Source organism: Abramis brama, assembly GCF_963993115.1.
Source record: "Abramis brama genome assembly, chromosome: 3".
Taxonomy (NCBI): domain Eukaryota; kingdom Metazoa; phylum Chordata; class Actinopteri; order Cypriniformes; family Leuciscidae; genus Abramis; species Abramis brama.
Window position 1 is genome coordinate 17124852 of NC_139965.1, and position 144179 is coordinate 17269030.

At 38.1% G+C, this 144179-nt stretch overlaps 1 protein-coding gene across 1 annotated transcript; it reads right to left on the reverse strand.

The window, feature by feature from the left end:
• Positions 1-14959: 14959 nt before the first annotated feature.
• On the reverse strand, positions 14960-76463 carry mpped2a (metallophosphoesterase domain containing 2a). The gene is made up of 7 exons (XM_084110314.1): positions 76323-76463; positions 73777-74037; positions 62726-62907; positions 52072-52297; positions 21141-21256; positions 18815-18928; positions 14960-16210 (listed from the first exon to the last, which is right to left on the reverse strand). Exons 2-7 carry the CDS (start codon positions 73902-73904, stop codon positions 16092-16094), a joined length of 885 nt encoding a protein of 294 aa, XP_083966440.1. The 5' UTR covers positions 73905-74037; positions 76323-76463; the 3' UTR covers positions 14960-16091.
• Positions 76464-144179: the final 67716 nt, after the last annotated feature.

The following is a 144179-nucleotide window of genomic DNA, read 5'->3' on the forward strand; positions in this document are numbered from 1 at the left end:
ATTCCCTTTTTCAAAGAATTAGATTTGTTTTTTGGGGTCTACTAGAATAGGTTTTCATGCTTGAATTTTCAGAAACACATTATTTTTCACATATTTTCACATTGTTGCAGCACCATCTGTCAGTAACGCTCTGTTCAGTTCCTGACTCTATGAAGCCCCTCCTTCTGAAAAGCACAATGTGCTCTGATTGATTGGCTGAATCAGTGTGTTGTGTTTGGTCAACAGCTTCGAGCGCGTTTCGTAAAAAAACGTGAGTTTTTACACACTTGCTGTGTCCCAATTCAATGGCTGCATCCTTCAAAGGGCGCATTCAAAGACTGAATGCGTCATCGCGGCACAACGAAGGCTCCTCCAAATGCGTCCTTCGTTTCCCCTGAAATGAAAGATACAACAGATGGACCCTTCACGGCCTTGCCTACCTCAGAATTCATTGCATGACAGTGACGATGGGATTTTTTGGAGAAAAATTGCAGAATTTCACTTTTAAAGGCACACTAGGCAGCTTTCCGTTTTTGTCAAACAGCGACCCCTAGAGTCGCTGTGGAGTACTTGTATTTAACGTTACTGTCGTAAATAGCACTCGCGCAGAGCTGTCTCTGCACTCACGGCCTGATCCCTTCCGCCCTCTGTACCGGTACCTGTTCAATAGGATGGAAGCTGTAACGAGTGGAAATAAGGTGTGGCCCCTTTAAGAGCTGCGCGCGCCCTGTTGAACTGTCGTCGGCAGTCTGTGTTGTATCATGTGCACCTCGAACACCCGTATGCGGGTTATTTCAGTTTGATGCTCATTCTTATCCTACTTTTGTTTATCAAGTAAAGATGTGGACGTTAGAACGGGTGACAGACAGTTACACGAGTTCGACTGGGGAATAAAGTGCAAGTTGTGAGATGCCAATCGCCTCCGTGAGTCTGTCTGGCTCTCGGTAATAACTTCATCTGTGAGCTATCCCTATTTCTCCTCCTGACAGAACGCGTTACAAAGCGTCGGACATCGAACAGGCACAGATAACCTCTGAAGATGTCTACTAGTCCATCAACAAGAACGATATTTACTCGAGTCTGACTCCTTGCTCGGTCAGTCTGCCGTTTCCTTTCTTTCGTCCTCCGACAAAGCTTTCCTAGCTTTGTGTGCAGTGCCGTAAAGCAATTTGTTACATCGCGAGACCTGATATCACGCGATACTTCCTGACGCGACCCGCCGGCCCAAAGTTGCAAGGGTGGTTTTTCCGCTCACAGGCGCTCGGGGGATGCGCGACGACCACCATTCAACCCGAAACAAGTCATATAACTATTCCAATGACTCCGAAGCTGTTCGGTTAAGGTAAAAAAGTTACTTAGTGCACCAACTAGCTATTATACTATTAACTAGCGATTTACTTTTACTTACTCTGTGCCCCATATCCCAGCAAACACATTTACGTTGTGGCAACGTCTCTGGCACGTTGCATTTCTGCTATGGCAACGTCGCTGTATACGTGCTCGCAACATTGTAACAACGTAGAATTGTAAGACGTGACAGGGCTGTAGCAACGTTGTTGCGCGACATTCAGCAACTGAGAGACGACGTTCTGACAATATTTTTATATGATGTATTTTGTTAGATAAAAAGATAATTATATACTTTTTTTCATTTATTGTTTATCTATATTATTTAATGGGGCTATCAACACCTGCAAGTGTAGCCTACACTTTAAAGAGTAAAAATGACAGAAGGTTTCGTTAATTCAACTTTATTAAAATTGCATATAATCAAATTGCACTTCCAAAAGTCATACATTTGTGAAAAAAAAAAAAAAAAAGAAATAAACAAATACACATTTATTTTAAGTATAATAAATAAAACATGAAAAGCAAAGGCAGATCAGAACATTTAATGAACAAAACCGGGTATGTATGACAGACAGTAGCCGAGCAGGTGTCACCGGGGAAACATCCACAAATCCAGAGGAGCAAAGAAACGAATGAGACTAAATAGCGGAAAAATCAAACGAAAAACTAAACAGTGCGAGCGATGCTACATTAATCACATTAGAAATTAAAGCTGTAGGTTGTGTTTGATAGCTGAGGTAACTGTTAGGCTAAACGCAATACTCACGTATCCTTGCTCGATGATGAATGAGAACACAATGAGCCCAACAACAGGTGGTTGGAATTTAAAAGGCTGATTTTCCCGCTTCAGGGCAGTGACGAGTACATTATGTAGTCCAGTGGTTGTCAAGACACCCTAGGCACAACCTTAAGCAATGGCCCTGAACGATGGTTTAATGTCAACATTGTGACAACGCTGTAACAACTTCACCACACAACGTAGTTATAGCAACCTTTTGGCCATGTTGTTAAAACGTTGTTAGAAGGTTGGCTACGTTGTGCCAACGTTCTGTGTTTGCTGGGATACTAGTGTTATCAGCTAATCTGTTTTTAAAGATAAAACTCTATACATTCGATTTTCATGGAAACGCATCGCAGGGAACGATCGACTCGGTAACCATGTGTTAAATACCCCTAGGTTCATTTTTCACTGGAATTGTCCTTTAAGCTTTGTTCAATTTATATTGTTAATCATTTGACTCAACAAAACAAATGGATAAAGTATAATTTTAACTTTTAAAAAACTATTAACATTTGTTAATAGTAGTATATTGTATTTTGTTAATAGGACAAAACATAATTCTTATATTTTATCATATTTGAGATATTACATTTTCAATTAAATCGTTTAAATGCCTTGCTGCGCCCACTTCCGGCATCAGACTGTCAGGCTGGCGCTGTCGTCCTCACACTGCTATGATATCACTTCACTGCCATCTACAATTCCTCTCTCGTGAAGCCAATGAATGTGCAATGAATGTGCTCTAGAAAAAACAATAATGGAACGCGAGAAAAAACGCACAAAGAACGCTGCCATGCGCGGGACGCGAGCGAAACGGTCAAAAAACTTCCGTCTAGTAGTGCATGTTTACTAAGAAAAACGCGTTGTGTCCCAAATCGCATAATTATGCACTATTCTATGACGTTTTTTTTTTTTTTGTATAAATAGTGCGAGAAGTTTGTCCACACTGAAAATTCCACATAGAAAAAGTACACTTTAAATACCTGGGTGATGCACTTAATTAACAGAAAAAACGAGTGTGAAATGTTGGACACTTAATTTTTTTATTGAAAACATTATATAAACAAAGAAGGAAACAGTCACAATGTAGAACAAAGAAAAAAAGAAGAAGACACAAGACATAACTAATCAGAAAAGATTACATATCAAAGGAAAAGATTAAAATACTTGCATATTTCAATTGCCTTCTTGTTATGTTGCACTCAACTGTTGCAGCTTTAATTACCAAGCAAAGGGGGAGGGGCTTTCAGATTCTGATGTTGAATGACAAAATAACCTTATAAAATTCATACACTACACAGATGAGTAGGCAACATAGTGTTTTAAGCTCTTCCTCTCAGTCTGGAGTGTGAGTGTGTGTTTCACTCTGTATCTTTCATCTGTCACACAGTGTCTGTGGACACTGGATTACAGCTTTGAGATCTGCCAACTTTTTTTACTGCCTTTCTGTGGCTCAAGCATTTCTGATTCTCTGCCGCCTCCCAAAATTTATCCATGTATGCTCCCTCTCTCTCTCTGGAATCTGACGATATATGCGGCTGTCTTCTCTCTGATTATAGTGATCCAGTGGAACGGAGAGATAGCTGCAGGGATGAAGAGAGAGGGAGGAGGGGAGAGATGTGTCAGTGTGAGAAAAACATCAGACCCAGAGTGTCTTCATATGCACTTAGCATTCAAAAGTGAACATGGCTGCTGAGGAACTGTGGGCAAAACGATTACCGGGGCTAAGATTTCAGAATACACATTTCATAGACACATTTGTGTCAAAGCCAGAACATGCTGTCATTAAAGCTCAAGTGTGTTAAGTTTTTTATGGTATTGAATGAAATAGCAAAAAAAATTCCCTCAGAGTTCCCTCTGTCTACCTTTGTGTCATGTTCAGGCTGAAGAAGAAGAAGACGAGGTAAACCAAGCAAATCTAATTGCAGCTATACTTTTATTATACAAACCAAAAGACAATATCTATAACGAGAATAGGTGAATGTAACGAAACAGTCAACACCAGACAGCTCAGAGACACTGAGGGCAATATATAGGATGAACTTAATGAACAAAACAAGTATCAGGTGAGTGAATTCAATGAAACAACAAATAACTATGACGACAAATGAAAACATGCTTAGTAACTATGACAACCAATGAAACAAAGGACAAACAGGAAACAATGAGAAACAAACTGAGGGGTTTGTTAACCCCTTAACTTCGAAGTTAAAGTTTTTGAAAATGATACTGTCATCGTCTCCATGTAAACAACAAAAACGCAAATTGGCGAAAACACTGACATCATGCGCATGCTTATTACCATAGACAGTAAAAGAAATGGACACAGCGACCCCATTGGAACTCAATTGAGACAAGTGAAGCACATTTTCAGCGATTTCTTAGCACTTCCTTTCCTGACGCGCAGACTCAAACCGAGCAAAGCATTACACGGACCACGTGAGCAACCCATCTGTCTTCTAGTAGCTGTGCCAAGAGAAATCTGAATCATTCCCTTCCGAATCTTGCAGAGACGGAGAGTGTGAGTAGGAGCTGTCCATAAGCTTTGAGCAGGAGAAACTTTTGCTAGGTATTCTGATTAATTATATTGTCATTTTGCCTCCACGTCCCCCCGATTGCCTGCGAGCTTCTCCTCCCGTCTATACGGTAATCTCTCTAGTGTGCGACAGAGAGTCGCGTGGTTATGACGCAATCGTTAGCCTACTTTTACAAAAACTGCTTCTACGGGTCCATAACATAAGCTACAAGGTAATGGAGCATTTTATACATTGTCGTGTATCTTTAGAAATAAATAATGGACAAATGGAGTCTTTAAACGCCTCAGATGTAAAGTTATTCGCTGTCAAAGTGACGCCAAAATGAATGGGAGTCAATGGGATGCTAACGCAAGTGAAGTTCTGCTACAAGATGTCGGCACCCGGCCGACTTCAACTTCCGGTAGACTTCCTTCCCGCCTGCTTATTACGTGTTCAGTCTATAGGCGTGTAGTGTTTCTTTACAAATAGACACTGCCAGCTACTGGCCTGGCATGAATAATACAGCGTTTTTAGTCGTTTTCGCAGATCCGTGTGAACAGGGATTGTTTTGACTATATTGTCATCTGTATGTGAAAAACGCTAAGGGAAAACTTTTTCGGTTTTAGCACATTGCTGTCGTGTACCCTAAAAGTCCATGAAAATGAAACTAAAACCTTAACAAGACATGCATATTAAGATGGGAAAACCTGTCTGGGTCATATTTCACTCCAAAATCCCAAAAAACAAATTAGAAATCATACTACAAAAATATTCCAAGGTATGTTGTATAAAAAATAAAAAGGCAATTTTAGCTTGTCACAAGGTCAGTAAAACAGTTCTTCAGTGTGTGTCTGAATATATATATATATGGGCTTTTATAGATTAAAATCTTTAGTAAAACAAATTCCAGTCAAAACTGTTTTATCTACAATCACATTTCTGCCTGAAATTCTCATCACTGTAATAGAAATAAAAAGATGACATATTATTTGATGATAAAATCCATTACACATAATTGTATAGTGTTTATACATATTAGAGATATTGCAATAAGGAGATTCTAACCAGACGCACCATTTAGAATAATTGGAATTGTTAAAAGAAAAAACACCCCACAAAAGTAAAATGATGCAATAAGATAATGAATTTATGTTTATGTTAATTAATTTTATGTTTAATTGTGCCTAATTGTCATAAAAAATGTGGCAAAAAACCCCCAAAAAAACAATAATAAATAAATGCAAATATTATAAATATTTATAAATATTATAAATGATTTATGCTAAATATAATTTCTTATATTTTCCTTTTGGTTTCAGGGTGAAATGATAACCTGGACCTATTTTCATGAGAGGTACCCATATACCTGAAAAATACACAATGCTCATTTGATATTAGAAAATATTACATTTTACATTTACATATTTACAGTTATGGACTTAAAAGGAGTTTAAAGCAAAGTGACCATCTTGTTTTGTTAAAGTGTTTTTATTATTTCTCCAAACTTGTTTTGAAGCTGTAAAGAGTGTCTGTACTGTACTGTTCAGCTGTGGTAAGCAGCTGGCATATCAAACAGTCTTATCTCAAAGCTTCCTGGATCCCCTGCACTGATTCTAGTGTGAAAGATTAATACAGAGGAAATGTAGTTCAATGCAAATGTCATTTTACTACCACAGAGATGAAAGAAAGAGGAGAAGAGAGCGAGGATGAGGGAGAGAGACCCTTGGTATGACTTTAATCGCATGAACATGATGAGCAACTCTTACCAACAGAGGAAAGCAGATCCTGCTGTTTTCCCCCACTTTCTCTCTCTCCCCTCATCAACAGCCTTGATTAGCAGTGCTTTAATTAGACAGGGAACAAAAGGAACGTGATACCCATCTGTGGAGCGATCACCCATCGCCCCCTTCTCCCTACCAGCAGAAACCCTGACTTCCAATGCACCGCAGCAATCAGTGTTAACACAAACCCTACACAACAGCACTAACATTTTTACACTTCATCATCAAACGCATTCAGAAGACTAGAGAGGGTTTGGGGGTCTCGAATCATGTCGTACTGTTTATTGTACAGATTAAGCTGAATGCCAGCCACATACTACAACAGATTCATATGAAGTATAGAAGAAAATAGTGTTGCCAGGGTGTATTTTGGAGGTCTTTAGAGAGTTCTAAGTTGTTGCTAGGGTGTTTCTATGCAGTTGCTAGGATGTTCTGGGTGGTTGCCAGGGTGTTCTGGGTGGTTTCAGGGTTGCCAGGATGTTTCTAAATGGCCATTTCAAGTTCAAGGTGTTGCTATGTGGTTGCTAGGGGGTTCTGAGCGGTTCCAGGGTTGCCAGGGTGCTTCCTGGTGGTTTTAAGAGTTTTGAGTTGTTGCTAAGGTTTTGCTATGCATTTGCTAGGGTGTTCCGAGTGGTTCCAGGGTTGCCAGGGTGTATTTTGGAGGTCTTTAGAGAGTTCTGAGTTGTTTCCAAGGTGTTTTTTATGCAGTTTCTAGGATGTTCTAGGTGGCTGACATGGTGTTATGGGTGGTTTCAGGGTTGTCTGGATGTTTCTAAGGGGTCATTTCAATTCCAAGGTGTTGCTATGATGTTCTGAGTGATTCCAGGGTTGTCAGGGTGTATTTTGGAGGTCTTTATAGAGAGTTCTGAGTTGTTTCCAGGGTTTTTCTAAGCAGTTGCTATGATGTTCTGGGTGGTTGCCAGGGTGTTCTGGGTGGTTTCAGGGTTGCCACGATGTGTTTAAGTGGTCCTTTCAAGTCCAAGGTGTTGCTATGCTGTTGCTACGGTGTTCTGAGTGGTTCCAGGGTTGCCAGGATGTTTCCTGGTGGTTGTAAGAGTTCTGAGTTGTTGCCAGGACGTTGCAATGCATTTGCTTGAGTGTTCTAAATGGTTCCAGGGTTGCCAGGGTGCCTCCTGGGGGTTGTAAGAGAATTCTAAGTTGTTGCTAGGTTGTTTCTATGCAGTCGCTGGGGTGCTCTAGGTGGCTGCCAGGGTGTTGCTATTACTAGGATGTTCTGGCTGGTCAAGGGTTGTCAAGGTGTTTTTAGGTGGTTGTTGGAGAGGTGGTTGCTATGCAGTTACCAGGGTGATCTGGGTGGTAGCCAGGTTGCTGTTATGTTGTCACTAAGGTGTTTTGAATGTGGCAGAGTTGTTTGCCAAGATGTTTCTGGTGGTCATCAGAGAGTTCTTGAATGTTACCAGGGTGTTGCTATGAGGTTGCTACTAAGGTGTCTGTATGGTCGCTAGGGTGTTCTGGTTGGTTTCCAGGGCATTGCTTTTCAGTCATTAGTTGTACCAAAGTTTAATACTTATTGGGTTTTCAAATCACTAACCTTACATATGAGCATAAGTGAGGATTTGCATTCACCATTACTAATTATTACCCACATGCCCCTGCTGGAGGACAAAGATGAGGAGCAAGAAAGAAAAGCAGCTGCCATGCTGTCACTTAACATTCACGATAACTATAATTACAACGAGGGTCAGTCAATTAAATAAGGCCTGCTTAAATGTCCTCAATTATGCTGCAAATAAATTAATGCTAATTAACCGATCGGACCTTCATCCAATAACAGGAAAGTAAAGACAAAGGCAAACGAGAGAAGGAGAATGTAAAAGTGTCAAAATGCAATTAATGGACCAGTCCAACAGTTTTATTCATTAAAAAAAAATTTTTTTTTTGATTTGTGTGACTTGATATCCTTAATTTTGGGTTCAGGAATAAAAGCGGTTCCGTCCTTGCAAAAATATTATGCTCACAATGTTAAAAAGATTCCACATGAGCTCTAAAAAGCTACTTATAAAAAAGCTGCAACTAAAAATGTTCTTGAAGATTGAACTTTGTGTGATCGAATCTGTACATGTTGCAAAACCAGCACAATCAACAACAGCTCAATATGAAAGTTTTGCAACACTGCTATCTGTTCTCCTGATGCGCACAATGCATTCTCTACAGTGAATGTATTTCATTTGGACATCTCGATTATCTCCGTGGACAGTGCCAACAGCAGCAGCTGTGGGGATGGAGAACCGGAGGATGTCATGTTGTGTGGCGCCACTTAGTCGTCATATGCTAGGCACTAATTCCCAAAATCAACCGCACCTATTAAATCAACTGATTTGCACTTGTGTTCTGCTGTGAGATGCAAGAGCCACGATTTATACCACACAAGTGTTGCAGAGGATTCTGGAACCGTGCAATAGTTACAATGTGTCAGTGACCCTGGGATGGTTTGAAAAATGTCTGAAAATGGCCTGTTTACACCTGGTATTCGTATCTCGCAAACCAATCACCAAGTGTAAAACAGATATCTCAGTAAATAAATAAATAAATAACCCTTGTGCTGTTTTTTTTACTTCGTTGTGCTTGAAGGCATGCAGTAACACTATCACAGTAAGTAGTCACAAAATCAGAGATCGTCCTCTTGACTAAATCTAATTACAGGAGGTAAAAAGAGATGAATTTGAGATGGATGTTAATACCTGGTGTAAACGAGGCCTAAGTGTCTATTGATTTTACCCAACACAATCTGAGACATTACCATCTCTACTATCCTTTTATCTTTCTATCCTCCTATAAAGAAACCTTTTCTTCCGTAAGAATCTTTACACACACACACACACACACACACACACACACACACACACACACACACACACACAAAGATGTTTAGTGCGTGTGTGTGTAACAGACAAAGATGTTTAGTCCAATTTTACACAGACAAACAATTAAAATGCAGTGGAACATAAACATATACATACTGGTAATCTTATGAATAATAATAATAATAGTTGTAATATTGCACATAGAATTTACTTATAATGTTGCAACTTCTCAAATGGGAGTATTTTTACACATAAGATCACATATCAAAATGTAAATACGTTTAAATGTCAAACTAATATTTGTTTAGCTGCTGTTTGTACTGTTGACGTACCAGTTCAAAACTAAGATTTTTCTAATGAAATGATCAATTAAGCTCTATTCAATCTAACAACAAGGCAGTGTGATGCAAGATGCTCATAATTAAGATCATTTGTTTCTGATTTTTCAGGGGGGTGGAAATTAATGTCAACTGAATAAGTGCCAATTATCATCCAATTTGTACAAACTGACAATATGAATTCAAACTAGATTCAGACACGTTCCAGAATTCCAAACAAGTCTTGATTATCCCTCATCTTGATCTCGACACAGTCCTGTGTTCTTCAGTCCGTCGTCTCATAATCAGACTGCGACGTGGTTGAGCTATTGTTGCTGCATCACAGGTTTTCAAGTGATGTTTGTGATTACAGCTTCATTGAAAACAACTATAAGACTCAAATCATCAGAACTCAGCCTGGTACTAAAAGGCACTTGATGCACAAAACCAGAATTTCTGAGTTGCATGGAACTCTATGTGAAATATTGAAACACTTAATAACTTTCATTAAAAAGGCATACAAATGAACTGGGCTTCTCTTCCTTCAAATATCAATATATATATATATGAAAATATATAAAAATGTAAATTTCGTGACAGAATATATACTTTAACCAATACTAAGCATGCTAATGCTGTTAAGCATTATACTCATATAATAATGTTCGTTGATATTATTACTGAGAAGTGTTGTGAAATGTTATCTGATATTAAAAATATAAAATGTATGCAATATATATATATATATATATATACTTTTTATATACACACATATATCTACACATACACATTATTACTGAGAATTGTTGTGAAATGTTTAAATCTGAAATTAAAAATATAAAAAATATAAAAAAATGTACACACACACACACACACACACACACACACACACACACACACACACACACACACACACACACACACACACACACACACACACACACACACACACACACACACACACACACACACACACACTCAGGGCAGATTACTTATTACAGATTAATTCTGACCATTACTGATTACAAATTACATGACAAAAAATTATAGTTAGTAACAATTACTATTTTAGGTAGAGTATTGACTACTTTTTTATAACTTTTGACCTAACTTATTTATCACTTAGATTTGAATGGGATTATTGTGTACCATGTGGATATTTAAAAAAATAAATAAATAAAAAAAAACTAAGAGAAAGAAAATATTTCCTATTTTTTGTTACCAACAACATGAAATGCAATAAGCTTTGAAGGCATTAAAATGTGCTGTCATGACGGTCATTGCTTGTGTTTCTATGTACAAAGACTGAGTGAAAGGAATCCAGCTCTATTCACTTTGTTGTGTGTGGATAAGTGCATGAGGAAAAGAGGGTGAATAGTTCATCTTGACACATCAAGAGAAGAAAAATACTGTCACTCAAAATAGTGAAGCATTTATCACAGAAATCCACGGAGAGTCACTTTTTCGAATGTAATGAGGACACGTAATGTCTCCTAGCATCAGAGAGGGTGTGCGTTTATAAGTGAACAGGACATTTCTGAGCTGGTGTTGTTTTCGTTTCTCCAGCCCAGCTATGGAATAATCTTTTAATCATAATTGAAACAATAAAATAATATTACAGTGATTTCTTTGATAATTCGCAACACATGGACAAGAGGAAATGGGTAACAAAAGGACCCAACACTTCTCTTCTTACCCTAGAGTTTACTTCATTATTCCATGGGTGATTCAAGTGCGGCCCAAATGAAGTCCAGATTACAATAACAGCAGGGATGGGTTCAATTAGGAGAGTGTAAACACTCCATACTGGGCTCCCGGCAGCACAGTCAGACTTGTACACGTTTACATTAACTGATATTTCTCATTAGAGAAATATCAGTGTCATATTCATGAATGAATTAGTTAACTTCTTTTAGTTGGATGTTTTATTTGGATGTCTCTTTTGCAAAATCCCTTGAAAGGCATAGTATGTAAGTTTTTGCCACTAGAGGTCACCAATTCATAGCGTCACAGCGGTGCAACGAAGGCTGTCCCAATTCGAAGGCTCCTTCGAAAGCAGTCTAAAAATGCATCCTTCTTTTCCCGGGCAACGCAGCATTGTTTTACTTGGTAAAAACAGTAATACTAAAAATACATTACTCTACTTGTTGCACATTGCAGTAAGTTTGATCGATATTAGAATATCATATTAAAGCGTGTTTCCATGGTTTCTACAAAAGTTTCTACAGAAACCGGAAATCGTGAGACATGGGCCATTACACTGGTTAAAAATTGCGGATTTCTCTGGATTTAAACACTGTTGGAAACATTTGGGATAACGTAAGTACACAACTCAACAAATATAACATTATTCTTCAGTTTTTTTGGCGATATTTTAATCCAAAAATATAACATATTGTGCCTTTAAATCTATACCAAATTTCCCCCCAAATCCACAGGAATTGCAAAAAAAAACAACAACAAAAAAACAACAACAACTCTATTTGGACATTAATATGTAACTTCAAACACATATAATTGACACAAACTTCCAAAATTTTGAGAATCCACAAGAGGTGCTTCCTGTAAACATGTAGTCTATATTAGAGGTAATAGGAAAAAATAACCATGTGAAAACTTTTTGTAATAAACATGGCATCAAAACCTGTTTAATACAGCTGTATGCACACACGCACACACACACACCTCTCTCTCTCTCATGTAGGGACGGTTTGTATTAGCCTTCAGAGGTGCACGTCATCCATCACAGTGGCACGAAGGCTAAGTTGACAAATTTCCAATATTAATAGAAGCTGTCGGGGCGTCGTAGGGTTATAGCTGTCCCTGTCACGGGCACCTATTAAGGCCAGGCTCCTGCTGCAGGACGAGGTAATTAATACACTCACACATGCTCCCAACACAATTTAGATTGACATAGCCTACACACTTTCACCTTCATTTGAGGCAGGGACAGCAGGCAGAAAGCTTGATGCTTCGGTGTGTATAGAAGCTACTTTGAAACCGTTGCTGTAGCTAATGTAGTTATAGCTACATTAAAGCTATACATTTGAAAGCAGGAAGTTTGATTAATAAACATGAGGAGTGGCATCAGTCCAATGAGAATTTATTGTGGGTGTGGCTACCCGGTGTAAAAGAGTGCAACAGTGCATGCCCACCTTTTTCCGTGGCCTTGGTTCCAGAAGTATTATTCCCATAGGGATTTTTTAAAAGTTTACATCTCATGAACCAAATCAACCAGTTATGAGGTGAATCACAACATTACAACTTTTGATTTGAAGCAAAAAAGGAAAAAAAAGTGACTTAAATGCATCCCTTGTTTCGACTGGTGGAGATTTCTTTGCAGAATCATGGGTAATGTAGTTTTTGAACAGGAATTCCACTGTTAAACACAATTATTTAAAAAATACGGCTTAAAGATGATGGCTTTAAGAAAAGCATATACCAACGACCTCAGAGCTTACAGTAGGTCTGTCTTTAAATGTTCATAAGTTATTGTTAAATTCAATTTCCCTTTGGAGAAATTTAATGGGATTTTTACTTACAGAACACAACCGTTGCAGTTCATTTGATTGTTAGATTGGTGGAGATTTCTTTGCAGAATCATGGGTAATGTGGTTTAGACCAGGAATTCCACTGTTAAACATGATAATGTGACTGACGGCTTAAAAGCATATACCATCGATTTTCAACCTCATAGCTCACAGGCCTGCCTTTAAGGTTCGTAAGTTATCATTAAAAATCAATTAACCTTTAGAGAAGATGAATGGGATTGACTGTTGCACTCTACAGAAACTAAACAACCAACAAAATGTAATGCTGATCATTGCTTGTTGCTATCATGGCTGGTTAGGACAAAACCCCCGATGAACACAGAAGAGAAATGTTTTAGAGCTCATCGCATCAGTGTAAGATTGTGTGAGAAAAATAATTAGGCAAAAAACACCAATAGCATTGTTACCGGATAAAATACACTATTTTGACTGCAGCTAAGCTAATGCAGTTAAATGCTAACACCATTACTTTAAGCTAGTTATCCTCCACTATTTTTGAGGGTGTTTGTTTGAGGATTTTTTACTTCCAGCAACAATTCTACAGAAATATATTTTGAATCAGGTGTCTAAGCAACTGCATATGCTAAAATCCTCACAGAACACGTTAGCAACAACTAGAATTTATTCATAACCTGATAAAAAAAACGCTCTGGCAATGTGGTGGCGAGTTTTGCATGGGTAGTACTGCAATTTCTAAAGAAAACGTAAAAAGTAGTATATCTGCATTGTCCATTTAGGCTAAAGCACAGATACTGTAGGTGCTTCTATAAATGGGGTTTGAGAAAACAAAGTGTCAGTGCCAGGTTGCCAGCTCACAGGGTTACACTAATATGATTATGTGGATTATGCCAACGAGCTGGTCTGGGGCTATATTTCATGCTCTCGTTTGGGGGAAGTGTTAATTGGTTTGGAGCCTTTGATGTGACTGCTGGTAAGCCGGATGGGGGAGGGTTATATTAAGAGTGTGGAAAAGTGCGTATTCTCAGTTTTTTTTTTTGGCCTCGGAGGGATTCAAATTGACGAAAAGAGATCCCACTTTGACTCCAAGGCCAGAGCGCTGCTGGATTTCTTTCTCCTAACATTCCACTGGCTCATGTGTATCTCAAATTGGATTACAAAGAGATAAATGAGAATGATGTTTCTGTCAGCGTGAAAACTTACATTCACTGGAGGTCTTTTTTTGGAAGACAATCTTCTGAGGCTTCGTTATTGAGGAAAGTGGTTGAAAACTTCAACAATTTGAAACAGGATGTAGTGGGCAGTTCGTAGGTGACGAAAGCAACTCAAAGAGAATAAAATAAAATTCTTTGAATTGCTTTTATTTAGATTTAAATGACTTAAACAAAGATTTTATGTCACAAAGGAGCCGTTTACACAACACTGTTTTCAACTAAAACCAGAAAACTTTTTATGCATTTTGGCTAATTATTTACACAAAAACTGCTGTTTGGGAGCCTAAAAACCCAAACTTTTGAAAACAGGTTTCAAAGTGCAAAGTTTTTGACAACGATACCGTTAACGTCTTTTGTGAAATTTGTGAAAACGGTGAAGTCATGCGCATCACGTGTTTAGTCTATAGACGCGTAGTGTTTGTTTACAAAGTGACATTGCCAACTACTGGCCTGGCATGAATTATACAGCATTTTTAGTTGTTTTCGTGGATCTGTGTGAACAGGGATCTTTTTGACTACTTTGTCGCCTGTACGCAAAAATGCAAAGTAAAAACATTTCTGTTTTTAGTACATCATTGTTGCGTAAAAAAACAAAGCACAATTTTTGTTGTCAGTTGAAATAGTAAAAACCTGTAGACATCGATAGCACAAAGCCAGACTTGAGGCTAGAATGAACCAAACAAAACATTTAGAAGTAAAAATCTTGCAATTTTATTTGCATATAAAGGCAGCTAAATATATCACAATGAAACCTGAAGAAAAAAAGAAGAAGAAAAAAAAATGTATCTAAACCTTTCCAGGAATGAGACTGTAACTGTAACTGAAAGAAAAGCAGAAAGGCATTTACAGTGGCAAGAGATGAAACAACTATTGGCAACATTTTTTTTTGTGCTAGCAAGACTGCATTTACACAGTGCAAAATTACAAAAAGAAAAAGAGAAAAACAAACTATTATACGCAAGATATCAAAGGACAACTAAACCTGGCTTCGGCAGGTTCGAAAAAAACAAAACAACCTTTGAGATTGTACATAATTTCAACTTGAGTACTCGTTTATTGTATGGAACAATACGCCGTAAAGTAGGAACATTTCATGAAAACAGAAAAGAGCATGTGTGCGCTTTACGCACATTTAAGTCATCACTTACAGGCAAAATGATATTCTTCAAGAGGCTTAGAACGAACACAATTTTAGTTAGAGATTTTACAGTTTACACACATACATATAGATATACTCATATTTTAAGACATTTTCCAATTTCTATGCAGAATGAGGCGCTCCAGAATATACATGATTTAAAATGCATCCATGTCTTCCCTGCGCTTGTAAGAAAGTGTTCTTTGAATGCAAAAAAAAAAAAAAAATCCCCTTAGTTTTGGATAAAAACAATAAATATGACGCTTTCTCTTCGCTAGCAGAAAGAAGGGGCTCCAGCCGGGGGAACTTAAAGCTAGTTTAAGGCATTATATCCCTGTCAGCTAAAAGAAAGCTTAATTATTCTGAAAAAAGAATATACAAAATGAACAATGGCATTGCATACCAACATAATTCGAATATTGACAAAAAAAGAGACAATTTTACAAATTCACAAAGCTTATTATCTTACAGATTTAATCAGATCTTTTCATAAGATTGTTCACCACTTCTGTACGCAAAACACCCCGCATGATCCCGTCCGTCATCAGAAACTTCCACTGAATCTTTTAGCAAAAGACTGGCGATTTCCAAAGAAACATTCAACTATTTTTTTTTTTTTTCAAAGTACTGTTAGAAAACATAAGGAAAGAAAAGGAGAATATGGCATAGCGCACAGGCGCCTCAAGAGCTTGGGGGGTTTGGGAGGTCGAACACGATGGGAGGGTTGGTGGGTTGAAAGCTGACTGTACAGGTAGAGGCGTTGATGAATGTCGTGTACCCGTCTGTCATAATGCCGTAACCTAGAGAAAAGGAGAGTCAACATTCAAATGCCAAACTTAAAGGAACAATTCTTCCATAAATTAACTTCTTGTGTTAAACAAAACAAGAGCACTTTTCTTACACTGAACACACATTGCTGGTGTTTTTCCTCATTTTTAAAGGGGTTATATGTAAGGATATTCATGTATTAATCGCTTTTTTTATTGCCAATGTGTGAACAGCTTGTTATGAAACTTAAAAACGAGACCTTCCCCGCATTCCTAGGTTGTCTATGAAAGCCTGTAGACTGATTTTTATGTGAAGGAATCGGGACCTTTTTTACCGGGAAAATCAAAAGGATGTGACACATTCAACATTCTATGTCGTTCTATGACGCATGAAACGAATGCTTATACAATGTCCGGGATAATGCCGAAAGAGAATTCTGTACTGTAATGTTAATGTGTCATGCAAAGAAACGGGATTAATTCAAACTATAGTCTCACATAGCTCGTGAGTATATCGGTGCACCGAATCACGTTCAGTCTCTTCTACGTTACGTGTGCATGAGCAATAAATTCACTTAACGGCCACCGGTGTCACTAGTAACAAGGGTTTCTGAATTCTACATATAGTCCCTTTAAGTTACATTGGACAAAAGAATCTGCTAAATAATGTACACTACTGTTTAAAAGTTTGAGGTTGATAAAGATTTGTAAAAATAAATAAATAAAGAAGCCTTGCTCACCAAGGCTACAAATCTGATCTAAATTATTGGCTGTCCACACTGTGTATCGCAACTGTTCAGATCCGATTTGTGTGTTCCGTGGCGTTCTTTTGTTTTCCGGAATAACTGCATTGGATTCTATGGCAATGATGTTGTGTATATGTTGTAGGTATCTGACAAAAACAACAACGTGGAGGGGTTTCCACTTGCATTTTCTGCTGTTCACACTTGCTAAATATGATTGGATTCCAATAGGATTAGCACAAAAATCGGATTTGGACTGACAGTCTGATAAGGCTAAAGTCCATATTCAGAAAAGGGAATCACGAGTTTGCCCACTGACTGAAGAGTGTGTGCGCATACAAAAACATTCAGTAAACGCAATAAACAGAACAAGGCCTTTCCTCGAGTGGAGCACTTGTCTAAATTAGCCCATGGGCTCAGAGACCCTTCTCTCTTTTGAACATGTTTAATTCAAATAATAATAATAATAATAATAAAAAGTCTCAAAAGCTTGAGGGAGGAAGAGAAGGGATGTAGCACATCTGGTGAACAGAGTCTCAAGTTTAACCCAAAGGCAGATCTCTCTGATCCCTCTTCCCTGGAAAATACAACCCATATCCACATATATTTATATCCTAGACTGCTTATGTTTGTGCTGACGCGGCTAATGCTGTTCTGATTCACTAAAGGAAGGAACAAGCCATTTCAGTTACAAATACAACATGATATACTATAGTATTCTCAACTGTTGAAAAATGCATTTCTCACATTTGCTGACCGGTCATTATTGCATAAAAGCTTATTTGACTTTTGGGTATTAAATGAGGCTATCCACAATTTGGGATTAAGATTAAAACTAAATTTAAAGAACTTAAAACTTGTATTCAGCAGAGATGCATTAAATTAATCAAAATTGACAGTAAAGGCTTTTACAATATTAACAAAAGATTTCTCTTTCAAATAAATGCTGTTCTTTTGAACTTTCTGTGAATCCTGAAAAAATATGTATCCACAAAAATGTTAAGCAGCATAACTGTTTTCAACATTGATAATAAAAATAATACATGTTTCTTGAGCAGCAAATCATCATATTAGGATGATTTCTGAAGGATCATGTGACACTGAAGACTTGAGTAATGATGCTGAAAATTCAGCTTTGCTTCACAGGAATAAATTACATTTTTTAAAATTGTAATAATACTTCACAGTATGACTTTTTATTGTATTTTTGATCAAATAAATGCACCCTTGGTGTGGATAAGTGACTTCTTCAAAAACATTAAAAAACCAACCCCAAACCTTTTACCAATAGTGTATATTTAGGCCTTTTTCAGACTTTGTCTCCAAAGATCCATCCGTCAAGCTCGTGGGTCTCATATAGGGATACTGGTTGGCTCTTTGGTCCACTAGGATTGCACTGTGACCAAAAGTGAGCCATCCCTGAGATCATCCTCGATTCATCCTGATTGTTTTAGTGTGGATCTGAGCGCTCATTTATACCTACACAAACCGAACTATAGGAGAAAATGCATCAAGTTCAAAATGCTCAAATCAAACTAAAAGTGAAAATGCCATCAAATAACTTCTGACTGCTACATCAAAGCCAGTTTGCAATACTTTTGGCCTCTTTTTTTTATTCTTTGTATTGTGATTATTATTAAAGGTGATTATCCTCTCCTATCATGAGTGGACACGCCCCCTGCTCCTGATTGGCTACAATTGTTTTTCTCAGAAATCGCTTACTGCACCTTTAATAACTTTGATTATTGATTGAACTTTGGTGTCCTTTGTCACGTTGCTATTGCCTCCGTTCCATGCCTTGTAAAAAAGACACCCTTCAACGATGTTTAAAACCATTGTAGAGCACTTTTTTGCTTTTTTATGGCAGTGCCAATTTGTCTTTGTGGTCACTCACCTTCATGAATTCCTCCGAAGACGTGAAGTTTGGGCCGGACTCTCCTCTGGACCGTGTTTAACAGCTCAACACACCCGACTCTTTGCAGCTCCTTCGGTACCCAGTCCCTAAAACCTACACACACACACACACAGAGGCACACACCGTAAATCAGTTTCTAATCTCCACTGAAAAACAGCTCACATTGTGACTCATGTCCAATCATTAGCCGTTTTTAACCTAAAGCTAAAAAAAAATCAGTTAGAAAACATCTCTGAGGGGGTTTACTTTATTATCATTGATATATCATTATAGCTTTTGTCAATATTTTGTGTGGTTTTGGCATTTTTATTAGTTTAAAAAAAAATATATGTCTATAATTTTGAATTATTTTAGTCATGAAACATAAGTTGCGATATTTATTTCTTCCCTATTTCGACGTATATCAGAGCGAAACGACTTCTCGATCACGAAAAAATGCAGGGCAGGACTTTTGTCCTGGTTTTGTCCATCAGTAATTGATTGGATGGTTGTGGTTTGCTATTGGTCGATCTCATTTGAGTGACAGGTTGTCCCGCCCTCACACTAGTAAACACATCATCAGAGAAGAGATGCTGCTGTAATGGGGAGGGGAATTTATTTTGATTATATATTACAAGGGCACACAAATAAAATCAAAATAATAATAATGTGCACGAATAAATCATTTATAACAAATACTGCAATAGTCAATTGGCAAATTAGATTTTTATGGTGACTAAATGTAAATGAGAAATATTGGCTTGACAACTAGCTCAAACTAAATTGTTTACTTATTTAGTTTTATTTCAGGTAATGTATATTTTATTTCAAATATTAAAAATATATATTTTTATATACACTCACCTAAAGGATTATTAGGAACAACTGTTCAATTTCTCATTAATGCAATTATCTAATCAACCAATCACATGGCAGTTGCTTCAATGCATTTAGGGGTGTGGTCCTGGTCAAGACAATCTCCTAAACTCCAAACTGAATGTCAGAATGGGAAAGAAAGGTGATTTAAGCAATTTTGAGCGTGGCATGGTTGTTGGTGCCAGACGGGCCAGTCTGAGTATTTCACAATCTGCTCAGTTACTGGGATTTTCACGCACAACCATTTCTAGGGTTTACAAAGAATGGTGTGAAAAGGGAAAAACATCCAGTATACGGCAGTCCTGTGGGCGAAAATGCCTTGTTGATGCTAGAGGTCAGAGGAGAATGGGCCAACTGATTCAAGCTGATAGAAGAGCAACTTTGACTGAAATAACCACTCGTTACAACCGAGGTATGCAGCAAAGCATTTGTGAAGCCACAACATGCACAACCTTGAGGCGGATGGGCTACAACAGCAGAAGACCCCACCGGGTACCACTCATCTCCACTACAAATAGGAAAAAGAGGCTACAATTTGCACGAGCTCACCAAAATTGGACAGTTGAAGACTGGAAAAATGTTGCCTGGTCTGATGAGTCTCGATTTCTGTTGAGACATTCAGATGGTAGAGTCAGAATTTGGCGTAAACAGAATGAGAACATGGATCCATCATGCCTTGTTACCACTGTGCAGGCTGGTGGTGGTGGTGTAATGGTGTGGGGGATGTTTTCTTGGCACACTTTAGGCCCCTTAGTGCCAATTGGGCATCGTTTAAATGCCACGGCCTACCCGAGCATTGTTTCTGACCATGTCCATCCCTTTATGACCACCATGTACCCATCCTCTGATGGCTACTTCCAGCAGGATAATGCACCATGTCACAAAGCTCGAATCATTTCAAATTGGTTTCTTGAACATGACAATGAGTTCACTGTACTAAAATGGCCCCCACAGTCACCAGATCTCAACCCAATAGAGCATCTTTGGGATGTGGTGGAACGGGAGCTTCGTGCCCTGGATGTGCATCCCACAAATCTCCATCAACTGCAAGATGCTATCCTATCAATATGGGCCAACATTTCTAAAGAATGCTTTCAGCACCTTGTTGAATCAATGCCACGTAGAATTAAGGCAGTTCTGAAGGCGAAAGGGGGTAAAACACAGTATTAGTATGGTGTTCCTAATAATCCTTTAGGTGAGTGTATGTATAATATATATTTATAATATATAATTTTTTTTAAGGTTTTAGTTTTAGTTTAACATAATAACCCTCATGCGAGGATAGATTTGACTTAATATATGTACAAAATGTCACTTTTTCCTTTTCCTATAACTTCATATGATGGACGGGTCTCTCAACAAGCATGACAACAAGCGTCATACAAAAGATATTTCGAGAGCATTTGAATAATTAGATGGAACTCCATTAGGATTGGTTAATTGAACTCACCGAGGGGCGGCCCATGGGTCATGAGAATATCAATGCCCTCTGGGATGAGGTTCCACTTATCGAGCAGGGACTGTCCCCTGGGCAGGTTAAAACCCCAGCCATTAAACCACGGCGTCCTGCGGGGAGAGAGAGAAAAACACATTCGTAAGCACCACACATGCATCCGTCCACGCGGCGGGACAGAGACGTACACACGCCGTTTAAAATGACAGCTGACGGCAGATGTGGAGAAACAATCTCAACCTGTCAAAGTGATCTTCTTTCACCCCCCATCCATCCCTAGAGGAAGCTTCAAAGTGTGAAATGAGAAGGGCTTCACTGCAGGCTGCCATAATAAATGCAAATGCTTCGGGAGAGCAAACAGCCCCCTCTCCCATGACTGCTATGGATTGATAGCTCAAATAAAGCCACAGGGTTGATGCATGTACAATGTAATGCACAAATGAAATAATGTGAAAAATGAGCACGCGTGTGCGTATTTATACATCTATATGTGTGTGTGTCAAGCTGAGGGTCTGATAGTGATGATTAATTGAGCATCCATTTGTCCCAGGTCTGGTGAAAAACACTGATTACTGTCTGTGGAAATCACCAGAAGTGGAAGTCTAGCACCCTTTATAGACAATTACAGACAGCACAAGGCACATTTCATGATAAAAAGCTTTTAGCAAAGCCTAATAGTAATAGTGCTGCGTATTTGGGCTGGCAGCTATGATGGATACAGTAAAGAGATTTTGCGGTATTTTTATACCATATTAGATATAATATATATATATATATATATATATATATATATATATATATATATATGCATACACACACATACACATATTATATATATATATGCATACACACACACACACACACACACACACATACATATATATATATATATATATATATATATATGCAAAGTAGTTTCTATCTACTATAAAATATATATAGATACAACATCTACAATGCATGCTGTAAATTTAAGTAAATCCAACAATTTTTATAAGTATATTAAGAAAATAAAGTGAGTTGTTCTCAAACAGGTGGACACTTTTTTTCCAAAACAGCAACAGAGAGCATGAGTGAGACAGGGTTATTTTTGACTCATTTAGCCACAGAGCTTTTCTGTATTGAATTTGACCAGGGGGGGAAATCAGGGTCCAGAAACGTCAATAGGGTTTGTTACAGTCAGGGACTGCCACAGCGACAGCGACGAATGATTATCGAACGGTGGTCGGCCAGAGGGGAGACCTGACACATATAAAACTGTTCCTGCAGTCGTTCAATCTCGATCTGCAGGAAGAAGAAAAAAAATTAGGGGCGGGGGAAGAGAATTTACAGAGGTCTTAAGATGTTGTTTCTATAACAAGGAACTGAACTCTGCACTAAGGTGAACAGATTTATACGAAATTGTCAAAAAATGTGTAGGAAAATGAGCATGTTAAGCTGACAAGGCTGTATTCCGTTACATCCCTATGGTGAGGATAAGCAGAAATGTGTCTTGGGGGAAGTACAACTCTTAAACAGCTCTGACTTGACATAACTCATAGCGAACCAGGCCATTCTGCGCTGCGGCAGCAATTTGTCACAGACGCCGCACAAAATGGAGCTTTCGTGAAAAAAATCCGACAATATTGTCTTTTAAAAAACGAGTAAAAGGATGAGCAATAAGAGCAGAGTGAGAAACAAAGATAGGGTATAACCTATTATTATTAACCTAATTATTATTATTAACCTATTTTCACATAATCTTCTCTAATAAATATTTTGTCCAGAAAACACAATGTTCATTCATACCGTGTAGTATATGGTAGGAATGTTAAGGTACAGAAGCTGGAAGATCAGACTGCACAATGGCCCCATTGTTAGTCTCCGTGAATGAAATACACCTTCCATGCGAGTGCATTTGTTAACCTCCATAAAGATTAATGACATCCTGGTCATATAAAGGAAAGCTTGTTTCCTCTGTGGACCCAAGCACATAGGTCTTATTATACTGTACAGAGGTAGGAGTACATTTGTGTGTCTGTTTTGAGGGGGAGATCTGAGGATGGGGTGTCATCCGGCCACACCGACGCACCAGATTAGATAACACTCTCGCTGGTCCACCATCTGCACAATGTCAAAAGAAACTTGTGGGCAGTCTTGACACATGCAGAAGAAGATGTAACATAACGGGGACTATTTTTTTGTGCACTGTTTTCCTGAAGATTTGAACTTGAAAATCAAATGCAGATTTAATAATGGCAGTGTATCAAATGATGAGCAAATCTGAGGTTCATGACACATGAAACTTTTTGTACTGATTGAAATTTCAGTACAGAGTAAAATAAAGTGCTCATAATCATTAGCATACTGTAGAATGAGTTTTCAGTGCAATAAATGAATGTATGTGCCCAAAAAGAAAACTTCATTCAGAGCGGATAATAACACTTACACTAACTGTCCTGTAGTATTTGATATTACTTATGAAATAGGCTACATTTACACAGTTATTGTTCAGGACTGACAACAAATATGTGATCCTGGACCACAAAACCAGTCACATGGGTAATTTTTTTTTAAATTGAGATTTATACATCATCTGAAAGCTGAATAAATAAGATTTCCATTGATGTGTGGTTTGTTAAGGATAGGACGATATTTGGCCGAGATACAACTATTTGAAAATCTGGAATCTGAGGGTGCAAAAAAATCGAAACATTGAGAAAATCTCCTTTAAAGTTGTCCATTTATGTTCGCGATTGTGCTGAATTCACTCACAAAAATAAATTTATACATTTACGGTAAGAAATTTACAAAATATCGTCATGGAACATGATCTTTATTTAATATCCTAATGATTTTTGGCATAAAAGAAAAATCGATAATTTTCACCCATACAATGTATTGGATTTTGCCACAAATATACCAGTGCGACATGTGACTGGTTTTGTGGTCCAGGGTCACATATATTCAAACAGGTGTGACTCTTGAATCGCCTTACAGAAGCGAATACAATCAGAATTAATAATTTTAATACACTGTAGGCCAATTCATTTACCAACCATACTTTAATCAACATTTGGCCTCAGTTGGCCTTCTTTGCTGACCAGGGTTTGTACGATCATCACACACACAGCCCCTCTGTTCTCTCTTCATGTGTGAGGAACGGATGGAGTATTACTAGCTCCAGCTGTCAGGCAGCAGGACATTACACACCGAGCAATGCAAAGGTCAGAGGCCTGTGAATATAATAGACAAAACAAACAGAGAGAGAGAGAGGGGGGGAGCGAGATAACATTAAACTCAATACACAGCGCTCCTATGACCCACGCCACAGCACTATGGAGCAAAATCACAGTGTTCCTGAATGTTTACCTCCTCCACCATTACAAAGGAAAGTCCATAGAGCTTATGAACACAAACACTCCACCCACACTCAGCACGAGCTCTGCACTTGAACCGGTTACACTATTAAAAACCCCACCAGGGTTTGAGGTCTGACCCTACCGTGCCCTAAACAACAGCACTGTTTAAACGCCGTCTGCCGCCAGAACATGAAAAAGAGTTGAGGGTTTTGTCATTGCTGAGATGTGAACTTTGTGTATCCTTGAGCCTCAGGCATAATGTTTATACTTTTGAGTATGAGAGAAAGCTGAATGGCTCGTTCGTGTTGTGGATTATGGAAGGGTAGAGTTGAGGTAGAGTTGAGGGTGAAGTCTTCCACTGGTAAGAGAATCTGATGTTATTCAGAGGATCTACATTTAATAGGCCTGGAGGTGAATGTGGGAGCTTGTATTCACACGATGCACGCAGGTAAACTTGCCTTTTGTTTGGCCGCGTTGAGTGTTGCGATAAGATCAGAAACCTAAGTGTGATATACATCTGAGACACCATTAATCTGCTCTGGATGACAAACAATGGAAGAGTATCGAGAAGGGAATTGTGGTAGTGTTGGATGGGGGAGAAAAAAGAGGAATGTGTGAGAGAGAATGAGATGAAAAACTATTGGAGGTAGAGAAAAGGAAGGAGAGAGAGAGAGAAGTAAAGTTTAATGGCTTAAAGGAAGAGGAGAAAAGGAAAGGAAGGAATGAACTGAATGAGAAAAAAGAGATTAATGATAGAATGAAGGTAGGAAGAGTGGAAGGAAGGCTGAAAGCATTAGGTAAAAGGTAGAAAAAAGGATAGATAGAGGACAAGAGGAAAAGGAAGGAAGGACAAGAAAGGTTATTGGAAAGAAGGTGGAATAGGTGGCAGGAAAAGTGGAGGAATGAATAAAGGAAGGAACAAGGAAGAAAAAATAAAGGAAGGAAGTAGGGGAGGAAGGATGAACATAGGAGGTAATACAAAAAGAAATAAGGAAGATATTAAGAGAGGAAGGAAAGTAGGAAGTAAGGAGAAAATAAGGAGGAATGAAAGGAGGAAGAGACAAATAACAAAAATAATAAGAATGGAAGAAGGGAAGGAAGGAGAGGATGAAGGTGACGGAAATCATTGAAGAAGCAGGAAAGGAAGGAAGGAGGGAAAAGAGGAAAAGAAAGAAAAGAAGGAAACAGGGAAAGAAAGAAAGAAAGAAAGAAAGAAAGAAAGAAAGAAAGAAGTGTCAGGAACAGTCGAGAAATGAATTGAGAAACAAAGAAAAAATAAAGGAAGGAAAGAAGGAAGTAAAGTATACATTTAATACTGGAATAAAGAAAAAAGAGTTGTAAGGAAGGAAAGAAAGAGAAAGAAAGGACAGAAGAACGAGAGAGAAAGGAGAGAAGGTAGAAAAAGGTAGCAGATATAGTGGAGGAAAGAGTGAAAAAAGGAAGGTGGGGAGGAAGGAAAGTAAGGAGGGATGGAAGGAAGAAGAGAAAGAACAAAAAAGAAAAGGATGGAAAAAATGAAGGAAGGAAGGATAGACAAGAAAGTGGACAAGAACGGTGGAAGGAGGGACACAATCAATAAAGAGGCAGAAAAGGAAGGAAGGAGGGAAAAGAGTAAGAGGAAAGGGAAGGAAGGAAACAGAAGAAAGCAGTAAGAGCTGTAGGCAGCGTGAGGGAGTGAACGACGGGTCATCATGTGACATTGATCCAGCACACTGCAGTCCCTGGAGAGAGTTACAGTGAGCGCTCCATTCATCTGCTCCCTCACCTCACCCTCACTGCAGCACACAGGTCACCCAAACACCGGCCTAATTGATTCGCCTGTCAAACGCAATGAAGGGTTGGATGTTAATAGGGGTTTTATTTGTCCCGAGGGGGGGGCCGACCCGACTGCCACAGGACAGTATATTTATCTATCCCCAAACACGTGTAATGCCCTGTTTCAGAGCGCTCATCTCTAGGTTATCAAGCACCCACAGTCCCCGTCGTAATCATACCCAATGCCCCGACCCCTGATTAACGACCTCTCGGTCCAAGGCCACTCGCAGGTTAACTTAGGGGAGGAGATGGGGGCGGTTATATGGGGGTTTGCCTCTGTTTGGGACACTGATAATGACCTGTGCTGGACTGTAACGAATGGATGCGGGTAAAGGGCGAGGGAACGAGCGAGTTTACAGAGGTCCTGGAGGACAACAGGAGTGAAATAGATGCATAACCGTGGAGCAGGAATGTGGTGTGGTCCTCAGAGAGAGAGAGAGAGAGAGAGAGAGAGAGAGAGAGAGAGAGAGAGAGAGAGAGAGAGAGAGAGAGAGAGAGAGAGAGAGAGAGAGAGAGAGAGAGAGAGAGAGAGAGAGAGAGAGAGAGAGAGAGAGAGAGAGAGAGAGAGAGAGAGAGAGAGAGAGAGAGAGCTAGCTAGCTAGCCACTGGATTATAAAGTACTAAAAAGTAAACCTCCAAATATTAAATTTTAAATATTTTTATTTAACAACGGTCTGTCTTTGAAAACAAATCTGTCAATACTGCTGCAACTGGCAGCAACACACACTTGTTTATGGTGCAGTTGTAATTCAGCGAAGAGATTTTAAGTTCTTACACTTTTACACTAAGTCTAAAAATATTTTAGACTTAGATTAAACTTAGAATTATTCCGGTCCTGTTCTAATCGGCTCCGTCTATTTGACGCACACGTGCGCGTGGCAGCACTCGTTCAAGTCCGTGAAGATAAAAGTAGACTTGGTTGCCAGAGGTCTCGTTAGACTTCCATATTCAAATTTCGTACAAAAAGGGTCGTACAAATTTCGTCATAATCTATTGTTACCTGTCATTTTAATTTTCATATTTTGATGATAACAAGCCATTTAACAGGCTCTGTTTTTGTTCACGAACTTACAGGACAAGCATATAGACAATATTATGCATTTATTTCTTTATGAAGAGAAAGTTGAACACAGACCTTGCCTCACTTTTCAGGTTTCATCATGAATGTTTATCCAATAAATCGCAATAAACTTTGTGCTTTGTTACTTTTGATATGAAACAAAGTCTCAGCTTTCAAAATCTGTCCATTTTATCACAAAATTCAAACAATAAATACCGTTTATTAGCACTGTCAGGGTAATACTTTATGCAAAATGGAAATACATTTGCAGGTAAGTATACATTCAATTTGTGTGCTAAGGAAAACAGAACTCGAACGCATTAAATCACACACATCTGACGTTACACTCAGAATATATATGTATATAAGGGCCTAAAATTAACACTCGCCAAGCACAAATGCGAGTGAAAATTGGCATTGGCGAGTATATGAAACGGTAACATTTTTATGAATTCTAACAATGCAATGCTGTGAGAACATGAATGTGAACAAACGTGAACGATGCTCTGGAAAGTTGGCAGTCATGAAAGTTTAAGCCTTCCCCATTTAAATATTCAAGCACAAAAGACGTAAAAAGGGAACTCGCGTGCTGTGTCGATGCACACACATCCTGAGCTCTGTTTCACGTCTTCTTACAGACATATTCACACAAAATTATGTACAAAAATGCTGTCTCGGAAAGTGTCCTAGTAAACACAGTCGGTTATGTCTTGAGTGAATGTAAACAGTTGAGAAAGAAAACGCATGTGTAGTATAATTACACATTGTGTACAGTATCAGTATATTGATCACTCGATACATCGATTACTTATTCAATGTCTCTACCCGAAAACTACTGTTACTTGTCTTTAACAATGTTTTAAGTTTATATTAGTTAGGCTACTAGTTTTAGCTGTGATATCGAAATTGGAATATAGAATTGTGAATTTTCACTGGTATCTAAAATGGTGTCTGTTTTTGCTAAATCAGTTTAACGGCCGGTAAAAAATATTTATGGCCAGTACATTTTCTTAAGTCACTGGCCATGGTGTGGCAAAATAAGTTAGTTTTGCCCTGATTATATAAATAAAATTTGCACATAAAAATGTGGCCATTTACAAAGTTCTGATTGAACTAGACACATTGAGTCCCATTTGTATTTTGGTTCTGCCCACTTGTGATCGGATCACCCAAGACTGTGTAAATACCAGGTGCAATCCCAGTCTCTGTAATGTGATCTCCAAATTCAGCGTGTTTTGCATAACAGTGTCGACTACATGTCTCAACACTTTGGAAACTGAGGGAAGAAAGGTACAATCATGGTTATGGGGGAATGAAATGGAACTGAGCAAGAAAACAAGCCCGCATTTTTGACTCGCAAAATACCGGTTGCGGGAGAGGTGAAAAAAAAACAGCATCAGACATGATCCAACTGTAGTTTTCACAAAAAAAACACAGCTCATTAAAACACATCCGACACATACACATGTGTGTGCGGGAACAGGCGAGCACACAACGCACACACACACACACACACACACACAGGTCTCCCGGGAGCTCATCCTGCAGAGCGCCATGAAGGATTAAAGCAGGCATCAAAGGGCACGGAGCACCAGTGAAATATTCAGCAGTCTCTGCGGGAACCGGGAGCTCCGGTGCATGTGTGTCTTGCACACGCACAGTAAAGTCAAAGCCGAGGGATTCACTACCTGAAACCTGTACAGAGAAAGTGTCAGACACATATTAAATATTTAACCAGCTCAACAGGGCTGGAAATGACTTCACACTATGCATATGAGCTCCACAGCTGAGGTGAGAGATGCCAAAAAAGAAAAAAAGCTCAAGAGGAGATAAAAAGGTCTACGAACTACTGCAGAATTACTGAAGTAATTAATGATCTTTAAGCAGGGAAACCATTTTGTGCTGTGTAAAATATATAAAACCATTCAAGAGCAAATCATATCTCAGTGAGCCTCATAAAATGTGTAATTTCACAAAAAATTAAAAAAAGTTATGGCCATGCTGCCATAGGTAGCAAAATATACTTATTTTTCCAATATTAATACAATAATATATATATTTAAAGTTATACATTTTCTAAAGCATTTTACAAATATTTGAATATAGATTAAATAAAGTTTTGAAGCTACAACAGTCCAGAACTTTTTATTTTTTCCCCTCAGTTTATTTACAGATTTTTTTTATTTTGTATAAAGAAAACAAGGCTTATTTTAAGGACGATTTTTTTTGCATTGACAATATTTTCATAAAAATTAAGCAGATTTTCCACCTCAATTCTTATTACCATAAATAATAATAAAAATATATATATTTAAATAATAGAAATAAAAATAAATAACACAAATCTCGCATTAACATTATTAATCTGCACTTCTCTTTGTTTTAATCAGCATAAATTAGAGGCAGGTCAGCAAATACTATGGTATAATACGGTAATGAGAATTTGAGAGGAAAATATGATTGACTGTCAAGAAAAACAATGTCACAATGCAAAAAATCTTAATAGCTCTTTATAATATATAATACGTTATTTTTGATTTTGGGGTAAAACATGATCCAGACCTGGTTTAGTGTGTTAAGTGAGGCTAACGTCAATATTCACAAGGACACAAAAGATTTACAATGTAGAGCAGAATTATTCGAGTAATTAATGTTCATCCAGGAGGGAAAACATATTGTGCTGCGGAATATAAAGAACAGTTCAAGAGCACACGAGGTAGATAAATGTCTAGACGTGCCAGAGAGAACGTGTGTGTGCGTGTGAATACACAGATTGTATGTTTTTCGGGTCACGTAACAAAGAGCAAGTGTGCTCTTTCCAAGCCCATATGCCTCCCTCTCGCTCCTTTTCTTCCCTTTTGGCAGGTATAAAAAGCCTCGCGGAAAAGAAAATGAAGACCTGTGCATTCACACATCAACGCAGGACGATGTGACTTTGAAATATGGATCATTTCAGGAAGCCAAAGAGTAATAAGAGCCCGATCTGATAGACAGATGGAAAGACACAGTTAGCCCTATTCACCCACCTCAACCCTATTCACACACTAAAGTCTTTTCATACACACAAAAGACCCACAGAGACCCCGGACTGCGCTCTGTTTAACTAAAGGAGGGCCAGAGGTGCGGTAAGGTTACCTGACCTACCATACATGATCCATAGATAAATGGTGAAGGAGTAGGGTGGAGATCATGAGGTTCTCAAAAACTTGATGCTGGTCATGCTTAGTTTACTATGTGAAAATTTTAGCTTAGCTAAGCTACAGTATACTTACATTACAAGGACAAACACCCTGGAGCAACCTTGGGGTCAAGTGTCATGCTTCTTTTATGGCAACCATATAAATTGCCATGAAGTCAGTTAAAGGACACATAATCTGAAATCCATTGTTAGCCATTTACACCAATGAGCTAAAACATTATGCCTAATATGCTGTTGGTACTCCGTGTGCTGCCAAAACAGCACCATCCTGCTGAGACATGGACTCCACTAGACCCCTGAATGTGTCCTGTGGTATCTGGCACCAAGATGTTAGCAGCAGATACTTCAAGTACTGTAGGTTGCGAGCTGGAGCCGCTGTGGATCAAACTTGTTGGTACAGCACATCCCAAAGATGCTCAATTGGTTTGAGATCTGGGGAATTTGGAGGCCAGGGGTCGGTTGCACCAACCAGTAAGTTACAACTTAGTCTAGTTTTGACGTAAATGGGCACTAAGTTACAACTTAGGCACTACTAAATATTTTTGCGTTGCCCAATCAAACTTAGTTGAAGCGCAACTCTACGTATAAACTAAATATTTGCGGAAGCCTTCGATCAGGAGTAACAGTTGGAATAAAATAGCAGACTGACTAAACTGCATCAATAAGCTCTTGTTTTACCCGACAGACTTACATTTTTTAGACATACGTGATAATGCTGACATTTACACTCACTTACATTTTAAGAGAGAGAACGTTATGTGAAAAGATTACTTTGTAAGTGACTCTTCAACACGAACATCCGTCCTACAGCGCGCCGCTGTACATTGGTCCGTATTGTGCATGTCAAATAAACTCAGTCATAGGCTAATCAATAAATGTCATTTCCAATGGTTTTTTGTATTTAATGGGAATTTATTTTTACCATTAGCGGGTGAGGCAAAAGAAGTTAGAATGAAGGATAAACTGAAATTCAAGGCATTTCTACAACAATCGATGGGTCACATTATGCGATTACACATTACTTTATGGAGAGCTTACGACCTACTAGCTACGTTCTGTCTTAAGAACAAATGGTGCAACCGAATAAAGTACAGTTAGTTACAAACTAGCTAGTAGTTACTAAGCCTCTAGTGTGGACTTTACGTTCTAATTTAAGAAAGAACTTACGAACGGCTGGTGCAATCCTACCTAGGGCAACACCTTGAACTCCTTGAACCCCTGTAACACAAATTCCACAAAATACTGTTCTTGAACAATGTGTGCAGTGTGGCAGGTGCATTATCTTGCCACCAGGAAGCACCATTGTCATGAAGGGGTGTACCTGTTCTGCAACAATGATTAGGTAGGTGGCACGTGTCAAATTTACGTCCACACATGAATGGCCGGATCCAGGGTTTCCCAGCAGAACATCACACTGCTTTCTGCATTCCTCCACTGGCTTGTCGTCGTCCCACAGTGATCCTGGTGCAATCACTTCCCCAGGAAAACGCCGCACACGTACACGGCCGTCCATGTGATGTAAAAGAAAAATGGACTCATCGGACCAGGCGTCCTTCTTCCACTGCTTCAAGGTCCAGTTCCGACGCTCGTGTGCAAATTGTAGCTGCTTTCAACAGTGGACAGGGGTCATCATAGGCACTCTGATTGGTCTATGGCTATGCAGCCCCATACGCATCAGAGTGTGATGCACTGTGTGTTGTGACACATTTCTTCCATAACCATCATTAAAAAAAATTTGTGACTTGTGCCACAGTAGACCTTCTGTTGGCCCGGCTCAAATGGGATAGCCTTCCGTGCTCTTGTGCATCGATGAGCCTTGGGCGCCCAACACCCTGTCACCACTTTGTGGTTTGTCTCTCCTCGGATCACTGTTGGTAAATTCTCACCACTGCTGACCGAGAGCAACCCACAAGCCTTGCCTTTTCAGAGATACTCTGACTGCAATTGTTCGCTTACTAATCCAAACAGGCCTTAATATGTGGCCTTGTTAGGAGATGATCAACGATATTCGCTTCACCTTCACATCGAACAGATGTCTGTTGCAATCAAATGTATTTTTTATTTAACCCTCTTGACCTGCAAGAGATTTTGAAATCAAGAAAGATCATGTGGATCAAGAAAACAATTCAACAAAGGCATCAGTAAACTATTATATAGAAAGTTTATTAATACACATTTAAGTGATTCTGAGAAAGAAAAGTTGAGAAATGAAAAAAACAAAACAAATCGTCTTCAAACTTTCGTGTTCAAAATGATTCAACCCTCAAGTGTTACATTTTTTGCAGAATGTTCTATTCTTTATAACCTCCAATAAACGCTGCCAGTAAGTGCTTAGAAGCTTCTGTCACCTCTCTACTGCAATCTTGGCCCATTCCTCACTTGAAAAAGCCTCCAGATCACTGATAATCCTTGGTTTTCACATAACCATTGCTTTCTTCAAATTCCACCATATTTTTTATAAGATTTAAATCTGAAGACCGTACAGACCACTCAAAAACATTCTACTGATCCCTGAACCAAACTTAAAGGTGCTCTAGGTAACTTTTTAACCTTAACTGAACAGCTTTGGAGTCAGTGGAATGGTTATATTACTTATTTCGAGTTGAATGGTGGTGGTTTCGCACCCCCCTGTTGCCCGAGAGCGGAAAAAACTCACTTGCAACTTTGGGCCGGCGGGTCGGCGTCAGGAAGTATCGCGTGATATCAGGTCTCGCGATGTAACGAATTGCTTGACGGCACTGCACACGTACACGCCCCCATTCAAGCACCGGCTAGCTATAAGCAAAGGGCAACGATAGATTGAGTTATGGCTGAGGCTGTAAAAAAAGACGCAGAAAGCTAGGAAATCTTTGTCGGAGGACCAATGAAAGAGGAAACAGGATACTGACCGAGCAAGAAGTCAGACTCGAGTAAATATCGGACCGGCTTTTTCAGAATGGGGAGAACTGAGAGAAACAGAAGCCTGCAAAACGGATGCTGATCCTGCTGTTGCACTTGTAAGTATCTTTGGAATAAACTGTGTTTAATATTTAAATTTCAAGTAATTGCGACCTCAGGATGTTTGCTATTGTCTGTAAAGGTTTTTATTATGATCGCTGTCTGTTACGGGCTTACTAGTACGCTAGATACTATAACTTTGATGTTAGCATTGTCATTAGCAAACACGTTTGATTTCTGTAGTTGTTTGGCCGTTCCTCTGTCGGTTTTATTTGTGTAACTTACACTTTTATTTTATGTCACTAAGTCAACGCGTCTGATAATAGGCAATAAACATGTTGCACATATCATGATCGAGCTAGAAAAAACGTTCTGATGTTTTCAGATTAACTTATAGACCTTACTAATATAACTTTAGACAAATATTAGCCTCCGATATATATATATATATATATATATATTATATATATATATATATTTATGCTCATGCCCATTCTCCCAAAAACAAACAAACACCAAAGCAGTAGTTCGCCTCGTTCATATCGTTCGTTCCCGGTAAAAATAATAGTATGCATGACAACACAATAAAAAAAATAAAAAAATAAAAAAAATCGCCATCAGTTGGAAAGAAAATATTGCTTTACTTGCCTCGGTAGACCTAACTGGTTTTGAAATAGCCTGTTCCTCTGCTCAGCTGGGTTGACAGCTGATCAGCTGGTTTGCTCGTGGCGAGGGGGGGAGGGACAACAGTTCGTTTTTACGACAGAGTGTTTGAAAGCATTTACTACCAGACACTAGGGGGAGCTTCGTAGAGAAAAAACACTCAGACTTGCCTGGTGTCCCTTTAAGTAGATTTGGATCAATACTTTGGGATGGCTGTCCTACAGTAAAGTCTCTGCACCGAAGGCATCATTACTTCAAAGAATTCATGATGTCCTTCATACAGTCAAGATTTCCACTTCAAATCATCCACTAAATCTCATATGGGTCAATGGCACATTGATGTTTCATGCATTGCAGGGTTGAAACTTACAACCTCAGGCCAAACTACTTTATGGACTGTAGATGTTAAACCAACATAAAACAACAATAAAGAAGAGTAACTACTCTCTGATTCTCTCCAGAATGAAGCTCAAGTGCGATGCATTTCACAGAGATGCTTTTCTACGTACCCATTTCAAATATTCAAAAGAAAAACATTCACCTGACCTTCAAAGAGAAGAGAGATATAACAAAGATGTGCAACACCAGAATCCACCTAAAAGGATTGCGTTTGGATATAAAGTCTAATGTTTTAATGAAGAAATTAAACCTGAGCTAAACATAAATCTTCAGAAGCATGTCATGGTCTCCTGCTCATTCCTATGGGCTGAATGTACCGTTTCAAATGTTTCGGGAAGACTTGGAAAGAGCCCAATAGAAATCCCTGTTTTCATTCTCCTACTGTAAGCCAAAGATCAAAAAGAGGTGGATGAAAAAAAGATTACAGAGGAAGATGAGAAAGAGAGCGGCTCACAGGCTGTATCAATTAGCGTCTTGGCATCTGCTTCTCTTTATCAACTTGAGCTTGTGTACTGTACATCCTTACACATACCAACGTGAGTTACAGTTTAGAGCCGATTCAAAAACCCACAAATGAAAAGCGAACAAACCTACACTATTGAAAAACAGCCTAGAATAGTTTTTCTGAGGACGTTCACAGGGCTGAGAGTCAAATCAAAGACTGAGAGAACAAGACAAGAGACAAAAGAGACCATGTTCGTCCTATTAGCTTAACTGCAAGTGCTTTTGTAATATAAATGGAGCATTATTTATAACACCAACAAAGTGCATTTTTAAATTCTCAGAGACAAACAGAGCGACCACATAGTTATATTAGCTGCAAAAACTATGTTCAAATTTCAAATTGTGTCTTTTTTTTTTAAGAAGCATCCTTTTTTCCAGCAAGAATGCATTAAATTGAACAGAAGTCACAGTAAAGACATTTACAATGTTATAAAAGATTTAGATTTATCAAAGTATCCTGAAGATTTTTTTTTATCATGGTTTCATCAAAAAATCCGTACAAAAAACTGTTTTCAACACTGATTATAAGAAATGTGTCTTGAGCACCAAATCAGCAGCTTTACCATCGAATGAATAAATTACATTTTTAAATATATTAAAAAACTTATTTTAAATTGTAATAATATTTCACACAATATTACTGTTTTACTGTATTGTGATCAAACAAATAAAGCATATGAGCATAAGAGACATTTTTTCCAAAAACATTTAAAAAAATCTTGCCGACCACAAACTTGAATGGTACTGTATATACAATTGATGCATTCATGAATTTTGTAGATAAAATTCGCCTAAAACGTATGTATATTCTTCATGACATACAATTTGTAATGCATTATGATTTTAATTATTATTATCTTGCATACTATGTCCAGCCAGAGAAAGAATCATGTTGTCTTCAATCATATATATGCATGAGTGTCATAAATACCAGAGGAAAATCTGACTTTCATGACAATAAAGAAATCATGCTTGAAATATACTGGTCATAATTATGATGTTTTTGGAGTAAAATAGACGTAGGATGTGCATTAATTGTTCAATTGATGCCATAACTGTGTGCAAAATGATTCTTGGCTAAATGAATCATATTTTCTGACATGCCTTATCATTATACTTTATCAACAGTACATAAAACGCTAAAAACTCAACATTCACAACTACTTACTGATCAATAACAATCTGCTTCAATAGAAATTCTTTAAATGACACGCATCCTCTTTGGAAAGTTTGGCTTAAAGAAAGTTTCCACTGCTAATAACTTCACGTCAACACTAATGTGCAGATTGTGACTTGAACACAACAATAGATTGCATCAGTTAAATGACTAATAATGAGCATATTTCCCTCTTCATGTTACTGTATTAGCACTACCACTAAAAGCTAGAGCTAAAAGCTTCCAGTCTTTCAGGAAGTGAAATAGAGAAAGAAAGAAATATGGAAATCACATTTTATTCCAACCAAAACCACTTTAACATCACGCTTCTAAACTCAGAAGTAGGAACTTGAAGGAAGGCAGCATTATTCACACAGATCTCCATTCAGTCTGCCAGAAGTAGTGGATGTTGGCAGGGAAGAGACAATACAATACAGTCCACTGGGCCGTGTACCTTATGCACGCTTGTAAGGTTTTAGTGATCAACAGGAAAAGGGGGTAAGTGAATAAATGCCCATGTGAGTGAGAAAGAGAGCCACGGTGATAAAGGCTATTGTCTTAACCTTTCTATATTGGGTGTTGGCAGGGTCAGAGAGAATAGGCACTTACAATGGACAGGATGTCATATAAACTGGCAGGTTTTTTTCTTCCCATCTGAGTCTTGTGGATATGAGCACGAGCAGAAGGAGCAACAAAGTGAAACACAAGCAGAAATATTTCAGAATTGTAAAAACTTCTATTATTTAATATTACATTTTCTTCACACGGTGAAGAAATTAATACCCGAAAGGCTGGAAAACATCTGCTTATAATCATATATACAATATTAATTTGTAAACAATTTTATGTTATTATTAGTCTATATAATTTGCTATATACACATACATATATACATACACACTTTATTTTAAATCAGATTTTAACATATTTTTTTGTAACATTTTGTTATTATTAGTCTATATAATTTGCTAATAGTCTTATATAAAAAGTATTTTGCTATCAACAAAGTAACAGCTCTGCACTTATACATCATTCAGATAAAATGCTTACGTAAAAAAATAAATAATAATTAAATATAAAAAATCCTCAGCATTTCCAAGTCGAAAAACATTATATATATAAAAAAATATGTAAATGAATATGAATATATATGAATATATATATATATATATATATACATACACACACACACACATACATATATACATACACACTTTATTTTAAATCAGATTTTAATATTTTATATAATGACAAATTCATCTTCATATATAATCTCAAATTCATTTCCGTGTGTTTTAATTTGTGACAATCTGGTTTATTCACATGAGAATGTAATATAACACGTTTCATGATTCCATAAGAGATCATTTGGCTTTTTATTTTGCATGTTTTCACCTTAACTAGAAAATATATAAAAATAAATATAATATGTCTGCAAAAATATTATAACATCCACCTACATAAATCCATGCAATAATCTCAGGATCTCTGACACTAAAATAAACAACATTGAAATCTAATAAACTAAATGAACGGGAGAGTCACGTGAGGTCCAATAGTGCATGGCATCTTGTGTTTGCATTGTGCATGTAAAATCCCTGGTGTGTATGACGAACGATGGCCTGGACAACAGCAGAAGAACTATGTTGCTCATTTCACGGGTAATTAGATTCATGAACTGTCCTAGTTCTCATTATAGCTAATTCTCTCTCTCTCTCTCTCTCTCTGGCTGCTTGGTCCCAAGACTGATGGATTGAGGGGGGCTGCGGTGTGGTATGTAAGTCATGGCCCGGTGCAGGGAAGGTTAGTGCTTAACATATGTGCGTACACGTAAACAAACACCGGCTCCGTTTGACGTCCTGTCAGCACAGACCTCTGCCTTTCTAATCACAGATCATTGATGTTCACCATATGTTTCCCTTCACCTTTTCAGATTGATGCCAAGCAGTTTTTTCCTACGTCTATGCGGTTTAAATCTGAAGAAAGAAGGCAGGAGACATAGAAACACGTTTTGGGGCACAATTAGCAGAGCGCGGCCACACGATGACCTCTGACACGAAAGGAGAAAAGAGTCATTGAAAGCCGAGAGGGGGCTGTTACCCCTCCGTCACCCCGCCCCGCCGCTGTGGGTCTGTCTGTCTGACGGTCATGGCCGAGGGTCTGTGCAGCGTACCCAGACATCGCCCGCTAATTAATGTTGACAAGACGCCACTCCCCCCGGTCAAGGGTCACCTTGCAATCACTGACAAGTGCAGGTAGTGTCTGCCCCTGGAAAGACGACACAAAGCTTCCCAGACGACCTCCTCCGACCCTCCCTCTCCTGTTGGGCCACTCCTCCCCCCTACTTTAGTACTCGCAGTGATTTCTACCCCCATAACCGCCCCCACCTCCTCCTTGAACAGAGGGCAAAGTGTTTTTTTTTCCTCCTTCCACTGTGCATCTTAAACACGCAAAGCAGACTCCATCCCATTCATGCACTCAATGAAAGGAGGAAGTACAAAAAAAGATTGACATAAAGAAAAAGGGAGGAAAGAGTTTCTTTAATTTAAAGAAACACACACACACACACGCACGCACGCGTGCACGCGCATGATTTTTTTTATTAAATATTGTGTAAATATACATATATTATACACAAATATTTTTCACACTTGCTCTAAATATATATAATCAATAAATAAACATTAAATATTATAATGAATTAAATCATATTTTATATTACATTACATCACAATATTTCAGAGGTGGACAGTAGTGAAGAATTTTTACTCCAAGTACATTTTTCGAGTGTCTGTACTTTATCAGAGTGTTTTACTTTTACATATGTAAAAGTAATTCATACAAGAAAGTACTAAATTTCTAAATGTACTTAAGTATCAAAGGTAAAAAGAAAAAAATTGGACCATGGAGTTTTATTTATGAAATGTAGTGCAGTAAAAAGTATGACATTATGCTCTGGAATGTAGCGAAGTAAAAGTTTTCCAAAGAAAAACACTCTGATAAAGTAAAAATACTTCCACTACTATCCACTTCCAATACTTCACTACTGTCCACTTCTGCAGTAAAAGTAAAAAGTAAGTTTGCAACTACATGTCAACTAACTCTCAGTTGAGTATTAGTAGACTGTAGTACAGTGTTAGTAGACTGTTAGATTAGGGTTCGGGTTAGTACAAGTGACACGTACAGTACTGTGCAAAAGTCTAAGGCATGTTAATAAAAAAATAAAAATACTTTTCACAGTACTGTAGCTTTGCAGGAAGGTTTCTTCAAGCATCTTGGAGACGTTCCCACAGTTCTTCTGGATTTAGTCTGTCTCAGTTTTTTCTGTTTCTTCATGTAATCACAGACGGACTCGATGATGGTGAGATCAGATCATACCGGCTGTTGTCAGACTCCTTGTGCATACACAAATCTCACTGGATTATTACAATTAATGGCAAAAACAATGTTTGGAAATGTAAACTGATATTTCCTACTGACACACTACAGCAAAAGATATAGTATTAACATGCCTAAGACTTTTGCACAGTACTGTAGTTGTAAAAGTAAAAGACCAATAAAGTGTTAGCAGATATTAAGCAGACAGTCTACAAATACTCTAATGACTGCTAGTTGACATGTAGTTGCAAAGTTACTTATAGTTACCTGTTAAAATATATTGATAATACACACGAAGTCCAGTCCAGTTGCATTCACACAGCTCGTGTTTTCCAAGAATGCGGTTGTGAGTCCTGAAGTTTTACAGGTGTGAGTTGAGAAAGCGGTTGTCATTCCGGTTAATAACCGAACTGTGAGTGGACGTAACCGTATTAAGGACTAAAATACCTAGGACTGACAACCATGTTCTGCTGCGGTGTGAACGTGGCCTTAGATTATTAATCTTAATCTTGAAACAGGCTTGTTGTGACCAAAAATACATGTGAAAACTACATTACAGAAATTAATAAAGAATATGATAAAGAACAAAACTTAAAAAAAAAAAAAAAAAATGTTATTTAGTTACATGCTCTTTGGTTTTTAGAAATGTGTAAAGTGTGTGAGAGAGCGAGAGAACTAATGGAAAACAACCAACCAACACAGAGTATTAATAAAGATTATAATTTGGTGGAACAAAGAAAAACCTTTCCAGTAAATCCTAATTAGCCCTGAAGGAAACCAAACACTAAGACCCATTTATTAAAGAATAAATAATTAATGCATGGGGGAAAACAAACAAACAAATACCAAATAAGAGTTTTATTCTGAAATAGCCATTTCCTTAAACTTTCCCTGTCGTTTGTGGTTTCCCAGTCATGTCTGACCATACGCTGAAGGATAAATGTGTGTGGATATTTACTTAGCTGTACTTGGAGGACAAAATTGTAAAACCTCCCTTTGTGGACTCCCTGAAAGTTCAAAATGAATCCAACAAAGTAAATAATAAAACTTTTATAACTTTTTTTTAATAAAAACTAAAAAAATAGTAAACACAATTAGCTTTCTATTAAACGATAGAAGTCTAAACATCTGTGTATGTGTGTGTGTGTGTGTGTGTCGGGAGGATCTGGAACAGTAGCGGCTGCCATTGACCCTTCGCCTGAAAGAGAGAATGTGACGGAGGAGTAACCGTGGAGAGCAGGGGGGGTCGGATGATGAGCCAATGATGGAAGAATGGAGTGTGTGAGTGTATATGCGAGAAGGGCTGCGGGAGGTTTTTGAGGGGGAGCTCTGCGTCCCGTCACACTCCGTGGGGCAAAGGTGAAGACAAATGCGCCATTTAAAACTCACTCAGTCAACCGAGCGACTCGGCCTGGGAAAGCCATACACACACACACACACACATATAGAAACCCTCCCCCTCAGCCTGTAGGCTCCATAAAGTCTGTATGAAGTCCGACTGCCTAAATCCCCCAGTATCAGTAACCTGACTACATTAAGAGCCCCGCTTTAAGCCCACGGCTCAGTCGGGGAACCGTAGAGCGCTTGGGCTCTAAGTCCAACACCTGGTGCCACCATTTCAAAGTTCCCTAAACTAAAATTACCAAATAACCAGGGACACATAACACTCCCACCTTCTCACTTGAACAGGTTTCAGTATGAGTCCAAAATCTGAACAAAAAGCCAGTTAACCTGCTCTAGTCACTAATTGTGAACGGCAGAATAAGAAGCTACCGTACTATTGAACCTTGACGTGAAGCTCACCCTGAACCGTTCACGCTATGGACATGAAGTATGCCTCAAATCTTTTCTTTAATAAAAGTCTTCAAGACTTTTATCTGATGAAAGACAAAACAGGTCAAAACACAAGCATTCAGAGTCATATCTAGGGGCCAGTGTGTTTTAGACACTTAGCGGTGGGATCTTGACTTGATTTTTATTTTACAGTACAACTGTAAAATTACAATAATAATATTAATGGCTGTCTTAGTTTCTTAAAACATTGAGCTTTTATTTTGGCTGAAAACAACCACCCAGAACACCCTAGCATCTTGGCGGTGAGTTTTGCCAATTTAGTTATGATGATTCTGATGGAAACTCAAAACGATAAATTCTTGCAAGGGTTAAGGGCCAGCTCTGCTGTCAGTTTGTCAAATGACGATGAAGCTACAATATGCAAGGAATGTCGGTGCGCTTAAAATAACGGGATTGGATGTCTCGAATTCAATATTTTCCAGCAGTTATCAAACGTACGCAATAATCTGGAAGTGGTAGAGAGAAGCGATCATTTCTTTCTCTGGGTCTGTGAGGTCTTTTTCCACACACTATCAATCACTCCATGCTCAGATAAGGGGTGAGAGAGACAGATATTATGAACGGCTCAGGATTACTCTCACTGCATATAAGAACAGTGGAAGAGGATAAGTGTGTTCGTGTGCGAGTACGTGCGAGCGCCGGAGCAAGTGCCTGTGGATGGAGGGGGATTTTCACATTATCGTACAGAACTGGACGTGGGCTAAGGGCGCCGGGCCAACACAAACGAGAGAAGAGCCTGGCGCCTGCACCACCAGCCCCGTTTGAGCCACAGAGAAATATTTACCCAACACAGCCCAACTCTCACAGGGTCTAGACTAGAGCTGAATACACTTGAGTAAAGTTAGGATCGAGCGAAATCATTCAAGATCTGGATGATTTTCTATTAAGCTATTTTTGTCAATCTCTGAAACTTGGTGTCGCAGTACTTCTACTAAATTGGCTTCATAAGATCAATGATGTTTTAGTATTTTTTACAATTTTGTCATATTACTGTCGTATTAACTAAAATCATTAAAAAACTAAATACTGAAGAAAAAACCCTTTAAAATATAGGAACACATTTGATATATTTAATTAATAAACATACATTTAGGTAAACTTGCTATATCAATTAAATAATTATATAATTTTTAATATATTATAATATTATTTATAATATATCATTTTTATTATATTAAAATTGTGTTATATTATAAATTATACAAATTATACATACATTATATATATATATATATATATATATATATATATATATATATATATATATATATATATATATATACACACACACACACACACACACATATATAATATTTATAATTATATAAATTTGTATCGTATTATAATATTACATTACAGTGAGGAAAATAAGTATTTGAACACCCTGCTATTTTGTAAGTTCTCCCACTTGGAAATCATGGAGGGGTCTGAAATTGTCATCGTAGGTGCATGTCCACTGTGAGAGACATAATCTAAAAAAAAAAAATCCAGAAATCACAATATATGATTTTTTTTACTATTTATTTGTATGATACAGCTGCAAATAAGTATTTGAACACCTGTCTATCAGCTAGAATTCTGACCCTCAAAGACCTGTTAGTCTGCCTTTAAAATGTCCACCTCCACTCCATTTATTATCCTAAATTAGATGCACCTGTTTGAGGTCGTTAGCTGCATAAAGACACCTGTCCACCCCATACAATCAGTAAGAATCCAACTACTAACATGGCCAAGACCAAAGAGCTGTCCAAAGACACTAGAGACAAAATTGTACACCTCCACAAGGCTGGAAAGGGCTACGGGGAAATTGCCAAGCAGCTTGGTGAAAAAAGGTCCACTGTTGGAGCAATCATTTGAAAATGGAAGAAGCTAAACTGTCAATCTCCCTCGGACTGGGGCTCCATGCAAGATCTCACCTCGTGGGGTCTCAATGATCCTAAGAAAGGTGAGAAATCAGCCCAGAACTACATGGGAGGAGCTGGTCAATGACCTGAAAAGAGCTGGGACCACCGTTTCCAAGGTTACTGTTGGTAATACACTAAGACGTCATGGTTTGAAATCATGCATGGCACGGAAGGTTCCCCTGCTTAAACCAGCACATGTCAAGGCCCGTCTTAAGTTTGCCAATGACCATTTGGATGATCCAGAGGAGTCATGGGAGAAAGTCATGTGGTCAGATGAGACCAAAATAGAACTTTTTGGTCATAATTCCACTAAACGTGTTTGGAGGAAGAAGAATGATGAGTACCATCCCAAGAACACCATCCCTAACTGTGAAGCATGGGGGTGGTAGCATCATGCTTTGGGGGTGTTTTTCTGCACATGGGACAGGGCGACTGCACTGTATTAAGGAGAGGATGACCGGGGCCATGTATTGCGAGATTTTGGGGAACAACCTCCTTCCCTCAGTTAGAGCATTGAAGATGGGTCGAGGCTGGGTCTTCCAACATGACAATGACCCGAAGCACACAGCCAGGATAACCAAGGAGTGGCTCTGTAAGAAGCATATCAAGGTTCTGGCGTGGCCTAGCCAGTCTCCAGACCTAAACCCAATAGAGAATCTTTGGAGGGAGCTCAAACTCCGTGTTTCTCAGCGACAGCCCAGAAACCTGACTGATCTAGAGAAGATCTGTGTGGAGGAGTGGGCCAAAATCCCTCCTGCAGTGTGTGCAAACCTGGTGAAAAACTACAGGAAACGTTTGACCTCTGTAATTGCAAACAAAGGCTACTGTACCAAATATTAACATTGATTTTCTCAGGTGTTCAAATACTTATTTGCAGCTGTATCATACAAATAAATAGTTAAAAAAATCATACATTGTGATTTCTGGATTTTTTTTTTTAGATTATGTCTCTCACAGTGGACATGCACCTACGATGACAATTTCAGACCCCTCCATGATTTCTAAGTGGGAGAACTTGCAAAATAGCAGGGTGTTCAAATACTTATTTTCCTCACTGTATGTGTGTGTGTGTGTGTGTATGTACTTATATTATAAATAAATGTATAATATTTATATAATTTTATTAAACAATAAAACAATTAGGATGTCAACTGCACTAGCCAAAAGCTATTATATTATAAAATATAATATACTTGCCAATTTCATTCCATTTTTCAAGTTACATTAGTGAGGATACGTTGTAAAAGTCACTAACATTGTTCTAAATACTGTTTTTATTGCATCTTTCAGGCAAATACTTGAATACTTAAACGAAAACATGCCAGAAATATTCTTCTGAAGTCTGAAGGGATTGAATCGCATAAGAGAATATTAGGGTATGTCAAAACCCCTGGGGAGCGGCGTTGGTCTTGCGCCCAGATTGACTACCAGAAGGACTCACCCCATCTGAACTGTATCACGTGACCATTTCGGCAACAACACTGGCAGACGGGTCAGGCCTTGAGGGGGATTACTGCTAGCATGAAGCTTTAAAAAGCCAGACAGACACCCCCACCCTTCTCCTTAAAACCTGAGTACCATGACCCCTCAATATGGCTTTCACTCATTGTGCCCCATCTAAAGGCATTCATCAACCCAAAAATATCCAAAAGGTCAATCGATTTATTGAATCAGACAGTTTGATCTGATTCCTGGAAATTAATTAAAACTTCACATTCATCTTAACACTCACAACTTACAAGTCCAGGACAACAAGGATCACGAAAGTTGTCTATTGACATACGAAAGTTTTTATGTAAAATGAAACTCAATTCTATCTGAAAAGCTTTTGAATGAATTTTGAATTTCTTAGGTTTGTAATTGCATGCCAAAGTTGCCAGTATCTAAACATAAGAACCTTGGTCTATGAAAGTGGATGTGCATGCCTATAATTGAGTCTATTTATCTCAATTCATATTTTCTAGCCCTTTAATTTCAAAGGTTATATAGCGTTGTGTGGGTTTGTTTGTGGAAGTGGTTCTCTGGGGTCAGGCCAGGGTTTGATCTCGGGGAGCAGACAAAAGCATCAGGATGTTCCTGAACAAAAGGCCACTTCCTGAAAGATGTCTGGGTTCCCAGTCGCTGTGTACACAGGAGCTTGCCAGAATACACATTTACAGTCTTTGAACCTTTATCATTACATCTATATTCGGTTCTTATTTAGCCAAAAGTAACTTAATTTTTACTTTTCCATACTTTTCATTCTCTCTCAAAAAAATTCATTACATTTTTAAAACATATTCAAATAGAAACCAGTTATTTTAAATTGTAATAATATTTCACAATATTACTGTTTTTACTGTATTTTTAATCAAATAAATGCAGCCTGGGTAAGCATTAGAGACTTCTTTCAAAGACAAATCTTACTGATGCCACGTTTTTAAACGGTAGTGTATGTTAACATTTTCGGACATTCGAACATTTTAGTGGTACATGCCAAACAGATATTTCGAAGTATCTGATTGAAGATAGAATAATTAGACTGGGTCGTGCATGTTCTGGCCTGTGGATGTGTGGCTAGACGGACAGCCTTATAGTTCTGTTGGAGAATCTCATGCTCTTTTTCACCCTGGTCTTTAGATGCTAGCATAAAGCCTAAAGCATACTTCCGTTTTTACACGTACGATAGGGTCCATGTACGCAATTTTATATTTTTGTAATAGCACGTACTTTGTACACGCACATGCGCTTTGAAATTGTTTTGCACTAATAAGTTGTTCCACAAGGTGGCAACACTGCCCCGGGTCACTGTTTCACAGAAGAAAACGAAACTCAAAAGACGGAACAACAACAGAGACTCGCATTGACAGGCGCTTGTGTGAGGGGGTTATGAGATAGCCGCAACTTTGGTTTAAAAGGATACATTTTTAGCGGTCATAACTTCTGGAGAAAAATAGTGCAGACACTGAACAAAGAAGAAACTTTCTATAGCATGTCGACTGCCTGCGTTCACACATGCTATTAAAATGGTGTATACTTTTGACTACGCATTTGACTGTACACATATGCCAGCCCATGCGTAAAAGACCAAGTACACTTTTATTTAAAGGTGCAGTATGTAATATTGACAGCTAGTGGTTGAAATGGGTACTGCAGTCCAAATTCTAAATATTAGAGAGAGTTGTTTTCCCGCCCCCTCCTCCTCAGACTCGACGCTCACACTGGTTGCCAGTTTGAGAACAAGCAACAGGAGCGAGCGCAATTGATAAATGGAAGGCAACGAGCCTTATGCTGTGAGATGATGAGTTTTAATATGCCTCTGGTCATAGAGCTTTTTAGATGGATGCTGAGGCTTTTTAGGTCGGGTAGAATCTGCAATCTCTGACCTAGTTTGTTTGCTGGCTTCCATGGCTGCAATATGCTGCGTTTTCTGCCCACTGGAAACTAGGTGTGTTGAAATACTATTGGGTAATTTGGCAGTGAGCGGAATCACACAGACCAAAACAAAAACAGTGTTCTGTTGAACACAAAGAAGATGTTTTAAAGAATGTTGGTAATCAAACAGTTGGCGATAGTCATTGACTTCCATAGTAGGAAAATATATATTCCAAGTCTTCTGAAGCCTTATGATAGATTGGTGTGACGAACAGACTGACATTTAAGTTATTCACATTTAAAAAATAATTTTTGGTGATTGAAACAAATAAAAATCACAAACACGCACAACAAAATTACTAAAATTAAATTAAAATTAAAATGAAAACTTAAAATATATAAAGCTAAATGCAAATTCAAAAATATTAGGGCTGTGAAAGTGACGATTAATCGCATCCAAAATAAAAGTTTGTATTTACATATTATATGTGTGTGTACTGTGCATAATTATTTTGTATATATAAATATACACATATGCATATATTTAAGAAATAGTTGCTTATATATACTGTATATACAGTGAGGAAAATAAGTATTTGAACACCCTGCTATTTTGCAAGTTCTCCCACTTGGAAATCATGGAGGGGTCTGAAATTGTCATCGTAGGTGCATGTCCACTGTGAGAGACATAATCTAAAAAAAAAAATCCAGAAATCACAATATATGATTTTTTTAACTATTTATTTGTATGATACAGCTGCAAATAAGTATTTGAACACCTGTCCATCAGCTAGAATTCTGACCCTCAAAGACCTGTTAGTCTGCCTTTAAAATGTCCACCTCCACTCCATTTATTATACTAAATTAGATGCACCTGTTTGAGGTCGTTAGCTGCATAAAGACACCTGTCCACCCCATACAATCAGTAAGAATCCAACTACTAACATGGCCAAGACCAAAGAGCTGTCCAAAGACACTAGAGACAAAATTTTACACCTCCACAAGGCTGGAAAGGGCTACGGGGAAATTGCCAAGCAGCTTGGTGAAAAAAGGTCCACTGTTGGAGCAATCATTAGAAAATGGAAGAAGCTAAACTGTCAATCTCCCTCGGACTGGGGCTCCATGCAATATCTCACCTCGTGGGGTCTCAATGATCCTAAGAAAGGTGAGAAATCAGCCCAGAACTACACAGGAGGAGCTGGTCAATGACCTGAAAAGAGCTGGGACCACCGTTTCCAAGGTTACTGTTGGTAATACACTAAGACGTCATGGTTTGAAATCATGCATGGCACGGAAGGTTCCCCTGCTTAAACCAGCACATGTCAAGGCCCGTCTTAAGTTTGCCAATGACCATTTGGATGATCCAGAGGAGTCATGGGAGAAAGTCATGTGGTCAGATGAGACCAAAATAGAACTTTTTGGTCATAATTCCACTAAACGTGTTTGGAGGAAGAAGAATGATGAGTACCATCCCAAGAACACCATCCCTACTGTGAAGCATGGGGGTGGTAGCATCATGCTTTGGGGGTGTTTTTCTGCACATGGGACAGGGCGACTGCACTGTATTAAGGAGAGGATGACTGGGGCCATGTATTGCGAGATTTTGGGGAACAACCTCCTTCCCTCAGTTAGAGCATTGAAGATGGGTCGAGGCTGGGTCTTCCAACATGACAATGACCCGAAGCACACAGCCAGGATAACCAAGGAGTGGCTCTGTAAGAAGCATATCAAGGTTCTGGCGTGGCCTAGCCAGTCTCCAGACCTAAACCCAATAGAGAATCTTTGGAGGGAGCTCAAACTCCGTGTTTCTCAGCGACAGCCCAGAAACCTGACTGATCTAGAGAAGATCTGTGTGGAGGAGTGGGCCAAAATCCCTCCTGCAGTGTGTGCAAACCTGGTGAAAAACTACAGGAAACGTTTGACCTCTGTAATTGCAAACAAAGGCTACTGTACCAAATATTAACATTGATTTTCTCAGGTGTTCAAATACTTATTTGCAGCTGTATCATACAAATAAATAGTTAAAAAATCATACATTGTGATTTCTGGATTTTTTTTTTTAGATTATGTCTCTCACAGTGGACATGCACCTACGATGACAATTTCAGACCCCTCCATGATTTCTAAGTGGGAGAACTTGCAAAATAGCAGGGTGTTCAAATACTTATTTTCCTCACTGTATATATATATATGTGTGTGTACTGTGTTAATTATGCACAGTACACACAAATATATTATGTAAACACAAACTTTTATTTGGGATGCGATTAATCGCGATTAATCATTTCACAGCCCTAAAAAATATTGATAAATACTACACTGGTATGTAAATATAACAAAAATGACACTAATTCACAAATAAAACCAGACATCATTTTCATTTCTGTGAACTATTTCTTCACATTATAATGCTAAAGTGTAATGTGGATATTTAAGAAAGTGATTTCATGCCAATAAAAGCATGCAGACAATGCATTTCTATAAACTAAACGAGAGGAAAAGGTACTGAAACCATTCTGATTTTTACTTTACATTTAACAGACTAGGTTCATGCAATACTACAAAATAAAATCTTCTTTTTTTACATCTCTGACAATTTCAAGAACAAGTTCCTGGTGTGAAGATGTATTTAATTCCCGAAGCATGTCTGCACATGATGTGTTCCCATCAATAAAGCCACTGCTATGTCTACCTGCATCAGTGCTTTCTGATTTCTGTGCATTTCCCCCCTTTTCTGACACCTGTCCTCATGCTCTCTCCCAGCCCTTCCTCTGTCACCGTTTCAAAGTATGTCATTACTGTCTCCATCTGTCCATCAAGCTAGCTTTATAGATATCATTCTTTTCTTTTAGACCTCTTTCTCTCCGTTTTCACTCTCGGGAATGAGTCAGCAGCGCTCGGGGCGAACGGCTGGTCTGCAGTCACAAAATTCTTCAGCGACTTATGTTACAGATTCAATGGTGTGACAATATGGTAATACAAATTAGCAGGCTTCTCAAATTTCTCGGCCAGATGAGCCGCACGCCGCACCGGGGCCACCCAAAGCTTTCATAGTGAGACCTCACGCTAGCGGTCAGACTGACCTCCTCATGGCCATATGTGTGTGTGTGTGTGCTGAGTTTTCACAGTATCCACCCGCCGGCCCCCTTCCCCCCTGTTTCCCACAAGACCCCACGCTGTCACAACAGACATTTAGCAGCTTTCACGCTAAAGGGCCACAGGGGGCTTCCTTCCTTCCTTCTCCACTTCCTCCCTCTGTTTTCCGCTTCCCCACTGTCTGCTTCGCTACATTTTGCGGGATGCCCTCTATAACGCCCTCTTTAACTCCATTTCACAGCTAATTATAGACAAAAACAAGCCCGCACAAGAGGTGAATCTTACAATGGCTCTTAAGAGGGGGAAAAACACAGAGGAAAACAAAGAGTAAGGGGCAAGACACAGAAATAGAAAATGCCAGGAAGCATTAAAGATGTTGTGTGGGATAATTATAGTTCAGGGCCATTTTATCTTTTTAGTTGGAGGCGAAGGAAACAGGAAGTAGGGCAGAAGTGCAGCTATAGCTATAGTGAATTCCCAGAGCAGCGCTAGAAAAACACACAGGTTCCAAGCGGATCAGAGCATTCGAGGAAATTCAAACACACAGGGATGGAGTATGGGAATGACGCAGGGGTGCTTTCTCAGGCCGTCTTGTTTACTAGTATCACAGAAACGACATCACAAGAGCTTTTGAAGTTAATATGAATTCAAAATGTCAGATTTACGTTACTTTATTTACTTTCTTAATACACGTTCCTGTGTGCATTCAAAAGAAATTCAGAAAGATTTGAAAAAGAAGGAAAGTTTTATTCAGCAAGAGTGCATTAAATTGAACAAAAGTGACAGTAAAGATATTTATAATGTTACAAAAGGTTTCTATTTCAAATAAATGCTATTTTCTATTTTCAAATAAATGCTTCTTTTCTACTTTCTATTCATCAGAGAATACTGAAAAAAAAAAAAGGATTTCGGTTTCAACCAAAATATAGACACGACACTGCAGTTGCACGCGCATTGTGGTGGTGGCAGAAAAACAGTAACAACAAGTGGGGGAAAACAGGTGACATCCACTGAATAAGAGGAAAAAGTGTCTCGTTGTGCTTATGGATGTCAGAATCAGAATGCAAAAAATCGATGGCCTTCGCTTTTACAGAATACCGTCATCGAAGACGCCCTTTGATGCGAAACGCAGACGTTTATGGTTGCAAGCCGTTAAACGGACAGACTGGACTAATGAAACTGGCGACGATTAATATTAAAGCATAAATTTGATGTAAACAATAGTTCTTCTACATAATATTCACATATGCAGTTCATGGGGGGTATATTGTATTAACCCTACAGTTAAAGCATTAGAAAACATAGAACATAAAACATAGAAAACATTTAAACCTGTAACATTTTTATCTCACAATTCTGACTTTTTTCTTGCAATTTCGAGTTTATATCACAATTCTAATAAGAAAAAGAAGTCAGAATTGTTGGATATAAACTCGCAATTCTGAGGGAAAAAGGCAGAATCTCAAGCTTATAACTGGCAATTCTGATTTTTCTTCCCAGAATTGTGAGATATAAACTCGAAATTACCTTTTTGTTTATTCATTTATTCTGTGGCTTCCATAGACTGCAGAACTGGTCTATTAAACAGCACAACTCTTTTTAAAATTAATTTACAATCATAAAAAAATGTAAAGCTTTAAAAAAGCAACAAATCAGCATATTAATAAATAAATAAATAAATAAATAAATAAATAAATAAATAAATAAATAAATAAAAATAATAAATACATTTTAAATTGTAACAGTATTTCACAATATGACTGTTTTTACTGTATTTTTGATTTTAAAAAAATGCAGCCTTGGTGAGTATAAGAGACTTCTTACTGATTTACCAATATAAAGTACACACATATATAATCTTTCATCAAAATCTAAGAATTTTCACCACCTGAAATCGCACATCTTTTCTGCTGATGTAAGTTGCATGGAAGGGAAAAATAATATTAACCAACAACTAATATTAACTAATTGTCCAACCCCAAATACAGATGTTTAATGTGTTGTGAATGTCCTCACTGCCGTCACTTTGTCTTTTAAACAAAACTGACATAAAGTCTTCCAAATTTACTCAAATTATGTTCATCTATAAATTTGTAAAATATATATGTTGCCAAACAATGATAAACAATCAGATGATGATGATGATATATACAGAAAACAATGCAAACAGAGTGAATATCAAATGACTGCCAATAGTATGCAACTCTGGTTAAATTCAACTCTGATTTTAAAATTACATTTGATTTAAAATGCAAGAAAGGAGCTTACCATGGTGCGCCGTATATTCGAAATCCCTTGACAGTGACATCCGAGTCCTGCAGGTAAACACAGTTTGTCAGGAGAGACTGAACATTGTCAAAGTCCTCGGGTTTCAACTTGGAGACGGAGGGAAAGCGATAGTAATCCTGCTTGACCAGCTCCGTCATGAAATCCTTATCGAAGGTCAGCTCATGATTCCCAGCGATCACCACTTTAAACTCATATGGCAGGCTGCCTGCAACACCAGAAAAAGTCATAATCAGAAATGTAACTCTTTTTCCCCATTATCAATTCTCATACTTTAAGTAAACTATTGCTATTAATAAAAAAATATATATATATTTTTTTTTGCAATTACACAATTATATGTTTATATACACATATACAGTACATACATATATATATTATATATATACATTCCCCAAATATCAATATATTTTATCGATTATATATATCATTATTAATAGTCACAGTAAACAAATCACCAGTAATATTAATATAAAATTTTGTAATAGAAGTGTGCAGTAATGTTTTTGCAATTTGCATGTTTTGCAGTAATTGCATATCTGAACAATTTTAGAAAAAATAATAATGTTTGTTACTGTTAATTTATCCAAGTTATATAAAAAAATCATGCTCATTTAATATCACATTGGGAGAATATACAGTGCTATGCATAAGTTTAGACACCCATGCTAAAGTTGACTAAAAAGAGGAATAAAAAATTAATTATATAATCATAATTTGCCTTAATTAAAAAAATTAGGAAAAATCCAACCTTTAAGGACACCAATTTTCTTTGTGAATGAATAATGTATCGTAAATAAATAAATGTTCTTCCTTAAAATACAGGGTGCATAAGTCTGGACACCCCTATGTTAAATGGTAATACAAGTTAAATGGTAGTACAAAGTTCCCTTGGCCTTAGGAATTAAAATAGCCCCACATCATCACATAGCCTTCACCATACCTAGAGATTGGCATGGTTTTATTTCAGTTAGCCTAATAGCTGGTTTGATTTGCATTGAGAGAAAGTACTCCATGCCAATCTCTAGGTATGGTGAAGGCTATGTGATGATGTGGGGCTATTTTAATTCCAAAGGCCAAGGGAACTTTATCAGGATGCATAGTATCCTGGATCCATTAAGTAACTGGCCTTTAAAAATAAAAATCTGCCTGCCTCTATGGGAATATAGCATAGGGGTGTCCAGATTTATGCACCCTGTATTTTAAGGAAGAACATTTATTTATTTACGATACATTATTCATTCACAAAGAAAATTGGTGTCCTTAAAGGTTGGATTTTTCCTATTTTTTTTAATTAAGGCATATTTTTAATTAAGTTCAATTTCCAAAAGATGATTTTTTATTCCTCTTTTTAGTCAACTTTAGCATGGGTGTCTAAACTTATGCACAGCACTGTATTTAAAAAAATGAATTGCTCTATATATGACCTAACATAACATTCAGTTCAAGTACTGGTTTGGAAGAACCGTGACAATATACAATATATGTTCAAATTTTAACAATAGTAGTGTAAGCTAACAATATAGACAGAGAAATCTCATTGGTCCAAAATCCAGCACTCCATAACTGCATGTTAAACATCTTCTGATTGGCAGAGATCGCATCAAGTTGCACACTGGTTTGCATTCACCATTGATAGACAGATTGCCTGTCAATGGAACTCATGTCTAGTTCGGACACGGTGTGAATTTATTTTAAAAAAACATGCTCTGCTGAAGTTCATGTGAGGTAATTGTGATCCTGAAGAAAAATCAGATAATGAAAAACAGGACTCTGCAAGTGGAAACAGGCCATTACAACAAAACATACAACCAAAGTATCTGTCTTTACCTCTCTATTCACGCTACTGTCTGTAGAACGGAACTTTGTCTGGATATTGACTTTCAGAAAAACCTTTCAGCTAAAACATCTCAGAAATACTTCAAATCACAGATGCAGATCCAATATGTGTGTCCCAGGCCATTATGGCCTTTTTTCCATTCTATGGAAAAGTGTGCAAAGACACAACAGCCATCCTGAAAAGCAAGCACCAAACATTTATTAAAGTCACGGCCGCTGCATTTTCAAGAGGCTTTTCCTCTTTCTCTTCTCAGCCTCCATCCTCAAAGCATAGCTCTTTTGTGCAGCCACATCAGGATAATACAAACGGGGAAGTTGTTCTGTACAAAACTCGAACAAAAAGAGTGCGCTCTCAATACATGCGAATCCTCGGACTCAGGAAAACACACATGGACCGTCTCTCAGTGAATTGCACAGCACATATGGAATGCCTCAAAAGAACAAAACAAATATTTCACCAACCAAAATACAGATGAAACAAGACGCTTTTCAGACAGAGCACAAAGCAAAATGGGACTGAATAAGCAAAAGCAAAAACAATTATAAAAGTCAGAAACGCTATAAAATAATATGTTTGAAGGTGCTCTTTGCAGACCATTATTTGTTCCCTTTTTTTTTTTTAAATGTTACTTTCTACTATGAAATAGACAGTTTAATAAATGCTTTCTAGCAGTTTGAATTGTAAGTGTCTGGGAAACAATAAAAGCCAATTAAATTTGGAACTGTAGAGGCGTCAGAAAGGAGCAAAACACTTGACCGAAGTATAAAGAAAATAAAAAGATAAACTGATTTAAAAGTAAACACTTTCCCAGCAGTTTAATTTACTTTCTTGCTCCTTCCATGCGCTCTGCAGTATATAGACTGGGATATATCATAAATCCCAGTCTAATCTAATAGCAGGAGCCCATCTTTCAGCTCTGCGGTCCGCAGTCAGCCAAACGCCATCACGGATCCATTTACATGGAGCTTTCCAGTCGCACAAAACCGAATCACGAACCCCCGGCGGACGAGCTTCGTGCCAGCCTCTCTACGGCAGAAAAAGGCCTAGAATGCAATTACCTCCCCACCGACTGCATCTTCTGCGTCCCCGCAGGGATTTTTACAACATTTTATTGCCATCAAAATGTATTTTTCGAAGAGGACTGTGGGTATAAACTCTGTTTATTACTTTGAAGAAGCTGAGGAGGAACATATGGGATGGTATGTGGAGTATGGGAAACTGCTTAAAGTCAAAGGGATTTGGGTTTAGCCTCAATGTTTGAATTTGATTTACATCAGAGGACCGGCGCGGGGCACAGTTTGGCAATCGCTGTGCGTAATGAATGTAAATCAAATTAGTGAAAATAAACTGCACACCGTAAACATCTGAAACTGAACGACGGCTGGTAGGGAACATGTGTATTTTGTTGAAAACGGAGAAGCGCAATCACATTCGTCAAGTTTTTCAAACCGCTGCTGCTGACAAAAACAAAACATGTGGGACTTGATGAATAGAATAAAAACAATGAGCACATGGCACCAGAAAGCCCAACAGCACAAATCACAAAAATATCAATCATAAATTAAAGGAACAGTACACCCCAAAAATGAAAACTCTGTCATGATTTCCTTGCCATCATGTTTTTCCCAAACTAGAATGTGTTCTTTTCATCTTTCATTTAACACAAAATGTACATTTTTGAAGAATGTCCTGGGAATTGGGGCTATCAGGCTCCAAAAAGCATATGCTACTTTTGTGATGAACAGAGCAAAAATGTAAGCTGTTATTTACAATGCCTGGTTTGTGAAGAAATTGTTCTTTTGAGTTTTGAGTATTTCTATTGAATCAGTTATTTTGGTTCAAAATATCAGTATTAGTATATTAGATCAGTGAAATTGGTCATAAAGTGACAGCAGCCTAATATATACCTGCTGTCGCCTGTGCCATTAATGTTAAAGGTGCAGTCTGTAATATTGACAGCTAGTGGTCGAAATAGGTACTGCAGTCCACATTTTAAATATCAGAGATCGTTGTTTCCCCCGCCCCCGCCTCCTCAGACTCGACGCTCACGCGGGTTGCCAGTTTGAGGACACGCAACTGACATTGAAAGCAGAGGAGACTTTCAGACTGTAGTTTAATGAATTGATGTATCCGCGAATTGATGTAATATGCTCTCGTTCATAGAGATTTTTAGATGGATATCGAGGCTTTTTAGGTTGTGTGGAATCTGCAATCTGCGAGATCACACAAACCAAAACAAAAACAGACTGACACAGAACGTGTAAAATAATTAGTAAAATAACTGGCTGTAGAAGTGTTTTTCAGATAAATGAGTATGTGAACTTAGCATGTTTCCTAAATATCTGCAAACATATTATGGTATTTTTATGCTTTAGTAGAGTAAAAAAATTACATACAGCACCTTTAATCAAACAATGCAATTGCTCTTGACTGAATCGCTTTTGTAACTTAAAAAAAAAAAGATACATTTATTTTACACAGTGAAAACTATGCAATGTTTTTGTATATTTGATTATCTATGTAGTAGCCTATTTATAGGCCTATCTAGTGCTTAAAGTTTTTCTGGTAGGTCTATTTCATTTGGGGTTTTGTTCTATTGAAGTTTTTTGTCCTATTGCTTGTAATTTATTTCTTTGTTCCCATTTTATCACTGACTGTTTACTTGTCCTCGGTGAGCTTTTTTAAAAATATATTTTTTCCTCATGTTAGTTAGGCTAGTATTAGGGCCAGATCTGCTAACAGCTTGCACCAGCGTAAACCCTCTTTTGGCGTTAAAAAAACTACTGTCGGGATTTACTAATGACACGCAGTCAAACATTTGCGCTGAAAAAGCATGGACAGTTATTTGCGCGGCTGACTTTATTGCATATGTATTTGTAGGAGTTTCCCTTTCAGACACAAAATTTTTGGGAGGAGATTATTTAAATGGAGGTGATTTACTAAGGTTTACTAAGATTTACTGGTAATTGTGCCATTAATTACCACCCCAAAAAAGCATGTCTTAAACCAGACGCTAATTTGCGCTGCTCTTGGTAGATTGCGTTGGTCATTATGGAAATGATCCGACTGCGTCTGTGTTCTTTAATTTGCGCCTTGTCAGAAGATCACTCACAGAACTTCCCTCTTCCATGTTTTTTTTTTTTTGGTTTTGCGTTCTCATGCTAATTTGCCCTGTTTAGTAAATCCGGCCCTTATCTTTTTGTGAAATTGGTGATGAGATTCATGATATTTAAAGCAAAAATAACTATATCATTATCGTGAAAAAACCCCAAAAAACTAATTTTGTGATTTCCACCCCTACCGGAGAGGTAGATTTTTTTTTAAAAGCAAATAACAGCTTGAATTTCGGCCACTACTTTAAAATACGTTTATGATGCTTATGTGTCCTTTGGAAAGCCTGCTGTAAAGAGCGGGCAGGATATTCTTCAGAAATAAACCTTTCCTGTTCAATACAACAAAAGTCATAAAGCTTTGCAATGACATGACGATGAGTAATAACATAATTGTTATTATAAGGTGTACTACCCCATATCCCAGCATGCAAACACTTCCTTGGCCGCCCTCACAACATTGCAAAACAAAGGAACAAAGCTGATCTATTGGATATGGGATCTGTTGGCTGTCCTGCATTGATCAAAGAAAAAACAGTGAACTCAGACAAACAAAGTCAAGACCTAGAAAAGCTCCGTATTTATGGAGCAGAGATCCATGTTTGCATTCATGAATCCCGTGCGGAGAAGCACAGGTCAGATCTCACGGGCGAGATATCGAGCAGAACTAAACTTTAGCAAAGAAACCTCATTCCCACCGAACGATTCCTGAGAATCGATCCCACTTATCAACAAAAACCGTGATCAATGACAACGATTAGCGGCTGGGTTTTCTTGCCAGAAAAACAAACAAAAGCGAGCTACGCTTCAAGAAAATGCATGGTAAATGAAGCAAATGCAAAAGAGAGAGAGAGGAAAAAAAGAGAGGAATGACAAACCCAGCAGTACTTAAAAGGTCTCATATAAACAACACCAATTTCCCCTTGCAAGTTTAATTTATAAAGGCCCTTTATGTTTTTTTTCTACTGTATCATTTGTCCCCCACTGCTAAATAACAAAGTTAGCGACCTTGGAAAGAAATGCAAGCATTTATACTACAAAACTACGGAAAATGTAACCGGAATGCTTTGGCTCGGATAATGAAAACACGAAGATTAGTTTTCCCAAAGATCCACTACAGGCTCATCTGAGCGACGTTCTTTGAGTTTGTCAAAAGGCTTATATAAACTATTCTATCATCACGTCATGTTCGAGGGAACGATTTGTTTGAAACTGACTAAACTCTTATATCCAAACATGTTTTTGACAGAAGACAGCTTTCAGCCATCATGAGATTATCTATCAGCGCCCAGCTGTGTGTTTACAACAAAAAGCGATGATGTGAAAAATAATTTCATCGTCAGGTTTCCTTTGGAACGTGAATAATAAGAAAGTCGGAGCATTCTCTGACCACTAGGCACTTTAAAAGTTACCGGTGTCACATGCCGGATACGAAAAAAGTGTCGTCAAGAACGTTGATAGATGGAGGGATGGAAAGACTGCTGACAGCTCTCTCCGTTTCATCCCTTCTGATGCACCATTTCAACCATGTGTGACAAGACAGTATGCATGGATGGAATGACGAGGCGAAGGACAAACTGAGAGCTTGTGACATCCAAAAACTGAGCTTCTGCAAGTACAAATACAGTGTCAGGAACCTACTTTGAAATTGCAACTTGCCAAGATTACTTATAATTAATGAAATATCTAAACTATAGTAAAAAGTAGTTAGCTATGCTACAAGCTACTAGTTTCTAACTACATTTCTCCCCATATTTTAACAAAATTCTTATATTATAGAAAAAGCAGAGCAGTTTTGGGGCAGAAAAATGAGGATCTGAATACATACAAAATAGTAGCTAATAAAACCTAAAAACATTGCATTGAAAACAATGGCAAATGCAGTATTTAACTAAATATATTGTTTTCTAATAAAATGTATTGCTAGATATATTGCTAAGTAAAAACGTAGTACAATGACGTAATTTTACAAACTAAAATTTGTAAACTAAAATTTACAATTTTACGTCATTTTAAATATGAGTGATGACTCAGCGAATCTAATTTCTGAATGAACCAATTCACTGAATCAAACCGTTCAAATCAGGTAAGTTGCAAACATATTGACTTTAACTACCTTTCTTAACAAGATTCTCTTTAAACCATTGCTTAACCAGAAGAGTAGCTGAGCTGAACCTATTGTGAGAATACAACAGTGTATTTGCTGTCTGATACATTTCAGGATTGCAATTATGTATGAAATTGGGAAACTTGCAATTTTAGTGTAGCACTAACTTTACTTGTATTTAGTTGCTCTCAACATTGGATAGTTGTGGCGCATGGCTCATGTCGAGAGGCAAAATGGATACACAGTACACACACACACACACACACACGCGACAATACACCAGGCACGCTGGTCTGAAGGTCAGCGGTGTGAGCGGCTCCACAGGGTCAACGTGACCGCTTTATGGCTGCATCAAGTGCCAACATCCCAAACCCTCGGCCCAGGACTCCCTGGCGCCAATAGAGCTCTGGATTTCAGAGCCGGCAAACGTTTGATTTAATCACATGGGTTTTGATCTACACCTCAACCAAAGCACAGGCTCTAAAAGGATTTGAGGTGCAGGATTTACTACATACACAATCAAAACAACACAGAAACTTCCTACACTACATTTCAAGGAACCAAACGAATGTCAATAAGAAACATCACAATATTATCATGTTTTTTGGACATGAACCATGGCATACCATTGTACAACACCAATTGTACACAAATATAGAAATCATTCAGTACCCTGGTGTTTATATTATAAATATATATTAAGTACCATAGTTTCACCATCAGATCATAATAAATGTTTTTTAACATAACATAGCCTAATGTCTATAAAAACAATGGTGATACCACAGTACTTGTAAAGTGTGGTAAAGTTATATATTTGGCACTTTAAAATGTTCTTGTAGTCATCATCAGTAAACAAAATTCCATATAAAAGCTTCTTCCATTAAAGCTAAATATAAACTCAAACAACCCACTTTATGACATTCTAACTGAAATGAAAACACATTAAAAGACAAATTTCCTAGAATAAAATAAGATTTGGTTTAAATAGAGTACACTACAAAAAGACCAAGACGTATGCAAATTACAAACTCCATGCATGCTAACACACAGTACATAACTAGATTTTTTGTGTGTGATACTCTCGCTGTCCCACAGCTCAAAATAATGAGAGCACGTCACACATCAAGGGCCTCCAAACAGATATATTAACAAGAGTTATGGAGATCAGGACTGATGTTTCAGTCTCAAATCTATCAGTCTCGCAGTGTGTCACAGTAAGAACATCTGCGACCACAACGTCCTGCAAGCTGGCTACGATCCGAGGCTTTTTGTCAAAAACAAATCATACATTTGTATGGAAAAGCATGATTTGTTTTTGACTGGAAACATACTTTTGCAATTACTAATGACAAGCTGGTTATTTTAAAATACAACTGCCTATAAATTGCAACTTATGCTAAGGTTTCCTAAAACCTATAATGTTTAATATTTATTACCAATCTGTGTAGAATAAGAATGCAAAACGTTAGAAAAACCTTTTCTATAGATAGCAAAATCTTTACTATTTTCTATATAGTGATATTCATAATCTTCAGTTATTTCTTCATCTGTATTCTACATCATTTTCTCTGAGGATTGCCCCTACACATAAAACCATGTTGAATTTAACCCTACATAAATAAGCATAATTAGTTGCTAATGAAGAACCCATTGCTCTCCTATGAATCTGTAATTAGAATGTCATGTAGAAAATACTAAATTCTCACACCATCTACATAAAAAAAAAAAAAAAAAATTATAAAAAAAATTATAATCAACAGAGCTGTCTTTCCCGCCACACTATTGTCCTAGACCGTTCGGGGGGAAAAAACAACAATAACAGAATTTAAGGAAATATAAATATATTTTTCTGATATGATTTTTATGTATGTATTTTTGGTTTCTAATCAAATGTATATATACAGTTGTGTTGTAAATATTACCATTTTGTGAAAAATATTTCATTTCATACCAACTCATTCAAAGTGATAATTATTTTCAATGGATTCTTTCTTCATTTACTGTTGCTGATTGGTCCTTTTTAGTAAACAGCCTCAAACTGATGCAAAACTGGACACTTCTGATGTAGACACAGCATTATTGAGTAGTAGTACAACACACACACACACACACACACACACATATATATATATATATATACACATACATAAAAAATGTATATATAATCAAATTATTCTGGATTACCAATTTTTTACCAATCAATCAATATGAGCTACAGTGGTACACTGTACACTACCATTAAAAACAAATTGGCCGATTTTTTTCTTTGTTTAAGAAACTTTCCTTTAATTATTTGCTAACAGGCAAACTGGCCAACAGGCAAACCAAAAAATATCTGTAGCCATTTCAAATGAGATGCAACCACTACATTTTAAACACGATCCAAATGGTCTGACTTTATATTTGTGAAATTATGCTGCATAAGACTACCCTGGAAATCCAGAGTTCTCGCGAGAACACAATTTGAATTTGCTCAGCGAGTCACTCTGGCATTGACGCACCAATCACATCAGTGTATCTGATATAGGCGGGCCAGAGGCGAGCTAAACAGATGACAGACAGCGCTGCGACATATGTGAATGACATGTATTGTTGTGATTGGTCGTAGTGTTATCCAATTGCGTGCAGTGAGATTTTCAAATGCATGCTTGGTACCGCCCCTCGAGTTGGGCGATTTTCATTACTCAATGCCAGACCCTTAGGCTAATCTTTCGGATTTGGGTCTGGATTTCCAGGCTAGCATAAGACACCTGCATTAAACAAAAAACGCAGATGGACTGAATTAAAATGCAGATTCACTCTCTGGCAGTAGGTGGCGTTTATGTAACAGCAGAGGTTTCTTTAAATACCGCTGTACACAAAGCAGCGCTGCGCTTATAAACACCAGTTTATAAGGAGGTAAAATGAAAATAAAATGCCATCGAAACTTTTATTCCTAATTTATTCCTGTGATGGCAAAGCGAACTCCAGCAGACATTACTCCAGTCTTCAGTGTCACATGATTCCTCAGAAATCATTTTAATATGCTGATTTGCTGCTCAAGAAACATTTCTTATTATTATCAATGTTGAAAACAGTTGTGCTACTTAATATTTTGGTGGAAACCATGATGCATTTTGCTTAAAAAAGTATTTACTGTTACTTTAGATCAATTTAATACATCCTTGCTGAATAAAAGTATTAATTTATTTTTGAGCAAACTGACACCAAATTTTTGAACGAGTAAACAATGACTACAGGTGAAATGCCTAAAAAAAAAATTAAATCCAAATTGAAAGTTAAAAATCCTAATTTGACAAACAAAAACCAGCATAAAGACCTCACAAAATTACTTATACTACCCAGAACTCTTCACTGAACAGAAAAAAATAAAATAAATCCAGTAATGGTGCAAACAGCTCACTGAACACTTTCTGTTATGTTGACAGATGGCGAAAGGAGAAACTCAGTTTTTCTGACCATTAGCTTCAGTCACTAAAACCTGTCACCACCACTTCACACGCCGCTAAACCCTGCGTGTGTGAGGGTCGGATGTGATGCAAGGGGGTTAAACGGTGGTTAATCGCAGCTCTTTACCTAACCAGTCGTTAAACTTCTTGACCTCTGAGGGCAGGCCCAGCTCGGTGAAGTCCCCCGTGTGCAGGAGAACGTCCCCGTAAGGCATCTGGATGCCATCTGTCCGGGAGTGTGTGTCTGACACGCACACAAAACGCGTGTGGCCACCCGGCTTGGGAGTGTCGTACGAGATGGGGTCCACCCTGAGAGAGAGAATGAGCGATAAAGAGAAAGATGGAGGGAGAGAAAGAGAAGGAGGTTATTCTATGAGCATGAAAATCAGCACAAATAACTGTAGAAAACTGCTAGCCGGCTATAAGTACATGAGCTGAGCGACATGCTTAAAATCAGTCTGTGATTGCAGTTAAAAAACGACAGAACATACTAAAAAAGTAGTGACTGAAGAGAAGGACCAAGCTCAATCCATCTATTTAGTGACAAAATAGTTATTTGCAACAGATCTATGTGTGACTTTTACAGAAGATAAATATATATCTTACTTATGTGACAAATGTCATTGTCAAGTACAATGTGATAAACTCTGCTAAACATAACCCTTAAAAATATTTAAAAAAATCTTCATCATATCTTGTTTTTTTTAATCATTTTTGGAGGCCAAAATCATAATTGAAAATAAAATTTGATTAAAGGCCCAGCCCTACGATGGACAGATCGACGGACAGACAGACAGACAGACAGATATTTTTCAAACTGGAATGCTGTTTCAGAAACATTTTCTTATTTGCATCCATGGCTTTTGTAGTCAAATTTAAAACTAGAGCAGAATCTTTTATTGCAAAAGCTCTGGAAATGGAAGCAGCCTTTAGAAATTCTCACATTTGATGTCTATTTAAGAGAATCACTCTCCTCTTGTCTGAACATCCTTTTATTTATTTTCCCAAAGATAGTTTTGGGGGATGAGGGGGGTAGAAGAAATTCTCCTCTATAACTCAAAAGGAAAAAAAAAAGAAAAGGATCTTGGCTGTAATTGAAGTCAGAAACGTGCAATAAGCCGCGCTTGTTCCCCTCACTATTATTTCATTACTAAAAGGCTTGTCAGTCGACAAAAAGCCCTCGGCTCTCTAATTAACACTTACATCTCCTGTCCGACTAAAAATATAAAGGAACCTTAGGAAGGGAGGTGGGCCAGTGCAACAACACACACACACACACACACACACACACACGCACACACTTCCATTAAAGAAAACAAATACATTGCACATAAAAGAGCATCTACTCGAATGAAAGAAAAGAAAATAGCACATGATGAGAAATGGCACGTCATCAAAAAAAGGAGGGAACCGACAAAAAAAAAGTACACACAGACACGTATACATACATAAATATTTAGGATAGATAGATAGATCTAAAGAAAGAAAGAAAGAATAGATAGATCTAAAGAAAGAAAGAAAGAATAGATAGATCTAAAGAAAGAAAGAAAGAAGGAAAGAAAGAAAGAAGGAAAGAAAGAAAGAAAGAAAGAAAGAAAGAAAGAAAGAAAGAAAGAAAGAAAGAAAGAAAAAGCCACCCATTTTCCACTGTCAATGGCTTGTGCATCTGTCTGAATTGAAATTTGGCCGAGTCATATCTGAAATGAACCACCTGTACAGAAAATCATGACACTTTAAAAAAAAGAGAGGGAGAAACAGGCGGACAGAAAATAATATTTGCTATTGATCACAATGCAGTAAATAAAAACAAGCGCGCGCACAGCCACACACACGTATTGATTAAATGTGGTCTGTGGTGTTCAGGCCAGCAACAGAGATATAAAAGACTCGACAGATCTAGTTATGGAAGCGGCTGGTCTGCTGAACTCTGTGGCCCACACACACACACACACACACACAGTCATATGAATCTATTAGAGTCAACAAGGCTTTTCCAAATGGAAGCAGAGCTGCATATCTTTTGGTCCTCTGTCACCTGAACACGCGACTCACAGGATTTGTTTCATGAGCAAATCATCTTTTTAACGCCAAACATAGAATTAAAATTGACACCATTTACTTCCTTAATATACTTTCCAAGTCTAATCGTGAATGATTCATTGAAGCGCATTGAAAAACTGCCTTTTACTTGGAAATCAAACCCATGAATTTGATTTTGCAAGCATGAAACCAGTGGAACTAAATCGCTGATTGTTAAAAACTAATGTAGTCAGGTTGATTCACTGTTTTAAAATAATAAACCAATTTATTTAGATGTTACAAAATTTTTTAGGTTACCTGACAAAAGATTTGTTCAAGGTGCTTAGCTTTCTAAAATGAAAACCAAAATCACCACAGCCACAAATATAAACATGACCGGACAGAGCCTTTTGAATATTTGCTCATTGTTTTAAATATTCACTCAGTCGTTTAAATATTCATTAGGCGGGGAGAGAAAAGAAAGGATTATTCGGACCAGGGGCTTACTGTGCCTCTGAAATTGCATTAGAGCTGAACTGGAATGTGTGTGTGCGTGTGAGAGAAAATATACGAGTGTGCGACACTGAAAAAGCCAAGACAGACCTTGAAAGAAAAACAAAGCGAATACAGACACTGTCATTCAAATCCACAGAAAAAGTACGGTGAAAACAACACTTAGATATGTGAAGCACACAATTCCTTATGCTGGAAAAAACACACACACACACTTAGACTTCGGATGCACCACGGCTCTTTTATTGGATACATGTGTCATATTGCGCAGGAAAGCGTTTTGATTTCTGTTCAAAGATACTCAATTTGACAGCGCTCACTTGATTCTTTAACCTTCAGGAACAACGAACGATTGAACTGTATCAAAGCTTCACAAACAGCCACAGTTCATCTATTTCAGAGGGCTGACATGAGTGTGCTATTTGTGGATCTCTCTTCCTTCCTTTGACTTTTCTTACAACAAATAATCTAAAATTTGCAAATAGCAGACACAATTGTTTGTCAGGTCAAGACTGAGGTATAGGGAACAAGCAGCTGGTTTCTGTTATGAAATGTTCCCTCTATAGCACGGTTAACATCGTGCCCTCAGTCCTCATGTGATGCAATAATGTGACAACTGATGAAAGATATCCAGAAAAAGGTACTTCTTCCATGTAAAACTCAGGAGCCGTTTACACAACACCGTTTTAACTAAAAACTGAAAACTTTTACACGACAACAGCGTTTTGTAGGCCTGAAAACGGGTTTCAAAGTGCACGTTTTTGAAAGCAACAACGTTATCGTCTCTTTCTCTTTTTCACCTTTGTTGCCATTGGCTTTTGGATTGCTTAGTTGGGGACATTAAATTTAACATTTCTAAATTAACTAAATTAATAACTTTTTTACAACAAAAATGAAACATTACAGAACTTACTTAAGCTTGACTGTGACGCTATTTTCTTCTGGAAACAAACTTTTTTGCATTATTTTCCTGTTATCACCGTAAAGCTGCTTTGAAACAATCTGTATTGTAAAAAGCGCTTTATAAATAAAGGTGACTTGATTTGACTTGATTGTGTAAACAACAAAAACGCAAATTTGTGAAAAAAGTGACGTCTATCTATCGGACAGATTTGTTGGAAGCCAAAATCATAATTGAAAATAAAATACCCTAGTAGAACGATCAGACATAGATAGATAGATAGGTAGATGATAGATAGGTAGAGCAATAGACAGACAGACAGACAGACAGACAGACAGACAGACAGACAGACAGACAGACAGACAGACAGACAGACAGATAGATAGATAGATAGATAGATAGATAGTAAAAGAAGACATGCTATTTTCTACAGGGTAGGGTAAATCAGGGCTCTGCATAGACTACAAGGAAATATTTCGCATTTCTCTCCCGCCATGGAAAGATTCCTTCTTTAATGTAGGAATTTGATGAGAGAGTGACTGAGAGAGAGAGAGAGTCGGAGTGAGAGATTGAAACCTCTGTGTACAGTATGAATATTTCAGAGGGCCGTGTTTTGTAGATGTGGGGCACAGGGCTGTGAAAAGAGTGCCCTGCAGTCAAGCCTTTGATGCGGATAGCACCGCCACTGCACTGATCTGTGGCAGGAAATGGACTTTTAGGCTTATCTGCCTCACTCAGGGCCACGTGTGTGTGTGTGTGTGTGTGTGTGCGTGTGTGTGTGTGTGTATGTGTGTGTGTGTGTGTGTGTGTGTGTGTAAGACAAGCAGGGCAGGAAGCTCCGTGAACCAGCGCCAAAGAATAAAAATTATAATGATAATCATCAAGAGGAGCCAAATATTTACTGGCTTTTCCGCTCGCGCGGCTCGGCTTGTACTGCTATTGGTGAAGAAACATCAAACCGTACTTGCAGTCCACCACCTTCACTCATACATAGCAATGCAATCCATTTCAAACGGAGAGACACAGCGGTTCTATCTTATCTTGTGCTTCTCAGCTGTCGGCGCTAATTCAATAAACTTCAGAGTAACACACAGAGCACAAAAATGAGAAAGAGAGAGACGGAAGCTGGAAAAACAGGATGGAGGATGAGGATAAATGAGGAAACCCTTCATGAACAAACATTTCAATTAGAAGATGACAGTTTGCAGTCCTTTCAGAAACCACTGTGTATTTCCAATCGAAAATCTAGAAAAAAAAAAAAATAGTTTCATTTCATATTCCTTCAAACCTCTACCCTATAAAGACAAGAAGGTTTCTTATTTTTCTGTCTGATATCTTCTGCAGACTTCTGTCAAAAAATGTGACATGGATTTTTTAAAAAGTGTAAAATAAAGCAATAAGCCAAGTGATGTTATTAGGCATGACATAAAGTGTGGAAAAAATACAAATAAATAAAAAACACTAATGCATAGATTCCATTATTGCTTCTATAAAAAATTAGCAATAGCATGATGTATGATATAATTTACTATTAATATTATTAAACTTATTTAAATATTATTTGATTAAACTTATAGATTATAATTCTAATAAGTAACAACAATACACTGCCGTTCAAAAGTTTGTGGTGAGTATGATTATATTTTAAGAAATTAATACTTCAGCAAGGATGCAATAAATCAAAAAACATTTAGGCTATAATATTACAAAAGATATTCCGAATGTTGTTCTTATAAAAATTTTATTGATCACAGTTTCCATATTATTACAAGCAACACAACTCTTTTTAACATTGAAAAATGTTTCTTCAAATCCGCATATTAGCATAATTTCTGAAGGATCATGTGACGCTAAAGACTGGAGTAATGATGCTGAAAATTCAGCTTTACCATCAGCAGAATAAATTACATTTTCCAATATATTAAAATAAAACAGTTGTTTTAAATTGTAAAAATATTTTACAATATTACTGTTTTTATTTTGTTTTGGTGAGCATTAGACAATTCTTTCAAAAACATTTAAAGGTATAGCGGAGGATTTTTTTACTTCCGGGTGGATCACCTATACTATTGGTCCTCCTAATTGTCAATCATTCTGGTGAATCAATCAAACTTATTCAAAAAGTGGAGAGGGCGGGTCTTATCTAAAATTCGGAAAGATCCTCCACTATACCTTTAAATAAATCAACCGCAAACTTTTGAACGGTAGTGTAAATGACAATAAATAAATAAATAAATAAATAAATAATCAGACTGATGTTTACAGTTATAAAGCTAATTTGCACATTATTATAGAGTAATATTGAGTTGATTGTTTCAAACATGGCACATCAATTCCCACTGTAAAAAGTGAAAATGTTTAGTTAATAGCCATTTCTATATAATCAAAGCTGTAAAATTGTTGGTGCAATCTAATGCAGTTGATTGAGTCATTTTAAATATTAATGATTTGAATAAAACTAGATCCTAAGACTAGACTTTAGAGCTGAAATGTGAATCCTGAACTGGCTTTTATAAAACAAAAACCTTCAATCTTATAGGAACCAATTGAAGGAAAAGCGTACAATGCAGTCCACCGTGACATCTAAAGCATGAGGCATGAGTATGAGGCCAGTCTAACAGTCTAACACTTTACAATAAGGTTCATTAGTTAACATTAGGTAACTACCTTAGTTAACATGAACTAAGAATGAACAATACTTCGTCAGCATTTATTAATCTTGGTTAATATTAATTTCAACATTTACTAATACATTATTAAAATCAAATGTTATATAGTAACAAATGTATTGCTCATTGTTAAGTTCATGTTAGTTAATACATGAACTAATGTAAACTAATGAACCTTATTGTAAAGTGTAACCATCTTAACGAATCATCTACGCAGAACTAGCAAGTCGAGTGTTGTTTATCTGTGACAGGAGCGGGACATTTCAGCCCAACGATTTAGCAAAAATAAACGGGAGCCTCTCTTTGTCTCTGTACCGGCCCCAGCCTTGTATATCTGGAAGGGAAGTGCACGGTCGCCTGTGCTGAAATTACACACACACACACAAAAAAAAACTTAAAACGTACAGGTCCCAGACCTGCCCAATGTCAATTGTCACTTGACCCCCATGACCTTGTGCAGTGGCTGCCTCAGCGGACAGAAGCTGTGGGTTTAATCAAGGGTTCTCTTATTTCAAGGGCCTCGAGAAGTCCTGAGTGACCCTCCCACACACACACAAGCTAAAACAGATCCCCCTGACAGAAAGAGTTCAGGCCTTTTTCAGAGAAACCGATGGAACGAGAGAGAGAGAGAGCTCTGATTTAATTCTGCGGGACATCTGCATTACGGAGGCCTGCCAGAGTGCTTACAGCAATTACAGTCCACACAAAGCCCCGCTAGTTCCGATATTTTCAATCCCGTGCACTTCCATTACACGCTCCACACACGGATGCGCACACGAGCGTACGGACTGCACTCGATTCCTGTCGTTTGTCACTCATGTGCTTCAGGAAGAGAACGTAAACGTCCCTAACATAAATCTATAAAGACAGGTGCGGTAAAATCTGCTTGCACGCAGCATGTCGACGCGTTCAGACGCCTAGTCACCATATCCTCGATAAAAGAGAGGAATTTACTGCATGTCTTTCTTCAACGAGAAAAAACCAAAGACTTTCTCAAATGAAAAGAGAAACAGACATCATAAAGCAACATCCGACATCAAGAAAAATAAATGATGTAATTCTGAATTCAAAGCGGATACAAAACGAGGAAAGCGTGCAGCATTCATTTAACACGATATGAACCCCCTCTTCTTCTTCCCTGTGGCTGGGATGAAATGAACGTCGAGTTGAAAATCTTAAACGCTTCGCACTTTTATGAACATTTTAATTATTCATAGGTTGGCGAATTTACAAGGCTAAGGGAAACCGATCAGCGGCAGAATGAAAAAGAGGGGAAAAGATAGGGATATTTTGCTCTTGCTGACTTCAAGTATAAAACAAACTTCACAACATTGCATTTTTTCCTACAGAATTCCTCCAGAATAATAAAAATAGTTTTTTTTTTTAACTGTTGCAAATGTTTATCTTTAACTACACATTTCCATATAAAAAGTTAGTAATGACAGTGATTTAATTCACAAACCTTAAGTACACTAAATTTGCATTGAGGCAGACATTATTTAAAGTTTTAGTTCAGCAAGCAATTCATTCCAAACAGTCTGACACACTGATTCCAAACAGTAACTGTTTGAACGATTTATTAAAAGAGTCAGCACACAAGTCATTTGCTCGTGAATCACAAAACACTGGTTTGCATTATACTTTTTTTCACTAAAAAGAATCCATTTGCTTGTGAATCAGACATTGGACACGCTGGATGGAAAAACGTGTTTTTATTGAATTTTTATCTAATATCACATTCAATTCAAACTGCACATTCCCATTCACAGCTCAGGTGAGCAATATCCCACTGATGAATCTATCGAAAGCAGGACTATTGTATTTTCACATCTTCTCTTTGTTATTTCATCATCAATCTACTCTGTATTGAACAGCCAAGTATTTTTAAGCTGGCATCCGTTCAGGCCTGAACATGTGCACATTAAAGAGCAGGGCAAACGGAGCCAAAGATCAATTACACTCCTATTAAAGAGGGCCGGGGTAATAAAGGCACAGGAGCTGCCGGCTTGTGCTCGGTTATTTCTGTTAGATCGGGTTAAACAGAAAAAAAGCAACAACCAATTTCAGGTGGAAGGTGGATGTGGGGAGGAGGGGTAATGACGGAGCAGGTGAACAACCGATTTCAATCACAAAGAAGAGAGGAAGAGAACAAGAAAGAAAGGGAACAAGTAAACAAGAACAAAGGGAAGACAATAAAGACAAATGTATAACTGGATTTGCATTCCCAGATGGAAACAGCAATGCTTACAAAGGCAGCAAAAAACTAGTCAAAGCTTTAGGTAAGTTTAGGATTTAATATTTGGTTTTGTGCAAATGCTGCATCCGATATTTGTAATTGTGAATAAATATGACGCAATGTTAACTTTTCAGTGCTATGTGGTTAAATGGATGCAAGAAAGAAAGAAACTCAAGAAAAAAGATCAAATCCAATTCAGTATTTTACATTTCAATGCTAAACATTGGGTTAAAGTATTCAATCTTCAAATCTTAAATGTCTTAAGTATAAAGTTTCTAAACTAAATAACAGGCTGAAATTATCTACACAAAAATGTAATATTAGCTTAATAAGCAATTCAAGCAAAACTAAGAGTAGAAATCTGTGGATTAGAGGAAGAGGAGTTTTAATCGATTGCTGCCTTTCAAAAAAATATTGTAAAAAAAAAAAAAAAAACAGAAACCATGTCAGCTTTAGACATTGTTGAATGATGTGCACTGCATTTCCTTTTCTTTCCTTTCAGTTAAGTCACCCGAAATCACACAAGCTCCACTAGTCGACGTGACATGATTAGCACCGGAGCATATGCTTTCTGGTGCTATGAATTTACTCCACGTAAGGGGGAAAAAAGGGCGCGCGGAAGAACGAGGAGGAAAGCAAAACAGTTCTCAGCCGGAATACTGCACAGAGGAAAAACGTCTGTTCTGAAGTCCCTCTGTGAGTCCTTAACGAGGGTAATTGCTGTCGATGTGCAGGGGCCATGTACAGAACTGGGTCATGGCCACGATCATCTGAACACACACCGTCTAATGTGTACGTCACGAAATTCCCTGCTAAACCACCAACTCAAGGGCTGCATGAATGAAGTCAACATGAAATCAAAACTGAGCCTATTTCTTAAAACTTGTTTATGGTCTGATTCATTTATACATTCCACAGGAAATTTTTTTTTGACTTTGTAATCTTTCTCTGAAGCAGCTTTCCTTTTAAGCTGACGCCAGCAAGTACACTTAAGTTTCAACCAACTAGCTAGTCTTCTAAAATTTACAGCTAACTATGGTATGAAATTGCCACAAAAAACTCCCAATGGATAAAGACAAATCCCATCCTACATTTAATATCCTTTTACTAAGAAATATTTCATGTTACAGAAGGTATAGGTTGCGAAATGCCATTTCACATTGTTAAAAAAAAAAAAATTATAAAAATTGTCTTCAGATCTCGCAACATTTAAATTAACTAGACGAAACTAGACTGGACTAAATCACTGAAGAAGTCTGGCATACGTAACCAGAGAAATCTGTCAATTTCACCGGAAGGTCCAGTTATTATATTTTGATTATTCATTAAAAGCCCCCCGCACAAAACAAAAAACACATTGATAAATTGTTCACAAAAAGATCTATAACAGGCAACAAGGGTACATTTCCATTTCATGCTGACATTAAGGGCCAGATCAGGTTGAAGAATCTCTTTAAAGTCGTCATGAAATCAAAATTGACTCTGTTTACTTTGTTAGCGCACATTACCAGTCTTGTGGTGAACAATTAATCCGTGCAAGTGAATACACAGAAAAAAATGTATTTGTCGTGGTAATCTTTAATCAAAATCTGAAAATTTGCTTCCGCTCTTCAATGGCGTCCCTTCTCTGATGACGTCAGTTTGACGGCTTGGCTTGAATACCCTTAACCGCTCCCCTCAAACCATCAGTCTGCTACGAGCGAGGGATGAAGAGGAGGTGCGCTAAAGTAAAACCCTGCCCTCTATTCAATATTCCCTTTCACTTGGAAATAACACAACAACACTGAAGTAAAGTCGGTTGCAACATCCGGACTTTAAAGCAAAGCAAGTCAAAGTGCACGTTGACTAGAAACCCAAAACATGATGAAAAAGGGCCTTTTCAAATCGCCCCCCTGTTTCTTCAAGCGAATGCGCAGTTGTGTGTGTTTATGTTCAGCAACGCAAGCCTCTGGTAAACACGATCATTATCTCCCCAATCTAAACAAGCCTTTGCTTTCCCAGAACACACTGCTCTATAAGCAATGAGGTGATTAAGGAGAAAGCAGTGGACGAGAGGACTGCTACTAGAAAGGAATCACAGCCTGCATTGAGGACATTACACTACGGGTGATGCAAACACCAATGGCTTTAAATAATGATGCAGCCTTTTTAATCTTCATCATGTTACAGCTCAAAAACACTTGCTGTATTAAAACGGCTCGGTTATGCTTTGGCTGAATGGATTGTGCGAAGTTATTGTCCCATCACACAGACAATGAGAACTGGAGTAATGTAAAAGCTTTGCAAATAACACCATATTCAATAGTCTAGAAGAGTTAGCCAAAACCGAGATGAATGAATATGCTACCATGAATGTGAATAATGCTCGAACAGCATGTCTGCTCTTAAGACCTTTTCCTCCAAACCACAAACCACTACATGTGGAGTGAACAATCTGGTTTTAAATTGCACATAATGCAGTGCATGAAAATGCATTTGACAACGCATTCGGTGTACGTTTCACCTGAAATATGTAATACTGTGCCACAGCTGAAGTCAATATTAAAACCAAGAGCCTGAAAATTGCAATAGTAACTATCTATTTCTGTCTGACCCTAGTAGACCATTATGCTATTAAAGATATCTTGTGTCTGATGCAGTCCAAACCGATTACAAAGTTTGCTTATTCAGGACCAAACACCATGTTAGACATATAAGGCTAGTGCGATACTGCGAGCCTGACAGATTAGGAAAACAGTTTTTTCATTTCAAAGTGAGCACAAAACTAAATTGAATCAAAAACATGAAGAGAATGTATAAAGAAAAACTGCATTTCTGCGCCACTGTCCCTTGTTACTCACATATGCACGTGTGGCGGTTGAAAGCGGCTCTGGTTAATGTTGTAGTGGGTGAAGGCCTGCGTGGGGTTGGAGCTGTACTCGTCCACCGAGATGGTCACTTTGCCTTGTGACGGCATTCCGTGGGCCATTCTTTCTCCACGTCACACATGAGACACTTCACCAGGACCCTGGAGCGACCCACGCAGTCAGCATCCTTCAGAACCACCACTAAAACACGGAAAAGAACCCTTGATAGTGCCGATGAGGAGGACAAGATACTATCTGTAAAGAAAGAGCGACAGAAAAAGATTATGATGTGAAATTAATTGCTGTATGAGCAATACAGAAAAAATAATAATTTAAAACAAGGACCAACATAAATTATGTGCAAGATTTGCTTGTTTTTTAAGTGTTTTATATTCTTTACATGTGGATTACTTACTTCTCAAATAAATGTTATAATACCTACACTGTGCATTTGTTACATTAAACAGCTTTTTCTACCTGAAAAATTACTTTTGTTGGTGTTGTCGGGTCATATTTTTGACTTGAATAAAACCTATGTTACTGCATGTAACACACATTTAGGTTACACAATAAAACATTTCATAGCAGTGGATATCAATTCTATTTTCTAGAATACATCTGCTTAAATATCTGTTTTCAGGGAAACATCTCATTTCTAATTATAGTTTATGATATTTTTCATAATATTTCCACTATAAACATATGATAAAACCACTGAAAGAATGTTATGCTGTAATGATGTCACTCTAACTAAAAACAAACACACAAATTAAAAATTCATGATCACTCATCAAGTTGAACTCATCCAAACTCAACATGCACACAAACCACACATGACCAAAACCTAAACACAATGTCTAATGACAGATGAATCTTACAGTGTTTATGATCCAAAACAAATAAATTAAATTGAGCAAAAGTGTTGAGACCAAAACAAAAGAAAAAGCTGAGAAACAGAAAGGTGAGCAGTTCACATCTCCAGCTCTTTAGCCATATGGAGGGCCAGTTAACCATGACCAACCCCTGAACTACTCCAACCCTCTCAAAACTACTTTCATTCACTTACTCAAAATGATGTGTAAACATGTTTACTTTAAAAAAACTGTAGTACATTGCTGTCAGTTTGTATTTTATTCTTTGAAAAAAAATATACATAGCCTATTTATATACTGTATATATACTGTGTATATATATATATATATATATATATATATATATAGGAAAATACAGAGATTCATTATTTTACTGCATAAATAAAAGCAGTAATAATCACTGAATTTGCTCAGTAACACCTGCCACAGACAATGTTTTTGAGTTTCTTATGAAATAGCCTACTGGTTTACTGCACAAGATTAGCTTTGACACCTTACTCTTAATGAGGCAACCCATTATCTCACATCCTAAAGAAATGAGTTAAAAGTGATGCTGGTCTCTCCGTGTTATCTGTACCAGCCAGGCAAGTGCAAAAATCACATTCACATTATTCAACTAAATATAAAAATTTTAAATATGTAAAGGACTGAAGGCATTTAACTGTTAATATGTGATGCAAATGAATTCTGAATGATGTATTTTGTTCTTTTTTTAATTTATGAATTATTTATGCATCTTGTATAATTTATGAGTCTTGTTTTCCTGTCCTCTGTTCAATATTTCTGTAGCTTTACTACATATTATTATTACCTATTATTTTGCAAAAAGCCTAAATATTTCACCTTTTCATTCAACTGTAACAGACTGTAGTTAATTGTGTTTACTGTAATTAAATCTACAGTACTGTACAAATGACATAGTACAAATGACAAAATAATTAGAAATAAGTTCATAATAAGTATGCTATAAACTTCCGTTTTTAAAAACAAAATTAGTGTGGAATTTTCCTGTCACGTACATATGTAATTAAGTTATTTTAATATTTTACGTCAAACTCTTTACACTAATATACAAATAACTCCACGGGTAAAATACCAATTTGTTTTTAAAGGTTTTTAAAAATGCCCAATTTTGCATAAAACTATAATCATCCTCATTACTCCACATATTATGCAAAAAAAAATCGCTTTCCTCACCTCAGCTAGCTAGCAGCCACTAGCTTAGCTGCGTAAAAACCTGCCGTTGCGTTTAATAAATAACGTCTACATACGCGCGTGATATTTATTTGCGCTCAACTCTACTGCTTCCGGCTGAACAATGCGAGGGAACGATCAAAATAAAGGTTGGAAATCTTGTCTCAAGTGCAGGCTACACTCTTTAGAGAGAGAGAGCAAAAGAGATCAAGTTGAACCTACATCACCCCGACTACAATATCTCCGACATTTCGAGTAAAAACACGCAAACTCGTGTGTAAATGTGTCTAACACACTCGCCGCGGAGGGTGATCGTTCCCCGGGTGAGTGGCCGCGCTGACACCGCCGCTCAATGACAAGCCACCTCTAACCCTTTTGTGTCTTTTTTTTTTTTCGCTCCCTGTCTAAGCGTACATTTACAAGCTGCATAACACACAAGAAGAGGCTGAAAGCGTCTCTTTCTCTCTCGCCCACCTCTAAAGATGTTGCTCCATGCACGCCGGGGAATGCAGATGTCGGTAGCCGAAGAGGTGGCACTCGGAGCCGGGCAGGGGCAGGACCCTCGACCCTTGGAGACCCTCCGGCGAGCTGACGGAGACACGCGGGAAAAGCAGCACAGGCAGGCGGCGAGCCTCGCTCTGACAGGCGGAGAGGGGGAGTGAGTCTAGACCGCAGTGGAGGAAGAAAAGACTGCCACTGGGGTCAGAGAGCAGCGACGAGAGCATAGCCTCCGTACTAGCATGGCGGAGCGAGTATGTGTGTGTGGTTACTCCTCCCCTCCCTCAAAAGAGTCTGCCATGATATGCGTTCACACGTGGAGAGGAGAGACCCTCTTCTGCTGCTTATTTTCGCGTCTTTCTGCAGCGTCCTTTGTTTTGAGGGTTACATTTTATTGCAGTGTTTTAAGCAAACCTGAGAGGACCTTGAGGAAGTGCTCATTTAGTTTTCATTTTAAAGAAGACACTATGATTTGCTTTACACTGTGTGGTAGAGCCGTGGCTCGGGGTCTTTGTTTCTGTCAAAATCAAGTGATGTTTGCAAAGTTTTTAGTCTATGACTGACTGAAAAGAGTCTTGCTTTCATTTATTTTGTAGGGTGAAGTCAGGTAAAATGGGCTACTTTTTTGATGAATTATCTACAGCCACATTTTCCATACTGCTCTTTGTGTGTAATGTCAGGTCCATTCTGTCATTTAATGTTGAAAATATGTAACAAAAAAACCCAAGAGTTATTTTAATATCCCAACACTCTGTGTTAATGGTAAAATGTGAACATAGAATTAAACCCTCTTTTCATTGGATACAATTATTTCTGATCTGAAGTCAGGATGAAATGGAAATTGCCATAGGAGTCTTTTCTTCCTATTGTGATATATCTAGTGAAATGGCATTTCGAACAAGAAAAAATGTTTGGCGGGACTTGATTTGTTTTTCATGGGGAATTGATTAGATGGTTGTTGTTTGCTATTGGTCAAACTCATGTGAGTTACAGGTTGTTCCGCACCCACGCCAGTAAACGTGTAATCAGAGATGTCACTGCAAGTTATTTTGATTAAAGATTATGAGGGCACATGAATGTAAAATACATAAAATGATATGCACTGATAAATGATTTATGATAATCACTGCAATATTCCATAAAAATAATAATATTCAATTTTGATTTCATGGTGACTTTAATTTATAACACAATTATAGGACATGCATTATGGCATATCAGTTAATGTGTAAAATGTATGTGAGTGGCAGGTTCAGTTTGTTGGACTTGTGGGTGTCAGAATAAGAATAATATATAGAATTAAAAAAAAAAAACTGCTAAAACTAGTGTGTAGGCCTATATGTGTGTGAGAGAGATATTAGCTCTGAAGAACAACTGCATATAGAATTTCTCAAAAACAGTCTTTTAATGTTTTAATGAAAGAAACCATCAAAATATATATATATAAAAAATCAGGTCATAAATGAACATTTCATCTGACATTTGATTTAGCAACTTTATATGGGATTGTTTTGAAAATCTCAGAATTTTTTTTCTAGTTGAGACAGTCAAATGAAGATGCTTTTTAGAAGTTGTCTGTACATAGAACCATTTAATTTGAAAATTAGTTTTAATTAGCATGCCAGAGCATTGAAATTGGATTAGAGTTTTAATAAAGGATTTTAACCTTACAGTTTAGGTCATAAACTTTGTGGCCCAATTTATCTAAAATTTGATTTAGAAACTTTATATGTGTAGATTATATATTAGATGTTCAGTAGTGCTTTGTAAATATAAACCTCATAATTTGTTGCAATAAGCATGTCGGCTTGATCTTAAGCTTTTCCCATTCAACATCAGAAAATCATTTGCCCTTCCAACCTTGGAAAACTCAAACCAATCAAATCAATTCACACATGCCAAATATTATTGTGGCAAAATCATTTGCAGTGATTGAATATTAAATTTGAAAAGAAAATAAGACTCCAATCTTACCTGGCAGCCTATTCAGATCTGAATGCCATATCCAAAATAAGGTCCTTACTGTCTCTAAGCCCCAAAAAAATCATGGCAGGGTTAATTCAAAATTAGTAATTACTCAGAATGAAAGCTTTTAATTTTGCATTTAGTTTTGTGTGCTTTCAATGCCGAAATCACACTAAATCCATTGCAAAGTGAAATGATGGCATTGGACACTGTGCGTCACCGTTACCTGTGTCCCGCAAGAAGGTGGATCTTTGAAATGTGGATTTTTCACTGACATGTTTCAATTTTCACAAACAAACACACTAATACAGACAAACCTTTCACAACTAAGCAACATTTCTATTTGACTTTTCTCTAATCTCTGGAAAATGTGTTTTCATCGACTAGCCAGCGGGCAATAATGTGAAGGCAGGGTGGGAATTTTATTTGCGGAGAGCGCTGTTAAACACTGCACCATCATTTTTTCCCCTGCCTGCACGAGAGAGAGAGAGAGAGAGAGAGAGAGAGAGAGAGAGAGAGAGAGAGAGAGAGAGAGAGAGAGAGAGATGATAGATACAGCTTCAAATGTCAATGAAGAAATGGCCTCTGACATGAATGTTTTATTCAGTCTCCTTCCCCTGATCACATCTATACAATAGAAAATGTAAATGTTATGCAGAATGCTTAAAAAATTCACTATATATTTTATGACCTTCTATAAAAGAGGGGCAAAATGACTCCATGAAAATGATAATGGAATAAAAGCCATATTAACCGGGAGGGTGGGATAGATTCTGTGTGACGAGAGGTGGGTGATTTTCACTTAACCCAAATCTAGCAGCAGGGGCACAAGGGGCTCTCGGATAGATTGCTATTAAGTTGCTATCACTGGACAAACAGGCACACGGCTTTTTGTCGATCACACATATCACTCTTTGGAATAGGAAATCAGAACAATAGGGAACTAAAAACGAAGAGAAAAATAAAACAATTGGATTTCATATGATATTTCATTGCATGACTGGCTGAATTAATTTCAGTCAAACGAATTCATTTTTTAAATCTAAGTTAAAACATGAAATTTTAAACAATTCTGCAATACATTGGGAAAAAAAAACTATCTGAGAACATTCCGATTCACCTATTCAAGGAAGCACATAACCTGCATCTTTATTAACCTGAAATCGCATACTTATATAGTAGGCGAAAAATAGTATGTGACAAAATTAGTATGGCAGGATTCACAGTACTCATAAAAGAGTAGGCAAAAATGCCCTACTGCTTCCAGCAATGCATGCATTCAATGGACACTGTACTATGAGGCCAAGGGTTTGTGAATGGCAATGAAGCGACACAACTGAAGCTATAGGTAAAATGATAATGACAGCATGATGAATGTACGTCCAGATTACTTTCATACTACACACATTCATACTATATAGAAAATACTTTTTTAGCGATCATGGAGTAAGTACCTGAAGAGAGTATGCGATTTTGGACGCATCCTAATTTTGTATTTTTATTTTTTTTGAGCCAGTCACCTGAGCCACAAAAGGTCACGTCTAATCATTCTGGAGCCAAAATGACATCATGATGGCACTGATTGAGTGATGTCTGAATGCACACAAAGCCCTTTAATAATGACAGCACTAAAAAAATAAAGGTTCCAAAGGAGGGTTTCGCCATAGAAGAACCATTTTTTGGTTCCCCAAAGAACCTTTCAGCGATCAGTTCTTAAAAAAGAGTATTTAATAATCTAAACAACCATTTTCTCTATTATTTCCTATCTTTTTCCATAATGAAATATTTGTAATGTTGCCTGCAAAAAATGACTTCAGAATACACAGCTAATTTTAAATGGCCATCAGTAGAGAAACAATATGGTGTCGTTACATTATGTACCAGCAGGGGCTGACTGCCCGATTGTAAGCACCCAAACACTGAACTGTGTACATGCTTGATGTCCATCAGAGACTGGCTCTGACTTCCGGCAACTAGTGTTGTCTTGTCCAGACTGCAAATATGTGCAAAAATCTGGGAAAATATTGTATAGTGCAGCCTTTACAAATGGGGAACATCTACATCTTCATAGTACACAATGCCAAGTTAAAAGTATAAACTATAAAAGTTTTTTGTAAAAAATAAATAAATACGTTAACATTTATTATAATCTTGACTTCCATGTAAACAACGAAACAATATTTACATGTTGATATATGTACAACATTTTAGTACATTAACACTACCATTCCAAAGGTTACCAAAAATAAATGAATACTTTTATTCAGAAATGACATAAAATCGATCTAAAGTGGCAGTAAAGACTTCAAATGCTGTTCTTTTGAACTTTCATTAAAGAATCCTGGAAAAATATGTATATCATTGTTTCTGCAAAAATATTAAGCAGCACGGCTGTTTTTTACATTGATGTTAAGTGTTTCTTGAGCAGCAAATAGGTTTCTACAGGATCATGTGACATTGAAGATGATGCTGAAAAATGCTTTTTATACTATATTTTTGATCAAATAAATGCAGCCTTGGTGGCGAGTATAAGAAACTTCTTTCAAAAACATTGAAAAAACTAAACTTTTGTACTGTAGTGTATTTGTAAAATATCAGGTTCCATTTGAAAAGTTTAACCCAGGTCTTTCGGTTATTATGGCTTTGACAGCTCTGCGCCTGTGGGTCCAAAGGTGGAGGCTACAAGTATTACCTTTCCTAAGTCATGGAGAACTGGAGCACTGATCAGGGTGAGAACTAACTGCGTCACAATGCTGCTTCTACAATACGTGGATTGACCTCTTGTCATGTTTTGACAGGGTTTTCAAAGGTCTGTTGTTCTGTAACAGTAGGCCAACATCTTATAAAGACAGCTCTCATGATATTGAAGTTGCTCTTTCACTAAGGTGCAACTGGCATTCAAACAAAACACCTTATCCTCTTCACAGAAGAGTGGATGGACGGGCGAAATTTTTTTGACTCCAGAGTAAAGTTGATTCTCTTCAAAGATGTGAACTGTCAATCCCATCTTTCCCCTGCGCTAATGCTAAACCACAGAGATGGATCAATCACTCCATCTTCCCTCTCTCTCACAATCACCTCGGAAAGTGTGACAAAACAAGAAAGAACAGAAAAGTTGTTTATTGTAGAGATGGGATATTGACAGCAACTACGATGTGAAACAAAGACAGCTCGACATGTCTGAAGGCATAGAAAGTCCAAGTTTAGGCTATGAAAGAGAACAAGGAGAAAAATCTAATGAGGTGAATTTCGCAAAATCTGTCTGACCCAATTTACCCATTTTTAAAACACAGAAAACACATAAAGAAAAAGAAAAAGAAGCATTTTAAAAAGATGTTTTTATAATATTACCTCAATCCCTAAAATACTTTTTCTTTATATAAAAAAATACAGTTTAAATAAAAGTATTTAAATGCTAAGTATCATGGAAGCATGTTGCATTTATGCTGATTTTAATTGTAAAAAATCATATAAAATATTTTTTATAGATTTTTATGGCAAGAATCTGTCAGAATACGTAGAAATAACATTTAATAACCAAACTCTCAGGGAAAACACCAAACACTCACGCTTACATTGACGATAACGGACAAAGACTGAAGAAGAACACAAGGTATAAACACACAGAGACTAACAAGATAACTAATGAGGTGACTGACGATGCACAGGTGATAGACATGACTAATTAAAACAATCATGGAGGTCACAGGACTGAACCAAAAACACAATGAAGGGGGGAAACACAGATCATACATGTAACAGAATCTGCTTAATTGCTATGATAAAGCACATTAATATAATATATAATACTAAAATAAAATATAAGAAACAACTCAACTGACATTAAAATATAATAATAATAATATAAAATATCTTAATATTCCTACAATAGACTTAATTTTCTTTATGCAAAATATAATTCCTTTTTATTTTGGCATGAAATATAACTGTGTCTTTGACAATCTGGACAAAAGAGTATGTGTAATCATGCCGGCATCTGATGAAACATTCATTTTAGTCAGTGGTGAACCAACCGTGTTTTTACTACATGATGGCCATATATATATACACGTGCAATCTAATGCATTTAGACTTTATGGCCTCAGATATACCACATGAAATGGTCTCTGATGTGAATAATGCATGTGAATCATGAATATATGTATATATTGTTTAGCTTTAGATAGTAGTGTGTGATATATCTGGACCATGAAGTCTTTGCTTTAGCAGCACAGTTTCATTGCTTTCCACCCTGCTGTGGTTGTTGATGGTGTTTTGCTCTGAGAATTGTGTGTGTGCGGCATGCGATGTTTGTCTCTAGCGTCTTTATTTCACTCTTTGTCGAACATTCATTCTCATCCCTCTCAATCACTCAACAGGCCTGCAATGAAACACACAAGGCTGACGTCTTATTTGTCCCCAATAATCAAATAAATCAGACTGCAGGCCCATGCACTCTATGATTGCACATTATATTTTGAAAGGAACAAATATGAAAACCAATTTGATTTAGAACGCATTAATTATATTTTAACAGTCTCCCCATATTCAACGAGAAAAGAGAAATCATGGGTGCCGTTAAGCCTATTGAGAGGCTTGATGTTCTCGGGCTCTCGGTTCTAATGAAATTTCAGACTCATTTGGAATGAAAGCAAACAAACCGCACTGTTTAATTTCTTGAAAGCTCAGAGCTCTCAGTTGTTTGGATGAACGTTAGAGCTATTTGGCCACATGAACGCTGCGGTGACTAAGGTTTGGCAGAGACAACCGGAGTGAATCCCCTAAATTATAAATGATTTGTCAGGTAACCTAAAACAATGTGCTTTGTGTAGAAACATCTAAATGATCTGATTTTATTCAAGGAATTTTTTTCTTCTTCTATTATTAATGTTAATATAAATGTGACTTTGTGTACATTTAAATGGCAAATTCCAATCGGAAGAGCATCCCTATGCTCTACTCACTCCGAAGGTTATATCACAGCACTTTTCACAGTGTGCCAAATCATAATTCATCAATCAGCAACCAGCTCCACATTTATCAGAAATTATAAGTAAATTAACTACTTATCTCATGAAGCATGGCATAATCTAATAAAAACAGTACAATATAAATCTATGTCAATTATCAGTATAAAATCTGTTTTAAAAACTTGAAATAAAATCTTGAAATATATACAACCGTTAAAAAATTTGGGGGCATAATTTTTTTTAAAAGTAATTAATACTTTATTCAGCAAGGATGCATTAAATGGATCAAAAGTGACAATAAAGACATTTATAATTGTACAAAATTTCAAAAAACAATGTTCTTTTGAACTTTCTATTCTATAACCCTGACAAAAAAGGTTTTTTTTCACGGTTTCCATAAAAATATGAAGCAGCAGAACTGTTTCTTGTTTCTTGAGCAGCAAATCATCATATTAGAATGATTTCTGAAGGATCATGTGACACTGAAGACTGGAGTAATGATGCTGAAAATTCAGCTTTGCATCACAGGAATAAATTACATTTTAAAATATATTCAAATAGAAAAAAGTTATTTTAAATTACAATAACATTTCACAATATTACTGCACACTTATATTTATGATATTTTGCACGCTGACAGTGCCTTTGGTATTTGAGCTTTCTTCAGGATTATGGGTAACACTGTTAACATCTATAGTTGGGAGATACCAAAAAACAATGGACATCACAATCACAAGTTCAGGAATGACTCCTTTTGCACACACAGAATGATACTAAAAGGGATTCACACCTCTTTCACTTTAGTTTTACACTTTATGTGGATTTAATTTTGTCATGGTTGTCATTCAGTGGTGAATTCAAAACAGAACTACTTCCTGTGTGGCATATTTACTCTATCTCTGCTTCCATTTATCAATTGCTCCATCACTACACAGCATCTGTCTCTATCTCCTTCCCTTCCCCCATCCTTCCTCTCTTCCCACTTCCATTTAACTCTCTATTCCATCTCGAGAGGAGATGGTAGATGGTCTCTTCATTATGTGGAACACAGACAGCGGGATTGTGTGTGTGTGTGTGGAATGAGTGAGAGCCAGTCGAGTACATGCAATGTTTTATATCCTGTCAATGGCATTCCTAGTTGCTGTCCCGTGGCCATGATTTACCATATTTTAGCCAACTCCTCACTGCAGAACTATTTCCCGCCCCTCTTCGCCTGCTTCCAATTCATCTCTATTTCTTTTCTCACTCTGTCTGTCATATTTCGGAGCTAGAGATATATTCATAGCGCTTTCGTAAAAGCATTCCTGGGTCATTCCTGCTATTTGAACTCTAAAAAAAATTAATATTGTATTTTATGTTTTCTTTTACTTCAGAAACATTTTAAATAAATTGATTATTTACATAAAGGCAAGAAAATGAATGAATGCATAACAGGATTGAAATAAAGAGCTGAAGATAGCCTTTGATAAATTAGGGATTGTTTAACAAATATGTTGACTTGCTTTTGCTATCTTTTAAATACAAAGTTCTGTCATGAAACTCTAGATAGCGCAGGCTGATAGGTCCTTAACTCAATTAGTTATAGCAATCACATCGTTATCTACATAGGGCAGCTGATTGGTTGCTGTTGCGCTTTCAGAAACCCTCCACCTTCCCCAGCTCCAACTGTATTGATCTGCTACGGGGGTTATTTCATGTATGTTATGTCATGTTTTTCATGCTCACAGCAGCGTGTCTGTGAATGTATCGGCAGTAGCAAGTCTATGTACTTGCTATAGAGCAGCAGATCTATTCCGCCAAGACCAAATAAATTAACACTGCAATATTCATTACAATGTCTATCTCTCTGAGAATTGTCATGACATAAATATTATTTTGAAATGTTGATATCATACAGATTTCTGTAATGTTATCTAGCTGGATGGAATGTGAAATACCAACTAATGCAAAAGAAAAACCTTCAGAATTCATAAAAAATTTTTGTTGTTTTTTACACCAAAATGATGTCACTTCATGGAGGATGATGTCACTACTGCACTGTTAAATAATGTGTACACATTTTATACAGGGTTCCCACACCTTGGTTAACTTCAAATTCAAGAACCTTTCAAGGACTTTCCAGGTCCAATATCCTCAAATTCAAGGACTTAATGTAGGGACACGTTTCAAGTGAGAACAAGGTTACATCGTGTTACCTTGTTAATACATTGTTACAGTTTTGCGCGCGTGGACGTCATGGCAACGTACAACACAAAGTACCTCACGCGGGAAACACTTAACGTAACACGTAAATGCGCGTAACTAGCGTAAATCAAGCAAGCTAGTATGCATAGGCCACAAAGTGTTGGCGAAATAACACATTAGTGGAACAGAGGGAATACTATGGTATTTTCTTTTAGAAAACTTCTTGCACAAAATGAATTCAAGCACTTTCAAGGACCTGTATCTATGTATGTTTATTTTCAAAAACTTTCCAGGGCCTTGACATTTTTTTTTCAGATTCACAAACTTTCAAGGATTTCAAAGACCCGTGGGAACCCTGTTTATAGGACAAACCAATAAAATGATTACTTTAAAAATAATAATTTTATAAGTTAATGTATATAGAATCTTGTTTAACGGTAAGATAAAGTTTAAAATAAATAATAAATAGTTACATTGTGAGATAAGAAAGTCACAATTATGAGAAAAAGTTGCAATTGTGAGAAATAAAGTTACCCTGTAATATATAAAGTCACACTTACCTTCCATACATAGCATCTGAAAACAAAATGGCAACATTTTTACATTTTTTATGCATTTGGCACTCGCTTTTATCCAAAGAAGAATTATACTGCATTCAATGTATCAAAAATCATAATGGAATGAACTCCTCGTCCCACAAAGCATGGCGTAATCAAATCAGAAACAGTACGATATAAAAGTATTATTTAAAGGAACTGTATGTAAGAAATGTATTTCAATTAAAGGAACACTCCACCGTTTTTTGAAATAGGGCTTATTCACCTTCTTTCCCACATTTAGATAGGTGGGCAAATGCATTTTTGTCTCAGTGCATGCATTGTTTTAGTTTGACAGGGTCGGCGCTAGCTTAGCTTAGCATAATGAATGGAATCCTTTGTTGCCAGCTAGCATGGCCTGAGTAAAAGTGATAAACCCCCCCCCCAAAAAAAACACCCACGTAATTACTTCTTGTGGCCTGCATATTCACAACGAGTACAAATAGCGATGCAGATTAACACTAGGTGATTTCCTAGGCAGATATTGACTTGGGACTATATTAGGGGGAAGCACAGGCGAAGCACTGCTGCTTAGGCGCAGAGATATCATGCAACACATGAAATGTGAATATGTGGTATAATATGTGAATGTGAATACAGGTATAATATGGGTCGATCTATACATGCGTCATGTTTAAAATAATCACTTACTCTGTGGACAGTTGTCCATTTGGTCCATTCGGCGTGGGGCTTTTTTTCCAGTTCACTTTATCACACCGGAAAAAAAATCGAGTAACGTTACTGCAGGATGGATCAACGCCGTGAAATCCTCGGTAGCTGTGACACAACTGCGGGCACGCTCATCTTGATCTGACGCGTTGAGCCTGGTCATCGATGGCAGAAACTTGTCCCACTCTCCACAGCACAGACACTATTTCAGTCGGGATAGATTGGCATATTCCCCCACGTTCACACCACCAGTTCGTGTTGGCTCTCATCCTCACGTCCTCAGGCTGTTGAGCGATCGCAAACCTCATCCTCCTGTCGGTCTATTTCCAAAGCACGCAGCTCCTCTTCTGAAAACTCTGTATGGTTCTGGCTCTGGCTCTTGATCGTCTGAGAAGTCACCCTCTTCGTCTCTCACAAAATCAGCCATGTTCATTGCCATTCACGATCTGTAGGAAAAATAGCCAGCTACTATTCACGCCGGTATGTTGACGGAAGTCGCGGGATTTCTTGTGTTGTGTGATATCTCTGCGCCCAAGTAGCAGTGCTTCGCCTGTGCTTCCCACTAATATAGTCCCAAGTCAATATCTGCCTAGGAAATCGCCTATCTGCATCGCTATTTGTACTCGTTGTGAATACGTAGGCCACAAGAAGTAATTACGTGGGTGTTTTTTTTTTTTTTTTGATGACTTTTACTCAGGCCATGCTAGCTGGCAACAAAGGATTCCATTCATTATGCTAAGCTAAGCTAGCGCCGACCCTGTCAAACTAAAACAATGCATGCACTGAGACAAAAATGCATTTGCCCACCTATCTAAATGTAGGAAAGAAGTTGAATAAGCCCTATTTCAAAAAACGGTGGAGTGTTCCTTTAATCATAAAATGGCCCTGATATGTCACTAGACATTAAGAAATCATGTTCATTTCAAATACTTATATCACTGACGACAGTAGTCTGGCCAAGATATTGTCATTTAAAAGTGATAGTTGCAGCCCTCAACTGATGTCGATGTTGTCATGTTGTGTTTCTGCCTGATGCCCCACCCTCCACCTATCTACCAATTGTCGGGTTGCCAGCTTTGCTCTAGTTACCAAAGCTGCAACTACAAACGTGTTAGCCTAAGTTCCTGCTGGATCCTGCAGCCTATCTGGCAACCTCGAGTCAGGGGGGAGGGGGAGGGGATACACTGCTCTACAGTAATTTGAAAGTGATTGCAGTACCAGTTTTGGCCACAATCTTACATACAGTTCCTTTAATATAAGTTTATAGCAACATAAAAAAATTAAGTTTATTGCAAAATCTTCAAATGCACTACTGTTCAAAAGTTTAGGGTCAGTAAGATTTTTTAAAGGATTTTGAAAGACGTCTCTTCTGTGCACCAAGGCTGCAGTCATTTATTCCTGTGATGCAAAGCTGAATTTTCAGCATCATTACTCCAGTCTTCAGTGTCACATGATCCTTCAGAAATCATTATAATAAGCTGCTCAAGAAACATTTTATCCAAGACGACTCTGCATATTGAAAATAAATTAAATGATATGAGTCTCATCTTCAACTATTGTGGATATTTTATCTCATCTATTAAGACAAATTTACTGAAGATATGAAAACGCACCTCCTAGTGAGAATGACCCTCCTCAGTGCTTCGGTCCAATCAGATCTTCTCCTGGCCCCGAGAAGCAGATTACTGAAATACGTGAAAAGCCTGTTTATGATTTACAGTACAAAACATATATCTCGCATGCACAAAAAGATAAATGAAAAAGAGAGAGAGCGCTGATGAGTTGCTGGAGATGTGTTTATGTGCGTGGGCAAAAACTGAGAGCGGGAAGGGAAAGAAGCAGACAAATAAAGTCTGTCTGTTAAATTGATGACCTCATGTATCTGTGGCACACGCCTCTGTAGCGTCTCAAAACCTCAGGGCCATCGCACACAATCAAATTCTGCCGCTCACTGATGTGTTACATCTGGACTTATAGCGCTGCTCTGCCTTGCTTTCTCACACACACAAACACTCGCATGCTGTCAGTTCAAACAGCCACAATAAATACAGATGACATGAAAGAATCACAAAGACAAGCAAAGAACAACATGCATGTGTGTATAGTTTACAATAGTATTTACCTCGTAATGTAGCTGCAGCTCATGTTTCCAATCACTCACTCAGCAGCGGCTCTTACAATAGTATAATTTTCACCTTGACGTGGGAGGCTGTAGTTTTTCTTATGGATTTGCTGAAAAGACATATATTTTTAAGAGTTTTTGTTCAGAGGGAATGAAACACATGCAAAAGCTGCTGCTGGAGCTGAGATACATGAATACATTTATATGTTTTATACACTATACTGTATAGTGTGTGTATGTGGGGGGGGGGGCAGGTAAACCCTATGTTATGGAGACAAAATGTCCCCGCAGGGATGGCAATATCTGAAATCCTTGTCCTTTTTTGGTCCCCATGAAGAAAACAGCTCATAAATCATATACTACGAGATGTTTTTTGAAAATGTAAAAATGCAGAAGGTTTTCTGTGATAGGTAGGTTTAGGGTTAGGGTCAGTGTATAAGGGGATAGAATATACAGTTTATGCAGAATAATAATCATTATTTCCTGTAGCTCAAACAGTATAGAGTGTTGGTCATGGGTTCATTTCCCAGGGAAAGCAAGAACTGAATGTAAATGTGTACCTTGAAATGCAATGTAAGTCGCTTTGGATAAAAGTGTCTGCCAAATGCATAAATGTAAATTATGTCTATGGAAAGCCCATAAAACATGAAAACACAACACATACGTGTGTGTGTGTTTGTGTGTGTGTGTGTGTGTGTGTGTATACACAGGCCAGCAAGATTTGATTTCACTTTTCTAACTTTAGTTAGTGTGTAATGTTGCTGTTTGAGCATAAACAACATCTGCAAAGTTACAACGCTCAAAGTTCAAAGCAAAGGGAGATATTTTCTTTTAAAGAAGTCGCTTTTTAAGGACTACAACAAACGGCTGATAGAGACTACATGACATTCCTCTCGGGTTAGTGACATCACCAACCCTAGAATTTACATAAACCCGCCCCCAGGAACACGATTTATAGATTATCAAAACAGAATATGCTAATCAATGACCAGAAGATAACTACACATAAGCTACATAAATTCATAAACTAACCATTCAGAAATGTCCTGTTGCTTCTACATGTTGTCACTTCTTCTTGAGTCTCTCCATCATTGTCTGAATCCGGTTTGAACATAAAAGGCTAAAAGTTTTAGAAATTTTCAGTGCATGTCTTTTACCAGACATTTTTGTGAGGTAAAAGAACACAAGCTGTTGAAGCTCCACCCACTCTGCTGGGAGCTGCAGCTCATTTGCATTTAAAGGAACAGACACAAAACGGTGCATATTTGCTCACCCTCAAAAAGTGACAATTTTAACAAGATATATAAAAATATCTGTGGGGTTTTTTGTGAAAAAGGCATTATACCACCCCTTTAATGTTTTTAACAGAAGGCTGCATTAATTTGACCAAGATACTGTAAAAACAGCAATATTGTGAACTATTATTAAAAGAACTGACTTCTATTTTAATATATTTTAAAATGTATTTTATTCCTGTGATGGCAAAGCTAAAATTTCAGCAGCCATTATTATCAGTGTTGTGCTGATTAATATTTTTATGTAAGTCATAATATATGCACAATGTTATTCTGATTCAGTCACACTGAATGTGTGTTAAGCAAAACAAACATTATTAGAGAATGAACAATCATTTTTGTCACCGGAAATTCAACAAGAAGTAACAAAAAAGGGTATAAATTGCTAATGTTAAAATGAACGCACAGTATGACAAGGCCAACATGTTTGATGTTCTTCATCATAAAAAAGTTATTAATTTTGTTCAGGGTGCAAGTTATGAAAAAACTACATTGCATTTGGATTTCTATTCAGCATGCAGTGTTTTTGTGTGGGAGATTTCTACAGTCTCCAGTTGAGATTCAGATGATAATGTAAGCAGTTTAGTGGCTTCAATAATATAAGTCTGTTTCAATTCATGTGCAATGTGGCCGCATAAATATGTATGTGTGGCCTTGAGACAAACTTACACAGAATTGGCCAAACCTGTCCTGCACTTCAGTGTATGTTATGAACTCAGCTCTGCCGGTTTAGATTCTGAGCAGTCCGTAGGCTCTGTGTGAATGCTTTACACAAGTATAAAGGCGAGAGAGCTCTTTGAGTAGGCCTAGGCCTGCCTGCCTGTGTCTGGGGAAGGCCCCGGAGGACTAGTAGGCGCGTGGCTAGCTTTATGCAGTATTCATGGGATGTAAAGAATGGCCCGTCTTAGAGAGAAAAAAAAAGAAACAGAAAGAGAGGGAGAGTAAGAGAGAAAAATGGAGCCATTATTCCGGGCCTCTAACGGGAGCTGCTTGTTTTTGCAGCACAAGCAGGGAAGCTTGAATCTTAGTCTGTAGAGAGGAAGCTAAGTGTGTGTGTACGTCCAGATGTGTATACACAAGGGCTCATTATACTGGGAACTGCAGCATTTACATTATATGTATATACAGGAGTGTGTGAGCGAATACTCACGAGATCTGCTGTGCTAAAATTCAGATGGAGCTGCAGCCTGAAAATACAACACAGAGACACAGTTTCTAATCAGAAATCATTATGAGGGAAACTGACTGCAATCATCTGCTAAAAATTACTGTGGGGCCAGACTGGTCAAAAGTCATTGAAAATAAGACAAGGATCAGCATTTATGGGTAAAATTGGTTTGATATATATTTGGTACCACAGGTTTGATTTTTAGTCAAACATTTTGGTTTTTAGTCTACAAAATGTCTCCACAAAGATGGCAATATCCGAAATCCTTGTCCTTGTGGAGACATTTTTTGGTCCTCATGAGGAAAACAGCTTATAAATCATGCTTAGTGATGTTTTTTTTGTCAGGGTCAGTGTAAGGGGATAGGATACAGTTTGTACAGTGTCTATGGAAAGTCCCCATTAAACATGAAAACACAACAGAGTGAGTGTGTGTGTGTGTGTGTGTGTGTGTGTGTGTGTGTGTGTGTGTGTGTGTGTGTGTGTGTGCGCATGCCATGGAAGAAAAAATATCATTAGGGTTTCAAATTGTAGGTAAATAAAAATACATAATTACTGTATTATTTTTGGGTGGCGTATATTGTCTAAAGCAAAAAAATATATAAATATAAATATATATATTTATCTCGCTCGCAGGCAGCTGATTTCCGTTTTTTTCATAGTCGAAGCAACCAGAGCGTTTGCATGCACGGCAAGATACGCAGTACTCGTTCCCTCTTCTAGAGAGAACCGAGGTTACGTTAGTAACCGAGTACGTTCTCTTACGAGAGGTCTCTCGTACTGCGTAAGAGTATCTTACGCTAGGGGACCCTATGCAAGATGCCGTGCGTGCTGGGATCTGACACCAAAAACCCAGGGGCGACAGCCCGGGGCTTATATAGTGCACAATCACCCAGGGAACTCACAGGGAGTCCGGGAAGAGGGAGGGGCGAAGCCGCACTCTTCCACATATAGCAGCGTCGCTTAGACGCAGATTACATCATACAGACAGGGCGGGGTACGGCCTGAGCTGATGGGGAAATGTGGGTCTTACATAGTTTGCCCAAAAACACATATTTGTGCCTTTTATACACTGCCGAATGCTGAGCCAAGCTCAGCGGACACAGTATGCTGAACTGAAGGTATCAGGACAGACGATACTGATATTTAGACCGACAGCAGCCTGGCCTGCAGGGCGGGAACCTCTAGGTTGTAAAACCTTATAAAAGTAGACGGGGAGGCCCAGCCTGCCGCCATACATATATCTTGCAAGGCAATCCCGCTTGACCAGGCCCACGATGAAGCCATGCTTCTCGTGGAGTGCGCTCTGACATCCAACGGGCAATGCATGCCCTTGGAAGCGTACGCAAGCGCAATAGCGTCAACTATCCACCTGGACAGGCTCTGTTTCGATGCGGCTAGTCCCTTAGAACGCCCGCTGAACGAAACAAAGAGCTGCTCTGTCTGCCTGAAAGCAGATGAGCGAGACACATAAGCTCGTAATGCCCTGACTGGGCAGAGGAGGTTCGCGTCTCCTTCCTCATTAGGGACCGGTAGGGCTGACAGGGAAATGACCTGTGCCCTAAACGGTGTGTTGAGGGATTTTGGAACATAACCGTGCTTAGGTTTGAGTATAACTTTCGAGTCATTAGGCCCAAATTCCATGCACGTCACACTTACTGAGAGCACGTGTAAGTCCCTTATACGCTTCACTGAAGCGAGAGCCAAAAGAAACACTGTCTTGAGAGACAGGTGTTTCAGATCAATCAATTGTAAAGGCTCAAATGGGCCGCCTTTCATGGCTTCCAGCACCACAGAAAGGTCCCATACGGGGACTGAGGGAGGTCTGGGAGGATTCAGTCTCTTAGCCCCCCTAAGGAAGCGGATGACTAAATCGTTCCTTCCTATGGACTGACCAAGCGTTGTTCTTGAGAACGCTGCTATAGCCGCCACATAAACTTTGAGCGTGGAAGGGGTTCTGCCCTTATCCAACAGCTCTTGTAGGAAGGAGAGTACCTCCGCCACCCCACAGTCTGGGGGTGACATGCCACGGGCTGCACACCAGCCCGAGAACACTGACCATTTCGAGGAGTAGAGACGTCTTGTAGACAGAGCTGCGTGATCGTGTTTAACACTCCCTTTGGGAGATCAGCGGGTACCCATTGATGGCCCAAACATGAAGGGACCACAACTCTGGGCGTGGATGCCAAATCGAGCCGTGGGCTTGCGAGAGGAGGTCTCTCCTCACTGGCACTGGCCACGGGACAGTGCTCGCCAACTGCTTCATAACTGGGAACCAGGGCTGGTTTTTCCAGAATGGTGCTACGAGCAGTATCGAGCATCCCGCTTCCCTGATCCGCTCTATCACCTGAGGCAGGAGAGAGACGGGGGGAAAAGCATAGAGCGGACGGCGGGGCCACGCATGGGCCAGCGCGTCCCTGCTCTTGGAGAAAAATTCCAGACAGTGAGCATTTTCTTGAGACGCGAACAGGTCTATGTCCGCTCTGCCGAATTTCTTCCACAGCAGTTGGACTGTCTGTGGGTGTAGAGACCATTCGCCTGCCGGAACATTGTTCCTGGACAGTCTGTCTGGTCCCAGGTTTAGGAGCCCTGGCACGTGCGCTGCTCTCAGCGAGCGCAGGTTGCGCTGAGCCCATACCAGGAGGCGTTCTACTAGCCTGTGCAGGTTCCGAGACCCGAGGCCGCCCTGGCGATTTATGTAGGACAACACAGACATGTTGTCCGAATGGATCAGGACGTGTTGTCCCTTTATCTGGGGACAAAAACGCGTCAGAGCGTTGTCTACTGCCAGCATTTCGAGGCAGTTTATGTGCAGAAGCTTCTCCCGTTCTGACCATTGGCCGAAGAACGGTCTGCCCTCGAGCAGCGCTCCCCATCCCGAGGTGGATGCGTCCGTAGACACCACCCCCACCTTCGAGAAAGTCCCCAGGCTTACACCTGATTGGTACCAGTCGTTTGCCTTCCAAGGTTTCAGGGCTGTGATGCACTTCTGATTGACCTTGAGATGAAGCAGACCGGAGGTCCACGCTTGGCGTGGCACTCGTGCTTTCAGCCAGAACTGCAGTGGGCGCATGCGAAGCAAGCCCAGCTGCAGCACTGATGATGCTGAGGCCATCCTCTGAAATTTTCTGAGCGGGACAGACGCGCCACAGCAGAAAGAGTTCGCTGCGCGCTGAATGTCTATCGTGCGCTGCGGTGATAGTCGTGCTATCATGGACAGCGAGTCCAGCTCTGTGCCCAGGAAAGATATCTTTTGACTGGGGGACAGAGAGCTCTTTGCCCAATTCTCTCTGAGACCCAATTTCTCGAGGTGATCGAGTAAAATGGTCGTGTGCTCTGTGAGCTCTGAGCGAGATTGAGCTAGAATCAGCCAATCGTCCAAATAGTTCAGCACTCGCACGCCCCGCAGTCTGAGAGGTGCGAGCGCCGCATCCATGCACATCGTAAATGTACGGGGTGCTAGGGATAAGCCGAACGGCAGGACTGTGTACTGATATGCCTGGCCCTCGAAGGCGAATCTCAAAAATCGCCTGTGACGTGACGCTATCTGTATTTGAAAATACGCGTCTTTCAGATCTATTGACACGAACCAATCTCCTCTGCGAATTTGCGCGAGGATTTTTCTGGTCGTAAGCATTCTGAACTGTCGCTTCACAAGCACTTTGTTCAGTTGCCTTAGATCTAGTATGGGTCTGAGACCCCCGTCTTTTTTCGGCACCAGGAAGTATCTGCTGTATAGCCCTCCTTCGCTCTGAGCTTGAGAGAGGGGCTCTATGGCCCCTTTGCTCAAAAGTTTCGCAACTTCGGCTCGAAGTAAATGTGCTACTTCTGTTTTCACCGTGGTCTCGACGCGCGCCGTATAGCGGCGAGGGCGTCGGCGAAACTGCAGCGAATAGCCTCTTTTTATAATGTTCATCACCCACTTCGAAACCCCAGGCAGCTTTGCCCATGCGTCTGCATGAATAGCTAGGGGCTGAATACGAGTTGATTTTATGTGCGCGAGCCCTGCATGGCGGGCTGTGCTTGTGTGTAGTAATGGGCACTGGGCAGTGGGCATGTTTTCTACACATAAAACACCATCGGCCGTGGGCGGGACACCAGAAAATACACTCTTTTGGGGATTTATCTGGGTAGCCGTGAAAACGGCATTTGTGGGCAGGCAAGCGGGCACTGGGACCGGCTTGTTGGCTGCAGAAGACACTGGACCAGTCACATTTCCTGGAACTGGGCGAGCGAAGAGTTTCGGTGGAAGTCCGGTCGCAGCGGGACTTGAACACCGTCGTTTTCCTAGGCGTGCTAGGACGACTTCGGGGCCTCAGGCTTTACCGCAATCCTCGGCCGCGGGCCACGCTGGGCGGGGCGGCGGCCGGATGAGCGAGAGCGCGGTCTCGCGCTCCGGGCCTGGCGGCGCTGCGAAGTGGCGGCGGTGGACGGAGGCTGGGGCTGTGAGCTCTGGGCAGACGGTTTCGCACGGCCTGCTGCAGAGCTGGAGCGCTTCGGGAGGAAGTGCTTCATAGCCTGTGAAGCTTTCTGTACCTCAGTGAATCTCTCCACAAAATCCTTCACGGAGGATCCAAAGAGGCCAGCTGGAGAAAGCGGAGCGTCAAGGAACGCGGTGCGCTCTGACTCGGCCATCTCCGAGAGCGTTAGCCACAGGTGCCTTTCAGTCACAGTGACAGCAGCCATATTCCGCCCAATGGCTTGTGCTACAGATTTGGTCGCGCGAAGAGCGAGGTCTGTGGCGCTCCTCAAATCCGGCACGCAGATCGCGTCAGGTCCTTTCTCGTCCAGCTTTCGGAGGAGATCGGCCTGGAAGATCTGTAGTGTAGCCATGGTGTGCAGCGCTGACGCAGCTTGCGCAGCGGCGGAGAAAGCGTGGCGGAGCAGGCTTGACGTCGTGCGGCAAGCTTTGGAGGGTAGCGCCAGTTTAACGCGCCGTCCAGCGGAGGACGGGCATAAGTGGGCTGCTATCGCCTCTTCGACCGGCGGCAGCGAGTGGTAACCCCTGTTTTTGGCATCGTCAACCACGGAGAATGCCAAAGAAACAGAAGAACGCGCTCTAGCTGAATAGGGGGCGTTCCAGGATTTAGCGACTTCTTCATGTAGCTCAGGAAGAAAAGGCGCTGGCCTGGAAGCAGGCGAAGTACGCTCCCCAGGCAGAAAATAGCCATCCAGCCGGTTGTGAGCGGGCTGCTCTGGCGTAGACCACTCGAGGCCGAGGCTCGCCGCGGCCTGTGCGAGTATACACATGAGCTCCGTCTCAATGGACGCTCTCTTGCCTGACGAAGCACGGGCAGGGGGCGCGAGATCCTCAGAGCTCGCCCAATCCTCACTGCCTGACGCCAGGATAGAGCAGGAATCACCTTCTACCAGCAGGGCTTCCTCGTCAGCGATGTCAACGGAAGCGGCGGCAGACCGCGGCCACTGTCCGTCAGGAAGAGACGCCGACGAAGCCGGTGAAGCAGGCGGGCGAACCGGCGAGCTTTGGCGGCTGGGAGAAGGTTCCGGGACCCGCTGGGCACGGCGCTTTTTACGGTCCCGCTGAAGGTGCCTTTTCAGACGGCGCGGCTTCCTCTCCGGATCCAGCGATGCGTGTGCTTCGCTGAAGGATGAAAAAATCGGAAATCAGCTCACTGTGAGCGGTATTTATAGGCCTAAGCCACGCCTGTTTCGGCGAGCTGTTTCGAGCTGTCTCGCCTATGTCTGTATGCTGCCGCAACGCGTTTTGCATTATATAAAAATTAAGGATAATTTTTGGCTTCAATATCTAGCGGAAAAAGGATTTTCCCCTAGCGTAAGATACTCTTACGCAGTACGAGAGACCTCTCGTAAGAGAACTTTCTGCATTTTTACATTTTCAAAAAAATTTTTTTTTTTCATGTTTATTAACCCATTTCCCTCTTGGGGACCGCTGGCTGGTGCACAATGTACACGCACACAGACACGCACAAACACACACACACAGGGGTGTCAGGCAAGGGGTGTGTGACGGTGACCCCAAACTGAAACTATGAGGGGCAAAATAATATGATCATGTTCTTTAAAGAGAGAGTGGACAAGGTGGACAAGGACTTTGGGTACAAAAGAGATATAGATGGTGAATACATACAAAAAAAAATATGATTACAAAGACAAAAAACACAGGGAGGGAAAGTTGGTTATGTCCAAGGAAGTCTGTAGAGAGATATCCATTAGCACTCCCTTTCATCTCAAAGACCGCTGGCTCAGGATCCATTGATCAGGATCCATGAAGATGGAAGACTGGAAGACCTGAAGAAACTAAAATTTGATCCAGTCATCTGAACTGTATTCCATGTGACTAATAAATCTGAAGCCATAGGAAACTTAAAGTAAAACAAAAATTCTGTTTGTCAAAAGCAATGGACAAGGGAAATAAGTCCATTTTATATTTGTTAGAGAAATAAAATAAAATAAAATAAAATAAAATAAAAAGTTAATTTTGAAGGATGTCAATGGGAAAAAATGAATTCAGATGTGTAGTTACAATATCTACCAGCAGGGGCAAACAGGGACATGCTAACCAGCCAAACCTTTGTTTGTGTTGACTATAAACATACATTCTGGACCAGTTTACAGCTTGTTCTGGCTGAGAATCACCCAGTTACACAATTTTTTTTGTCCGATTACAGTGCATTTTGTTTTTGTGTATCATTTAGGGATAAATTAATCTGAAATAGTCAAAGCCAATGATAAACTGCCATGAAAAAAAGTAGGCTAATTCAAAACAACTGCACAGTAGTGTCATGTAGGCTCATATCTAAAATAAAATAAAGTTATAAAATTAGTCACACATGATATCCTATCTATTACTGGAGTAGAGATTTAGCTTTTCGTATGTGAATAAGTGTAGATAGGCCTACCTTCTCTTTTTTACCATGAACCATCTGGGATATAGGAACAAAGACATTTCCTTAGGAAAAAAAAATGAAATAACTACAGAAATAAAAAACATCAAAGGGAGTGCTACAGCAAAAAAATAATTCAAATTTATTTTTTAGGTTACTATGTTAGTTGCATTCACGGTGCATGATTTGTGGGCTTAAATTGGAATAAGATGAAAATAAATATTCTATATAGGTCATACAGCTCTGGGAGTAGGGCGAGCTCCCAGACGTCCTTACGGGACATGTAACATGCTCGGACAATTAACTGGTTCTTTATTAGGTTGTGAATTATGTGCTATTAAGAGTTCAGATAAGTTGTGTGTGTAACTTTAACTAAGTTTAACTCTAGTTGTGCTGCTTTTGAGCTGTCTAACGCTAACACTGCTTTTGTTCTGAATCATTCTCAAATGGCTAATTAAAATGCTGAAATGTCAGTGTGTTTACTGTAAGGTGTCTTAAAACCAACAACCTGAAATGTTAGCCTACTGTACAAAAACACTCACTGATATGAAGTTGTAATGCATAATATGCCAGTCAATATGCCAATAATATGCCAATCAAATAAAATAAAAAATTGTGTGTAAAAGTGTGTTTTATATCAATGGCAGGAAGGCTTTTTTTCAATTATACCCTTTATTATTATTACAAATATAATATTTCACAGGAACAGCAGCATTATTTTCTGGTATGTTATTGTACAATTTCTCAGCTTCACACACAACTTAATGTTTACATTGTGCATAAGACGACATTGTTTACATTGTGCATATGAATAAGACAATATACTGATTAAGTTGTTTACATAGGTTTTGAATTTGTTTACACGGTTTGTTTATTCACCTTTTTCGTTCAAATTCCCCATTCACTCTCATGCTACGGTCTGATTAATGACTGCATATAAAGAATGTAAAGCACGTGCCGTAAAGTGCTTTGACTGCCATATGCTGCCAGTTGCTCACAAACTAAATAGAGAGTTATAGGCCGATTAAAGTGTCTACACGTATTAAATAATATGACAAAAATTTTCACATGCCTTACAGCAATTTTCTTATACCAAAAATTGTCTGTGGTCATATTACTGCCGTCTATGTAAACACAGCCACCGTCTGATCTTTAATCACATAATTGACACCACGTGTGGCAGAATTCAGGTGTAGAATCGCGGCACCTCACCGGACCAGGTATAAATCATCCGTGATTACTGTAGCGAGCGCTCGCCCTCACCAGCCAAGTAGCCTCTGGCTCTATATATGGAGATCTATTTATAACCCCCTGTGTCACTACCGCTGCTCTTTGCTGTTTTGCAATACACTGCAAATCTACTTCGTCTCTGTTCTTGTTCTGCTCACCAACCCATCCGTCCTCTGCCGTCGCTGACCAAAACAGCACTACTGTCACTCCCAATGTAAATTCCAAGGCTGGAACAAAGGATTATGTTTTGGAAATATACAGGTGGAGTTGAGACCATCTGACAAGTGTTTTAGTTGATGTGCCACATTAAAATTATAGGCCTACCAGTTGCTGAGGTTGCAGAAAGTGCTTGTGGACTGAATCCTGTTTATACATTGCACAATATATGCAACAGTACATTCTCTGATCAAAATGTACGGCTTGATACTGTTTGTAATTTAAAAAGGAATAAAACAGGTTTTCTATTTTTTATGAATGTAAAACAAAGGGTAACATCACCGATCTTCAACATTATACAGGTCTGGTGGAGAAAGACATGGAGTAGGAACCACCTCTTCCAAATTTTAAATGTATTTAATATTAATATTAAAGTTGCATTTTGTATCTTTGGTCCTCTGGCGGTTAAAAAACAAAACTGCATGCATTTTGCGGAAGAACATTGTTTTGGTTGTGCTTGGGCTGCGTGTGACTGTGTGGAAAAGCCGAGCCAATGTTGATTCTTGTTTTATTACGAAGTCTTTCGCGTTCTAATTTTACCAGCAGACTCTCGTGTGACGTTTTTTTAAAACGGGCGGTTCCCTGAGGTTCAAGATGTAGCGGCTCCATGACAACCTTTTTCGCTCGTTAACAGCTAATAAATGCCACTCCCACACCATAAACACATCAAAGTAATTACGGATATGACGAGACACGCACGGGCGAGTGACGTATGTACAGTACGCAATTTCCAGCAAAAACCATTGAGTCAGGTCTAAAATATAAACACTTATAACAGGCTTACCATAGCGAATCAGGGTAAGACAAAAACACATTTTGGAAGAAGGATTGATGTATTGATCTATTGAATCTTTTTTTTTTTTTTTAACAAAACAGTTACATTGTGTACCATTAATATTAATGTATTTAAATACTTTGTAATGATGACGAAGACATATTATAGAAATTGTAGCAATAAGACATTATTATTATGCATTTATTTAATTTCCATCTTATTTTTAATACATTTTATTATGAGTAATATACTTGTACACTAATACAACCCCTCTGTCTCCTTGCAGTTTTCTCTAATTTCCCCTTAAAGCAAAAGTGTGAAAATAAATGTATTGCAACATTGAACATCTTCAGATGATAACAAATTCCCAAAAAACTATGTGCATGTCTAAGAAGACATCTACCAAGAACATATCTGTAAATTTCATAAATCAGAAGACAGAAGTAATTTTTCTGGTTTTATGCATTAAAAATGATGGTTAACACAGCGCATTCCTCCAAAGACTGCATAAATAACACACATTTAATAAAGGTTTGAGATTCTTTCATTTTTTGCAAAATAAAAAGAAGAATACAATCTTTTCATTGTCAGCCAGTTCTTTTGCAGAAAAGGTCACGGGACTTTTTGTGTGTCAGGGAAAGAGAAAAGAAGAAGAAAAAAATCACAAGGGAAAATTACCTGACTTAATGCTAGTGGCAGCCTGTAATTTATGAGAATTTTTCATGAAAGCTCTGAGGTTAAGTAGGCAGGCCTTCTCAGTTCTGGTATTGACGTGTTTCTCCACTCACAATGAGTGACTAAAATGGCAGTTCCTTTATGGACCGTCCATGCAGTTACTTCAGAACATCTGCACATACATCTCCCTTAAGCCTTTTAAAATACATCTACATCAAGTCACAAATATAATATTCAAGACTGGGAAAAAGAGAAAAGGCCGGAGACAGAAGAGAAAACAGAAAAGTGGGGGTAATTTCTTAAGTGCTCTTAGACTGAAAGGCAAGTTTTGTCTTACATCTAAAATTAGACTACAGGAAAACGGTGGCGAGGTAAGGGGTTGAGATGACATCAGTAGAGGTCAGCGGGTGCGAGGAGGACGTGAAAAGGTCAATGTTTAATCTGAGCCTGAAACACAAAGGTCAAACTCTGAGGTCCCATATGGCATTAGAAACAGCAAAATACCTCCTGTTGGCTTATTTAAATAAACAGTTTTTTGCAATTCCACCAAATGTGTTTTTAATTCCACCACTAACAATCCATCTCTATGCACTTCTTTACACCAAAATGCCATTTATTTGCAACAGGTCTTAAATGATCCATCTTGCTCAAATTCTGTAAAACAATTATTATGAGGTAATACATTTTCAATTTCAAAAGCAAGTTAATGATTATAGCAGACAAACTAATTTCTTCATTATCCATTACTGTAGTTAGATTACAGTTCTTATTTTTTGTTTTTCATATTTTGAAGGTAATATTTAAAGAAAGAATAGATAGATAGATAGATAGATAGATAGATAGATAGATAGATAGATAGATAGATAGATAGATAGATAGATAGATAGATAGATAGATAGATAGATAGATAGATAGATCTAGGAAAGGAATAAAAATACACAAAATGATGTGCAAATAAGAATCACATATATGCTTAAACAAATGCATTAACAAACACAAATACATGCTTAAACGAATAAATGCATAAACAGATAAATAAACATAAATAAATGCTTAAATAAATACACCAATTCGTATATAATAAATAATTCGTAACAAGATAATTCCTACTGTTTGTGATCAGATTCATTCACTTCTTTATCATAGACTTTTAGCACTCATCGTTTCAGTGAAGCTGGATTAATGAGACAGACAACAACAAGTTTAATCCTGTTCCTGCATCTTGTTATCTGACAGCAGAAAGGATCAATGAGGCTAAGGATGTGTTTGGGTTACGTTGGACCCATGTATGAGGTTGGGAGAGTAAGTTGAGCCATGGCAGGGGGGAGCATCTGTGCACATATGTCTCCTGAGCCACAATTATTATCAAAACCAGTTATCCAAGGAAAATGAACACCGAATAGACTTTGCCCACTTCACTACCAGCAGTTGCTTTGAATATTTTGTGACCTAGTTGATGCCCTATACCAAACCACTGACTGTTCATAAGAAATACCAACATACCAAAAAGAGCAGTCAAACAAAGTGAGCTACGTGTGTATGGAACTGTAATGAGAGACTGATTTTAGACGTTTACGGTAAAAAAATCATTAAAAAAAAAGGTTAAAAAATGTACAGTAAAACTGTAAAAAAGAACAAATGTTTACGTGAAACTGTACACACAAAATTACTGTAAATGGTACTGTATATAAAATCTTCTGTAATACTTTATAAGATCACATTTGTGAACAGTTAATTAGCTATCATGAACTAACAATGAGCAATATATTTCTTAATGTAATATTAATAAAAAAATACAATTGTTCATGTTAGTTCACAGTGCATTAACTAATGTTAACATAAACTTTTGATTTGAAAAACTTGTATTAGTTCATGTTGAAATTAACATGACCTAAGATTAATAAATGATGTTGAAGTATTGTTCATTGTAAGTTCATGTTAACTAATATAGTTAATAACTATTTTTAATATATGGAATCTTATTGTATCTTCCAAATACCAGATTGTAAAATACGCTGGTACCAAAATACTGTTTTGAAAAAGAAAAAAATCTGTGATTTTAACAGGAGATTAGATGGATGGATAGATGGATGGATGGATTTATTTAATGCCATGTCAGCACAATACAATAAAACCAAGCAAACAAACACAAAAAGTCATATTATAATTTTTTTTTTTTTTTTTTTAATTAACATATCATAAAGCTGAGGTAAAAGAGCTCTACTGTGGTTAGAAGAAAAACAGCACAATCCAGTCTAAGACTGATACAAATGTTAATAAACATCAAACCAGAGCAGATACAAGATCTGGCTGCTTAGAGTTTAAAATAAACTTCATGTAGAGGAAGATGCCAGGACACTGCATGTGATTTGTTTTGGCCTCCAAAGATGGATGGCAGAAGTAGATTTTGGACTCGGAGCGATATAATTTATTGCTCACTTTCCTTTGCTGAACATACTGAAAACATCCAATGTTGCTTAGCAAAGCCAAAAATATATTGAGCAGACTAAACTTGATGGATTTTAAAACAAATTAAAGCATGTTACCCACTATGAATGTGAAGTTGGCGAGCACACATTCAATGTTAAGATACTGTAATGGTTAAGACAGCATACTTTCTTTTTATCCAGGACAAGGTTAAACCTTAATATGTTTGCACAAGATGAATACAATAACTTGAACTCACGAACTGAAGAAACTAAAAGCTTTTTTTCTGCACTGACCTCAATTATTTACCATCCGATGACTGTACTGTAGATAACGACCTCGAAGGGAAAATGATGGAGTACATTCACATGTGTTTCGTCCACACAAGTATCTTGACCCCGGGACCCTAAAAGGCTTAACCTCTGACCTCTAACATTGGAAAAGCACTTATTGCCTTCTGATAATCAAAATGCATTGTTGTTGAGTGGCGTGGGGTTCAATTGCTATGAGGTAAGAGGCCTGAAATACATCTAAAGAAAACTGCAACCTGCATGAAATTACATGCGTAGAGGTGAGGTCACTTTCGAGAGGGACACAGATGCAAAGCAACAGCACTAAAGCCTTCAGCTCTTCACCGGAGCACCAAACTGCATGCCAAGAAGAATGCCAAGAAAAACCTTGAGGACACAATGGCAGGAAACCATGGGTGGGCAAAATGGCTTCTGGGATATAATGGAATGATGAATTCCCCTGCGCTTTTTAGTTTGTTAAATAGACACGATTGAGAACAGGTTTTATTAGAATAATTTAATAATATAGAATACATTATTAATATAAAATGGCTTCTGGGATACGAACTCTAGATGTCTATTTGTACCACATTAATAATATATGTACTATACTAACAAAATAGAATATATTATTATATAATATAATAATGAATATGTTTTGCTTTGCTTGCCCCAATTATTCAATAAATTGTCATTTTAAACTTTATAATGGTAATAGCTAAACTCTGCAAATAGTAATGACAAAACATTTATAATAAAGAATAATCAAAACAATAATCAAAATAAAAAATAACATTAAAAAAATTATAATAAAAATAAATAATTATTTCATTATATAATTCGTTACATTTATATAGCGCTTTTCTTGGCACTCAAAGCACTTTACATATGGACGGGGGAATCTCCTCAACCACCACCAATGTGCAGCGTCTACCTGGATGATGTGATGGCAGCCATGTTGTGCCAAACGCCCACCACACACCAGCTTATTGGTGGAGAGGAGACAGAGTGATGAAGCCATTCAGTTTATATGGGGATTATTATTTAGGAGGCCATGATGATGGACAGAGGCCAATGGGAAAAATGTTCTCTTTTTTTGAAGAACAAGAAAGGACGGTCATCCGTCATAATAAATTAAAATTGTAAATAAATAAAAAATTTAAATAAATAAATTAAAAATAAAATAAATTTAATTAAAATATATATACATTTTAAAAAAAAAAAAAAAATATATATATATATATATATATATATATATATATATATATATATACATACATAAACAATGATAGAAATTATTAGACAATCTATCCTTTTATATTGGGTGTCTATGGATTGGCTGAAAGACTGGATTGGGTCCCTGGGTCTGAAAGGGTAGAAAAGCTTGCGTTAAAAATAAAATGGTTTGCTATATGAGATCAAAACACTAATATTAGTATATGGAGTCAATGCCATAGTATCTTGTTGTAAAATATTAGTGTTATCAAATATTGTGATAGAAGAACCTTGCAAATGGTATTTCTGGTGCTATTCGACCCGCTCCCAGCAGGATTCAAACCGGGCTGGTCTCCGGCGTGAGAGGCGGCAGCGCCAACAAGGACGCTAAAGAACACTGTAGCGTCCCTCTTAACCGGTAGTGTTATCAAATATTGTGATAACAGAAGCACAATGCAAATGGTATGTCTGGTCTCTATGTTACCGGTCCTACTTGACCCGCTCAGAGGTGCTTTTCCCGTACGACGCAACTCGCTGCTTAAATGCATCGTTGAAGAAATCAACTAGCTATCACGACTGTTTCCCGATAATTTGTAACTATCGCAAATTGATAGTTCAACCACGTTGGTTAATGATGTCACGCAGGTGGTGGAGTAATAACTTCTTTTAATGAATCTGTTTGAGATCAAATTAATGCCAGATGTTTTGCTATAAATTACGGACATGGCATCAGAGGACTATTTCTAATTTTTCTCAGTTATTTTGTTTTATTTCCAGATTCAATCATTGGCTTGTTCTTACATAGAGCAAGTTCACACATGCGCACTCTTCAAAAAAGGTACTTTAAATCTCTTGACAAACTAAAAGACGTAAATGACACGTATGTATTCAAAATAAAAGATACAGATTGTACTGAATGTCAGCTTGCTTATTTTGCTCAAGATAAGGATTTATTGAGTCCACATGTCATGCAAACAAGAAACTATGCTTCTAACCACAGGTTGAGAGCTGTCATTCCAACCACACAACTTTGCGATGCTGCTTGCGAATGTTCGTTGGAACTATGATTTCGGGAAACACAGACTCGCTGAACTATGCTGATAACGACGGAACTCGCGACCATAGTTTGCTAGAGATGCTTTCGCGAAACGCACCCCTGAGCGGGATTCGAACCGGGGTCTTGAGGCCAGGGGAGTGAGGTTTACACGCACAGCTCTTACTGGCCTACGTTACATCTAGATGTGGCTCAGGACACTCCTTCAAAATGTAAAGCTACAGGAAGTCCAATCACTTAGATAAAAATAATATTTGTATTTGTTAAGTATTCAAAGCAGACAGTATAGATAAACTAATGATGTGTGGTCTTACATTCCCGCCATCGTTCACTGAGCAATAGGATGTGTCGCAGAGGAGAGAGAGAAAGCAGCGATAGACAAGCTCTCAGAACGCCAAACAGGCCAGCGTGGTGCAATCCTCCTGACATTTTTCATTGTGTGTAATTGCCATTCATGCACTAATGGAGTGCATTGTGTCAGTAATGACAGGAAATGTCAAGTCCCCAACCAGAGTAGGGGTTCGTCAATTGTTTGCCTTTTCACATGAAAATACACATGCGTTTCCCCCTGGAAAGGGGAAGAAAGAAAGGTATGTCGTGTTGTCACTGGAGATCCTCAGTGCCATTTTCGAGATTGTGTTAAGCTTTATTACTTTGCATTCATCATATTTAATTATGCTGTGGTATGTAAAGTCTTAGTACAACCCATTATTTTCTCCACCGTCTCAGTGAAAGGTGAAGGACATCATTTGAGAGTAAAATGTCATTTGTGAAGTTCACGTTCATGTTTTGAAACCTTTCAAAATACTGGAACAATAAAAGATTAATTTGGTTAAAAAAAAAAAAAGAGAAAATATTTTAAATATTTTAAATATTTCAAAGCTGAATACAATCAGACAAAAGATGCATGAGTCCACATATGATGAAAAGTTGAAGAAGATTTAAAAAATGAAGGTATTTTAATAAAACAAACTCAGATAGTTTCACAGGTAGTGTCACAGTGCATTCTAACAGTAACACAAACAATAACCGACAATCAAGGCAGAGAAACGAGGAACTTAAATATACACAGATAACAAGCTTAAAAACTAACAGGTGGGATGATCAAATGAATATCCATAGCAACGAATGATGGCGGGAAACATGAACGTGTAACCCGGGTAACCCAGGCTACTAGTAAACAAATAAGTATGTGAGTTAAGCGGTAAAAAAAAAAAAAGAAAGAAAAGCTGAGAAGAGGAAAGAGAAATGAGCATTTTTGAAGGACTGGAGAATCACCCAATCACTGATTGCTGCAGTGACAGACACTTCTGTCAGCCAATGGCAGCAGTGCATTAGGTCGCGCCGGTGACTCTTTGAGTGTGAGCGGCAGATGAGAGAGAGCGAGTCAGAGAACGCAGCTGTGCGGAGTAATCTCCAGGAATTCCCCGCATTAAGCAAAAGATTCAGAGCGAAAAGAGGCCTAATATAACAAAGTTTGGATATTTGAATGAAACGTTGAGAAGCTGTCATCGGAGCGAGAAGAGGACGAGTCGAAGATTTAGAAATAGTGGCTGATGCAGAACCACGCAACTTCAAAGCGCTGCGTATTAAAGGTGGTATCAGCGATTTCAGGCCCAAACATAAATGTTCACATTCATCTAATCTTACCTAACGATCCGCTAGCTGCGTTTTTTTGAGGGCATGCTTATGGGGCGGGCAGCTAGCGGATCGTTAGGTAAGATTAGATGAATGTGAACATTTATGTTTGGGCCTGAAATCACTGATACCACCTTTAACTTCCTTGCATACACTATTTTCTTGCCTTGGCTGGGGTTTTTTTTTTTTGAGAGATTGATTCCATATCGGACACGCGAGACGCAATAAGCGTGTACATGGCGGGCCACCCACGGATTCGATTCACTTGTTGAACTGTGCTCATCAGATCTGGTAGGAGAATTCCTTTCCTTTTGTTTCGTTGCTCTTGGACAAAAAGGGCCTGGACTCATTGCGAACTGTTTTTTCCTTCTTTTTTTCCTCCTCTGAATCTTCAACAAAAGACATTTAACTTTGAACTGAAAACCAACATTTTCTTGAACTGAGTCAATTGATTCTGTTCGTCTGAGTCGATGAATCAACCAATTGAATCTTGAGCATTGGATTCACAATCTGAAAAGAATACTAGATTTTTGAGGGAAAAGAGTGGTTTATTTGAATTTGAAAAGTGAAATTCAGAATCACTTTCTGTACATTGAATGCAATGAGTGTTTAAAGACAAATTCTGAGTGTTCAGATTGAAACTGCACTATTTTGTTTGAGAATATTGCTTACTGTTTTCTTAAGTGTTGAATTTTATTTTATTGTACAAAGTGAATAATTTGATTTACATCTGAGTTGAACTGTTCAGGTTGCTCATCCAAGTGCTTACAAAAGAGTGTGGAATACAAACATTGTCACTTATTGTCATTTGCTAATCAACTGATAACATTTGTGATCTGCATATTTCAAACAACAAAAAGAAAGATAATTTTATTTAATACAAAACCCTCAGTTGAATCAAAAACAGACTCTGTGTTGATAATTCACCACCACTGTGCTGCCTGCCTCTCTCAGTAGTCGCACCTTTCTTCTGATCCATTGGCCCATATTGAACTACACGCAAGTGTGACACGCTACACGCTTCAAACATGTATATATATACAGTGAGGAAAATAAGTATTTGAACACCCTGCTATTTTGCAAGTTCTCCCACTTGGAAATCATGGAGGGGTCTGAAATTGTCATCGTAGGTGCATGTCCACTGTGAGAGACATAATCTAAAAAAAAAAATCCATAAATCACAATATATGATTTTTTAACTATTTATTTGTATGATACAGCTGCAAATAAGTATTTGAACACCTGTCTATCAGCTAGAATTCTGACCCTCAAAGACCTGTTAGTCTGCCTTTAAAATGTCCACCTCCACTCCATTTATTATCCTAAATTAGATGCACCTGTTTGAGGTCGTTAGCTGCATAAAGACACCTGTCCACCCCATACAATCAGTAAGAATCCAACTACTAACATGGCCAAGACCAAAGAGCTGTCCAAAGACACTAGAGACAAAATTGTACACCTCCACAAGGCTGGAAAGGGCTACGGGGAAATTGCCAAGCAGCTTGGTGAAAAAAGGTCCACTGTTGGAGCAATCATTAGAAAATGGAAGAAGCTAAACATGACTGTCAATCTCCCTCGGACTGGGGCTCCATGCAAGATCTCACCTCGTGGGGTCTCAATGATCCTAAGAAAGGTGAGAAATCAGCCCAGAACTACACGGGAGGAGCTGGTCAATGACCTGAAAAGAGCTGGGACCACCGTTTCCAAGGTTACTGTTAGTAATACACTAAGACGTCATGGTTTGAAATCATGCATGGCACGGAAGGTTCCCCTGCTTAAACCAGCACATGTCAAGGCCCGTCTTAAGTTTGCCAATGACCATTTGGATGATCCAGAGGAGTCATGGGAGAAAGTCATGTGGTCAGATGAGACCAAAATAGAACTTTTTGGTCATAATTCCACTAAACGTGTTTGGAGGAAGAAGAATGATGAGTACAATCCCAAGAACACCATCCCTACTGTGAAGCATGGGGGTGGTAGCATCACGCTTTGGGGGGGTTTTTCTGCACATGGAACAGGGCGACTGCACTGTATTAAGGAGAGGATGACCGGGGCCATGTATTGCGAGATTTTGGGGAACAACCTCCTTCCCTCAGTTAGAGCATTGAAGATGGGTCGAGGCTGGGTCTTCCAACATGACAATGACCCGAAGCACACAGCCAGGATAACCAAGGAGTGGCTCTGTAAGAAGCATATCAAGGTTCTGGCGTGGCCTAGCCAGTCTCCAGACCTAAACCCAATAGAGAATCTTTGAGGGAGCTCAAACTCCGTGTTTCTCAGCGACAGCCCAGAAACCTGACTGATCTAGAGAAGATCTGTGTGGAGGAGTGGGCCAAAATCCCTCCTGCAGTGTGTGCAAACCTGGTGAAAAACTACAGGAAACGTTTGACCTCTGTAATTGCAAACAAAGGCTACTGTACCAAATATTAACATTGATTTTCTCAGGTGTTCAAATACTTATTTGCAGCTGTATCATACAAATAAATAGTTAAAAAATCATACATTGTGATTTCTGGATTTTTTTTTTTTAGATTGTCTCTCACAGTGGACATGCACCTACGATGACAATTTCAGACCCTTCCATGATTTCTAAGTGGGAGAACTTGCAAAATAGCAGGGTGTTCAAATACTTATTTTCCTCACTGTATATGGGGGGTTCGGGGTGTGGTATGGGCCCAATGACAATGAGGAAAATATTATATTTTAAAAATTATTATTATTTTAATAATTAATTATAATGGTATTTACTATTATTATATCACCCTAATGCTAAAATGTAAGACAATTACTATATAAATTAAGAAAAAATTAAAACATCACTGCTGTCAGGCAGAACATTTATTTTGCCAGTCACAATATGAGGTCAAGACACTAGGCGAGTTTCCATTACAAATTTGTGCAAAACTTTTGCGATTTTTTTCTAAATGTCGACAAAAAACTATTGCGAAATGACGTTTCCATTAACCGATGTTATATGCGACTAAAACGTTATTTTTTCCTCTCGCGATAAGTCATTCCAAAAATCACGGCGACGGATGTTCTGCATTGGCCATTATTATTAATGGAAGGAGACGTATGTGTGTTATCCAAGCATTAATGGTAAGGAAAGACTCTTATACTTGGAGTGGCTGGTGTTTCTGGGTGTTTCTCTCTCATATCTGCTTAGAGGTCTTGATTGTGGCATTTCTTTGAGGTTTAGAATCCAGTATTCCAGTAAATCTTTTGTCTTTTATGAATTTAATAAAGAACTGTCTCGTATTCTGTACAAACATATCGCGTCATCTACGTCAGGTGACATGTTTCCATTGAAGTTTTGCGAAATATTTATTTTTCGAATTGCCTGAAAAACCACCTCATGCGAGCGTAAAAACGTTTTTGCGATAAATGGGAGTTTTTGCAAAATTGACGTGTTTCCATTGGGTGTATTTTCAATTCGCAATTTCAACTTGTGCAATTTGAAGGGTAATGGAAATGCGGCCACTGTCAATTAAACATCTTAAATACTCAAAAGGTTATACAGATAATATAATTTGTAATGCTAATTTTAGTACTGAATTACAAAAAATGCAAAACTGAAGAATTTTCACTGGTGGTCTTATTCCCGCACAATACATTATCCATCAATATACAAACCAAACATGCACTTTTTTTTTTTTAAGGTTCGGCATACAATCCTTTAAAACCAGTTAAACTTCAGAATGATTTCTAGTACTTCATTTTAGACCCACATATCTAAGAGTTTAAAACCTTTTCAGAGGTATTTGCTGGCTTGATGACATAACCCTGGCCGACACAGCCTATTGGCCCTGAACCAAATTGGTTTGTCCTTTTTTCTGATGCATTATGGGGAAGAAGGAAGTGAAAACAAGGGGAACGAGAGGTACCAAGGTCCACTTTGTGCTCCTGATTGTATTGAGAATGAGACCCCAGCAACATGCACTTCAGCCCTGAATACAAACAGAAAATCAATACAGTGCAATTAAGCACAAAGCAAAGCTCAGATGAGAAGCAGAGATATTTATTTATTAAATTCAAACTCCTATGGCTTCTGAAGCTAATTTGGCCTAGGTGCTTTGATAACACTCTCAAAGCCCCTCAGTCAAGAAGAGCGAGGTACCGAGGATAACCGTTTAGAAAAACATGGGCACACATATGAAGGGAAAAGATGGGGGAGAAATTGTCTAGTAAAACACATCAAGATTCAACATAGCACATGTGATCAGTGGAAAAGACTGCTACATCACATCAACAACCAAACTTATTCTAGTTTAGGTTTAGAAGGATTTTATTTATGTTTTTGAAGAGGTCTCTTATGCTCACCAATGCTGCATTTATTTAATCAGAAATACAGCAAAACAGTAATATTGTGAAATATTAGTACAATTAAAAAACTGTTTTCTATTTTAATATAGCCTATTATAAATTGTAATACAAAGTTCTGTCATAGAACTTTAGATGGCACAGTCAACTCAATTTGCTTGCAATCACATCATTATAGGGCGCAACTGATTGGTTCCTGCTGTATCAGTAGCCAATGAGCTCGCTGCTCAACCTCCAAATACTTGTTAGCATTTGCTGTAGCGGTGCAGCGCGCTTTTAGAAACCCTCCACCTTCCCCAGCTCCACCTGTATAGATCTACTATGGGTAATTCATGTTCTATTGTACAGAAGCAGCAGCATGTCTACTTGCTCACAGCAGCGTGACGTGTATGTATTGGCAGTAAAGTCCCGTACTTGCTCTGCAACAGTAGTTATAGCCAACAACAGAAGCAATAACAGCAGCAGTAGGTCTATTCCGCCAAGACCAAACATATCAACATTTTAATATCATTACCATGCCAAACATTTCGAGAGTTGTCATGACAGAAATTTAAGCCACATTTCCACAGCAGGAACTTTCCCCAGGAACTAGGGACTTTGGGGTGGTGCTTGGTGTTTTGACCGCAGGGACCAGGGTCTAAAGAAGTTCTGGGTAAAAAATTCCCCCTCAGAAAGTCCCTGCTCACAGGAACTTTTGGGAGTGGGACTATAGGGTGCTGAACATGCTGATTGGTTGAGTTCACGCAGCATTTTGATTGTTTGACCACCATTTTTAAAAGTCTGTTGCGGTGCGTGCAGTTGTTTGCTATTTGAATCAACAATGGGGTTAAAAAAATACGACCGATGGACCAATGACGAGGTTCAGGCTCAAAATCCAGAGGACAAAATCCAGCAAAATCCAGCAGAACTGGAAAGTCGCGCACAGGACTAATTTGCCTAATCTTCAGGGTACTTTAGACCGCGATGGAAACCTGGGAAAAACTGTTCTGGGTAATTTCGGTGGAAATGCTGCTTTGTAAATTTTGAAAATTTTCAGTGTCACATAATCCTTCAGAAATCATTCTAATTTGCTGATTGTTTTGCTGCTCAAGAAACATTTCTTATTATTATCAATTTTAAAATCAGTTGTACTGCATAATATTTTTGTGGAAACTGTGATACATTTGTTTGTTTTTCAGGATAATTTGATAAATAAAGTTCAAAGATTTATTTTTCTGTTCTTTTGTTATAGACATCGTAAAAGTCTTTACTGTCACTTTTGATCAACTGAATGTATTCTTGCTGAATTCTTACTGACCCCAAACCTTTAAATGATTTGAATGAAAATAAAAGCTAGTCATTTACGTATAATCATTGAGCAAATACTCAAGTGACTTTAAGTGGCGTTTTCACACCTGAAAGTCCGAACCAAAGTTCATGTTTTGATACATTTTATACATTTGGTAAGTTTGGTTTCACATTGCAATTATGCGAGCGCACTAAAGAACTTTACATGACATACTTGCGTCCTGTCATCATCATCTATGTGGGCTGCATCTTGACATTGATTGGTTTGTAAACGAACGTGCGTCTGACGTCAGTCTATTCGGCGGGTAATTTTGACAAGAATGAATGAACAGACACATATTGTTGCCAATACTTATTACTGCATTACTACCTGCAGCACCAACTATACTTGAGACTAGTTCAAATTCGCCAAATGAACGTCCTCGTTGTGCAAACATTTTATCGTCGCCGGCAGGAAAGGAGGATTTTCCTGTAAATGGTCTGAAAGTCCGAACCATACAGAAAATGCTTTCACACTAGAAACGAACCAAACCTTTGTTCAGTTTTATCCGGACCGAGACTACCTCTTTTTGTCTGACCAAATTTCATCTGTTTGGTCCGGACCGTGTTCCGGGGGAGGTTTCACACCTGTAATTTTGATTCGGATCAAACTGAAAAGTCCGAAAATCCGGACCAAACAAGGTAGGTGTGAAAGGGCCCTTAGAAATCAGTAACATCACAAGCAATTCATCATTAACGAGCCAACAATATTGCATGAGTCAGTATTACAATGCTCATGGCCCATAAACCGTGCTCTAAGGCTCATTCAAACAAACATTACAAATAAACATTTCCAAATATAACCAATGGGCAAACAACTCCAATTGAACAGACAAAAAAAGTGACCACATAATTTCAAGTCTGCCATTTTGACCTCTGTTGTCCCTGATTGGATTATGGGAACAGTGGACAATATTAAAGGGATAGTTCAACCAAAAAAAAATCAGATCTGTCATCGTTTACTCGCACTCATGTTGTTCCAAACCTGTATTATTTTCTTTTCACAAAATAATATATTTTGAACCAAACAACAGTGGAGCCCATTGATTTCCATTGCATGGATTGTATGTAAAAAATCATATATGTTTCTTTATGTTCAGAAGATAGGTCATCTCTTTAAAGTCACCATGAAAATGACAATAAGTATTGCAGTATTTACTATAAATTATTTATCTGTACACATTATTATTATTTTTTAAATCCATTTGCACTCATAATCTTTAAATCTGCAAAATAAGTTTCCCTAAGTCTTCTCTTCTCTTCTCTTCTCTTCTCTTCTCTTCTCTTCTCTTCTCTTCTCTTCTCTTCTCTTCTCTTCTCTTCTCTTCTCTTCTCTTCTCTTCTCTTCTCTTCTCTTCTCTGATGACGTGTTCACTGGCACGAGGGCGGGACAACCTGTCACTCACATAAAATCAACCAATAGCAAACCACAACCATCCAATCAATTCCTGATGGACAAAATCAAGTCCTGTCTTACATTTTTTTCTTGTTCGCGAAGCCATTTTACATCACAACTTCTGTTTCATGCCGACTTTAAGAAAACTACTCCACAACGTCCAACATTACCCAGCTCAGGTAAATATATGCTGTAGCACTACACACTAGCTTTAACACCAATATGGAACAATTGCTGGACCAACCTTTTTCTCACAGACTCATAATGAAGCTGACAAGGGCCTTTTCATTTTCCAGTACTGAAAAAGTGAAAAGGCTCATTTTGTTGTCGAGAGTCGATTGACGTATGTTTACCAATGGTGTTCTAATGGGTCTGTGGGTTTCCATTTGACAGTAGTGCGTAATGAATGACCTTGCACGCTCACCAGCACACAAACACACACACTCACACCACCTCAGCAAACACCCCAAGGAAATTAAAGGCCTTGTGTCGTTGTTTTCGTGAACCTTGTTTCTTTTCTCCCTCTACATCTTGTCTTGCGCTCTTGCCTCTCTCACTTCTTCCACGGCCGGCTGTGAAGAATCTGATACAGGTCCGGGTGTGGAAGCAAGGGGCGAGTAAATGAAATATTGATCCGCTGCTCCGTGGCCTTGCCTTCACCTTGTCCCAGCGCTGTGAGTTACCGACTTTTTCCGTTCTGCTTGTAATAGGAATTATTACAGAGGGCCTGGGCGAGTAATTACTGGGCATGGCGAAGGGGAGGGACCCTGTCGTATATTTCTGTAAAGAAGTTATTTACCGTGCCTTCTCCAACACTAACCTGGCCCTTTTCCCTGTCGCTCTCCGTCCGGCCCCTGTCTTTCTTAACCTTGATTCAATTCTGTTAACTATCATTAATCATCTGAGCTGTCTGGGGAAGTTTATCAAAAGCAAAAACAGGGGTGTGAAAGGGTTGAGCGGAAGTGTGGGGTTTGACATTGGTTCTAAATTTAACTGTTGCGGAATTTGAATTGAATTGACCCACATAGGATGCTAAATTGAAATGTACGCAATTGCAATTCATAGATAATATAACAACTGCATTTCAACAAAATGGGCAAGAACAGATTACTTACATCAAAGCTGCCCACATTGTAAGGTCAGAAATATGCTATACAAGCATGCAGATGTGTGCGCTTGGCCAACTCACTACCAACTCAGTAATCAGGGGCGTAGCACAAGATCCCGTGCCCTATGCATAGGCAGTTCTGATGGGCCCCCATGTTCCTCAAAAAAATTATTAATAATAATAATAATAATAATAATAATAATATGGCCTCTGCACACATGAATCTGTAGACCTAGATATTTATAGCGTAATAACTATTAACTGTAAATGCTTAGAGTAGCCTGATAATTTGTCATGTGTGCACACACATTTCAAACCTCCTTTCAACATTCTCTAGCCTACTTTACTGTGGTTACTAAGTTTAAGCTAAATGATATTACAATTTTTTTGTATATAACACTCATCGTAGGCTATATAATTGCTAATTATTGCTAATTTTAGATATTATAGCCTATTAATTTAAAATTAAACAGGTTTCAATTTAGGCTATTATAATGGTGTGTTGTGCAAACAGCATTGTTAGTGTACAGTTTATTTATTTAGCCTTTACCTCAGATTACATGTATAACCAAATTATCATCTGAAAGTGTATGTTCTGCTCTTTCAATGGGTTGTCTCTCAGTTGATTTTAGCACTAACGATCGCGGTTTATTCAAGCAGTTTAGCACTACAGATTTCGTGTTAGTTTGTGCTCACCTTTCTTTGAAAATAAGTCAGTTACCAATTGTTTCCCCTCATTTTGTTTTCTTTCCTTCTAATGTCGTTCCTTTCATTTTGGGGGGCCTGATTTGCCTTGCTTTGAGAAAGACATTTCTACAGCAGAAGTGTGCGCTCCTCCAGATGCTGAACTAACTAACATAAACAAAATGCGTGCAGATGGACTAAACCATTTGGCGCATTAGCAAGGGGTGGGACCAGTCAGTCAATCAACAAAGTTATTCAGCCAATACACTAATTTTACATTTCATCTGACATTCATTATGAAATTGAATTAGGAAATGAAAATATCCAGGTAACATAAAATATATTCCAGACTTTTCAAGGGCCCTCACTCCCTTTGGGGCCCTGGTAATCAGTACTGGTTTTACCCCCAGTCCGACGCCCCTGTCAGTAACGGTTGAAGATGCTTGACCTGAAAGAAAAAAAGGGACCATAAAAGAAGTTGTTTAAGTTAAAGGGATAGTTCACCCAAAAATGAAAATTCTGTCATCATTTACTCTCCCTCATGTTGTTCCAAACCTGTATGATTTCCTTTCTTCTGCTAAACACAAAAGAAGATATTTTAAAGAAGGTTGGTAATTAAACAGTTGCTGGTCCCCATTGACTTCCATAGTATTTTTTTTTCCTACTATGGAAGTCAATGGGGTCCATCAGTCGTTTGGTTACCGACTTTCTTCAAAATATCTTCTTTTGTGTTCAGCAGAAGAAAGAAAGTCATACAGGTTTGGAACAACTTGAGGGAGAGTAAATGATGACAGAATTTTCATTTTTGGGTGAACTATCCCTTTAATGTTCGCTGTAGGCTAGTCCTCGTTGGCAGCACTGAGGATTGCATGGAGTATGTTTAAGATTTATTGCTGTGTTCATTTCCATGTCGTAATTACCATAAATAAAGCTCTGTATCTTTCATATTGCTCTCGCGGTATTTTGATGTCACACACCGACCGGTTTGCACAGCGCCGCGAACACACCCACAGGCGTAAATCTGCAATGGTCAGGTGGTACAGCAGCCAAGTCTTAGCTCTCAGAAAATTACCAGTTCTACAAGCACTTGAAGGCTTTTTAATGTTCAGAATTTATATGGTATTGATGATATTTGAAGTGATGTATTCCATTCTCTCCAATCTTAAAGATGATTTTTTTTTTTTATGTTTTTTTTTATGTTTAACCTTTCCCTGCCATTGATGGAATTTTCTGTCATGTATGAGACACTTCTTTAGTCTGGCTATCACCAGACCAAGCGCAATCTTTTGAGATTGAACATTAGTCTGGGGAGTCTGCTCTGTATTTTCTACTGCACGAGAGGCGTAATCAACCGGCATAGTTCAAAAGACTCTGGGCGCAATTGGATAGTCCTTCAACCAATCAGACCATCGATCCAGGTGACCAACTTTGCAGTGAAAACTTCAGGCATGAAACGTGTCAACAAACGTGTTGGTTTGTAGCATTGGTCAGTGGTTTGCAGAAGCAGCAATGGCATCAAGCGATTTTTGCAGGTTGTGCAAAAAAAAAAAAAAACATGAAAGTGAGAGGTATTTACACCCACTCGAGCGATTTGTTTGCTAAACTAAAGAAGCCATTGAGCATTGTCGCGAGGTAAAAAGGAATTAGCGCGCCAAGTGGATAAGTTTGTGATTGGTCCCTGCAAATTTGTAACGGAAGCAGGAGAGAAGAATGTACAGGTTTCCAGCCTGAACTGCAGGGCGAAATCAAATCGTCGGCAGATCGGGCTGGGTTTACCCAGTCTAACGCTTCCCCACCATAGACGTAATTTTCCAGCTTTCATTGAACATCTCCGGATCAAAACACAGCAGGAGCAGAAACAAGCAATACAAGCACTGCTTATGCACGTTGTAGTCTCTGGAAAAAAGCTAAGCTTTTTGTTCAAAATGTTGCTTTCCTTAAGAAAGTTATAGGCTACCCACATTCAAATGTTGATTAAAAAAAGAATGCAGGAAGCTTGAATAAAACATGTGTAGGCCTTTATATTCAAAAGTGAGATTTATTCAGCAAAGATGCATGAAATTGATCAAAAATGACAGATATTTGTTTTGTAAAAGTGGAAAAGTCTTCACTATTTCCAAGAAGCTTTTGAAGCTTTTTTTTCTTCAAAGAATCATGAAATAAATACTGGTTTTACAAAAATATTAAGCAGCACCATTTTCAGCGGTGATCAGAAATAGCACCAAATCGAATAATTTCTGAAGAAACATGTGACACTGAAGACTGGAGTAAAGATGCATCATATGAGTGAATTACCTTTTAAAATATTGAAATAGAAAACAGTTATTTTAAATTACAACATTACAGATTTTACTTTATTTTTGATCAAATCAATACAGCCTTGGTTAACATTAAAGACTTTTGAATGGTATAGTGAAAATTTGTATGTGACATTTCAGTCATGGATTAAAAATATCTCATGTTTATGGAAACACGCCATATATTTTGTGTTTGATAACATGTTTATTCATGCTGAAAAGTCAATTAATTAAGAACAACACTTCTAAAGCATTCCAATTCACTTCAAATTGAAGAATAAATTGCAATTTAATTATCAATTCAGCACAACTCTGGTCAGGTCAACGTATAAGTGTGGTTCAATTTGATCATGTATCTTTACAGTATGTGTGTGTACACCTGCACCTGCTGCCATACGTATGAAAAAAGACTGGAAAAAAAGGTATTTGTTGGTGTTGATGTATACCGGCGTCACTTGTAGAAGAAATGGCCGTTTATTTGGCTGATAGATAGAGTGCACCAGTGCCCTTGCTTTGCTTAGCAGGAAGGAAAGGCTGGGTGTTGGATTGGGGTGTGCATGTACTGAAGGTCACTGTTGAGAATAGATCTAGGGTTAGTGGGGGATTCATCTTGGGTACATACCCCTGAGGAGATGATATGACATCCCAACTTAACCTTTTCCTGTCTCACTACGGTCTGTTCCTGCAGAACACCATGTATTTATGTAGTCTACATGCTGCAGAGGTAAATGGTGCATCGGGAACATGATGCATTAGATTATTAATGATAATGCAACTCTTCTCCATTCCAAGCCAAACAGTCTATCCTTGTCTGATTTGGCCTTTGAGACTTTATTCTTGCCCAGATTGCCAGCCATGCTGAAAATGTTTGTAATACCCATTCAACTTGAAATTAAGTCCAAAAGTTTAAGAGACAGAGAGCTAACGTGCAAGAGCAAGAGAGTGAAAGACGTTTTTTCTAGTGCAGAACAAAGACGACAGGACCTGATTTGATTCATTTGGAGAACGAATGAGAGGATAAAAGCAATAGAGATGGAAAACGAGGGGGAGGGAAGAGAGTCAATAAGGTATGAGTGATGAGTGGAGAGGAATCAGGATCAAGGGCAGATGGAGAAAAAGACTAATGGATGTAAAAGAACAAGTACTAAACTACAGAAAATGAAGACTTAAAGACATAAGAAGTTCAATGCCACATTCACAGATGACCTAAAGCCATACAGTATTGTTCATTACATATTGCAGTTTTATAATAATGAAGTGATTTTAGGCAATTACAAAAAAAAATATTTCTTTTCATATTGGTTTATAAATTCACTATGAACACTTGACATGTTATTAGGCTAATGCCACAAAACATTGTGCATAGATGCCAGGATTTGACAAAGTGGCTCTTTACCCATTGACATCTAGTGAGGTGAGCCAAGTTTAAGTTTATAATTCAGTAAAGCATGACATGTGAGATCTGAATTCAATGAAACAAAAAGGACTATAGGGACTAGTAGTAGCAGTAGTAATGTGCAATGTGTGATTTGTGTTAGTAGATCAACAAATTGTTAATTAATGATATACTGTACAGTATATTGTTATTTTGTGAACTTATTAATGTGAACTTAGAACTGTGAGCTGATAGCAAGTGTATGAAGTGAATCGAGGATTTGGCTTGCACTTACAAATAAAACATAATAGAAATTTGTTTACAAATCAATTGTATGATGAAACAGAGTTTGTTTTAATAAATAACAGTATTATGGCTGAATCATGGCTGCAACAAACTTGGACACTTTAAATTACAATAAACAGCCTTAATACAACATAATTAAAAATCATGCATCTCTTTTTTTTAAAGCAGTTACTTATATTCAGCAAGAATCTAATTAAACTGGTAAAGTGACAGTAAGGACATTTATAAAGTTTAAAAAATTTTAAATTTGAAAAATATGCCATCGAACTGTCCAGTATCTGAAAAGTATCCAGAAAAATTTATCACAGTTTGCACAAAAATATTAAGCAGCACAACTGATTTAACACTGATAATAATAGGAAATGTTTCTTGAGCAACAAATCAGCATATTGGAACGACTTCTGAAGGATCATGTGACACTGAAGACTGGAGTAATCATGCTGAAATTCAGGGGGTTGTTTTTCTTCATTTTGTCAAAAGGGAGTCATTTTAACATACATCTTCAATATATTACCATCCAATTTTACCAAGTTTGCAAACCTCAAGCCAATACAAGAGCTATTGTTATGATACTACAAATATCTACACTGTTTTCAGTTTACAGAATGCACATATTGACAGAGTCGAGAGAGAGAGAGAGAGAGAGAGAAAGAGAGAGGGCTCCACTAAAAGCCTCTGCTTCAATTCAAACAAAGCTGAACCTTTGATTTTTTTCTCCTCATGGAGCCTGTCCAGAACTTGCCCTTCTAACAAGATCAAGTCCACTGCTCATAGATTCCATTACCCTCTTCTCAATTAAATTACATCTACATTTGTGCAGGTTAAGGACCGATGCCCTGCCAAGACTCCAACTTCATTGGACAGAAAGAGATCCTGGCATTCGCCCTCCCTGACACGGGCGCAAGTAAAAACAAGCCAAGAACACGAGACAGTAGAGGAGAGCGAGAGATAGAGAGAAGGGGGAAAAGAAGAGAATAGCATTCGCCCTCCCTGACACGGGCGCAAGTAAAAACAAGCCAAGAACACGAGACAGTAGAGGAGAGCGAGAGATAGAGAGAAGGGGGAAAAGAAGAGAATAGCATTCGCCCTCCCTGACACGGGCGCAAGTAAAAACAAGCCAAGAACACGAGAGAGTAGAGGAGAGCGAGAGATAGAGAGAAGGGGGAAAAGAAGAGAATAGAAAATCAATATAGCAGGAAAGCAGGGATGAAGATTGAAGGGTGGGACAGAGGGGGAGAGAGTGACTGCGAGACCACCGCGGTCTCAAATGTGTCTGACTGGCAATCGCCAAGAGCATATCGATGAAAGTCGGCAGGGAGAGGTTCGGTAGAGGTGACCCAGAGGCAGAGAGGGTCTCTGGGGATGCGCAGAAGCAGTCTGCCCTGTCAGATGAGTCTGGAAGTAGAGGTTATTGAGGCCTGTCTCCCCTTAGTAATTCCCACTGCTCCATTCATGTGTGTGTGGGCATCTCTGTGTTTTTGGAAGCACTGCAGACAGCCCTTCAGGGACCTCCAGAGCCCATCCGGAATTCTTTGATATGGTCAAAAGCTGTGACACTAAAGCAGTGAGGTGGAATGTTTGAAGGCCAAAGTCAATGACTGCCAGGATACAGCGCAGGGTCTTAGGGTGTGTTCACACTTGGCATTGTTTGGTTCGATTAAAACAAACCCTACCATGAAAAGATGGGTCACGGTCCTCTTGCAAACGAACTCTGGTGCGGTTTGACAGAAATATGAACTCAACACGGGCCATAGACATCAACACAAACCAAAAACAGGATGTGATGTCACCATATGCGACCCTAAAAAGGAAAGCATGAAGCATACCTGTTTTGTCTCAACATAGGAGCTCATTAGAGTTCGGTACAGGTGTCAGCAATGCCGTCTACTTGCAGCAGATTTTCGTTTGTGCGCAACGGAGGAATACCTTACGCTGTTTTGACTCCTTTACTCATTTTATAAACTCTTCACGAGTTCTCAGCTGGTTATGATGCCATTATACGTACGCATATATAATGAGTGCATTTAACACTGCATTGTTTTGGATGTTCGGTAAGTTCTGTCGCAAAATACGTTTTTTATTTTTTTTAAACATTTTTTTATATTTAGGTTCGGTCTTAAAAATGACAGTGTGAACGCTAAGAGAACCAGAACTAAATGTTTTTTGGGGGTCTTTGGTCCAGACCAAAAGAACCAAGAGAACAAGTGTGTACCATCACGTTTTTCCTGATTGGACTTTTCAGACTGTAAAGGTAAGAATGAAACGCCAGGTGGTGCATTTTCCGGTACCATTTGACATTTTTTCCCCTCAAACACTGAAACTACAGTTATATGACATGCTGTGTTTGTTTGACTGTCTAAATCACTTGAATATGAGGCACACAATTGGGTGTCTGTAGTTAAGCATCTAACCATAACATTCTAGCTCGCATCTTTTCACACTGTACAAGTTTTGCGCATTGTGAAAAGCCTTTCTGAGTCTCAGGCCCTGTCCCAAATGGAACATTTCATATGCACTTATGGTCTTATGGACGTTAAGTCCACAAGACCATAGGGTATCCCATTCCTCATTTTATGTTTCAGAAGTGTCCCATTTTGTGGTCTATATGGACCCTCGATGCACACTTTTGCTGCACTAAAGCTAGCTCCACAGAAAACGTATATCTTACAGTCAAAGCAGAGTTACATCATAAAAGTGCAAACTCGTAGGAAGACCGTGAGTGTTTCTGGTGCTACTCACACTGATCTAAAGCAGGTCCTTTTAAACCTTCTCTGAAACCTCAGTACAGCTGTGAGTAATGAGTACCCAGGTGTCTCTCATTGGTGTAGAGGGAATGGGAGGAGACTATGCAAAAAAATGATAAGAAGTTACACACCCAATAATCAAGGAATCATTCTGATGTTAATACCCAGATATGACATGATATAAAAAACGTACAGTATATAGAAATTGAGACACTGCTGAAAACATTTCAGGAGTTTCATGACCTAAATTCGCCATCCTGCAAGCCTACTTCCATAGCAGCACTAATGAATATTTCTCTTTGAGTGAGCGAACAGAAAATAATCCCACTCTCATTTCCACAGAACTCAAGACTGATCGTCTTCGCCATAAAACAAAAAAACAAAAAAACCTTAGGAGTAATTTTATCCATGTTTTTTTGTTGAACTTGTAGGTTTCAAGTAGGATGTATCATCCACCATTTAGCCATGCAAATTAACTGTATAAGAGACTGTAAAAGAGAGACGGTTCACTTATATTGTATATGAATGGGGGAGATTATAACGCTGATTTATCAAGTATTAGTATTGAAGACCTTAGAGCCAATCGTCTTTATTATTGAATCATCACAACACTATATGGCAGCTGTATGAATTAAAGTCCTGCCTTACAGTCAATTGACTGTTTGTTTGAATCATCTACTGGGGTCGTATAGATTACTATTGTGTTCACTTTGTGTGTGTTTTTTTCAAGCATCAACATTGGAGGTCCTATACACTTGCATTACATGGACTCACAGAAGATGGATTATAAAAAAAAAAGAAGAACAACTCTTATCTAGACCTAGAACAACTCATCTTTAGTGTTTTTGTGCTTGTAGCCTAGTTTAAACTATGGCTGTTTGTTTAGCCAATATCGAATAGTTACAAAAGCTGTTATCAGAGTCACTTAATCAGCAAAAACGCTACATAATTTGACAATGATTTGACCATGAAGCTGACTGGAATCCCGCAAGGCTCAAACTCAGGTCCTCTTCATTTTCCAGCGGTGCTGCAGGCCTCCTTCTGCTCTATCAGCTGGATCAAAAGGGGCTGGTAGAGACGATTACCCAATAAAAGGGGTTCTCTTGCCAGGCCCAGGGACAGCTGGCGGATGGGGGTCCTGCAGCCATCTCTGGAGTCATGCTGATGGCAGACATGGGCAATAGGATGGACACGGGTGATGAAATGGTGCACAAGGCTGTTACTGACAGTCTGCTCACAAATGAAGCACATCTGAAAACCCTGAGGGCAGAAGAGCAAGGATGCAATGAAACCACATTATTCATTTGATGATGCTCACTATTATGTTTAGACCAACTTGATATGAGTAGATATATTTGTAGCACACCTGTTCCGAATGACATCCTGGACAATTTCAGACTAACAATGGTGTTTGTGTGAGAAGTGCTGTGCCGTTGAGACAGACAGCCTATGGCTAATGTTTTGTAAATGTATAAACCTTAAAGTCTTGGTTACAAAAGGTCAGTGAACATTTCCACTCTGATTTGTGACAATGAGCCTGTTATGGAAATCTTTGGTTCCTTGACACAATTTTGAAAATAATTACTTTTTAGAAATTTGAAATATTAGTGTGAAAGTAAAAAAGGCCACTTCCCACCTAAAATATTTTTATTTTATAAAATTTGTCAACATTTTCAACATCCTCATGTTGTTCAGAAAACCTGTATGACTTCATACAGCTTTTATTTTTGGGTGAACCATCCCTTTTTAAGCTATTAAGTGCCTTTTCAACCATATTAAGCAATTATGAAAATAATAATAATAATAATAAACCATCAAAAAATGAAAGCTAACATTCAAAAATAAACATGCTGCACTATTATTAAATACTAAAGTAAAAAAAAAAAAAATTTTATGCCACTAGCAGAACTCTTTTGTCAAATCAACTTATAATGAATGTGGTTCAGATTACATATTTTGAGTTTCTGTTGATTAAACCAATCTCTTTCTTTGTATTAACTCAAATTTTTTGTTTCAATTAACACAATTTTTAAGGCAACCAGGTTACCTACAATTTTAAGTTAAAACAACAATAATTTGTATGAGTTTGCGGTGACACTACCTGTTTTTCCAAACAATGGAAGATAGGAGGAGTATTTGAAACAGTCATTCCTTTGCAGTTCAGTTTGCTAAGTAATAATTTTCTTCTTTTTTAATTCAAATTTCAACCCAAATACACTGCATACTGCATTCCAAGCAGAAGTAGTACGGTAGTATATCATTTCAAACAACCCAACATCCTGTACTTCAGGCAGCATTCAAAGTGTAAGCAGTCACATATGGCACCTCATCACCTCCAGCTGTCTCCCTTGACACTCTTTCCTTGGGCAGGAGACAATTTAAAGCAAATCGATAGCATTTCTCCCCTGTAGCATGGAAGGCAGGTTAGCGATTTCCCTGCCTCTCCCTGTCTCACCTCATTGGCATTTTCTATTTCCATTCCATTTTCAGCTAAATGCCGTTTGGCCTGTATTAAGCCCTGAACACAGCCGTCACTAATTCAGCACACAGAGAGAACTGGAGCTGGGTTGAGTGGGCTTAGTGCTTGCACAAATGGATTTAATACCATTCCACCATAAGCTTACCTGTTGGCCAACATTTTAAGTCCTCAGAGCCTGTTCTGCATCCCTAAAGCAGGTTTGCTGAGGATTATTTAACATAAACATTTAAGATGAATAGAGAATTAGAGCCCACTTGAAATCAAAATTGGAGTTTTGTGGCTTTCAGTGTGTTTTTGTTCATGCTAATGCTTAAATTCCAACCAACAAACTAATGATGGGAAAGTATCTTTGTTGCTTTTAACATGTTATAAGCTGTCAAGTGCAGTTTTGCCAGCACCATATAATTCCGCATATAGTTTGCTGGAACAGTTTCAGGTTTTTTGTTTTTTCCACTATGTATTTTGTGTGTTTGTCAAGAGCTGGATCCCAAGTGAATTATTATTTTCTAAGAGCAAGAAATAATTCTCTGTGTGTTAGCAGACACAAGACTCTTTTTCCATCTTGTTTGTCTTGTTTTATCAGTCTCAAAACTCAAGAGTAGTCGGGAGTGTATGTTGTATTGACAAGCAACAGAATTACATGTGGAACAATGCGAGCACTGTACTCTAAACATCAGGGATGGTTCTATAGCAGTGAACACTATGGGCTGATAGCACAAACATTTAATATTTAGTCCCACATTGAAATGACTGCATGCCCTTGAATAATGCACTCGACCCCAAGGCTGCGTCAAATGAGGCTTTGATGTCTTTGCAATCAAGAACTGAATGTCACACTGAATGAAAAATCTCTGTTAAAAAAGACAGTTATAGAAGCAGCTTCTTCACTAAACAACTGTATGTCATGTAGGCTTTATTGTGTCACTTATTATCCATTTAAGCACCCTTGTTAAAGTAAAAGCATGTGAATAAATGCTCAGAACAAGTATTGTTCTTATGGAAGTATTATAAAAAAAATTATCTTAGGGAAGGTATTACAAATATTTTAATGATGCTCAAATTTATTCATAGAATAAAGGCCTATTCACAACCAAACACAAAAAATTCAATGCCACAAATATTCAGCGCAGACAAGACAACATTTTGAATAGAAACAATGCATTCTTATGGAGCTATTCACACCAGGAACAAAACTTGCTCAAAAATTGGTTTACTCAGTTTATAATTTTTTTCTTTGTTTGGCAATGAAAACTAAGTTTCTTTTAAGTCTTTTTCTAATCAATTGTGTACATTCGGGTTTTATTTTACATCCAATGTTGTTAAATTAATGTTTATTGCATTACTTTACTGTCATGTGTCTTACCATGATGGCGTTTACCTTTCGCCACCACCTATTTTTGATGGTTGTCAGCATGTTACATAGGTACGAAACGGATACTTCAATTGGTTTCTTAACATTATATCAGGTAATGAAAAAGTTTTTTTTTTTTTTTTTACTGTAATTAAGTTAAATCTGTAAAACCTAAAAGGTTACTACCGTATTTTTTACAGTTAATTTCTTCCAATTTTTTTTTACGGTAAATTTAACAGATTTTTTTTTTTTTTTTACTGGCTTTCACATAATTCAGCCCATGATGTGCAACAAAACACACTTTTATAATTCTCCTTTCAACTGCCATTACAACCATAATGCAGCACAGCTAACTGAGAAATTCTGTTATTAAAAATAATGAAACTTTTACATCAATGGCAAGAGGGAACAAATAATACTTAGATGAAGCATTGTGAAATCTGCTGAGATTAAAAAGACTTTAAAAGATCTTTTTTTATATATATTAAGTTACATGACTTGAAGCGCCCATGTGACAGACTCAGGATCTGAACTGCTCGCCTCCACTTGACCACTCATTCAACGGAGGTCTACAAGCAATAATAACAACTTGTTGAAACCTCAGGCCGAAGAACCTGCAATGATTCTAAAAGGTATATTTCCATGGTGTTACATTGGCTGGTAATTTACCAAAATAAAATTGTACAATAAAAGGTTTACTGGAACACATTTGTACTCCCTGACAAAGTCATAAGACATTGCTTAGACACTTTGACAAGGTGAAAAGAAATATCCGATGATGATGTGTGTTTGCCAACTGAAAACTTGGCGCAGAACCTCAAATCCTCAAAGCAGTCTAATCATCAAATGTTATATGAAAATTTCATTGTGACAAAGAGAAAAATAAAAAAAGGATCAAAAAAAATCTTAAACATTGCAAGCTGAGAAACAAGTTGTTTATATACATAGTTTTGCATAAGCTTTCCATTATGTGGTGTTTACTCAAGGGGGCAGAAATGTACCTCATCTGAATGCATGCAATAAATTCCTGGATGCCATGCAAATGTTATTATGCATGAATACTTTATGAATGTTACATCTGGGGCTGTCATGTTTCTGCTTTCTACACGCATATGCTGTAAAGTGATTCAGCTTAACAATGTCTCTTTAATGCAACAGATGCAACTCAGCAATACATTTTCCTACAAGGCCAACAGTGTGATGTGGAGAAACTGAGGGAAGAGATGAAGCAGTCAAGGATGAGTGAACAGTTGCAGTTTTATTCTCAACTTTCATCTGATTGCTTTATACAACTTTGATATCGCAGTTAAAGGTGAATGTGTCCTCACATAGCACACTATAGTTTACTACGACTAATGTTCAAACTACACTTAGTTTTATCCTCAGATGGGATGCCCATGCATCTGACGCACAAAAATAAATCAAATCAAATCAAATCAAATCAAGTATATTTGTATAGCGCTTTTCACAATACAGATTGTATCAAAGCAGCTTCACAGTATTAAATTAAAATAAAATAATACAACAAGGTTTGTTTCTAGTGGAATTTATTGATTGATAAAATAAAATTAAATATCCCCAAAATATCCCCAACTGAGCAAGCCAAAGGCAACAGTGGCAAGGAACCGAAAAAACTCCATCAAGCGGCCTAATGGTGTACTAAAACTCCATCAGGTGACCTAATGGAGAAAAAAAAAACCTTGGGAGAACCCAGGCTCAGTCGGGGGCCAGTTCTCCTCTGGCATTTATGAACTAGAGGCCGGATTGTAGTTTGAAACTGTGAGATTAACAATATTATATGAATGCCTGGCCGAAAAGTTGCGTCTTTAATCTAGTTTTAAACTGGGAGAGTGAGTCTGAGCAACGAACAGTATCAGGAAGACTATTCCAGAGATTCGGAGCCAAATGTGAAAATGCTCTCCCTCCTTTGGTTGATCTGGATATCCTAGGTATGACCAAAAGCCTCGAATTTATTGATCTTAAAGAGCGCGATGGATTATAGGGCGATAGAAGATCCGTTAAATAGACTGGAGCTAAGCCATTTAGGGCTTTATAAGTCAGTAGCAATACCTTGTAATTAATACGGAACTTTATAGGTAACCAATGCAGTGATGATAAAATCGGTGTTATATGATCATATTTTCTTGATCTAGTAAGAACTCTAGCGGCTGCATTTTGGACTAACTGTAGCTTGTTTATTGAGGATGCAGGACAACCGGCTAATAAAGCATTACAGTAATCTAGTCTCGAGGTCATGAATGCATGAACTAACTTTTCTGCATCAGAAACTGATAGCATATTACGTAGCTTAGCAATGTTTCTAAGGTGGAAAAAGGATGTTTTTGTAACATATGAAATATGATTTTCAAAAGACAGGTTACAATCGAGTATAACACCCAGGTCTTTTACTGTAGAGGATAAAGTAACAGGACATCCTACGATGTCAAAGTTGTATTGTGAGAGGTTCTGTGGGCGGTTTTTTGAACCGATAAGTATTACCTCTGTCTTGTCTGGATTTAATAAAAGAAAATTACGCGTCATCCAATCTTTTATATCTTTAACACACTCTGTCAATTTGGATAATTTAGCGTTTTCATCCGGCCGTGATGAAATATATATTTGAGTGTCATCAGCATAACAATGGAAACTAATTCCATGTTTCCTTATAATATTTCCAAGTGGCATCATATATATTGAGAATAATAGAGGGCCTAACACAGATCCCTGCGGCACTCCATAGTTTACTGAAGTTATGATCGATTTTTGATCAGTTTCAGTGCTATGATGCGGCCTGAATCCAGACTGAAACTTTTCATAGATATCATTTTCTTGCAAGAAAGAGCCCACATATCTAGGACTGACTTATTCATTCTGTCATTTTGCAAATAAGTCAGAAAGGCCCAAAAAAAGCCTATATGTAAACTTTCCAAGTAAATATATTGGTAACAATTTACAATAAAGTTCAATTTGTTCACATTAGTTAATATATTACATAACATGACAAAACAACACTCTCAGAAAAAAAGGTACAAAAGCTGTCACTGTGGCGGTACCTTTTCAAAAGGTACACCTTTGTACCTAAAGAGTGCATTTAAGTCCCTCAAAGGTACATATTGGTACCAAACGTGTACATATTAGTACCTAAAGGGTACATATTAGATCACTTTTGAAGGGTACTGTCCCAGTGACAGCTTTTGTACCTTTTTTTCTGAGAGTGAATGAACAACATTTTAGAACAATTATTAATCTTTTAACATACAGTACTAAATAGAATCATGAGCATATTCTGTTAGTAGTTCATGTTAGTAGAAATGAATATGAAATAACAATGATACATTTACAGCACTAATGGCCCATTCACACCAAGAACAATAATTATAAAGCTAACTACAGTATATTAGCGTCCACACCAGTTGACAATATCATTCATTCTAAATGCGTGCTTGTCTGCCTCTTTAAATGCTGGAGTTCTTTATAGCAGGATTGATTCTGATTGGCTGTCAATGTTTTGATCGTTCATTGGCTGGATAAAATCGTTCTGAAAGTTATTCCAATTTTTCTCTGTGCCATTATCGTTATAGCTGTGGTGTGAACTCAGCTATGATTTTTAGAACTATATCTTTATCATTATCTTTATTGTTATCGTCCTTGGTGTGAAAAGCTTTATTAAATTGCATCACAAGTGACAGTAAAGACTTCAACTGTTACAAAAGATTTCTATTCCAATTAAATGCTAATTTGCTGGGCTGTGATCTGCTATCTTTGTGTGGATGTTTGCTTTTATTAACACCAAAAATAAGAAAATCCCATTTAAATTCAATGTGGAATTTAAAAAGACTTAAACATTTCCTAAAACAGCTTTTATATGGCATTGTTTTTTTTCTTTCCAATACATGCATTTTGATATCACTTAAAGACGTGTCAGAAGGATGGCTACTGTAGCTTCTGTATTTCTTCAAATGATTAGTCTAATGCTTGTCCCGACTAAAGAAACAGAAGAGCTGTAGCCTTACTACAGCATTCACTGCCTCATGGACAGGCATACTTGAGGGTGCAAAGATTTTTCCTTAAAGGTCCCGTATTATGCCCCTTTTCACAAGATGTAAAATAAGTCTCTGATGTCCCCAGAGTGTGTATGTGAAGTTTCAGCTCAAAATACCCAACAGATCATTTTTTACAGCATGTTTAAATTGTCATTTTTTGGGGCTCAGAAAAACGCGCTGTTTTAGTGTGTGCCCTTTAAATGCAAATAAGCTGCTGCTGGACGACCCAGGGGGCGGAGCTTCATGAGCTCGCGCTCAGTCTCTCAGGACAATTTCATCTCACAGAATGATGATAATATCAGAAACTCTCAGAAACGGTGTTCATTTCGAGTCGGACAATAATGCCTACAGAGTCAGAGTGCTGTATAGAGATGGAACAGGTATAGTTTAGTTAGTTTAATTACGGTTATTATAACGTATTTGTCATCTGCTTGTATGTATCCATTATTTATTAATAGCCTACAAGTCTGCTGTTTCGGACCAGGTCCGAATGATGATCAAACATATACTGATGAGTTTAATAAAGTTTATTGTACATCACACAAAAGATGAAGCGTCAGTTTTACTTCAGAAAATCACCATAAGAGCTGAGTAAACAGTAAGTTATAAGAAGTGCGCAAGTAGCCTACATAAACGAATTTCGGTATAGAGTTGAGGGAGCATTCCTGTGGGCGGAGGTTAGTCAAAAAACTGTTCTAGTGACGTCATTAAAGAAGGAAGTAGAGGGATGTAGTCCAAACGGGCCGTTCGATGTAGGCGACTTCTGTTAAATAAAATATCTCGCTTGGCATTGAACTTTGAGCTTTATAATTTTACAGATATTATTTATACTCTAACAACAACATTACACACTAACTAAAGTTTGAAACATGGGATCACGAAGAACGGGACCTTTAAAACTATCAAGAGCCTTCAGTCATTCAGTTTCGTTATTAATGCTATTCATATCAAGGTTTTTCTGTGGACTTTCTTTTCATTACCAATGTCAGTTGGCTTCAGTACAGCCCGTCAACCTTTGTTTAGAAAGTGTTTCATTAGTTTTGAAATTTTAACCAAAATTTCAAACCTTTTTTTAACCAAAAATTTTAAACTTTTTATGTGTTTTGGCCATTCATTTACACAACAATGGCGTTTTGGGGGTCTGGAAATGCAAACTTTTGAAAACCGGATTCGAAGTGTATTTGAAAACAATACCGTTATTGTCTCAGTGTAAACTACAAAACCGCGAATTTGTGAAAATGGTGACGTCATGTGCATGTGTATTACATGTTCAGTCTATAGGTGCGTAGTGTTTCTTTGCAAAGTGACATCGCCAACTACTGGCCTGGCATGAATAATACAGCGGGTTTTTTTCACAGATCCATGTGAACGGAGATTGTTTTGACAATGGTGTCTTCTGTATGTGAAAAACGTGAAGGAAAAACATTTCTGTTCTTAGTACATCGTTGTCGTGTAAATGTACACTTCAAAGTCAAAGCATTTTTTTTCAAGTTTTCCTGACATATTTTAAGGTAACAAACAAAACTTGAAAATGAAATCTTTATGCATCAGTAGGCTATTATACACACACACACACACACACACACACACACACACACACGTATATATATATATATATGTGTATACATTATACACAGACATATACAAACATTTACATATACACACATACATATTTTATCTACATATATATTTTTTAAATATATAACAAAATAGAGGAGACAATATGGAATTATATATCACACTTTTTCTTCCAGAGAAAATTTTGAAATGTTTTTTTTTTTTTAACTGTCACACTGGGAATGTTGTCATAGTATACAATACCTTTCAGCAATTTTTAAAGAGTAAAAGATTATGAAACAGTCAAAATGTTAAAAGAGATATTTAAAAAAAAAAAAAATCAAACCATTGTTTTGCCCAATATAAACTGTAATTAATAAATGGCAGAAAACAAAAAAATATAAAGATGTGACGACAAGAAAAAAAGATCTGTTCACTTTTTTTACCCAACAGCTATAGCAAAAATATGATGGATTTTGGAGGACAGAATACACTCTAAGTATTCTAATTTAAGAGGGTTTCTTTACAGTAATATATCCCTTCTGACAACTTCCCATGTGACAACTAGCCCTGGTCTCCCCTATAATGTGCAATTTAAATTCTCCTTATGTAGAATCTCATCAAATTAATGTTTATTACCAATTTCTTTTCTGTTGTGTCTGGAGGCTGTGTATTTGTGTGCAAGTATGTCCCTAAATGTGTACAAAATGATTTATACAGATAATTTCATTCCAATAAACCCCATTCCTCTCTGAATACACAGTGGATTGCTCTTGAAAGCAAGGCCGAGAAAAACTGTCTTATTAGTGCAGTTCATTAAAATCATTAATAGTCATGAAATGAGAGTGACTAGAGTCCAAAAGGCTTAATACCCTATCCATATTAATTAGGGACCGGCAAATCCAAACTGAAAAAGAAAAGGATAGAGAGAACAGATTTGGGGGATGGGGAAAAAAAAGAAGGAGAGATGGTGCACTGACAGCACAAGGATAACGCTGCGCTAACAACCTCCCTTGCCGGACGCCACCCCGCCTCCCCCCACTCCGATTAAAATTCAGTTTAATTAAAATTGATTATATTAGGGGACTCATGTGCTTAATTAACTGCAGTCCATTCTGCTACAACTGACAGAGGCATTGTAGTACACCTGACCGTGAACGGTGAGGGCATAAGTATGGTGAGGTATAGGGGTTTGAGTTAGTGTTGACTTCTTTCACTTCTTCTTTCACAATTGCTTTGTGTATATATTCTAAGTGCAAGACCGCAAGTGACATTCCACTGCTGTATATGTATGACGATTCGAAAACATCACAAACAAAACCTAACAATGGTTTTCATCCTTGGTCACATATGTAACAAATTCCTCTACTGCGGAATTGGCAAACACATTCTACAACCAAATTGACTTAGGTAGTGACACCAACTTTCAATCCAACATTAAATCCACATTGTGTGTACAAATCACGCATCAGAGGGAAGGAAAGAGGAACGATTCTAGACTAATTCACAAATTTTGACAGTCTCCTTGTGTCCGAATGTACATATTTCCCTACTATGTAGTGTACTATATAATAAAGCAATAGGTCTCCTGCTGCTACTTACGCAACTGGTCTTTTTCATTTTTGAAAACCAAAACAAAGACCAATGAATGGCAATATATTTAAGCAAATTTATGCACACACACACACAAAAAAAAGCCCAAAGGCTCTTATAAGTAGAAATAGCAACAAAGCAAAGAGAATGTGGTGACAAGAAACAGCAGCTTTATGAGCACAAAAAACACAGCACCTCTGTTAATGGTGGTTTACTTACAATTGCCAGATATAGTAGGCTACTGTATGTCATTGGTCGCAAGTCACTTTGGTCACCGCATTGGTTAAACTGCATTCATGTTCCTTATTTACAGCAGCATAATTGCTATGGTTTTCACTATGAATTGGCATTGCATTTCTGAACTAATTTGTTCCATAGGGCAGAATTCACTCTTGCATTTAAATCTCTCTGAAAACTTTTCAGTGTAGGCCTTTAACTTTGACAAAGGAAAAGATTAAGAAGTTCATGAAATACTCAAAAAACTCAATGGAGGACTTTGAATAGAATTCTACATGATTTTTCAAGGCAAGGCAAGTTAATTTATATAGCACATTTCACACAATGGCAATTTGAATCACAAAATAAAAGCAAGGAAAATTCAAACAGTTATTCAAAAACTTTACATAGAAAGGAATTATAATAATCAGCAATTCATAGTTTTGCATTGAAAATGGACACAAAATAAAAGCAGGGAAAATTAAAACAGTTATAAAAGGAATTAAAAGAGATAAATGATACAGTTATAAAATGAATTAGAGTAAAATGAATTAAAATAGTAAAAACTTCTCATCTGGCAAAACACCGGTGTATCTTATTTTGACTCTGAGATTTCCTCATGACGGTCATCTTCTGTGGATTTTCACTGTGGATAATTCTGAGCCCACCAGATTAGTAATCTGTACCAATCCAGACCAATAATCTGTACTAGTCACAACAGTGTTCCCGTCATGAGTCAGTCCCTTTCAAACTCCACCACAGAAAGGTAAGCACTTGCTCACAAATTTGGTCAATACCCTTCACAAAACAATCAAAGTTTAGAATCAAAAGGAAGAATACAGTAGACTCTAGTAGTACTCTAGACCAGGGTTTCCTAAACTGGAATTTGCAATGGAACTGCAGGGGGTTCACGAGCTGATGAAAAGCGAATTCATTAATTAAATCATAAAAATGTAAACTTTTGTTACACTATTTTTTTTTATTTACCTGCATCTCATGTGACCGCTAGCAAACATCAGAGAGCCAGTCACATGCAAATGTGTTAATTATTTAAACATTAACTTAAAATCTCAGAGGGGGTTTTCAAGTAATTAAATGTTTTAAATCAAAAGGGTTCCACAGACAATAAAGTTGGTAAATCTCTGCTCTAGACCAATTATCCTTTGTCAACTCACTAAAAATCTCAACTCAACTATGTTCAAAAGGGAATAGCATTTCACAGTTTTCATTGTATACTACCTACAAATTTTAATATAGGATGCGAAACAGAACATGTTATGAAACAGTAAACATTTAAATAAATAAAATTCTACCTCAAAAAGCCTATAGGTTACAAATGACAGGTCTTTGACAGGTCTTTGTCTTTATTTGGTCACTGCCACTGAAGAGGCTTATATCCGCTCTTAACAATTCAAGCTCATGCCCAGTCTCAATAATAAGGGTTCCAGAATGCGATGCCAGCAAAGAACCTTTCAGGCAACAGTTCTTAAAAGAACCATTTTTTTTTTCTCAGTGTGAAGAACATTTAAAAAATCTGAAGAAATAAACTTTTTAAAGAACTTCATGATGCCAAAAAATAACCTTTATTTTTAAGATATGACTAAATGAACCAAACTAATGGGGAAAGTGCCAGGATCTGAAACAAACACTCCAAACGAGCAAGGTGTGAAAACACCCTTAGTCCCTGTTTACACCTGATATTAAGATGTGTTTGGTCAATTGGATCTCAAGTAGACGAGGGAGACACATTCCCTTTTACACCTGGTGTTTTAATCTGTCTCTTTTGTCCACTTTCAACAAGTTCTGTCTGAATTTCTTCGGGGGAAGAGTTTATAGACGGGTAAATATATGGGCTCACAGATCTTTCGATCTAATGGATGCAATAAGATAACAGAATGTACATAGGAACACGACAGGAGAAAACAGGAAAACATACGGCGAGCAGCAGCTTTCGTTTCTGCTTTGACAGCCAAAAGACCAGCCGAACGCTGTTAGTGAGTGTTAGAAATCAGGAATGGTGAGAAAACATTATGCTTGGTACGTTTTTCGTTTTCAAACCAAACTTGGGTCTCCAGCCAAAAAGTTTAAATCCCATCTGGCTATCGCGCTTCCCATAATGTTTACGCATTAATAGGCGGTCTTTTGTGGCTGTTCAAACGCATTCGATCACATAAGCGTTTACACTACGAAAGCAATTCGGTCAAATGCGTTTTCGACTCGTCTGGAAGTGGATGACAGAGGACAAGCTCAAAACGTTTTAGACCCCATTTACTTTACACCTGCATTTAACGTAGTCCACTTGTGATCTGATTAAGGCTATAGGAGGAAATAATAAGGCTAGTATGGTAGTACGCCATTTCAAACATAACCCACTACTCCAAGACTTTACGGAATCTTCAATAAGATCCTGTAAGCAAAATCGACCCCTACAGGAGCTTACATGAACAACATCTGCTCGCTTTCTCCAATACCCTCATCTCTTTTCCTTCCTCAGCAGAGTGAGAACTTATGGGTTCTGGCCAGCAAGATGACAGCAGTACAAACGGTGGATAGATAAGGCTGCGACCCAAGGGCCGGCCGGAGGATGAGATGAATACATTACTCAGACAGCGACGGGGGACCTGGGTCAGTGCGGTTCAAGATCCAGGGCGCCCTTAACTAAATCTGCTGCATCTGTAACAAGGAGGGCCGAGGGAAAAGAGGGCACGGAGCATGCAGAGAAGGAGGGAGCGAGAGAGAAACGGAGAGGGCGGGGGTTTGTCCTCCAGAGCCCCCTATGGTATCTCGCCGCACTCGAGCAAGGTCTGCAAAATTGGCCGACATCCCGAATGCAAGGCCTCTTTACCACAAGGCCCCACTCTATCAAGTCTGCGAGTCGAGATGATGTGTGTGAGTATGTGTGCCAGCCAATGGCATCATTTATCCAGCAGGGCAGACAAAAACAAGCTGCTGCCAGTATTGATGGGCCCTCCTCAGGGCCCTCTGCGGATTGGGGTCGCCGGGTCATCGCTCGCCAGCAATCTGGAGGTAAATGGAAACTGGGGGCTGTTAGATGTATGACCGGCCACCGCAGAACAAAGCCCAGGTGTGTGTATGTGTGTACGAATAAAAGCAAGTGGCTCCCTTTCTACTATATTGTACCTCTCTTCCTCTAACCATGCCCTCTACAGATAACCGGATTAAGTTCTTGTTTATTGCCAGGATTTTGACCTCACTTACTCTTATAACTTCATTGCACTGCCTTCCCAGTGTAGCCAATTTAGAACAATAGGATTGTCTAGAGAGGCACATGCTTGGAGAAGTGCACCTCTGTCATTCGCTCTCAGAGCATCTGAATGGCTGATCAAAGGGAGATGACGGCACTGAACTTAAAGAGGTCTTGAAATGAAGGATCTAAATTAGAGAAAACGGGAGAATTTGAGGAATTGAGAAATTGAAGGAAATTTGAGTGATGATTGCCTATGCAAAACTCACCACCAAGATGCTAAGGTGTTGTGGGTGGTTCTTAGGGTGTTGATAGATGGTTGCTCAGGTTTTCTGAAAGTTTTTTATAAGGCTTACTGGCCAAGCCAACATACCCAAAGCCAAGTCTCTATGTTATTCCGGTCACTAGATTTTCAACTGACAGGTGATTTTTTTTTTACTTCGTCTACAACATTGATAGAGGATGCATCTCAATCAGCTCCCTAGTTCAGTAGTCAGGGCATGGATGCATACCAAGGTAGGACGGCATCAAGGCACGTCCGAAACCAATGTTGGCTTCTCTTCCCATCTCCTGAGATACCTTCATCTGATTGATTTTTGAAGGAAGCATTGATATATCCTTCGCTGCCTTTTATATCTCACAATCCTGTGCTTTTCATTCTGTGACAGTTGGGATAAAAAATAAAGATGGCGTCTGAAAGTTGCGGTTGGTCGTCAGTTTGTGTGCAAATGTATGTTTTTGAACAATGTTTTCCACTTCTGATCTCATTTCCAGTGAGAAATTACTATTGTAGTAATTAAATATTCGCTTAGTTTTTACCAGAGCTCGGTCTAGTTTGCAGTAGGTCATTAAAGCGTTACGCTGCCTCAGTTTCATGATGTACCTTTGTGTGCAAACGCTGCCTACAAAGTCATTGCCTGATAAGGCAGCGAGGCATCAAGTCAACAGCCTATTTTTTTCATCTTCGTGAGGAATACCGTGAGATTAAAAAAATGAAATTATAATTTACTCACCCTGTGTCTTTCCAAACCGGCATAACTTACTTTCTTCTGTGGAATGTAAAAGAACATATTTTTAGAAATGTCAGTGTTTTTTGTATGAACATCAGTTAACTTCATTATTTAACATGAACTAAAAATGAATAATAATTCTAAAGCTTAATGTTAATTTCAAACTTTACTAATCCATTTTTCACAATAAAAAGTTGTATCTGTTAATAGTTAATGCACTCTGAATTTACATGAATTAACAATAAACAAATTGTATTTTTGTTAACTAACATTAACAAAGATTAATAAACATGTAAGAAATATATTGCTCATGATAGCTAATGCATAGATAATGTTAACAAATGAGACTTTATTATAAAGTGTTACCATCTTCTTTGAGTTCCACAGAAGAAGAAAGAAAGTCTTACAGATCTGGAACTGCATGAGTGTGAGTAAATGACAGAATTATCATCCTCATATCAAAAACAGTGTAAGAACAGTCATATGCCAAAGTTTAAGGGTGCCTAGACTCTGACCAATTTATGAATCTCTCTATGGACTATTTTAATCATTGTCCTTTAACAGTTTAAACTGCCTTTGCTGCAAAAATTATGAACACATAACTTGTATTGTATTGAATGTACCCAGATAACATTTAGGATGGCAAGGAGATTGTCTCTAATCGCAGATAAAATGCATGAAGAAAGTAAATAGATTTTTTCTTCTTCTTCTTCTCCAAGCTTACTTTAATTTTTAACTTACCTGGCTTTTTCCACACCCTCAAAATGCATCCACACATCTCGGTTTGTCAAATGCTCAGTCAGAGGCTCAGAGCCTTCTCTCTTGTGTAAGCACTACTTATGGTTGTTGGGTTTGGCAAGCACATCTAATAGAGGAAAGCATAGGGGAAGAGAGAAGAGGATAGTAAGATGGCAGAAGAGGAGGAAATGCTGCTGATGGGAACCTGAGACCGTGCCCTTCCATTCACTCCGGTATCATTGTAACACATCATCCAATTTTCCGAGAGCTGGAGAGGGGAATGGGCCTGCATTTACATAATGCTGCGTCCTCACTATTTTAATTCACCCCAAGCGCAGCCATGTGTGTGAGCTGCTGCTAGCTGTTTGCGCGAGTGTGTATGAGTGTGTAGTTGCAGGGCTCTTCAACTCTAATGGTAGATGAACTCTCAGGTAAGTTAAGCATAGTCCTCTTCAGTTAAAGTACTGTAGCCTTACAGGGAAGAGCACATGCTGTCAACATATTTTCCACTGCATTATTAAACAGCCAATAGTATCAAAGTGCTTGATACCCCAACACAAATTAGGCCTGGTCTTCAGATAAAATGCAGATTAATAGGGATTATCCTCTGAAAATGTTTAAAATTACCATTTAGCCATAAACTATCCAGCATCAACTGTGTTTTTCACCCAAAAAGATATATTTTTTCATCATTTATTCACCTTTTACTCACAATTGATGGCACCCATTGACTTCCATTGTATTTTTTTTTTCCTACTATGGAAGTCAATGGGTGCCGTCAACTGTCTGGTTACCAACATTCTTTAAAATATCTTATTTTGTGTTCAACAGATGAAAAAAAAATCATACAGGTTTGGAACAACATGAGGGTGAGTAAATGATCTCTATATCCAGATGACTTCGGATTCAGTGACTTACAATTAATAACAATTAATAAATATTGATTTTTATAAAAGCAGTAGTGCAACACTTAAATGATTAGTTCACCCCAAAATGAAAATTTCCTAATAATTTACTCACCCCAATGCCATCCAATATATCCATGTCTTTCTTTCCTCAGTGGGAGAGAAATTATGTTTTTTGAGGAAAACATTTCTGGATTTTTCTTCTAACAATGGACTTCATTGGTTACCATCGTTTTTAAGTCCAAATCAATGCAGTTTCAAGAGTCTTTGAAGTGTTTAAACGGGCTGTACGCGATCACAGCTGAAGAGGTTGTTATCTAGCGAAACGATAGGTCATTTGAAAAAAAAAAAAGATAATTTATAGACTTTTTACCTTCAATAGTTCAGATTGAGCTGATCAACAAACAGACAGGGAACTACGTCATTACATTGAAAGGTCACGCCGGCGCCGGCGGAAGTACCGCCCCACTGTTTACAATGCGACCGTACGTAGGAGGATAGTTCAAATAGTATTGTTTGCTATTATATATATAGTAATAGTATTCAGTGAATATGAATATGAATAGTATATGAATAACATTCTGATGAATATGAATAGTAGTTCAAATAATATTGCCGGCACCGGCGTGACCTTTCAACGTGATGACGTAGTTCCCTGTCCGTTTGTTGATCAGCTCAATCCGAACTATTGAAGGTAAAAAGTCTATAAATTATAATTTTTTTTTTTTTGAAAACAACCTATCGTTTCGCTAGATAACAACATCTTCTTCAGCTGTGATCGCGTACAGCCCGTTTAAACACTTCAAAGACTCTTGAAACTGCATTGATTTGGACTTAAAAACGATGGTAACCAATGAAGTCCATTGTTAGAAGAAAAATCCAGAAATGTTTTCCTCAAAAAACATAATTTCTCTCCCACTGAGGAAAGAAAGACATGGATATCTTGGATGGCATTGGGGTGAGTAAATTATTAGGAAATTTTCATTTTGGGGTGAACTAATCCTTTAACTTATAGCATTTCACGAGTTTACAAGTAGGCTACATGAAATCAAATATAGTAATTTATGCATATTGGCGTGCTATCCGGGGGAGGGCTCCGAGCTTGGAATTTGGGCCGAACCCAGAGTCCTCCCCTCCATGACTGGGATAGAAACCTGCCAAGAGTGAGGGTGGACGGATGTGAAACTGTCGCGGGACAGAGGTGAGAGATGGCTCTATACCGGTTTCCTCTTGCGCTGATTGGTTGATTACCTGAACGTGCTCATCCCGAACTTTGTTAAATAAAACATCATATAAAATCTTAAAATTGCCTGATATTTCAAATATATGTAGGCTACATTTAATTTCATGTTTGCCCTACTTAGATATTTTTTGTGAATTTGCATATTAAAATAAATAAATAAATGATTCGAGTGAAACATGTTAATACTGAGTCATTTCTACACTTTCTAGGTAAGACAGAAGTAGTGTTCACGTAAATTCAAAAGTCAGTTTTCTATGGTTTGCAGTTCAGCACATTAAACACACTCCAGCGCCATCTGCTGTCAAAAGGGACCAAATAAAAAGATGTGTTTGTACTATAATATTTTTCAGGTGCTCTTTTTATACATTGCTACTCAAACTGCACAGATTTGTTTGCCTTCTTCATATTGTTGTTTATCTATGTCTGTGCAGCTAAAAGAAGGAATGTGCCAAGGGTTTTTATAACCCAAACACACTCTGCCAACTTAGGCACCCCTTATGTAAAACGTCATTACATTGTCTAATAGAAAAATCTATTTTATACATTTTCTTTGCAGAACCCCTGCAAAACCTTCACAGAACTTGGTACTACTGCTTGAAAACCTTTGTGCTAATCTCAAACAAATCATGTGGCCCTGTTCGTAAAAGCTTCTGAGAATAATTGTACTTTTTCCTGAATGCCTGAATGCATCAAGTTAGTTCATGCATTCATGACTTCTAGACTAGATTGCTGTAATTCATTAGCTGGTTCTCCTGCATCCTCAATAAACAAGCTACAATTAGTCCAAAATGCAGCTGCTAGAGTTCATACCAGGTCAAGAAAATATGATCATATAACACCAGTTTTATAATCTCTTCACTGCTTACCTATTAAGTTCTGTATCATTTCTCTTGAAGTTTATTCTCTGTCCACAAGATGGAGACAACATACTAAATATTGATGCTTCAAAAGCATGGAGACTTCTGCAAAGATATGGAGCTCCAAATAATTAATAATTATGAGTCATATTTAAAGATTCACATGGAACTTTTAGAATGAGTGTTTTAATTATAATGCCCTGCTGAGAAAGAAGCAGTTAAAATGAATATTCTTTATATAATGTCATTAGAGCTGTGAACATACACAACACACCCAATACAAGGTCGAAGACTGATGTGTTCCAGAAAATACTGGAGGAACTTTGACAGGACTGAAGGTCAGTGAGATTCAGTGAAAGTGCAGATAATGAAAAACACCTTTAATAATATGTCTTAAAAAACAGCTCCTAAGACACTACATCAACATCTCTCATCATATGGCTGGAGGAACGGATTCTTACAGCTGGATTATTTGCCGTCAGATATCCCCAATATGTTTCTTACAAAATGAGGTTCTAATATTTACAAAACTGATGCTTGCTAGGTTTTGCGGATAGCCTCGTGGGCAGCTCGCTGACATCTAGCGCTGTTGTGCTTTGGATAACCCGAGTTTGAATCCTAGCTCACTGACTTTTCCTGATCCTGTCTCCCACTTCCCCAGCTAACACGGAACTTTGCCTATAGCGTTATGTAAATGTTAGTAAAAAAAACTTCCTAAAATAATGTTTCTGGAACAGTCTTATAATGTTTTCATAGTTAAAATAACGTTCAGTTAAAATGTTCTTAGATCAACGTTCTTGGAACGTTTTATGATGTTATTTGTACTTGACTGATGTTCTCATAATATTGAGAGAAAATGTTCCCAGGTAACAAAAATATGTTCTTGGAATGTTTTGTACGGTGACGCATTGCTGCCACATTGGGCCTACATATTATTTTTTCCACTCAATTATGTCGTAGCCTAATAGCGAGATCTTATGTCGTTAAAACGACATATTTTTAGGGTGATTCTTAGACTATGGGCACTTTTATGTACTTTGGTCATATTTTTAAAAATACATACAATTTTGGACAAAATCCTCTTTCTTTTTCAAACTAACAATAAAACCTCCTTAAAAACTTTTTACTACCTTTCTATTATGATTTTTTCATACTTTTCAACCTCCTTATAGGTGTCAAAATCACTGTTTTATCCTTGTCGCACACCCAGACTTTTTAACTTCAACAATGAAAATACAGTTTAAAAGTATGACTTATCTGGTAACTATTAATATACCTAAATTAAGCACTAGTAAAATAATTAAAATACATTATAGTATTTAATGTGAGACCACCATCAATATTACTTTTTATACAAAATATAGCTGTCGCACAGTATTGGTGTCATTTCCACCACAACACTGTAATGTCCCTTTAAAAGTTTGTGTGAAAGATTGTTTAGGTGGTTTCTATGGAAATGTTCAGAGACATCAGAGCACATGTTGGACATGGAGGCAATTTTAAATTTTCATCAAGAACAAAATAAGAAAAATCAAGGTAAATATTGCTTGATCAGTTAATATATTTATTCTACGTCATTTCCAAACATGCTGTACCTTAATCAGAAAAATTAGTTAAATAAGAGTATTTTACATACATGAAATGCTAAGTATTAATTCAAAGCTAATGAGTGAAGCTATCTTCCATTTTTTCACAAAAAACTACAGAAAAATGTCATTTCCACCACAG

Bases quoted from the DNA above. Each gene is read 5' to 3' on its own strand.
- mpped2a (XM_084110314.1), bottom strand. From the start codon at position 73,904: ATGGCCCACGGAATGCCGTCACAAGGCAAAGTGACCATCTCGGTGGAC. The intron at 62,908-73,776 runs GTGAGTAACAAG...TCTCTCTCTCAG, and splicing joins CAACCGCCACACGTGCATAT to GGTGGACCCCATCTCGTACG. The intron at 21,257-52,071 runs GTAAGCTCCTTT...CTCTCCCCGCAG, and splicing joins CGAATATACGGCGCACCATG to GACGCCGTGGTTTAATGGCT.